Genomic DNA, 142,402 nt, shown 5'->3' on the forward strand with positions numbered 1-142,402 from the left:
CTATAAGACAATGGTTCTAAACTGGAGAGCTCGTGTGCACCCCAGGGAATATTTGGTCATGTCTGTAGACACTTAGTGTTGTCGCTGTGAGAGAGGAGTGATACTGCCTGCTGACCTTTAGTGGGTAGAGACCAAGGATGCCGCTGAATATGTATGATGCACAGGACAGTGCCTTCACCTCAACAAGAGAGAATTACCCAGCCCCAAATGTCAATAGTGCCAAGATTAAGAAACCCTGCTCCACATCATCATTTAGTCACTGGGTCAGGCCATGTCCGACTGTGTCTAATAGCAGAAAAGTAAGCCAGGGGTAGGAGGGCAAGAAGAGAGAGTGTGGCAGGTGAGTAAGAGCAGACAACAAATGAAAAAAAAGAGCCAGGGCCACAGAGGTAAAGTAGAGATAACTTGGACTTTGGTAGCCCAGATCCAAGTTGAAATCCTAGCTACAAGCACTTGGGCAAGTCATCTGCTCTGAGCCTCAGTTTCTGCACCTATGAAATGGGAGACATGTGGGATAGTTTGAGAGAATTCAAGATAAAGCAAATAAAGGAGCTGACACACAATCCAATAAAATAGCAGCTGTTATTATTATCTGAGGTTTTTAAAGATCCCGCTCTGGAAAGTTACTGCATCAGCCGGTGTAGACATGTGATTATGAGGTCCAAGAAGATTGCTGTTTGGAGCACATATGGTGGCCATAGTAATGCCTTCTGCTTGTAAGGGTGGGGGGGTCAGCTCCTCCTCCTCATACATATAGCTCTCAGCAAGGGGTGAGAAGATGGGGAAGGCTTTGCTTCAGTGAGAAGCCCAGTGTGTGCATTCTCCACTGTGAGGCGCCCTGGACTTGGAGTCACATGAACTGTGCTGTGTGATGTAAGGAAATTGCTTTACCCCTCTGAGCCTCAGTTTCCTTATCTGTAAAATAGAGATACTAAGGCCTGCCCTCACAGGTCCAAATTAGTGAGAAGTTACTGTCTAGGAAGCTGCCTTGTGGGGGTGCCTGTGAAGCCCAAGCTGGTTCTGTATCTGGTATACATTGTACCTGAGCCAGGACTGGACACACACAGACAGGCTGAACGTATAAATGAATGAACAAACCAGTGGACCATTGCTCTATAAACTCCTTTCAATTCTTGACAAGGAAAGTGCCAACAATACCCAGATCGGCATCTTCCACTTTGCTGATCTAGCCTAAGAAGGCCAGAAACCAGGACCTATGGTTCCCACTGCCTGCTACGGTCAGGTTACTGCACCAGGCAACAGCTCCCTCTAGAGGGAACTGCAGATACAACCATTGAGCTGGGACATCCCTAAGAGCTGGATCCCCATGGGAAGAGGGAGGTAGGAATGGGACCTCAGGACTGAAAAGAGGACCAAATCAGGATCAGGCACCCAGACACTTATCTCAGTGCAGGCATGTCATTGAATACCTCCATTTTCCTTTCTTTCAAATGGGACCATTTGTCACTCACATGGAGTTGAAATAAATTAAGGCCTAACTAAAAGCCACTAACCAAATGGGTGGATTTGAGAAATCCAAGTGACTCAATGGTAAAGAATCTGCCTTCCAATGCAGAAGATGCGGGTTCTATCCCTGAGGCGGGAAGATCTCCTGGAGATGGAAATGGCAACGCACTCCAGTACTCTTGCCTGGAAAATTCCATGGACAGAGCCTGACGAGCTACAGTCCATGGGGTTGCAGAGTCACACATAATTGAGGGACTGAGCAGGAACACACTTCTCTGAGCCTTCTCAGAATCATGAAGCCTCAGAGCACAGGGGGACTTAGGGAGAATTTAAATCACCTGCCTGGGACTTCCCTGGTGGTCCAGTGGTTAAGACTCTGCACTCCCAAGGCAGAGGACATGGGTTCAGTCACTGGTCAGGGAACTAAGATCCCACATGCTGCAAGGTATGGCCAGAAAAGAAAAAATCCCCTGCCTCCTTCATCATACAAGGGAGAAGACTGAGTCCCAAAGAGGGGAGTGCACTGGACTTGGAGGGGGCGCAGGCTGCTCTTAGCAGAGTCGTGGTTTTAACCAGGGTGCTGAGGCTCCTCCCTCCATGTCACATGTCACATTCAAACCAGTAACAGGAGGTGCTAGGACACAGAAACACTGGGCCATCACATCTACCTGTGGACACACTCTGTCCTGGGACCACCCATCGCCCACCATTGGGCCACCTTCTGGCTCTGTCCCTCCAGGGTCCTTGCTGGTCTCAGGGTTGTTTTGGGGAAGAAAACCTATTAGAAGAGAAAAGTCCGAAGCCAGGGGGAGTGGAGGCCACATTTTCCCCAACAAACTCTGGATCTTGGCCTGACCTTCCCACCACTACTCCCCTCCCCCGTCAGGGGTGCTCCCTTCCTCCCCAAACGCCTCTTTTTGACCTGCTTATCTGAATGGCTCAGGGGAACACCTGGATTCTAAGATGACTCAGGGAAGCAGCAGATGTTTGTCTGTTTTACAAGACACTGGAAAGGGGGCCTAGAGGCTGTCACCAGAGGTAATCTCTGTCCCTAGAATCAGAAACATTGGAGGAGTTTTTGAGAAACAGGAGTTCCCCAGAGATTGTTGAGGGGAGGCAGGTTAGGCATCTGCGTTTTTCAAAATCTCCCCAGGTGATTCTAATGCAGTCCCATTAGTCCGAACCCCTCATTTAAAGCCCAAAATGGTTTCTCTTGTTGCATTTGATTCTAAGCCCCTCCCTCTAGCCCTACCTTTTGGTATGACTTGTCCTCCCTTTTTTGCAGATAGAACTACAGCCTGTGCCCCTACCTTTGTTCTTTAGGGGAATGAGAAAGTAGAGGCCTGCTTCCCCTCTCCTGTGGGAAAGGCTACCCACTCCAGTATTCTGGCCTGGAGAACTCCATGGACTGTATAGTCCATGGGGTCACAAAGAGTCAGATACAACTGAGCAACTTTGACATATCCCCTCACCATTCTTTCATCATACAGTTGTCCTTGACCCAGGATTAAAGTACATTTAATGTACCTGAATATAAAAGTACATTCTGCCCTAGAGGCAGAAGAAGCTAGCCCAGCATTCACCAAAGTGGAACATTCCTTCCCGAGATGTCAATAGGCATTGCATGTAAAAAAAAAGCTCATCCCCAAGGGTTGAACAGAATTTAAAAAGTACCCCTTTCTTGTAGGATTTCTCAGCGTGCTAATGAGCATTGGAAATCACCACCAAGTTCCTCACATTGAATGCGACCAGAGCACTCTTCTTCCCTAGAGCAGAGTGAGGTTCTCAGTCTGCAGATGCTGATCTAAGCAGTCAGCCAGATCTGATGCTGCGGCAGGAATGAAGCTGCAGCACCAGGGCCCCGGGGGCCAACCCAGGACAAGGGGGACCCCACCAAGGAGAGCTTAAAGCCCTAAACCTCAAACACAGTCACTGCTGTGCTTAATCACTGAGTCATGTCCCACTATTTGCGACCCCATGGACTGTAGCCCGCCAGTCTCCTCTGTCCATGGGAATTCTCCAGGCAAGGAACACTGGAGAGGGTTGCCATGTCCTCCTCCAGGGAATCTTCCCGACCCAGGGATCGAACCCAGGTCTCCCGCATGGCAAGTGGATTCTTTATCATCTGAGCAAAGCTGGACCCAATCTCTCCTTTTCCACCTCCTCCCTGCCACCTTCCGTTTAAACACTGGTCTTGCTGGGAGTTCGTTTTCCTTCTTTTTTTCCCTAGATTTAAAAAAAAAAAAGGAGAGAGGTAGAGCATTCAGTGTGGTTTACTGGAGGGTGGGGCCCTGGCTCCTCCTCTGGCTTGTGCCTCTGAACAGGGTTCTGTCTCCAGACCAGGCTGGTCTCCCTCCGGCACACACACCCCTGCACCCTTGGGCTGCAGGCCTGACCCAGTGTGCTCTACCTGCCCTCTGACTCCAGGGGGCGCCAGTCTCCTGGAAGTCTCTATGAACAGCACACCCCCGCCCCCGCCCCCGGGGAGAATGGCAGCCCCAGAGCTTAGCAGAGGTGCCCTGTCTCCCTGCCTGTCTCTGTCCCCCTTCCTCACCACTCCATCTGTGGGTGTCACCCCCACCCAGGTCCACACAGCCCAGTCAGGGGGCTTCTTCACTCCTTTACCTCAGCCTTTAATTCCCCTGGCGCAGCCTCATTCTGGATTTCAGTTGCTGCCTGAGCCCCACCTGCCATGGCTTCTGCTCTAGCTTGTTGACATTTTAAGAGGGAAAGTCCCCGTGGTGTGAGAGAACCTGAGTCCTTCCTGCCCGTTCCACAGGGAGAGGGCTGCTGTGTCACCCCGTCAGGAGACTGGAGTGACTTCGTGGTTAAGGAGGCTCCTCACCCTCCATTGCTCTCAGGAGCTCCCTCTGCTCTCTCAGTGCCTCAAGGGTCCCCGCCCCGGGCTTCACCCACAGGGGTCAGCAAGACTCTGATAAACACCAGTAAGGCTCAGGCAACTGCAGTGGCTGGACACTGGACACTAGTCTGGACTACTCCTTAGTCACCGAAAGAACCCTGTGTCAGTGTAGGAACCTACCTTTAGATGCAGGCACCAGGCAGTCAGGAGGGCAGAGGAGGCTCCGCCCTCTGGGGATTGCCGAGGCTCTTAGAAGACCTTAGCGGTGTGGTCCTTTCACACTTAGAATAAAGCCCAAGGCCCGCAGGAGCTGGTCTCCATGATACACCCTCCCCTCACCCACCACTGGCCTCCCGCTGGCCTCTTTAGCCACTGGCCTCCCACTTCATTCCCACCTCAGGGCCTTTGCCCTCCTGGGCTCCTCTGACTGGATGCTCTTCCCACAGGGCTCTGCGTGGCTGGCTCTTTCTGGTCATTCGGGTCCAAATGTCACCTCCTCCAGGAAGCCTTCTTGGCCACCCAGTATAAAAAACGTGACACCCTCAACCCCACACTCCAGCAGCCCTTTGTCATATTTTCCTTGCAGCTTATCACTGTCTGAAAGTTTCTGCTTGGTTGTTGTCCTCGCTGCTTGTCTGCCCCCTTCCCAGCTCCTCGAAGACCAAAAGCCCTGTCTATCTTAATTGTCTTCTATCTCCCAGCACATGGAAAACACTTGCCACACAGAAGGTGCTCAGTAAAAGTCTGCTGAGTGGGACCTCCCTGGTGGTCCAGTGGTTAGGACTCCGCACTTTCACCGCCATGGGCCCAGGTTCCATCCGTGGTTGGGGAACTAGGATTCTGCATGCCACATGGCATGGCCAAAAAAATTAATTAAAAGTCTGCCAAGTGACTTCTATCCAGTGCTTTTCAAACTATCCTCCAGGGGGTCAGCATAGGAATTGTGTGTCTCTGACACCCCACAGAGGCCACAGAAGTGAATTGAGAGGGGCAATGATTGTGGGAGTTGGCATCAGATTCTATGAGAACAACTCTGATCTTATGTCTTCTGAAAGCCATTGTATGGTGCATCTTTCTCTTGTAGATGTGAAAGCCGGAACCTAGAAAAATATATGTCCTGCCTGGAGGTGTGACTGTCAGTGCTAGATCGAGGGCCCAATTTCCCTGTTTCCAGTGCTCTGCTGAACAGGGCAGCTGTCTAAGGACAGTTCCCACCTGCCCCGCCCACTTCAGCGGCCCCGCCCACTTCAACGGCCCCACCCACCCCGGCCAGGACCCAGGGACCCTGAATAGTCACCCCAGCGAGCTGATGTTCTGCCATCAGAGGGGCCCAGCTGAGGATATGAATGGCTGCTCTCATTCCAAGCTTTCCTTAATGATTCATGCTGACTCAAACATCGTGAGGAGCAGCTTCTTTTAGAAATAAACATTCAGTTTTAGGTCCAGCCAACTTTGGAGCCTCAGGTTCTATCAGTGGCCACCCAGCATGGGTCATGAGCTCTTTTATTGCATTTCCAGTACCTCTTTCAAGCTGCAGGGTCCCAGCACTCCCCATGACATGTTAGATGGCCAGCCAGGCACCAAGGGAGAGGATGGAGAACAAGACGAGGTTTCCCCTGGCATTGCAGCTCAGCATCTTCATGATTCTGAAGACCTCAGTGGGCAGCTCTTCTCAGCCTTCACCATCCACACTTAAGAGTATTCCCCTCCAGCTCTGTGCTCTCGGGCCTCACCCACTGTGGGCCTTCCTTGAACTCCAAGTTTATCTTGTCTCTCTTTTGTGATGGAGGGTCCAGTGCATTGTCACTTACATTTTATTTCCAGCTTCCTTCCTAATGACATCTAACACCTGGACTCACCAAGGAATCCATCAGGCCAGTTTTCCAGGGGTGCAGTCAGGTTGAAGGGCTCTGGGCCCAGTTTGGCCTGTTCAACCAGAGGTGTGACTTTGCCAGGGTTGACTAATCTTGCATGCATCAGTTTCCTTATCTGTAAATTGGGTACACTGACTCTCTTTTCATAAGGTTGTTGGAAGGATAAAGCAAGATAACATAGCTAAACCAAGGTGTGTGGCGCCGAGCAAGTACACTCAAGCAGTAATTGCTGTTCATTGTGAATGTTCCCCGGGCCCATTCCTGGTGTCTCAGAACCTGAATTTTGAGTCAGTGTGTTGGATGATCGTGTAACTGCCTCTTCTTGCCCAAGATGAAGCTGATCAGCTGCTTTCCTGCCCACTTATGCTCTTAAGTAGTCATACAAGCTCAGAACAGGATGGGACCAGAGAGATGCAGCAAGTACCTTATGTTTCCAGCCACCCTGAAGCTAGCGCAGTCCTCCTGACATACCTGGAAACTGCAGCAAGCCCTACTGAACCATTGTAATGACCTTATCTTAACTAAATTACATCTGCAAAGCTTCTATTTCCAGATAAGCTCACATTCACAGGTACTGGGGGTTAGAGCTTCAGCATACCTTTTGGGGCAAGGGGAGAGACAGAATTAAGCCCATAGCATTCTTTATTGACTCTTGTTATATTTGAGATCTATGCTTCATTGGTAGGTCTTTCCTGGTGGCTTAGACCGTAGAGAATCCACCTGCAATGCAGGAGACCTGGGTTCAATCCCTGGCTCCGGACAATCCCCTGAAGAAGGGAATGGTTACCCACTCCAGTATTCTTGCCTGGAGAATTCCATGGACAGAGGAGCCTAGCAGGCTACAGTCCATGGGGTTGCAAAGAGTCAGACATGACTGAGCCACTAACACTTTCACTTTTTGCATTTGTAAGATGTAAAGGAAGTTCTATCAGGAAAGGCAGATTAAATAAGTGATAGCACTCCAATAGGTCAGTGCTTGTATTCTAACCAGAGGCTGGGCAAGTGGAGTCCATAGGATATAAATGCCCTCTCATGACCTGAATCGAGCTACACACACACACACACACACACACACCCCTCTTCATGCTGAGTCAACAGAAACTCTATGAAGTAGGTTTAATTATCTCTGTTTTTTAGAGGGGCTTCCCAGGTGGCACTAGTGGTAAAGAATCTGCCCACTAATGCAGGAGATATAAGAGATGCTGGTTCAATCCCTGGGTAGGGAAGATCCCCTGGAAGAGGTCATGGCAACCCACTCCAGTATTCTTCGCTGGAGAATCCCATGGATAGCTGATAATGAAACTGAGGCACAGTATTAAGTGGTAGGGCCAGAACTTGAACTCATGACTATCTGATTGTAAAGTTCATGGTTTCCTGCACTCTGCCTAGAGAGAAGATGAATTTCTCAGGCCAGGCACTGACATCTAGCATGAGAAAGAGAAGCCACAGAGCTTGTCCCTCAGTCTGGGGCTCGTCCTTCAGGGTGTATGTGTAAAGCCCTGTTTATTCCTGCACATCATGCCCTTGATTCATGGGGATTATTTGGCAGATTCCGGGCCACCTCCAGGAGAGGGAGCCATGAGCTAGAAAGACCGTGGGTCCAGAATCTATTGAACACTGGGGCAGAAGAAAATTCTGTTTCCCAGCAGATTTCCAAGACTTTTAACATGGAGAGAACTTTCTCCCTCCGCCTTGCTCCACTGAGACACTCCTGTCTATCCGCCCCAGCCCCAGTTGGCTGACATTGGTCACTGGGGAGTCTGCTGGCTTTGACCCACAAACTCCAGTTCTCCTAATGGCCTCCAGGACTGGAGTTTATTCTCTTCTGTGATTGTCTTGAATGAAGTTTTTTTAAGGACATAAAATTTCCTTTTCTTTTTAGAAACATTTTTCCTTTAAAAAAATAGTGAACCACATAGAAAGTTTAGGAAGTAAAAACTTTCAAAATGAAAAAAGAAAATTGACTGCTAACTCTCCACCGGAAGATAACCAGAGTTACATTTCTGTATATTTTTGTGGTCTTTTTTCCATGAATAGATTTACATAAAAATGAAATGGAGTCTCATTCTACATATTATTTTGCAGCTTGTTTTTTTGTGCTCCGTCATATAAGGTGAATGTGTTTCTAAGTCAGTAAATAGTTTTTCCATAATTGGAATCTTCTACATGCCAGGCTGTCTATTGGACACTGTAGGGAATACAAAAGAAGAAATGAAAAGTTTTCCTTGACCTTCAGGAGAGCCCACAGCTTAGATGGGAGAGAATGCTGTCTGCTCATCACATGATGCAGAGAGCCCTGGTTCCTTGTTCTTATACATCCACTGGTTGTGCAGCTGCGGGTGAATTTTTCCATCAAGGGAAATTGGCATCAAGCTCTCCTGAGTTTGAAGCAGTACAGTGCAGTGACAGTCACTGGGAGAGAGCATGCTTTAGTGAGAAACTCTGCAGCCGCTCCACTAATGGCTCTGGGTCCCCAGTGAGGCAGAGACGAGGGGTTCAAATTTGCTGTCCCCAGGGTTGACCTCTGTCCCCTTGTTCCTCTCAGAGCATGAGGATCTTGAGGTATCACACCTGCATCTAGTATTTAATGATATGTATTTCTCGTATATCCTGGCCCTCCTAACAAGCCAACAAATTTATCTTCTTCTCAGATAAAGAAATAACAGTCCCACGCAGTAATGGAAGGAAGATGATTGCATTCAACTCATTGGGAGAGAATGTTAGTGAGGGGGAATCCACCAGGACATCTTTCTTAAGAGATTTTCAAGGGGAGTTTTGATCCTACTTGGGTTCCAGCTTGTGTGCAGCCTTAGAGCCCAACCCCCTGAAGATGCAGATCATTGCTGGGGTATGTGAAAGCATCCCAGGATGCTGGAGGCAGTGTGGTACCCCAGAGAGTCCTGAGTACAAGAAGGCCTCCCTGGATATACAAAATATTCCATAAAAAAATTGGATGGGAAAAATTCCAGTTGGAATAGTGCACAAAGATCTCTAAAGATTATGCCAGACAGGGCTATAGATTCGCCTCCTCAGGAGGAGTAGTCCAAGTCCAGTTCATAGAAACAGAAAGTGCCCTGGTGGTTTCTAGGGGCTGGGGGGAGCGGAAATGGGAGTTCTTATTTAATGGGTACAGAGTTTCATTTTGCAAGATGAATTCTGAAGATGGATGGTGGAACAACGTGAATGGATAGTTGTGGAACAATGTGAATGCACTTGATGCCACTGAATGATAAAATATCTGAACTTGAAAATAGTTAAGATGGTAAATTTTATGTTATTTGTATTTTGCATGCGTGCTAAGTCGCTTTAGTCATGTCTGACTCTTCGCGACCCTATGGACTGCGGCCTGCCGGGCTCCTCTGTCCAAGGGATTCTCCAGGCAAGAATACTGAAGTGGGTTGCCATGTGGAGTGGGTTGCCATGTGGAGTGGGTTGCCATGCCTTCCTCCACGGGCTCTTCCTGACCCTGGAATCGAACTTGTGTCTCTTCGGTCTCTTGCACTGGCAGGTGGGTTCTTTACCACTAGCGCCACCTGGGAAGCCCTATTTGTATTTTACCACAGCTTTAAAAAAAAATCAATTTTTTGAAAAAGGAAAGTTGGCTTTCTCATGAGGAAGAAACCTTGACTAGGAGAATCTGGGAGGCAGCAGACAGCATGAATCCCTAGAAGGTGTTTTCATGAAGGTCGCTGCTCTGGCATACCATCAGGAGGTTAATAGGCACCTTAGTCCTGACAGCCTTGCAGGGCATAGTCATACCACCAGAAGCAGCTGGCAGCGAACTGGGGACACGGGGGAGAGAGCTGGAAAAGGAGGAAGCGGGAAAGGGGTGAAACATCTTATCATGTCAATATATGCAGCTCTTCTCCAATTGTTCTGAAACAAATCTAGAGTCAGAAAGGTCTGTGAGGGGTTCAGAGAGCAAGTTCTCTGCCTGTCTCTGGGTTTTGCGCTCATTCTACCGCCCCAAGGTGCCTTGGTGCTCTGAGTCAAAATGTGAAGTCTCCCCATGTAGGAGGCACTCCACAAATGTCCCTTCATTGAATCATGCTTTAAAGCTGAGACCACAGATTGTCAAAGTGCTTTGGGTGACAAGAACGAACCCATGACAGGTTCCATCCTCAGCACCTGCCCCCATCCCTAGCATGGACATGGGAAGCAGGGATCTAGTTAGGAGTACTGGTTTTGGAGTCAGACCAATCTAGGTTTGAATTCTGGGTCTGGCGTTCCCTGGTTACAGGATTTACGGTAAGTCATTTACTGCTCTGAGCCTCTGTATCCTCCGTTCTAAAAACAGGACCAGTAATGGAGCCCCTCCCAGGGTGATCGTGAACCTTGAATGAGATGATTTGTTTGTTCACACTGCTGCTGGGCACCATGCCCAGCTTGGGCTCAACCTTCAATCTATAGCCATTTTTAGAGGAAGGGTAGGTGCTCATGGGCAAGGGAGAACCAAGGATGGACAAGCCCAGTGCATACCCCAGTGGGGTGCAGTCTCCCTGCAGAAACACAAATGCTATAGACCGCATGCACTCCTGCTGTGAGGGAGGAGGGTACATTTGATGGCAATGGGAACTTCACAGAGCAGAGATACTGGGGGCCATGGTTTCCTCCTGATAAACACCTGAGATCAGGTCATTCCCCAAAACCCTGAGACAGGCCCCCACCATCACCTACAAAATAAAGCCAAACACTTTAGCCCAATCATGGAGGCTCTTCAGAATCTGGCCCAGCTTTGTTTCTAACTTTATGTGATCCTACACCAGTTGGATCTACTCCTTTCACCATACCTTTATTCATGTGACCCTCCTAGAATGCCCTTCCCCTACCTCCACAGGCCCATTGTCGTCGTTCAGTCGCTCAGTCATGTCCAACTCTTTTCGTCCTCATGGACTTCAGCAGGCCAGCCTTCCCTGTCCTTCACCATCTCCCAGAGTTTACTCAAACTCATGTCCATTGAGTCAGTGATGCCATCCAACCATCTTTTCCTCTGTCGTCCCCTTCATCACATCTTTCAAGGCTCAGTTCAAAAGCCATCTCTTCTTCACAGTTCTCCCAGGTCCTCCCAAAACAGGAATGATTTCTGTATCTTAGCTTGTGGAGCGGTCTCATTGAGAAAGGCTCCCCTCTAGTGCTGTAGGATTTATCCACACATCTCATCTCCTGCCTCACACAGTGAGCCCCGGCGGCGGATCCACTCTGATCCTTCCTCAACACCTGCTGCGGTTTTCCACATGATGGGTGTTTGATGGAGCAAAAGAGGGAGGGAGGAGAGCCAGGAAATCCTCGGAACTTTTCCAGATGAAAGGCAATGATTCCGTCCACGTGAGGGCCAAAAAAAGAATGCTCAGCTCCTCAGAGCACATGCACCAAGAAGAGAAAGCAGTGTCACTGAGGGATGGCCATGGGGAGAAGCGGGCTTGTCTGCTGTCTACCCGGACCACACTGGACCCCCTGGGCAGGGCTAACTAACCTGGTGGAGCAGAAAGTTTCAGGAGGTCTCCAAGACCTCTTTGTAGTCCAATCGATTACTAGAAGGACTCAGAGCTCAGCAAAGCTGTTACATTCACAGTTACTATTTATCACAGCAGATGGATACAGATCAAAGTCAGCATAGGGAAGAGCCACACAGGACAGGGTCCCAGAGAGACCAGGCATGAGCGTCCAGTTGCGCTGTCCCAGGGAGTTGTGTGGACAACCTTTACTTCCCCAGCAACAATGGGTTGCAGTGTGTACAGAGTGTTGCCAATCCGGGAAGCTCACCTGAGCCTGGCTGTCCAGGATTTTCACTGTGGGTTGGTCATGTAGACATGGCTGACCACCCACATGCTGACCTTAGTTTCCAGTCCTTCCAGAGGTCAAGGTGATATCACATGACCCAAGACTCTCACCATAAATCACACTGTTAGTACAGACAATCCAGCGTGGCCCAAGGCCCCCAGGTAAATAAAGACTTAGAGACTATCTTCTGGGAGCCAGGTCCACAACTCCCAGTGGCTCTCAAAGAGAAGCCTGACCCAAAAGGAACTAAGTGAATGTTCTCTATGACGTCTTCCCAGTCCTAGAATTAGGGCATGCAAACTACAGTCAAGAGAATGAGGCTTGATTCCAGTGGCCCATCCTCTTTCTTACTCTTGACTAGACCCCAAGTCTAGACTAAACTCCAAGAACCTGGGCATCTGCCCCCAGAGTTTAAGGGGTTAGGCTAGTTGCCCCTTGTTTCCTTTCAGCTGCCTCCTAGGCACTTGGCCCTCTGCTTTGCTCAGGAATTCATCTGTAACCCCAAACGCCTGTGTCGTTGCTGGCCGGGACCTTCAGCTGCCAGAAACCTTTACCAAAGATCGTTTTGGAAACCTGGGCTCAGTTCCCACCAAGGGAGGCCCCTGAGGAGTCCTGCTGGGTCCCCTAGCCCCTTCCCAAACTCCTACAGGAAGGAGCACTCTGTCCTGCCAGGTTGATGGTCAGCGCCAACTGGAGGGAACTCAGTTCTTGGCCCCAGATTCCTGCCCCAGGAAAGGTTCTTGTGCCTGATGGAAAGTTTGGGCCGAAGGATACTTACTCTTTTCCAAACTCCCAGGTCTGATATTTACACAACGTCTGAAATTAATGCAGAGAAAACCTCCAAGAGCCCGGGTTGGAATGGAAGACTGAGAACAGGAAGGGGCAGGTCCCAAGTACCAGTTTTTTTCCACACAGAGAACAGGGCAAAGCTCAGTGTCCTGGGCGAGTGAATCAGGAGCCATTAATGTACCACTCTCCATTTTAAACTGGTTTTACTGGGAATTTGCAGTCGAGGGTAAGGAGAGGTGGGAGTAATGGGGAAAGGCTGGTGATGTTGAGCTGAATTCTTCTCTCTGGTGCCCACCCTGGTCTGGTCTTATGCTTTGGGGCCAGGTTTGGGTGCAGCCTCCCATCCTAAGAAGTACCATTATGGCTGGCCTTCCTTCTCAGCTCTGGACCTGGCTCAGTCCCAGCTCCTTAAATACACAGCCTTCATCAGGCTGCTAGATGACTCTGAGTTCTGTTCTGTCCCTGGGTGCTATCTCCTGGGTCACCCACCACTCCCTGCTTGGTGGTCCCCAGATCCATGCTGACCAGTCTTGGCCCTCTCCTAGCAGGAGAGGAGGGTGAATGGATGTTTCCAGGGGCCATGGTATGCTCCGGGCTACCCCAACCCGCATTCAGAGTTAACACTCCTCCTAGGGTTTCTAATGTGTTTCAGGGTTGAGGAGGCAAGAATGCTTTGAAATCGGTTGATTTGCAACAGTTATTATCAGTCTTAAGCTTAGTGCTCCTTCCATTCCCAAACAATCCAGAAGGGACATTGCCCATTCATGAAGCACCATTCATTCTTTCATTCAGCAAATATGTGTTGAACACCTTCCATGTGCCAAGCACTGTTGCAGACACCTGAAGTATGTATGCGTGTGTGGGTGCTCAGTTGTGTCTGACTTTTTGTGACCCAGTGGACTGTGGCCCGCCAGGCTCCTCTGTCCATGGAATATTCCAGGTAAGAATACTGAAATGGGTTACCATTTCCTACTCCAGGGGATCTTCCTGACCCAGGGATAGAACCCACATCTCCTCTGTCTCCTTTATTGGCAGGTGAATTCTTTACCACTGCACCACCTAGGAAGCCCAAGTAGGTATAGTGTTAGTCACTCAGTCGTGTCCAGCTCTTTGCAAACCCATGTACTGTATGTAGCCTGCCAGGCTCCTCTGTCCATGGAATCCTCCAGGCCAGAATATTGGAGTAGGTACCCAGTCCCTTCTCCAGGGAGTCTTCCCAACCCAGGGATCGAACCTGGGTCTTCCCCATTGCAGACAGATTCTTTACCATCTGAGCCCCCAGGGATATTAGTGAGCAAAAGTTCCTGCCCTCATGGAGTGTATATTCTAGTAGAGGAAACAAACAAGAAACAAGCAAATGGAAAAGTGCAGGAAGTTCTAGTAATGATAATGCTATAAATAAACAATAATAGGGTGACATGATAGGGAGGTACTGGGTAGGGGTGAGGGAGGTCAGGGAAGGGACATTTGAACTGAGGCTGGAATGATGAAAGTGGCCAATCAGGGAAAGATCCAGAAATGTGTACCAGGAAGAAGGAAGAGAAGGAACTAAAGCCATTAAGAGGAAACACATTTTTATGTTCAAGAAATAGCTAGAATGTGGCTGGGAATAGAGGTATGATGTGGTGTGAGCAGGAGTGAGGGCGTAGAACGTAGGGACTTAATAGAACATGAGAAGGGGCTGGGCTTCACTCCAAGAGCGTTCGTCCTGTTCTGCCATGAAATATAGGCCAAGATTTGTTTTAACGGTCCTTTCTGATCCGACCTCTACATCCCTGGCTCACTCAAGATTCCAATGTGATACAAGCTTCCTTCCTCCCAACGCCTTTTACCACCCCACCCAACAGATCAGACTGCTCAGGGAACAGAAGGACTTCTGTTTGATGATTTAGAGGAAATAAGATGTTTAGAGCAATTTGTCATAGGAGTCATCACTCCCTGTTCTCCTCCTAACTGGCAATTAGCAATTTCCAGAGCCATCATTCATGGATATTCTGGCCAGAATTGTCAAGAAACTTTCTCAAGCTCATCTAAAATATAGCAAGTGATGAGTCAAAGGTATGAATTCAGGTTGTAGTTTTAATGTACCCACCTTCTCCCATACTATATGGTCTCCTAGGAAACTGAGACTAGGCTGTTTCAGGAAATTGCATGGTTCCTGGGTTCAAAGTGGACCCCAGAGAGAAGAATAGCATATCTCCCATCACAGTAGATCCAGGTCAAGCAGTTGTTACTAGCAAGGACCTTTTTCCGTGAGTGAAGGAAATCAAGACAGAAAGGCCAGAGAGAGTAGAAATTGATGTTTTTAAAAACAACTGTGGGCTTCCCTGGTGGCTCAGACGGTAAAGAATCTGCTTGCAATGCAGGCAACCCGGGTTCAATCCCTGAGTCCCCTGAGAAGGAAATGGCAACCCACCCCAGTATTCTTACCCAGAAAATCCCATGGACAGATGAGCCTGGCCGGCTACAGTCCATAGAATCACAAAAAGTTGGGCACCGCTGAGCAACTAACACTTTCACTGTGCCCTGAACTGGAATCTACTCCGTTCAGGTTCCCGCTGTGCCTATCACCCACCTCCACAGGGAGGCCTTTACCTGCAAACCCACTCACACCTTCAGCCAACCTAAGTCAGTCTATTAATTACTTATTTTGGCTGTGCTGGCAGCAAGTGAAAGCTACTCTTGGTTGCAGGCTTCTCGTTGCGGTAGCTCCTCTTGTGGAGCTTGGGCTCTATAGCACGTGGGCTTCAGTAGTTGCCGCTCCCGGGCTCTAGACACAGGCTCCATAGTTGTGGTGCACAGGCTTAGTTGCACCTCAGCACATAGGATCTTCCCTGACCAGGGATCAGACCCATGTCCCCTGCCTTGGCAGAAGGATTCCCATCCACTGTGCCGCCAAGGAAGTCCAATAAAGGCAGTCTTCAGATTGTCCGTGAAACCGCTGTATAAGCTGATCTTGGCTGTAAGGTACTCACTGTTGCCTAAGGGTAGAACAGGGATGGCTGGGCTCATTCAGTGAACACGGGGCAGCTCTGAGAGTGACAAGGCTTGGGTCACTGGAGAGGACACCAGCAGCATCAGGATCTCACCTAAACAATCCAGACTTTTATTTGAACTCTCATCCTATCCCCAGGCTTGGGGTGAATATAGTCATGAGCCCTAAGTTAACCACGTTGTGGGGGATCCCACTGTTTGCTGTCATTGCAAATCAAATGACCATCCACACATGGGACATCATCTCAATTAGATCTAGGCATGAACTGTACTGGGTATAATTTCTATCAAGTCAGTTCATGTTGGTTGAGGGACTACGATCTGCAGAGCCCAGTGCTTGGTGCCCACACTAGGTGCTCAGTGCACCCACAATGGATTGAAGACCGAGATATGTGTACACAATGCAGCTGTTCTCCCACCTCAGCCAGGGAGGATTTGGTCCGATAAGATTTAGGAAAGGAGACAGAATTTACTGAAAGCCACACAGTGCATGCATGCTAAGTCACTTCAGTCATGTCCAACTCTTTTGAGACCCCATGGACTGTAGCCCACCAGGCTTCTCTGTCCAGGCAAGAATATTGGAGTGGGTTACCATGCCCTTCTCCAGGGAATTACAGAAATCCTATATGATAGATCCTATTTGATCAGCACTTTAGAAGTAAGGAAATTGATCCTTCAAGAGGTTAAATAATCGGGCCAAGGTTTTCTGTTCACATGTAAGTGTCACAGCTGCGATTCAACAGAATCTATGTGATTCCAAGGGCTTCCCAGGTGCCTCAGTGGCAAAAGAATCCACCTGCCAATGCAGGAGACACAGAAGACATGAGTTCGATCCCTAGGTCGGGAAGACCCCCTGGAGGAGGAAATGGCAATCCACTCCAGTATTTCTTACCTGGAGAATCCCATGGACAAAGGAGCCTGGCGGACTACAGTCCATGGGGTCACAAAGAGTCAGACATGACTCAGCACACACGAGCACATGCATGTGACTCCAAAGCCATCTTCTCACTACACAGCCCCACTCGCCACCCATACACCCCCCATAAGGGCTTAGCCTGGTAGTTTAAAACAACGACGGGGAAGAAATCACAAGCTGGCATGTGTTTGTTAATTAGTTGGTGGTAACCACAAGGAATGACAAAGAACATGGGCAGAAAGGAGGTGGTTTCAGGCCAAGGTATCTGGAAGTTCCCAGGAGGTAGTATTTACCCTGGATTCAGAAAAGGCTATTATTACGTCAGATGTAGAGCTGTTCTACAGATATAGTCTTCTGGAAGGAACAAACTGCATGAGCAAAAGGAAGGAAGAGAAAGAGGAGGGCCGGACCCAAGCCACGGGCACCACTTGAAGGCGAGCCCACATTAGTAGAGAGTGCCTGGTGGGCTACAGCCCGTGGGGTCACAGGGAGTCGAACACCACTGAGAGCACACACACACATGCACCAGATATGACACCTTCTGGACACAAGTCTTTCTTTTTTATGTTTTAGTAACTAATTTATTGTTTTATTTATTTATTTGGCTGCTCTGGCTCTTAGTTGTAGCACACGGGATCTTTAATCTTCATTGCAGCCTGTGGGATCTAGTTTCCTGACCAGGAATCAAACCCGGGTCCCCTGCTTTGGAAATATGGAGTCTTAGCCCCTGGACCACCAGGGAAGTCCCTGGACCTGTGTCATTTCTTGGTTTCTTTTCTTGATCATTTCTTGATTTCTCCTAATTCCTCCACTTGAACCTTGCTCCTCCCTTGAGAGCCTGAGGCTCCCCTGAGAGCCTAATTCCTCTGAATTTAGGCATGATACTCATAACCTCACAGCTCCCCTCTTTGCATCCCTCTGCTGCCCCCCACATCTTCCCCAGCATGTGGAGGGCATGGGGGGGCATCTTTCCCAGTGGTTTTGAACCTTCCCAGTGAATGCTGATCTGGGTGCAGGATCAGATCAAGAGATGAGCTCATTTCTAACCCGGGAGGAGGCTGTGACAGGTGAGATGTGACCGACTCTGACCCTGTATCAAATGTCTCTTTTCTGCACTGTGTGGAGCTGGCACTTAGAGTCTCAGAGAACTCCAGGGACAATTCTCCCACTCTACCCTGTGTCAAAGATGTGAAAACTACACTTGGGGTCATACAGACATTCTAGACAGCATCAAGGACCCAGCACCCATTCACATGCCTGCTATTTTCCAGGTACAGATATGTCTCCATTTACAAGAATATAAGCAACTCAGAGGAAAACCCTCCCTTCCCCACCTCACTGTGCCCTCTGTCTTAGCACAGGGCTGCTTGAGGCCAATCCTAGACAAAACTCTGGGTTTGAAAGGTCACTCTGCAGCACCCTCAACCTGCTGCCACAGCTTTTTCCAGTGGACTCACTTAATTGCCCAGAAAGCAGGAAAACATTTGCAGAATTTGCAGTGATAACCAAGCAAGTAATACAAGGCACTGTGCTTAGTCATTCAGTCATGTCCAACTCTTTGTGACCCCATGGACTGTACCCACCAGGCTTCTCTGTCCATGGGGATTTTCCAGGCAAGAATATTGGAGTGAGTTGCCATGCCCTCCTCCAGGGGATCTGCCCAACCCATGGATCAAACCCAGGTCTCCTGCATTGCAGGCAGAATCTTTATCATCTGAGCCACAAAGGAAGCCCAAGTAATACAATAGGAATAAGGAAATCAACTCTATTTTTTAGAAAAAGATCCAGATGGAGAGAGAATAAGCAGAGAGAGAAGAGAAAGAGGAGAAAATATAAAATGAGCATCAGCATCCATGAAAATTAACTTCACTATGTCCCATTCTGATTCCAGTGTGCAGATGAGAAAACTGAGGGCTTGTGTGAGTTCACCTGGAATCAGTTTCCTGACTCCCCCTTTCCACGCCTTCCCACCATGTTTATTTAGAATATGTGGGAAATTAGCAGCTGCAGTTGGAGTCAGTCTTGACAGATGTGTCCTTGATGTGGGATCCCTGCCACTTTCCCTGTTCTGGGTTTAAAATCTCTCTTTCTGGAATTCTTGCCTGGAGAATTCCACGGACAGAGGAACCTGGGAGGCTACAGTCCACGGGGTCGCAAAGAGTCAGAAACAACTGTGTGACTGACACACTGACCGTGACAGGGGTCACCCCGTGAGGAATGAATGAGCACTTCCTGTTCAACTAGAGACTGAAGACCACCTGCCTCGGCCGTGTAGACAGGATTCCCAGCAGCGAGGTCTTGATTGTACAGCCCCAAAGCCATCCACCAGTTCTGAAGGAACCAAAAACAAGTCATTTGATCCACCATGCTGTGTGGAAAAAGCAAACAGATGCAAAAAGATTGCCACTCCACGTAACGCAAGTGGATGCCTAAGGAAAAAAACCAGAAGGAAAACTATCAAAACATGAACAATGGTTGGATTAGGATGGAGGATGGTGATTTATTTTCTCTAATTCCTTTATTTTCCAAATGTGTGGTAGGGTGGTGATGTTGGCAACGGCAGTTTTATCCTTTATGGAAAGTCATCTCATCCAACCCTCACCCCAGGGCAAGAAGCCTCCCTGTAACCGCTAGATGCTCTTCCAGTCCCCACATTCTGAGAGGCTCACCCAGGCCTGACTCTAGGGAGGAGGGAAGAGAGTGGTGCTGACGGATGCCTGCTGAGTGCCAGACCCTGGGCTTGCCGCCGAGCCAGAGACACAGCCCCCGCCCTCCAGAAGCCGGGTCTGCCTGGCACATTGTCTCGCTCAGTCTCTGAAATAGCCATGGAGATGGATCTTGGGTTATTAAAGCAGGAGGTGCTTAGCAGGACTGGGACCCAGGTCTAGGGGTCTCCACTGCATGTCGCTGGAATAAGAATTCAGGGCAAGCAGGTGAGCCCCTCCCATTCAGCCCCATAATCTGATGGAATAAAGGTCAAAGTCCTGACTGGGTTGGCAGCCATCTGATAGGGTATAGCTGATGAGGAGGTGGAAGGTTTCCATATGTTCAGCTATGGGTCTGTGTGTGTGTGTGTCTGTCTCTCTCTCTCACACACATACACACACATGGCCAAAGCTCAGATTCAAAGCACTAGCATGCTTTATTTCCCCCATCAAACTTCCTAATAATTCTGTCCTGAAAAAGCCAGCTCCTTGGTAATGAGCCCAACCTCACACACATGGAGCCCACAGAAGCTCTGCACAGACCCTCCAACTTTCACCCGCTCCTCAAGCCCCTCTTTCCCTCCATTTTAGACAGCCCCTTCCACTGTCCTCAGCCCCAGCCTCCCAATCCCATCGCCACCAGCTCCACTTTCCCTGCAGAAAGGCCACCCTGTTATGGGGACTGGCAGAGTCCACCTCTTCACATAAAGGCTCAGTGAGGCCCGGACACACTGGAATCCAGACAAAATGGAATTTCTCCCTATTTTCTTTACAGCTGAGAAAACACACACAAACACAAGAGCATATTTATTACGATATTTCTATCCCAAAGTTTGTCTTGAAAAAAAGAAGAAGAAATAAAATTAATTTCTCTGCCCACAACCCGTCCCCTCTGCCCACCACCACCACCACCACCAATGCCCACTCCCTGCCCTTTTCATTCCTGGCCGAAGCCAGGGAGAAAAACAGAGCAGACCCAAGCCCCACAGAGAACCACTGCTTCCCGGACAATGTCAGGCTTGTTCAGAGAGCGAGGGAAGAAACACAACTCCAAAAACATACAGAGAACTTCCCAGTGATGGTTGTTCTGAGGGAAGAAGAACAGGCGGCCTTGTGTCTGGACACGCTTTCCCTGAGGCTCTAGGAAGAGACAGTCCTGCAAGTCTAGCCCTCTCCTCACAGAGGAGGAGACACCTGACCCTTTAAGCCTCTGGAGGAATAGTTCTTGGCCATGACAGATCACACTGGGCCTGAGGAAAAGTCCCCTCACGAGCCAGAACCTGGAGTCCCAGAGATTTTTTTTTTTTTTTTAAGGCAGCTTCTAAGGAGAAAAATCCCTCAGGAGAAGCTAGGAGCTGCTTCTTAAGCCTTTGGAATTTTCCAGACTTCCTACTCATCCTCGCACCTTCATCTCTGAGCCCCTAGCAGCACCCACACAGACAACCCTTTCATCCCTCAAGTGCCTGCTGTATGTGGAATGAATGAAGGATAGCTGTGGAAAGATCACTCAAATGACAAACTAAGGGACTTCCCTGGTGGTCCATTGGCTAAGACTCCACACTCCCAATGCAGGGGGCCTGGGTTCAATCCCTGGTTGGGGAACTAGATCGCACATGCCACAAATAAAGATCCTGTATGCTGCAACTGAGACCCAGCAGAGCCAAATTAAAAATACATCAGTTCAGTTCAGTGCAATCACTCAGTCGTGTCCGACTCTTTGCGACCCCATGAACTTCAGCACACCAGCCCTCCCTGTCCATCACCAACTCCCAGAGTTTACCCACGAGCATCCCCAGAGTCCTGGCCCTATCCACTCCCTTCCCCACATTCTAGGGGTGGGAAGCTCAGAGCCTCTTATCCTCAAAGCCATCCAGCCACAGCTGATGGTGACTGAGCCAATAGAGACTCCTAGTGGGTCATCAGACGCTGACGGAGTCCAGGTCAGGGATGCTGGCTGCAGCCTCAGTTGGGCATTGCACTCAGCCTGTGAAAGCTCCCTTCCTATCTTTAGGGTACACGTCATGGGGTGCAAGTCACAAGTGTCCACAGTGTGACTGCATACTCTCTAGCCAGTGGTGCCCTGGCCACATTTTAGAGCCTTCTGGGGAGCTTTTAAAATGTCTGAGGACCAGGCTGAAGCCCAGGTGATTTCAGTGTGTAGCCCAATTTGAGAACCATCCCTCGGTTGACCTCTTGTAAATTCAGATGGGTCTCCTTGAGATCTGAGTACTCTGGCCCACTCAGAGTCAGGGTTCCAGTTATGCAGGGGGTTCCCTTTACGTTTTGTCATCACAGATTAGTATACTTTGCGGGACAGTTTTCCAACAGATGACAGTAAGGAAAGTGGGTTTCTCTAATTCATATGAAGTCACTGTTTGGGCCAACAGGGGTTGGTTGCTTCAGGGGTCCTGGGCTGTCATTTCTCTAATGGTGTTAGTGATAAAGAACTCGCCTGCTAATGCAGGAGATGTAAGAGAGGCAGGTTCAAGCCCTTGGTTAAGAAGACCCACGGGGGGAGAATGGCAACACACAGTATTCTTGTCTGGAGAACCCCCTGGACAGAGGAGCCTGGCAGGCTACAGTCCATAGGGTCACAGAGTCAGACATGACTGAATCGACTTGGCACACATCCCACAGAGCAATCTCGGTGAGTATCCTTCCCCTGGCTTGAATGAGACCCCTGAATTGTGCCCCAAATCTTGGTACATTCTCTGACCTAAAACACATAGGTTCCTGGATTTGGAGTTGATGGCAGTTCAGATTTTATCAAAGAAATGGGGTAACTCGCGTCACTTTTCTGGGCCTGGGAAACTGTATTAGTCAGGGTTCCCCAGAGAAACAGAACTATTTAGTTGTGCATATACATACAGAAAGAGATTTATTCTAAGGAATTGGCTCACATGATTGTGAAGGGTTTTGGCAAGCTAACAAATTGGCTCAGATGGTAAAGAATCTGCCTGCAATGTAGGAAACCCAGGTTCAATCCCTGGGTCAGGAAGATCCCCTGGAGGAGGAAATGGCAACCCATTCCAGTATCCTCACCTGGAGAATTCCATGGACAGAGGAACCTGGTGGGCTATGGAGCATAAGGTTGCAAAGAGTTGGACACAACTCAGTGACTAACACTTTCAGTTGGCAAGCTAGAGAGCCAGGAGAGCCAGGGTGTGAAGCCTTGAAACCAGGAAGAAGCAATGTTTCCATTTAAGTCTGAAGGCAGTTTGGTGAGCATCAGGCAAGAGACATTATCTCTTATTTAGGGGAGGTTCAGCCATTTTGGGCAAAATGTGGGCCTTCAACTGATTGGGTGAGGCCCACTCACATTGGCAGTCCAGTCTGCTCTGCTCAGTCTGCCAATTTAAATGTTCATCTCTTCCCAAGACACCCTCACAGACACACCCAGAATGATAGTTGACCAAACATTTGAGCACCTCATGGACCAGTCAAATTGACACATAAAATCAACCATCACAGGGATCCTTTAGGATGAGACTTTACTGGTTAGAAGATGAGAGGTTCCCTAGAAAAACCAGAAGGAGATAAATTTAATTATAGCCTCACACTGGTAATTAAGGAATCCATGAAGGTTTTGTGAGGACAGGATTCTTGGAGAAGATATCTCTCAGATCACAATGCAGCCTCCATATAGGTTTGTTTTTGTTTTTGTTTTCAAATAAAACCTCTTTATTTCTCTTTGCAGTCACATCGGTGAGATAAACAGTAGATCAGCTGAGGATATTTTATAATATTTAATGTGTGTGTGTGTGTATACACTAAGTCGTTCATTCATGTCCAACTCTTTATAGCCTTTTAGATAAATATCTGTTGTTTCATTTAATCACAAAAGCTTATCATAGACACTTCATAAAACATGAAAAAAATCCGAAGTGCAAAATAAAATTATCCACAAAGCCATTGTTCGAGTATAATTGTTATCACTTTTTTTAAATTAGCCTCCTCTTGATGTGATTTCAGATCCATGGATGAGGAGTTTATCACACTTGTCATGTGACACATGACCCTCAACCTCACCGTATCTGAACCTCTGAATAACATCTCTGTTCCCCTCTCTTCCAGGTGAACTATGACCACTTTACTCTTGGTGTTTGTGACTCTGAGGGTCATCGCAGCAGCCATCTCAGTAGAAGTTTCAGGTGAGGACATCCCCACGCATGTCTCATTTACCCGGCGGGCACTGAGGACTGGACTCGGGGGTCAGAGACCAAGCCTGGCACTGATAGTGCTTGATCTGGGCCATCACTTTAGAGGTCCCCCTCTCTGACTCTCCTACAGCCCCAACATTCCCTAAAAATGAGGAATTGTAGGGCCAGGGACATGTGTCCACCCTGCTCTATTCTCCCTCTGGGTACCCAGGACGCCCAGAATTCCCTGTCCAGCTGGACCCAAATCATCCCCAGGGCTACATGGTTTGCTCCTCTGGGTCCACCCTTCCATGAAAGGACCACCCACCACTGCCAGTCTGAGCCACCAGAAGGCCAGCGGGAGAGGTGAAGGGGTGACTGTTTGGGTGTGGACACAGCTGGGTTGTGATAGCCTGGATAAATACAGATCCTTCACAGTGTAGAGCCGTGGAGGGAAGAAAAGCGGTCCTGATTCCCTCTCCTCCAGCGTGGCCACCACATCCCAATGCAAAACTCTAAGGGATCCAAGAATTCTAAATTTGAATCTGGTTTTTCATTTTGAAAGGTATCATTGTCAAATAAGATGAAACATTTTTTAAAAACAAGTTATGGGTCTATTGGCTTGATTTATAGCTTTTAAATATTTAGACATATGATCCATGAGTCTCTACTTGTACTCTTTTCCTGAGACCCTTGAATAGCCAGCTGGCTATACCCTGGGGTGATTTGCCCACACAGACCAACCATTGCATGAGGGTTGGTTGAGAGCTTTAAAAACTGCAGGGCTGGGTGCTGCTGTCACTTCCAGTTGTCCCTGGAGAACTGTGTGTGTGTGATCAGTCAGTGCAGTATTGTCTGATTCTTTGTGACCCCATAGACTGTAGCCCACCAGGTTCCTCTGTCCATAGGATTCTCTAGGCAAGGATACTGGAGTGGATTGCCACACCTGCCTTCAGAGGATCTTCATGACCCAGGGATTGAACCTGAGTCTCTTATGTCTCCTGCATCGGCAGGTGGGTTCTTTACCACGAGTGCCACCTGGGAAGAACCTGCCCTGGAGAGCTGCCACCACAGAAACCATGCTGTGTCCTGTGCTAGGGCAGAGCCTCAGAGCGATATTTCTGTGAAGGGCCTGCTAGTGACCCCCCAGGATATCAAAAGGTTAGGGCTGGACCCCAAACATTCCTGGCTCCCTCTTTCTTGCCTTGCTGTGTATCTGCCACCCACAAATATCTGAAACATTTTTATGGTCAACCTGCAGGCTCTCCTGGAAAAAAAAGTTCAAAAAGTATATGACTGTTCATAAAAGTGCTGTTTTTTCAAAGGCTCTTTCTTTCCAATACCAGAAGATTTTTTACCTCTAACAGAATTTACAAACTCTCTGCACCTTCCCTATCAATACCATCTAGGTTTGTTGTTGGTTTTTTAATGGAATCTAATCATATCCCAGGAGAAGGCAATGGCACTCCACTCCAGTACTCTTGCCTGGCAAATCCCATGGACAGAGGAGCCTGGTAGGCTGCCGTCCATGGGGTCACGAAGAGTTGGACATGACTGAGCGACTTCACTTTCACATTTCACTTTCATGCATTGGAGAAGGAAATGGCAACCCACTCGAGATCCCAACCTCACCCCAGGCTGACTCTTTGCAGACTTAAATGTCTGCTCTTCTCTGATGCCTCTCCAACTAGGCCCCTGATCCCCCAACAACAGAAGAGAATGACTAGTCCTTCTGCAAGGTCAGGATGGAGCCCAAAGCAGACCTCCTTAAGTGTTTGATATTTTTATATTTTAGCTTTACAAGTTGTATAAATTTTTTCTTCCCCATAGTAATTTTTTCTTGATGTTGTTCAGTCACTAAGTCATGTCTGACTCTTTGCTACCCCATGGACTGCAGCATGCCAGGCTTCTCTGTTCTTCACTATCTCCCGGAGTTTGCTCAGACTCATGTCCATTGAGTTGGTGATGCCATCCAACCATCTCAACCTCTGTTATCCCCTTCTCCTCCTGCCTTCAGTCTTTCCCAGCATCAGGGTCTTTTCCAGTGAGTCAGCTCTTCACATCAGGTGGCCAAAGTATTGGAGCTTCTCCCCCAAAGTAACTTACCAATTTTTGAGTCAAGCTGTCACTCCAGAAAGACGGTTTCTGCTTATCCCATGGCTTGTCACTCCAGAAAGATGGGTTCTGTTTATCCCATGGCGTGGCATCACCTACGGTACCCCAGTTTGAGAAAGAAAGAGGTATACCTCTGAGTTTACCAGTGGCCGCCTCTGCAGTCCTTTCTGGCTCCATAGTTCCCATCTTGAGACACAGAGACCAGGGGGTCTTGAGAAAGCTGCTCTGGAAAGGGAATTCCATGTGACACAGGAGCCTTCCCCAGCACCAGCACAGACACTGTCATTTCCAGAAGGGCTGACAGAGAGGCTGGGCGGTCCTCTCTGGGCACTGATGGGTCTGTCTCCCGCCCCCGTGTCTCCCTGCACAGAACCTGACAACTCGCTGAGTGTCAGCATCCCTGAACCATCCCCGCTGCGGGTCCTCCTGGGGAGCTCCCTCACCATCCCCTGCTACTTCATCGACCCCATGCACCCCGTGACCACCGCCCCCTCCACCGCCCCCCTCGCCCCGAGAATCAAGTGGAGCCGCATATCCAAGGAGAAGGAGGTGGTGCTGCTGGTGGCCACGGAAGGGCGGGTGCGGGTCAACAGCGCCTACCAAGACAAGGTCACGCTGCCCAACTACCCCGCCATCCCCAGCGACGCCACCCTGGAAATCCAGAACCTGCGCTCCAATGACTCCGGGATCTATCGCTGTGAGGTGATGCACGGCATCGAGGACAGCCAGGCCACCCTGGAGGTCGTGGTGAAAGGTGAGAGCCTGCCCGGGGGGACCCTGCTTCACCTACAGAAAGAACCAGAATGGCATCTGCACTGGTGGGCACCCAGGCAGGCTGGCTTGCAAACCCCGGCTCCTCCTCCTGCCAGTTTGCACCTCGGTTGAGTTACTTAATTTCAGTTGCTTCCTCTGTAACGTGAAGCTAGTAATATCACTCTCGCTGGACTTTGAGTGAATTAAACACTCTGTGGCCACAGTCACATGTAATGAATTACAATCTGTGCTTCCCAACAATCCTGTGATTCAATTGCTTTGTGACCATCCACATTTTACAGACAAGCAAACTGAGGTTAAGTGACTTGCTTGAAGTTTCCCAGGAAGGGAGCCAGAGCATCTCCTGACTCTCCACCCACATGTCTTTTCCTTCCTCCACCTCCAGTTCCAGAAGCCAAAGAGGGATGAGGACTTTCTGGTCCCCTACCCTCGATGGACTAAGGAATATGGTTTTGTTCTTGGTAGGCTTCAGGACTTCAGTCAGCACCAAGTTTTTCCTTTTGGGTTGTTGTTGTTCATTTGCTCAGTTCTGTCCAGCTCTTCCCAACCCCATGGACTGCATCATGCCGGGCTTCCCTGTCCTTCACTATTTCCTGGAGTTTGCTCAAACTCATGTCCATTGAGTTGATGATGCCATCCAGCCATCTAATCCTCTGTTTCACCCTTCTCCTCCTATCTTCAGTCTTTCCCAGCATCATTGTCTTTTCCAATGAGTTGACTTTTCACATCAGGTGGCCAGAGTATTGGAGCTTCAGCTCCAGCATCAGTCACTCCACTGAATATTCATGGTTGATTTCCTTTAGGATTGACTGGTTTAATCTCCTTTCTGTCCAAGGGATTCTCAAGAGTCTTCTCCAGCACCACAATTCTAAAGCATCAATTCTTTGGTGCCCAGCACTCTCTGAAAGGCAGTCTGCTCCTACCTGTGCCTTAAACAAGACTCTCACTGGGATGGCCCTGGGCTGAGGGGGCATCTTTCTGCAAAGCAAATATGGGGTTCTGGAATGACATGAAAAATTATGAGGAAAGCAGATTTTGATCCAAGTCAAATAACCTGATTATCAGAATTATCACAGGTTTCCAAAAAGATGCCTTGTAAGGTAATGAGTTCCCTGTTAATAGAAATGTTCTAGCAAAGGCAGAAGGACCCCATGCAGATACGGAGCTGGGATCCACCCATCAGCTGGAGGCCCAGCCCAGATGTCTCTATGCCCCCTTGGCTCTCCCTGATTCTATGAAGGCCTGGATGAGGGGAGGCTGTGCTGACCTGCCATCTCGCTCTCCTGTGTCTTGCAGGCATCGTGTTCCATTACAGAGCCATCTCCACGCGCTACACCCTGGACTTTGACAGGGCGCAGCGGGCCTGCCTGCAGAACAGCGCCATCATCGCCACGCCCGAGCAGCTGCAGGCCGCCTATGAGGACGGCTTCCACCAGTGCGACGCCGGCTGGCTGGCCGATCAGACTGTGAGGTGAGCCCCGGGGCCACCATCGGAGCGGAGTGGGAGATGGACTGGAACACTGACCCGCACTGAGCTGGTGCCAGCCTGACACCAAGGCCAACCTGGGCTGGGGCTAGACAGGTGCCCTGGCCAGTCTGAGGTCAGGTCCCAAATCCTTGGTCCTCTGTCCTGTGGTGGATGAGTGATCACTAGCAGCATAGCTCCGCATGAGCATTTTCTCCATGCAAATTATACATAATTATTCTTCCTACTCATTTTTCCCTTTACATCTTTTTAAAATTTTGGTGTTTATATATTTTTGTGAACCACTTTCTATTCTGTTTTTAATAGAGCAAGACACATGTAAATTAAGCTTTTTGGCTCATTTCCCCTGAGCACAGCTGCTAAGGGGTGGGTTCCCCCGGCAAGACAGACAGAGCCTTAGCTTCAAGAGAGGGCAATCATGTAAGCAAGCTTGTAAAAGCAAGATGAGACAATTCATTTGAGGTGGATCAAAGCTCCAAATGCAAAAGCCAGAACCACAAAGCCACAAGAAGAAAACAAAAGGAAATAACTCTGTAATCTTGGGATAGGCAAAAGATCTCAGGATAAAAAAAGCCATTAACCATTAAAAAAAAAAAAAAAGGCAAAGTGATTCAACAGCCTAGCATAGTGCAAAAGACCACACCTCAGATACAAGAGGTACTTATATACCTCAAACCCTAGTTTTGATACTTAGAGGCTGTGTGACCTTGAACAAGTTGCTTAACATCTCTGGGCCCCACTTTCTTATAGTTTAGAGTGGTTATAGCACCTTCCTTCTTAGGTTGATGTGAGACTCCAATGATACAGAGCAGGGTTCAGCCAACTATAGCTCATGGGTCAAGTCCAACCCACTCCTTGATTCTGTAAACAAAGTTTTATCGGAACACAGCCACGCTTGTTATTTTGTCTGTGGTTGCTTCGTTTGCACTAGGATGGCAAGGTTGAGTGGTTGGTCACAGTGGAGACCCTCTGGCCTGCAAGACCTGAAATATTTACTATCCATCCTTTTACAGAAAAGGTTTGCAAGCCCCTGATAGAACGTTTGGTACCAATAAATATTTAGTAAAAGGCGCAGCTTTCTGTCACCAATAGTTATGAAAACATCCATCTCAATAAAGCTGGGGAAAAAACTGTAGAAAACAGGTAGCCCACAGATCCCAGCAGATCCTGGCAAACACATCAGTAAGTCACCGCTTCCTCCCACAAGGGAGGAAGGTACAAGGGCACAGGTCGCCGGCCCCCTCCGTCCCCCGAGTGTCACATCCCTGCTTTGGGTTCTCGGCAGGTACCCCATCCACACGCCGAGGGAAGGTTGCTATGGAGACAAGGACGAGTTTCCGGGCGTGAGAACCTACGGCATCCGGGACACCAACGAAACATATGACGTGTACTGCTTCGCGGAGGAGATGGAGGGTGAGGCCGCCCCGCCCTCCCATGAGCCCCAGCCCAGCCCCTTCTTCCTGCTGACTCTCAGGGTCACGCGGGCCTCCTCCTGGGCAGGGCGATAATCTAGGATACCATACCCTACCTCGACGTCCCTCACAACCCCCCATCCTACCCCTGAAATACAGATACGTGGGACCAGGGCTTTGCCCAGTTAAAGACCAAACTCAGAGGAACCTGGGGATCTCCCTGAGGACAGATGTAGGAAGGAGCTCCTTACCCTCCTGGCTGTGTCTTTTGCAGGCGAGGTCTTCTATGCAACATCCCCGGAGAAGTTCACCTTCCAGGAGGCAGCCAACGAGTGCCGGCGGCTGGGCGCCAGGCTGGCCACCACGGGCCAACTCTACCTGGCCTGGCAGGGTGGCATGGACATGTGCAGCGCCGGCTGGCTGGCTGACCGCAGTGTGCGATACCCCATCTCCAAGGCCCGACCGAACTGCGGGGGCAACCTCCTGGGAGTGAGGACCGTCTACCTGCATGCCAACCAGACGGGCTACCCTGACCCTTCATCCCGCTATGACGCCATCTGCTACACAGGTGGGTTTGGGCTGGAGGCATTTCAGTGGGGGAGCATGCCACCGAAATGGGGACCCAGAGGATAAAATCTTAGAATGGGGAGTTGGGTTTTACCTCCTTCAAGGGTCCACTGGGTACCTGAACCCCATGTCTTAGCACCCCCTATTCGCATGGGTTCCTTGGGAAGCTAGAATCACTGTAGCCTGCAGTGTACCCAGTCCTATCTCATCAGCCCAGAACTGGGGGAAAACGTGAGATTCAGAGGCTGTTTTCTCAAGTTTGAATCACGTCTCTGCCACTCACTCCTGGGCAGCTGTGACAAAGTCAAGGCACTGAGCCTCACTTCCCTTATCTGTCTAATGGGAAGATGTGGGGCCTGACTTGAGACCACGCACCACAGGAGGGCGCTGTGATCTGCCCTTTTTAAAATTTTAAATATATTTATTTCTTACTTGAAGGATAATTGCTCTAGAGAATTGAGTTGCTTTATGTCAAACAAACAGCCATACATATACATATGTCCCCTCCCTCTTGAGCCTTCCTCTCCGCAGTTACCCTTTTTAATTGAATTCACTTCAAAATGAGGGCCATAGTGTTACTTAAGAGTGGGAAAAAGTTTTTGACAAGGGCTTTATTGTGAACATTTAGACTAAAACTTTTTTAAATGTTTTTATCCTGTATTTTACACTGTCTAGGGTTATTTGTGCAAACATAATTAGAATTACCCCCAAAAGCTTCTCTTCACTTTTCAATATTCCCACCACCCTGTTTGCAGTTGTAGCATCCTCATGAATGCTCTCTTTATTCATTACTAAGTGGCTTATTTGTTCATGACTGAGGCAGGCAGTTCTCTCATGGCACTTTCAACAATTTCATGAGCTCCTGCATCTTTGGGAAGATTTTTTCGTTTCTCTTTCTAATTGATTTACATTTTCCCATTGGCTAGTTCTAACATCTGAGGTTCAGCAGGTGCTCACAAGATAGGTAAGGAAGCAACTGGCTGGCAAGGGATGTTGGAACAAGATGGGTTTAATAAGCAGTGAGCTGATTGGTCAGGGTCTTGTGCTGTGGTGACTGCATATTCTTGCAATCTAGGGCACCCCTATAATAAATACTCAAGCCATTGAGGTCTCCAACAATGGCCCTGGCCAGGTGCCTGGCACACAGTAGGTGCTTTCTTTTCTTAGCAGAGAAGGGGAGCATCTGATATTCATCTCCATCAAGCCAGCCCCAGGCCAAGCACTAATGCCTGTCTCTGCCCCCTGCCCCAGGTGAAGACTTTGTGGACATCCCAGAAAACTTTTTCGGGGTAGGTGGCGAGGAGGACATCACCATCCAGACGGTGACCTGGCCTGATGTGGAGCTGCCCCTGCCCCGAAATATCACCGAGGGTGAAGCCCGAGGCAACGTGATCCTCACGGCAAAGCCCGACTTTGAAGTCTCCCCAACCGCCCCAGAACCTGAGGAGCCTTTCACGTTTGCCCCCGAAGTAAGGGCCACTGCATTCCCCGCGGTGGAGAACAGGACTGGAGAGGCCACCTGGCCCTGGGCCTTTCCCAGAGAGTCCACGCCCGGCGTGGGAGCCCCCACGGCCTTCACCAGCGAGGACCTCGTCGTGCAGGTGACCTTAGCCCCAGGTGCAACCGAGGTCCCTGGGCAGCCACGACTGCCAGGGGGTAAGTGTCCGCCACTCAAGGGGCTGCATCCAGGGCTGGGGGAAAGGGCTTGGTCTGGGGTCTTCTGTGTGCAGTGCAGGAAGTGCTCACTCAGTCGTGTCCGACTCTGCGACCCCACGGACTGTGCCCTCCAGGCTCCTCTGTCTGTGGAATTCTTCTGGCAAGGATCCTGGATTGTCCTGGGTTGCCATTTCCCTTCTCCGGGGGATCTTCCCAACCCAGGGAATCGAACCTGCTTCTCCGGCACTGGCAGGCAGATTCTTTACCACTGAAGCCACTTGGGTGGAGGTTCTTCTGTACTTTCAACTTCATCTGGGATGTGAGACAAGCCTCCCTCCTCTCAGACTCAGCTCTCCTCACTTGTGAAACAAAGAACAAGGGGGATGGTCCAGACCAGTGGTGCTCACGCTCTTTTATGTGTGTGTGGCTCTCTGTCACAAAGCATTTCCTTCAAATGAAGTCAGAGGTAAAAACCAGCGAGTGTATCCACAGGTAGAGGTGAAGGGCAAAGAAAAACCCTGGGCCCTTCTGTCCACGGGCCCTCCTCGCCCCAACAGACATTTCCGCAGAATAGAGCCGTTGAACTCAGCTGCACTGGGTACCCTCAGGGCTTCTCACAGCACTGGCCTTCCAGAACAGGGGTCTGCAAACTGTGGTCCATGGACCAAACCTAGCCCTAGGCCATGTCCAGTTCTTCTGTGGCCCGTGAACTGAGAATTAAGAAGCTTTTTTAAGTAGTTGAGGGGGGAAGTCTAAAGAAAATAACATTTTGTGACATATTGTGAAAATTATATAAAATTCAAATTTTAACGTCCACAAATAAAATTTGACTGGAACAAAGTCACACCAATTCGGTAACATGTTGTCTATGGCCATTTAGGGCCGTTTAGGGCTATCAGGTTAGGATCAAGTAGATGTACAAAACCCATTTAGCCCACAAAGTCTGAAATGTGTTCTATCAGGCTTTTTCCAGAAAACATTTGCCACCTCGGTTCTGGGATGGTGTTGTTTCAGATGCTTAATAAACGTCTGGATGGGGACTTCCCTGGCAGTCCAGTGGTTAAGACTGCACACTTCCAATGCATGAAGCATGGCTTCAATCCCTGGTCAGGAAACTAAGATCCCACATGCCAGGAGACCAAAAAAATAAATAAATATTTGAATAATTGGGATGTCACATCATGTGGAACTTGGCTGGTTCCAAAACTCAAGTCCATGAATAGGAAAGATGTACTGGGGTGACCTCCATCAAGACCCTTGGTAGTATCTCCACCTGGGGGTGGGGCAGATGGCCACCGCCATCCACCTTCACTCCCATGATGCCACCAAGTGAGACGTCAGCCTGAATCACGCAGATAAATACAGTATGTTGAGAAGGAAGAATTGCTTAGAAGTTTGGGGGTAAGGCCAACAATAACGATATCCCAAAGTTGGCTCAGGGCTGAAGAGACCCTCACTCCCTCCACGTGGCTGCCACCCATAAAGGTGCCAATGGCATCTAACACAGGACAGGACAAGAACATGGGGGAGACTCAGATAAGGGATCCATCCGCAACTGGATGTAAACTGGCCAGTCATCCAGGGAAATGTCAAAAACCAGTGTGTGTCCAGTTAAATGCAATGGGGGAGGCAGAGTGAGTGGGAGTTCACGGACAGGCTGTGTCCTGTGCTCATCCCCCAACGTATACCCAGTGCACCGGCACAAACTCTTCCAGCTGTTTTCAGGAGGACCACCTACCCCCTGAACCCGGGACTTTGGGCCAAGTGGAAGAAAGGCAGTGGTTTGATAGATTTGTTTGTTTTTTTTCTTTGTCCTTCTCTGTATTTTCCGAATGCTCTGCAATGATCACCTAGTCTTTTCATACTAAGAGCAAGTGCCTTTGTTTTCAAGAGTCCGGGGACAAATGAGCAGCCTTGGAGTGAGGAAGCCAGAATGAAGGGTTGGGGACACCCATGGCAGAAGGTTCCTAGAAGGCTTTCTCAGGAAGGTGAATTTCAGGAGCAGTGTGGACAAGCAGAGATTACCAGCTTGACAAGGAATCAGATGGGGAGTAGGAAAGGAAGGAGGGGATGAAAAGAGCTCATTCCTCAAGGAGCCAGGGCTCCTTCCACACCTGCAAAGCCTTAAGAACCAGGTACCACGGATATTGGCAATGTGGCCCTTGGTCCATGCCCTGATCCTGACCTGTCTCACCTTCTCTCCCTCTCCTCCCCACCCAGGAGTCGTGTTCCACTACCGCCCGGGCTCCTCCCGCTACTCGCTGACCTTTGAGGAGGCCAAGGAGGCCTGCCTGCGCACTGGGGCTGTCATCGCCTCGCCCGAGCAGCTCCAGGCCGCCTATGAAGCAGGCTACGAGCAGTGTGACGCCGGTTGGCTGCAGGACCAGACAGTCAGGTGACAGACGAGCTGGGCTCACCTGCCAGTCCAAACCCAACCATGCGAGGTCAGGCTTGGGGAGCCTGAGCCTGCGGCACCCACCACCAAGTGGGCACCCACCTCACTGTGTGCTCCATTAATTAGTGGCTCCTGGCTGACCCCTTAATTTCTCCCCCAGAACCAAAACATATTCCGAGAGGGTGGGAATGGGTTCCAGGAGACATTAACTCCTTGGTCATTTCTTCTCAAAAAACATACTGAGAGCGCCTTGTCAAGCCCCACAGTCCTCCCCAGCCTGACCCTTCCATGCTGTGGGCTTTCTTCTGAAGCCGGGAATCCCTCGATGGCCCCCAGGCAGCCGCATCCCCAGCTGCACAGGGAACGTGTTGCATGAGAGGTTCCTTCCTGTTTTGTTTTTTTTTTTGGCTGCACTGGGTCCCCACTGCTGCTTGTGGCTTCCTCTAGCTGTGGCGAGTGGGGCCACTCTCTCGTTAGTGTGTGCAGTCTTCTCGTTGTGGTGGCTTCTCTCATCGCGTAGCATGGGCTTTAGGGTGTGTGGCTTCAGTGGTTGCAGTGCATGGGCTCAGTAGTTGTGGTACACGGGCTTAGTTGCCCCACAGCGTGTGGGATCTTCCCAGACCAGGGACAGAACCCATGTCCCCTGCACTGGCAGGCAGATTCTTAAGCACTGGTGCACCAGGGAAGTCCTCCTTCCTGGTTTGAATCCTTCAGGAGACCTCCCGGCCTCACCCTGGGGCCCCGCATCTCCAGTTTTCCAGAATAAGCTCTCATCCGCCCCTCCCAACCTCCCTTGCAGATACCCCATTGTGAGCCCGCGGACCCCCTGTGTGGGTGACAAGGACAGCAGCCCAGGGGTCCGGACCTACGGCCTGCGGCCACCATCAGAAACCTACGATGTCTACTGCTACGTGGACAGACTCGAGGGTACAGGCCCTGTTCTCGCATTTCGGGCTGTGGAAGGGTGAGGGGACTGATGCGGAGATGCAGAGGAGGGGGAATCACCATCCACCTAGCCCCGTTTTCACCTGAACAGGCAGCCAGGAAAGGATCCTATTTAAGAAAGAAGGCCTTCCCAGTCCCTCTCTCAGGCCAGGCCCGTTGTCTGCCTCCCAAATGGTTCATGTGGATTCCCCAGCATTGCAGGGAAGCACTGGTTTCTTGAAAAACCAATAAGTTCTGTGGGTAAATGAATTAATTTACTTGTACCAGAAAGTGTTATATGCACCTTCTGCCTCATTGAGAATCTCAATGCTCATGAACAAATCAAAGACTATGAGAAGTCCTGCATTAAAAAAAAAAAAAAAAAAACTTCTTCAACTCTGCTTAACCAAGCATCACCCAAGCTTAATGAAACACAGAACCTCTCTTAGGTCTTATTTCTTATCATTTCAATTAAAATCACCAAATTACTGTCCCACTGAATGCAATCTTGGAAATGCTGACATTCTGGAGAGATTTCAACACTGCCACTCACTTGTTTGGGGACCTGGGCAAGTTACTTAACCTCTCTAGGCCTCAGTTTCCTCATCTATAAAATGGAGCTGACTTATGCCTATATCAGAGACTTCACTGAATATTAAATGAGATGTGCATGAAAAGTGCCTGGTATAAGCAGATGTTCAATAAATGTGACCTTCCTCCCCCCAGATCAGAAACAGACTCCAGTATTGTTCTGGGTGTTGGGACTCCAACCCCTGAGAGTGGCCACAGGCCCCGCTCCCTGAGTTTACAGGATCCAGGTGGGGCCACAGGTCCATAGCATTCAGGGCTCCATGATTAAGTGCTGAGGTTTAAGGGAGCACAGGGTGCCCAGAAGTGCCTCTCTTAGACAGAAGAGGGGGTGCCTACATGTGACTGGAGAATCCAGAGAGAAGGAGGGGAGGTTGTTCGCATGGAGAGCGACTAACTCATCTTAGTGCAGCTGCCCTGCCCCTGGGTGAGCAGCGGCTGCTCTGGCCATGGGCACAGAGGCTCACATCTGCCACCTGCCTCTGCCCCCAGGGGAGGTGTTCTTTGCCACACGCCTGGAGCAGTTCACCTTCCGGGAAGCCCAGGAGTTCTGTGAATCCCAAAACGCCACGCTGGCCACCACGGGCCAGCTCTACGCTGCCTGGAGCCGCGGTCTGGACAAGTGCTACGCTGGCTGGCTGTCCGACGGCAGCCTTCGCTACCCCATCGTCACCCCAAGGCCCGCCTGTGGCGGGGACAAACCAGGCGTGAGAACCGTCTACCTCTACCCCAACCAGACAGGCCTCCTGGATCCACTGTCCCGGCACCATGCCTTCTGCTTCCGAGGTTTGTGTCCCCATGTCCCCTCCAGGCCCCCCTCTGTCTTGGGGGTGACCCCGCCAGGCTCGTCCCTCCTGATCTCTGCCCATCCATCACAGCAAAGAGGAAAAAGTCAGTCCCTCTGGACGGGATGACCTTAGGCTTTGACTCTGTGGCAAGTACATCCTTCTAATGTGCCCCTAGAGACACATAAAGAGAAACAAGTAAGACCTTGGGTTCTAAAATCAGGCAGATCTGAATTTTAATTATGACTCTGCTGCTTTGTGGCTGTGTGACCTTGGGCGAGTCACTTAGTCTCTCTGCTTCTCTGCTTTCTCTATAAAATAATGATATAATATTTCCTACCTCAAATTGTTGCTGGAAGGATTACCTGGGGTAGTGCATACAGAACACTTAGCATAGTACCTGGGAAATAGCAAATGCTCAATAAATGTTAGCTCTGCAAATAAATAACACACATATATGTTGTGTGTATGAGTGTATATAAGTATATATACAGTTTTGATTTGTACAGCCTGGTCAAACTTTCATCTGCTTCTAAATATTTCTGTAGTGAGTTTAATCAAATTATTATTCACTAAGCACCAAAAATTCACATTTCTAACTGACCCATACTGAGGACTCTATACCATGTTATCAGAGTTCTGAGAGGGATGTCATCGACTCAGTGGGCATGGCCAAGGACTGGCTAGGCTCTGATTGGATGAGTTCTTACAGGGTCCATGGGTCTAGATACACTGCCCAGAATGTAGATTATAGTACTGGCTTGTTCCGTATTTCACATATCATACATCAAAACTTAGTATATTTATAACTTCCTATGAATATGTAATTATTTCAAAATAAAGTTAATTTTTTAGAAAAATCCCCGAGGGACTTCCCTGGCAGTCCAGTAGATAAGACTTAGCCTTCCAATGCAGGGAGCGTGGGCTCAATCCCTGATCAGGGAGCTAGGATCCCACATGCCTTGTGGCCAAAAAAACAAAACATAGAACAGAAACAATGTTGTAATAAATTCAATAGAGACTTTTTAAATGGTCTAAATAAAAAAAAAGGGGGGGGGGGAATCTTTAAAAAAACAAACCTTGAACATCCCAAAGTTTCCAAGACTTTCAGTGCTAAGTCACTTCAGTTGTGTCCATCTCTTTGCGACCCTATGGACCATAGCCCACCAAGATCCTGTCTATGGGATTCTCCAGGCAAGAATAATGGAGTGGGTTGCCATGCCCTCCTCCAGGGGATCTTCCTGACCCAGGAATCGAACCCATATCTCTTACGTCTCCTGCATTAGCAGACGGGGTTCTTTACCATTAGCCCCACCTGGGAAGCCCCAGAGTCACCTTTTAAAACCTAATTCAAAGAAAGTTCAGTCTCACTCTGTCAGTCAAGAAAGCCAATCCCTTCCCAGAGGATTTGATGAGGCCCTGGCCCCAGCACCCCTCTCCTTGCTCTGGACATCAGAAGCCAAGCCAATTAGCCCCCCAGTAAATTCTCAGCCAAGCATCTCTACCATCCATCCCTGACCCTTTGTAGACTCAGCCTTTTATACATCTGCTGAGAAACCTGGCTTCCTTCCCGATCAAGTGCACAAAACCAGCACAGTTACTCCCAATCGATGAATCCTGCCTTCACCATCCAGTGCTAGGATGGCTCCATGCATGTTAAATAGCACTCTCCTGATTTTGATCCAGACACACTTGGAACATAATTTCTGTCCCCAAGAAAGGCAGCATCATTGCAGTACTTAGGGGCAGAGTCTGACATCAGATCATGCTGTGTGCTCAGTCACTCAGTCATGTCTGACTCTTTTGCTACCCCATGGACTGTAGCCTGTCAAGCTCCTCTGTCTATGGAATTCTGCAGGCAAGAATACTGGAGCAGGTTGCCATTTCCTCCTCCAGGGGATCTTCCTGACCCAGGGATCAAGCCCACATCTCCTGCATTTCCTGCATTCGCAGGTAGATTCTTTACCACTACACCACCTGGGAAGCCCCCAGCACCAGATACTTGGGCCCATGGACTAGATCTGTCACTTAGAAGCCACTGACACTGGAAAAGTCACTTAACCTTAGTTTCCCTGTCTGTAAGTGAGATAATGTATCTCTCTCACACGGCTGTTGTGGGATAAAATGATTTTATCTTATTTTAAAATATTTATTTATTTGGCTGTGCTGGGTCTTAGTTATGGCACGCAGAATCTTTAGTTGTGACAGGAGGGATCTTTAGTTGCTCCACACAAACTCTTAGTTGCCGTGTATGGGATCTGGTTTCCTGACCTGGAATTGAACCCAGGCTCTTGCATTGGAAGCACTGAGTCTCAGCCACTGGATCACCAGGGAAGTCCCCTAAGATGATTTTATGCATTGATGCATCATGACACCTTTAAACAATGCCTGGCATGTATAATAGATTCTGCAAAAGAGGTGCCCCAGACCACCCTGAAATAAAGTGCTGATGGTGTATGCATATTGATATAGTTGAAGCAAACAGCTCTTATTGATTAATGACAAACGTCGTCTCACTGGACTGGGTGGGGATTGGAAGGCCAAGGACCAGCAAAATTTGTGCACAAGCCTGGCCCACCTCATGGTCCCCTGGGTCCCCTGAAGAAGGGTCAGCCTGGGGTGGGTCACTGGTACGGAGGAGCCCCCAGCCCTCACCACCCATATCCCCTTTAGGTGTTTCAGTGGTGCCCTCTCCAGGAGAAGAGGAGGGTAGCACACCCACAGCGGGCCCTGAGGTGGAGGACTGGATCGTGACCGAAGTGGGGCCTGGCGTGGCTGCTGTCCCTGTCGGGGAGGAGACGACTGCAGTCCCAGGCTTCACCGTTGAGCCAGAAAACAAGACAGAATGGGAACTTGCCTACACCCCAGCGGGCACCTTCCCACTACCAGGTCCGTCCGGGCTCTCCTGCACGTCCTGCTGCCTCCCTGGGCCAGGGTGTGGCCTGGATGGGACAGGAGAGGGTGTTCTCTCCCTGGGCCCCGTGCCCTGACCCCAGCCTTGATGTTATCTAAGTGTGCTGCCGTGGGCAACTTCAGCCACCTCAGCAGGCATCTAGGACCAACTCCTAAGGGAGAAAAAGGGCAGCTTTGTTCATAAAGCACACCTCTTCTCTCTCTTTCACTCTCTCTGCACTCAATTATCTTCCAGCTACATGCTGCAAATGCCCAGCACTGAATCAGCTGGAGGACTCTCACTCTGTGCTCCTGCATTCACACCTCTACTCCCTCACCTCTTAAAACTCTTGTGGGAGGAACTCCAACAGAGGGGAGAGGACCTGGGAGGGGGTGGCTGTTGGCAGTCCCACTGTGACCTGTCTTCTCTTGTTTCTCCTTCTGGGTCCTTTTTTTGGGCCAGGTGTCCCCAGTCAGAACTTCCTGAGCAACAGCTGTCATGATTAAATCACATGGGACTTGCTGGGATGAACTCCACAGACTCCAAGCCCTATTGGAAAAAGCATTTACTAGGCATCAGGTTTAGGAAATCCTGACTTACAGAAACATTAATAGCACCCACCCCACAACCCCCGCCATTGCAGACCTCAGAGCTTTGGATGTGCTAATATGCTCTGTAAAGCAGAGAGGGCAGTGTATTCAATGGGTCCCAAATGAATGTGACCACAGGGTCTTTTTTTTTTTTTTCATGGAACATTTTTAACATGGCCCACTTTGGGTAAGGCTGATTTATAGTGATGCACAGTAGCCTGTGTGTACCTGCCAGAGTCAGTTTGCCCAGGGTCACATGCATTTGAAGACAGGAATATATCAAAACTTCCCACTAATTCATCCAGTCACTCAGTCAGTGCACAGTTCCCAAGCAATCTGGCCACACCAAGTGCTCCTCTGGGTGCTGGAAATGCAAACCCAGAAGGTAAAGTCGCATCAGTGGAGTAAGTAGAATTTTCACTCAGAGACCTCACCCAGTATTCACACCTGCTCCAGGCCCTTTCCTCACCCTTCACCAGGACAGGAAGAACTTAGTCCTCTTGGGCATGAGTGTATGGCTTGGCACAGGACTCGGGCAGCCAGTAACAGAAGTTATTCATGGGAGGGGACTCCAGTGGCCCCACAGAAATATTTCCCAATATTTCGTCAGTTCCCTACCACCTCAGTGATTTGAGCCATATGGGGAACCATCTCTACTGCTGTTAACTCTGGACCTTTTTCTTTAAATTGACTTGCTTTTGACAAGAAACCAAAAATGTAATATCTGTAAGTGGCTATTTTCTGATTTGTGGTATGTGTATATATTTATGTGTATGAGTGTGGGGAAATTCCCTGGTGGCTCAGTGGTAAAGAAACTGCCTGCAATGTGGGAGACCTGGATTTGAGTCCTGGGTTGAGAAGATCCCCTGGAGGAGGGCATGGCAACCCACCCCTGTATCCATGCCTGGAGAATCCCATGGACAGGGGAGTCTGGCGGGCTACAGTCTATGGGGTCACAAAGAGTCAGGCACAACTGAAGTGAAAGAGCGTGCATGCACACGTGTGTATGTGTGTTTAAATACATAGATAAATATCCACCTAAAATCCTCTGGTATGCATGCCACCACAGTTCCTGAGCTCCCCACCCTTATCCAGGATTCTCCTTTAAGTGAGAGTAGGCTGTGAGCCTGACCACTGGGACCCAGCACCCTCTGTGCTCAGGTTCTCTGCCTGAGAAATTAGCCCAAAAATACATGCAAGGTACAATCCCAGCTAGTTATTTTTCAATGCCAAAGGAAACAGGACAGAAAGGAAATAATGTAACCATAATTACTTAGAGTTATGGGGTTTCTGCCTTTTCTCTCTCTCTCTCTCGTCCAAATCCTCTCTATTAGCCCTATTAGGGGTCTCAGAATGGAAAAAGTTGATGTATTTTTGCAAACATCCCTCTTGTCCTCAGAAGGATGAGTTCTGGTGCACAATTCTCACTTACAAAGATTATCAGCATGGTCATAAAATCATTATGCCATGTCCTGCCCCAAACATGGGGGTATAAATGTTAAAACACATTGTGCCATGTCCTTCCCCAGAATTCCTAATTCAGTGGAACTGGAGAGGGACCTGAGAATCTGCTTTTCTGTCCATCTCCGAGCTGATGCAGTGCTGATGGTCCAAAGACCACACTTTAAAAATCATAGTTCTAGATAAATGAGGTGATAATGTAGAAACACTTGAAAGAAGGTGACCTTGATTGCCTTCAGCGGCAGCCAGGCTCTCACATACTGTGACTTGTATGGGTGGTGCCCCCTAGAGTCTCACAAAGCAGAGCCTGAGGGTGGTGGGGAGTTTCCTGGTCCCCATTCTCCCAAGTGTTTGTGCGAGGGTCCATTACAAAATGTCTAGACAGATCTCTGAGCTCTTGATGAAAAAGTCCTACTGTGGAAGAGATGGAGTTCAGCTTCTCTGCATGAGCTTAAAATGGGGCAGAGTTACTAAATTCATACCTCATCTTTCTTCTTCCTTTCCTCCAGGGATCCCTCCTACATGGCCTCCCACTGGAGAAGCAACAGAGGAACACACAGAAGGCCCTTCTGCAACGGAAGTGCCCTCAGCCTCAGAGAAGCCGTTCCCCTCAGAGAAACCATTCCCCTCAGAGAAACCATTCCCCCCAGAGGAACTGTTCCCCTCAGAGAAGCCGTTCCCCTCAGAAAAGCCATTCCCCTCAGAAAAGCCGTTCCCCTCAGAGAAACCGTTCCCCTCAGAAAAACCATTTCCCCCAGAGGAACTGTTCCCCTCAGAGAAACCAATCCCCTCAGAGGAGCCATTCCCCTCAGAGAAGCCATTCCCCTCAGAGGAACCATTCCCCTCAGAGAAACCAATCCCCTCAGAGGAGCCATTCCCCTCAGAGAAGCCATTCCGCCCAGAGGAACCATTCCCCTCAGAGAAACCAATCCCCTCAGAGGAGCCATTCCCCTCAGAGAAGCCATTCCCCCCAGAGGAACCATTCCCCTCAGAGAAACCAATCCCCTCAGAGGAGCCTTTCCCCTCAGAGGAGCCATCCACACTTTCAGCCCCAGTGCCCAGCAGGACTGAGCTACCAACCTCTGGGGAGGCATCTGGGGTGCCCGAAGTCAGTGGTGACTTCACAGGCAGTGGAGAAATTTCAGGACACCTAGACTTCAGTGGGCAGCCCTCAGGGGAAAGTGCAAGTGGACTGCCCTCTGAAGACCTTGACTCCAGTGGGCTCACCCCTACAGTGGGCTCAGGCCTGCCTGTGGAAAGTGGACTGCCTTCAGGGGAAGAAGAGAGAATTACATGGACCAGTCCTCCCATAGTTGACAGCTTGCCCTCTGGGGGTGAGGGCCCAGAAGTTTCTGCTTCTGGAGTAGAGGACATCAGTGGACTTCCTTCTGGAGGAGACGTTCATTTAGAGATCTCTGCCTCTGGAGTAGAGGACCTCAGTAGACTTCCTTCTGGAGAAGGTCCAGAAGTCTCTGCCTCTGGAGTAGAGGACCTCAGTGGACTTCCTTCTGGAGAAGAAGGTCATCTAGAGATCTCTGCCTCTGGAGTAGACCTGAGTGGAATTCCTTCTGGAGAAGGTCCAGAAGTCTCTGCCTCTGGAGTAGAGGACCTCGGTGTTCTTCCTTCTGGAGAAGGTCATCTAGAGATCTCTGCCTCTGGAGTAGAGGACCTCAGTAGACTTCCTTCTGGAGAAGTTCCAGAAGTCTCTGCCTCTGGAGTAGAGGACCTCGGTGTTCTTCCTTCTGGAGAAGGTCATCTAGAGATCTCTGCCTCTGGAGTAGAGGACCTCAGCAGACTTCCTTCTGGAGAAGGTCCAGAAGTCTCTGCCTCTGGAGTAGAGGACCTCAGCAGACTTCCTTCTGGAGAAGGTCCAGAAGTCTCTGCCTCTGGAGTAGAGGACCTAAGTAGACTTCCTTCTGGAGGAGAGGTTCATTTAGAGATCTCTGCCTCTGGAGTAGAGGACCTAAGTAGACTTCCTTCTGGAGAAGGTCCAGAAGTCTCTGCCTCTGGAGTAGAGGACCTCAGTGGACTTCCTTCTGGAGAAGAAGGTCATCTAGAGATCTCTGCCTCTGGAGTAGACCTGAGTGGAATTCCTTCTGGAGAAGGTCCAGAAGTCTCTGCTTCTGGAGTAGAGGACCTAAGTAGACTTCCTTCTGGAGAAGGTCCAGAAGTCTCTGCCTCTGGAGTAGAGGACCTCAGTAGACTTCCTTCTGGAGAAGGTCCAGAAGTCTCTGCTTCTGGAGTAGAGGACCTCAGTAGACTTCCTTCTGGAGAAGGTCCAGAAGTCTCTGCTTCTGGAGTAGAGGACCTCAGTAGACTTCCTTCTGGAGAAGGTCCAGAAGTCTCTGCCCCTGGAGTAGAGGATCTCAGCAGACTTCCTTCTGGAGAAGGTCCAGAAGTCTCTGCCTCTGGAGTAGAGGACCTAAGTAGACTTCCTTCTGGAGAAGGTCCAGAAGTCTCTGCTTCTGGAGTAGAGGACCTCAGTAGACTTCCTTCTGGAGAAGGTCCAGAAGTCTCTGCTTCTGGAGTAGAGGACCTCAGTAGACTTCCTTCTGGAGAAGGTCCAGAAGTCTCTGCTTCTGGAGTAGAGGACCTCGGTGTTCTTCCTTCTGGAGAAGGTCATCTAGAGATCTCTGCCTCTGGAGTAGAGGATCTCAGCAGACTTCCTTCTGGAGAAGGTCCAGAAGTCTCTGCCTCTGGAGTAGAGGACCTCGGTGTTCTTCCTTCTGGAGAAGGTCATCTAGAGATCTCAGCCTCTGGAGTAGAGGACCTCAGTAGACTTCCTTCTGGAGGAGAGGATCATCTAGAGACTTCTGCTTCTGGAGTAGGGGACCTTAGTGGACTTCCTTCTGGAAGGGAAGGTCTGGAGATCTCTGCTTCTGGAGCTGGGGATCTCAGTGGGTTGACTTCTGGAAAAGAAGACTTGACTGGGTCAGCTTCTGGAGCCTTGGACCTTGGCAGAATACCTTCTGTAACTTTAGGAAGTGGGCAAGCTCCAGAAGCAAGTGGTCTTCCTTCTGGATTTAGTGGTGAGTATTCTGGGGTGGACCTTGGAAGTGGCCCATCCTCTGGCCTTCCTGATTTCAGTGGACTTCCATCTGGGTTCCCAACTGTCTCTCTGGTGGATACTACATTGGTGGAAGTCGTCACAGCCACCACAGCAGGTGAACTAGAAGGAAGGGGAACCATTGACATCAGCGGTGCTGGAGAAACATCTGGGCTGCCCTTCAGTGAGTTGGACATTAGTGGAGGAGCAAGCGGACTCTCTTCAGGAGCTGAACTCAGTGGCCAAGCATCTGGGTCTCCTGAGATCAGTGGGGAAACCTCTGGACTCTTTGGTGTCAGTGGACAGCCCTCAGGGTTTCCTGACATTAGTGGGGAAACTTCCGGGCTTCTTGAGGTCAGTGGGCAGCCATCAGGGTTTTCTGGAGAAATATCTGGCGTGACTGAGCTTAGCGGACTGCCCTCTGGACAACCAGAAATCAGTGGAGAAGCTTCTGGAATTCTTTCTGGCCTTGGTCCACCATTCGGCATAACCGACCTGAGTGGAGAAGCACCCGGGATCCCTGATCTCAGTGGGCAACCATCGGGTTTGCCAGAGTTCAGTGGAACAACATCCGGGGTCCCTGACCTGGTTTCCAGTGCTGTGAGTGGCAGTGGTGAATCTTCTGGCATTATGTTCGTGGACACCAGTTTGGTTGAAGTGACCCCAACGACATTTAAAGAAGAAGAAGGCTTAGGATCTGTGGAACTCAGTGGCCTCCCTTCAGGAGAGGCGGGTCTCTCAGGCACATCTGGGCTAGTGGATGTCAGTGGACTGTCTTCTGGAGCAATTGACTCCAGTGGGTTTACGCCCCAACCTCCAGAATTCAGTGGCCTGCCAAGCGGAGTAACTGAAGTCAGTGGAGAAGCCTCCGGAGCTGCGAGTGGGAGCAGCCTGCCCTCCGGAGCATATGACAGCAGTGGACTTCCGTCTGGTTTCCCCACTGTCTCTTTTGTAGACAGGACTTTGGTGGAATCTGTAACCCAGGCTCCAACTGCCCAAGAAGCAGGAGAAGGGCCTTCAGGCATTCTGGAACTTAGCGGTACCCCTTCTGGAGCACCAGACATGTCTGGAGACCATTTGGGATCTTTGGACCAAAGTGGGCTTCAGTCTGGACTAGTGGAGCCCCGTGGGGAGCCCGCAAGTACTCCATATTTTAGTGGGGACTTTTCTGGCGCCACTGATGTAAGTGGGGAATCCTCTGCAGCAACGAGCACCAGTGGGGAGGCCTCCGGACTTCCAGAAGTTACGTTAATCACGTCTGAGTTGGTGGAGGGTGTTACTGAACCAACCGTTTCCCAGGAACTGGGCCAGAGACCCCCCGTAACATACACCCCCCAACTTTTTGAATCCAGTGGTGAAGCCTCTGTGTCTGGGGATGTGCCAAGGTTCCCTGGATCTGGGGTAGAAGCGTCACCAGTCCCAGAATCCAGCGGTGAGACATCAGCCTATCCCCAGGCTGAGGTGGGAGCGTCTGCTGCCCCCGAGGCAAGTGGAGGAGCTTCCGGGTCCCCTAACCTGAGTGAAACCACCTCCACCTTCCATGAAGCTGATCTGGAGGGAACCTCAGGCCTGGGAGCAAGTGGCAGCCCCTCAGCCTTTCCAGAAGGCCCCACAGAGGGCTTGGCCACCCCAGAAGTGAGTGGAGAGTCAACCACCGCCTTTGACGTGAGTGTAGAGGCATCAGGCTCACCTTCCGCCACTCCCCTGGCTTCTGGAGACAGGACTGACACCAGCGGAGACCTGTCTGGCCACACCTCAGGGCTGGATATTGTCATCAGCACCACCATCCCAGAATCCGAGTGGACTCAGCAGACCCAGCGCCCTGCAGAGGCGCGTCTAGAAATCGAATCCTCAAGCCCTGTGCACTCAGGAGAAGAGAGTCAAACAGCCGACACAGCCACCTCCCCAACTGATGCTTCTATCCCAACCTCCACAGGAGGGACAGATGATTCAGAGGCAACCACAACAGGTACAGTTGGAATTATTTTCCCCTAAGTGGGTCGGAGTGATTCAGACTGTAGCATGGTAGGAAGCAGTGTAGACTCAAGGTTCTGAGCTGTGCAGGCTTAGGCGAGTTTCTTAACCTCTCTGAGCCTCATCTGTAAAACAGCAATAGTACCAGGGGAGAGTAAATGAGATATAAATATGTTGAGAACAAGGATTTACCTTTTGCACACAGTACACACTTGTAGGTTCACAATTGTTACGGTCACAGTAGAGTTACATCACACAAACATTTATATATGAACTCAACTATCTGGACTTGGCACGAGAAGTACTGTTTAGATAGTGCTGGAAATTATTCTCCTGCCCCTGGCCCATGGAGTGAGTGTGAGAAGAGAGAATGAATCTGCTGATGACATTTATGTGCCAATATTTGCTTTGTGCAGGGTTAAAACCTGTACAGTTCAAGTTAATATGATGCATCAGTTCAGCTGTGTCCTGCCTTTGGACCCTGGGTCCTCGCCCCGACCCTGTGCAAGTAAACCCTCCTCTGTACTGTGGTGATGGTCTCGCCTTGACACAAACCCAGCAGCTGCTGGTTTTCCTTTATTTTCTGGGACCCCTTGCATCCCCCTGTGTACTGAGAGTCCAGTCAGAGAATTCAGCCCTGCCAGAAGCAGGGGCTCAGGAGGGAGAGAGTCCCCAGAAATCATGTTGACCCAAAACCAGCCTTGTGGGTTTCTGTGGCCTGGGGCCCCACCCTGGAGGTCTTGGAGCCTGCACTATACCCCAGGCAGCTACATTCTTGATGCCCAGCCTCTCCCTGGGGGTTGCAGCCTCTACCAGTTGCTGTGCTAAGCCCTGTAGCGCTGGGACCTGCCAGGAGACGGAGGGACAAGTCATACGCTTGTGCCCCCCAGCCACACTGGCAAGCACTGCGACGTAGGTAGGACCCTCGGTGGCCATGGGGGTGCAGACAGAAGGGTCGGGAGGAGGTGTCCGAGGTCACCTGAGGTGCAGGCTTCTTGTCACACTGGCGTAGGAGAGTACATAGTGATATGTTGGGGTAGCAGCCACAGGATAAACATGGCATGTCTTTCTAGAGGGTCTGTTCTGCATGATGGTTTAGGAGAAAAAAAGTCATTAAATTGAGAAGTAGTTCTTTTTTTTTTTTTTTGTCAAGCCAGTGATTGTTTTATGAGCAAAATCCAAAAGGTGCTTGAATTTTGAAGATAAAGCCGGAGACTTTAAAAAAATGTTGAGCTAGGGAGTGTATTGAAGAGAGCCAGTCATGCCCTGAAGTCCCTGGGAGGGAAAGTCTGAGGGTAGGCTGTCTTGCATCATGCAGAGTGGACCCCTCTGGGAAAGCCCCTCTATGCTTAGGCCTGGGTGGGGTTTGAGTACCTTTCTTGCCTTAAATGAGATGACACAGATAGAACTCATCACTCCCAGCTCCAGGATTCATGGCTGCAGGTCAGCTATGACCCAGCAGAGCTCCACCCTTGAGCACCCACCATGCTGGGGCCTCTGTTTGTCCAAGCAGCTTGTGAGACAAGTGAGGAGCCTGGGGGATCCTCTGATTGGAGGTGGCTCCCAAAATGAGATGATATAATCTATGTGTCGCTCCCTGAGCACCTAGAGGCCTGTGGCCATGAGGACATTTCAGCTCATCAACATCACCACCCTTGAGGGAAGAAATACCCAATTCCCTCCAAGCTCAGATTCTTGGATTAGCTCTCTGCACTGCCTCCACATCCTTACCCCTACTTGTGTCTGGAGTCAGAAATCCGAGACCCAAGGCCTTCCGTTAAAGGGCTTCATTCCTAAGACACATGCAAAATGCCTTTATATCCTACACAAAGGTACATTAATATAGATACCAATATATATGCACAATAATACAGCAAGTCCCTTCCAGGTAAATGAGTTCTGTACAAAGACCACATTCATAAGTCCAGTTTGTTCTAAGTCCAAGAAAATTAGCCTAGGTACCCAACTAATACAGTTGGCTATAGAATACTGTACTGTAATAGGTTTAGAATACTTTTCACACAAATAATACATACAAAACAAACACAAAAACAAAGAAAACATTTTTAATCATACTGGACAGTACCTTGAGAAGTATAACACTGGCATACAGGCACTGGCAGTGAGTGAACAGGCAAGAAGAGTTACTGACGAGGAGGGAGAGGAGGTGGGAGATGGTAGAGCTGAAGGGTCGTCAGCAACAGGAGATGGAGGGCAAGCTGCCATGTCACTCATGCCTGATGCTGATGGCACGGGTTCCATTTCCTTGCTGGAACCACATGCACATTTGCATCTTTGAAAGTTTGCAACTTGAAGGCTCACATGTAGGGAAATTACTGTGAATGAGTTATATACTCGTAATATATATACACTCTTAATATAAACTTGCTATATACTTGGCACTTACACAGGAAATGTATATAGATAGATAGATAGATAGATAGATAGATAGATAGATAGATAGATATAGATATAGATATATACAAACAGGCTCTAGGGTATATACTATTCACTCTCTTCCCCTTTGGGATCAGCCTCTGCCCACATGTGGGGGCCGTGACTGAGAACACTATAGGCCTCTGTGGCCAGAGAAGGTGGGTTCTCCTAGGAAGGTCCTGGCCTTTCTACCAAGGGGACAGTGCTTCCACTGAGCCATAGTGACCCCAGGGCTGTAGACACACCCCTCTGTCTCCCACCCCCACGGGGAAGGCAGAGCACTACCTCTGTCCTGGGAGAGATCACCGCTGATGAAAACTTGGAAAGACCTGGTGTGCTTTGCAGCACACAGAGTCCTCAGTCAGCAGTAGAAGTGACTGGTAGACGTCTTGCCAGGTGTGCAGACACGTCCCCACTCCCAGGTCTGGGTGTGCAGGTGGAGAACAGCAGGGCGCCCGTCTTGGGTGAAGTGCTATGGAGCTCAGCTGTGTCAGCCAGCCCAGCCTGGGTCAGTGAGGAACAGACTCAGGGCCCAGCAGGGCTTCTGGGATGGGGGCAGCCACCAGGATCAGAGCCCCCTTGCCCTCTTTTAGTATCTTCTGACACCTCTCTCCATTCTTAGCAACTCCTTCTCCAACCTGATACTTGAAACAAAAATGGAACACTGGTATCAGAAGTCACGCAGCAAGGCTCGCATCCTGGCACCTCTGAAATTAGAAGTAGGTGACAATGGGCCTTAGCTAATCTGCTCTAAAGACACCTTTTCTTTAATCATGTATATTTCCAATGGGCGTTCCTTCCTACAGTTTCTTCCCAGGCAGCTCTGAGAGCCTGGTAATCATGTCCATTTGAAAGTGCAGCCCCTAGAGGTTAAGCAATTTGCCTAACTCCACTGAGTGAGTCCAGTCAAGAACTGAGGCCTTCAAACCTATGCTGTTATGTGCATGTGGTGAGGGTGGTGGATAAAAGTGCGAAACACTCTGTAATTAACGCATATCCCAACCAATTGGCTCAGATGGTAAAGAATCTGCCTGCAGTACGGGAGACCTGGATTCGATCCCTGGGTCAGGAGATCCCCTGGAGAAGGAAATGGCAACCCACTCCAGTATCCTTGCCTGGAAATTTCCATGGACTGAGAAGCCTGGCAGGCTACATATAGTCCATGGGGTTGCAAAGAGTCAGACACACTGAGCGACTTAACTAACCAACTGGGTTAAAAGATGATTACAGTGACCAGTTGAGGAAACACTTATTATTTCAATTAACAATTAAATTAGATCTATTCAGTAATTACCTAATCAATTGGCCATTTAGTTTGAGTTATATTGATAGGCATTATTTTAATAGCATATTACTAGTTCTTTTTCCGGGATATAATTTCCTGGTGGCAAAGAAGGTACAGAATATGCCTGCAATGTAGGAGACCCAGGTTCATCCCTGAGTCAAGAAAATCCCCTAGAGAAGAAAATTACTACCTACTCCAGTATTCTTGCTTGGAGAATTTTTTGGACAGAGGACCCTGGTGAGCTAGAGTCCATAGGGTCACAAAGAGTTGGACACGACTGAGCGACTAACAATTTCTAACACTTTTTGTATCGAAAACATTTGTGTGCTAATATCAAAAAAATGAATTTGTGATTTAAAAAAAGAATTGAAGTCTTCACTGCTTAACACATCCAGCTGAATAAGAAACCTTCTCTTGAACATAACAACCAGTTGTTGGTCTTAAAAAGCTAGAAGCTAGATTTCAGGGGAACCAGAATGAAGAGTGGCTGTAGTATTGCATTGGTTCAACTAGACACAGACGAGCCCTCGCTACCTCAGTTGTAAACAGGGTCAAAGATAGTGGTTCTCTGCTTTAAGACCTGGTGCCTCGGTCCCACTCCTACAGACTCTGATTAGAATAGTCCTGTGGCCTTGGCTCTGGGGTTTTTTAAACTCCCAGGTGACTCCAGTGGAGGCAGAGCCGAGAAACACTGCTGTGAGGATTAAGATCATCCATGTACATCTCACAGGTTCCCTTTTCTGTCTCTCATGCTGCTGATTACGAAAAGCTTTGTCATCTCTAAAGAGCAAGTAGTAAGAATCATCCACGTGCAAAATCTGGCATCTCAGTGCCCACCACAATACCCCTGGGGTCCCAAGTCACTCCTGTTCAATTTAACTCAAGACTTGGTGCTTCCAAAAGGACTGCAGATGGTGTCCAGCATCCATCTGTCATGTGGCTCTAGAACCAGGAACTACAGGTTGTTAGAAGGCCTTATAGATCTGTGTCATCTTGTTTAGTCAGCGTTCTGTAAACAAGTGCTTGATAAATTATTAATCTGTACTCTTTACAGCAAAGTAAATGCTTAATGAATACTCAGATTCTTTAGCAAGGCTTCCCAGGTGGCACAGTGATTAAAAAAATCTGCCTGCTAACACAGGAGATGACGGTTCAGTCCTTGGGTTCGGAAGATCCCCTGGAGTAGGAGCTGGCAACCAGTATTGCCATACTGGAGATGGCACCCGCTCCAGTATTCTTATCTGGTAAATCCCATGGACAGAGGAGCCGGGAGGGCTACAGTCCATGAGATCGCAGTCAGACACGACTAGCGGCTGAGCACTACTACTGCTACAGATTCTTTGGCAGTAAGCACTGAACTGGAGAGTTCCCTGGCAGTCCAGTGGATAAGACTCTTCGCTTCCATAGCAGGAGGTGCAGGTTTGATACTTGGTGGGGGAACTAAGGTCCCACAGGCCACAAGATGTGGCAAAAAATAAACCCAAGACTATCCTATTCCTATCAACTTAAAAAGCAGAAGCACTCTCCTCACTTCCATTGTTAACACAGTATTTCCTGTAGGAATTAGATTTCTGATCCTGAGGTTTCAATCCTCGCAGCTCCTTAGAATCACCTGGGATACTTTATTATTTTTATTTATTTATTTATTTATTTTTGGTTACCCTGAGTCTTTTGTTGCTGTGCATGGACTTTCTCAAGTTGTGGCAAGTGGGGGCTACTCTCGAGTGCTTGGGCTTCTCATTGCAGTGGCTTCTCTTGTAGAGGATGGGCTTTAGGCACACAGGCCTCAGTAGTCATGGGTTTAGTAACTGTGGCACACCAGCTTAGACGCCCTGTGGCAAGTGGAATCTTCCCAGACCAGGGATCGAATCCACATCCCCTGTGCTGGCAGCTGAATTCTTATCTACTGTACCACCAGGGAAATGCTGGAATGCTTTTTAAAAGTGCCATACCTGGGCCTCACCATGAGCAATTCTGATTCACTTGGTCTGGAGAGGGACTCTGATGGTGTTGGTAATTTTTTTTTTAATCTAAAAATTAACTATCACAATGATTCTAATGGGCAGCTAAGTTTAAGAAATCAGATCTCACGTTCAATTTCCTAGCAATCACTGGCATTGCCTGGATTTCTCTAAACTCCATGGTTAGAAGGGCATGAACTTAAATTTTAATCAGACTCTTTTCTGTTTTATTGACATTTTTCACTTTGTGGATTTGAAATTCTGATCTATAATCTGACACTGTCTCTTCCCCCAGTGGGGTGATGTTTGAATTCCAGTGAAACCTTATCCCTGGGGATTGGGGGAAATGCTTTCAAAGCAAGTAAAAATACAGGGTTACAAGTGAAGATACAAATTACATCTTGACTTGACATAACCAAGAAGTCCACAGGCAGATTTTAACAGGCAACTAATTGAATTTAAGAAGTAGGATATTAAAGTTGCATCTAAGATCAACCTTTAAAATATAAAAGACTTGACCATATAAATAACTATACTTTAATCATGTTTATTTTTAAAGCTAATTGGAACTGATAAATATGCTGTTATAGTCCTTCTCCTGGAGTAGGAAATGGCAACCTGCTCCAGTATTCTTTCCTAGAGCATTCCCTGGACAGAGGAGCCTAGCAGACTACAATCCATGGGATGGCAAAGAGTCAGACACAACTGAGTACACACACATAGTCCTACTATCAATTGTGACATACCAGAAAGCAAGTATATATGTTCAGTTCTGTTCATCCTGATAGATCCTAGGTCTTTGCAGGGTGTGGAGCATCTGTCGAGCTAAGAAATTGCCTCTATGCTTCTTGAGGGGATTTCTACCCCCACATCCTTGTTCAGTAAAGTCATGTCCAGGGTCATCATATAGAGCCACACAGGTTGTGCACTGAACAACTTGAAGGGTAGCACTTATACCATGGTATTTATGAGTGGCAGCCCCTTTGGTTGGATATCACTTGAGTAAAAGCACCTGTCACTCAACTTTTTCTGTAAACAAAAGAAACTCTAAGTTGGATGTCTTGAGTTCTGACCCAGGCAACAGCTGGACAAGATATATTCAGGGTAGAGGCCTGAGTTCTCCAGTTCAGAGGCCAAGGGGATTATTTGCAAGTATCTTTATTCCCATCACCTTCACCAGGGGTTCTTAGCTAGCGACATCACTAGAAAGCCTTGTTCAGGAACAAAAAATCCCTTTTGGTTAGAATAGTGGAAAGCCAACTCAGAGTCCCTACTCAGTGATGACCTGTGAGCCCTTGGCTGGGGAGGTACAAATGGTAATGAGATGGTGAGATCCAGGACTCCAGTGTCTCTCTCTCTCCACATATAACAGAGGCCTGGCTTTCATCCTCATGGTCTAATTCTCTCCTCCATCTCCTCCAGTCTGTCTCCCCTTCTTACCAGCATGGGCAGGTCACTTCATTTGTTTTCTTATCTATAATATGACACAATGATATCCATGCTATAGGAACACTTGGAGGATAAGTGGTTGTGAGATATGGTGTCTGGCTCAGAGAAGATTCTTGGAAGATAATGGCTCCCTCTCTTTCCTCTCTTCCTTCAAATAGTCTGCCCAAAGCCCTTCCCATTCTCCATTTGCTGTCACCTTGTCTGGGGTCCCCAAAGTACAGCAGGGCCCAGCCCAACTGTTCTCATGGTTTCAGAAGATAAACAATGTTCTAACTGCCTTCACTGAAAGAGGTGGGGTGAATTAGGGCCAGAATGGCTCTTCTAGTCAGAGGAAGAGAAGCGGCACCACAGGCCTGAGTGACTAAAGAGAAGGCCCCACTCAGGCTGTCCCGCCCTCTCCATACTGCCGATGGCCTAAGTTGCCCCAGTGCTGCTCACAAGCTCTCAGGTCTTCAGGATTATGGTCCTTCCTTCCCTCCTCATCTGTGAATCTTGGGCGCTGTATGAAACAGCTTCTGAGCCCAGGAAACTAGTTCCTTGAGTTTCAGTCCCTGCAGCCTTCTCAGATTCTGCGCCTTGGCCAAACACAACAAAAGAAAACGCACTGTCCCAGGGCACAGGCCACCTGGGGAGGGCAAGTGATGTAAAATAAGCCTCTGGGACCACTGGAGGCCACTGGGCCTGACCTCCCTTGGGCCTCTGCCCTCCCACCCTCTCCCCCATGGTTGGCCAGAGGCCCCAGGGTTGATGTCTAGCTCTTCTTCCCAAGGGCCATTCCCGTCCCTGCTCTGTACAACTGCTTTAGCGCCTACATTTGCTTAATATCCCCTTGCCCAGTGCTTCCCGTCTCCCATAATGATGCTAATGGACCAAAAGACAACAGTAGAAGCAAAAGAGCCTCCCCCAGCTTCTGCCCAGCCCACCGGCCTGACCTATTGCTGCTACTGCTGCTGCTGAGAATCCTGGTGCATGCTGGGAATCCAAGTGCATGCTGGGATTTCAGCCCATTCCTCCATGCATTTTGGTTTTGCTTGGAACAGTTTCAAACTTGGAACTGTTGGTTTCTAGCCCATGGTGTACAACTCCCTGAAATGAAGTCAAGAACTCTGTGGGAAGAGAGACCTCCCTGAGGACTTGAGATTCTCAGGGCCTCTCATGGCACAAACCCAGCTCAGGTCTAGATGACATCAGTGACGCACTAGTGAAAAGGATCCAGAAGAAAGTGCTTTTATCTTCTTCTCAGAGGATTGACTTTAACGGTTTAGTCTGTTCTTTAGAAGTAAGAACTAAGTCCTGGAACGTATTTAGGAAGGTGCCTACGTGGAGACCACCCATCAACACATCAGGTCCTGAAGTTTGTATGAACATAGCTTTACACATCATGCTGACTTACAAGACAGTGGAATCTATTCATTCCAGAATTGTATGAATCCCCTGGGAAGAGGAGCTTCCAATACCTTTTGTCATGTTCTCAGAGGAAGGAACCCAGCAGGTGCCTTTGAAGAACGAATACAAAAAGAGTAGAAGGATCTTCTAGGTCTCTGGCTTCTCTGAAAGATACAGAAAGACGAGATAAGGAGTTCCAGTTCTCATCTTGGCTAATGGGTGAAAACTTGAGGCAAAGGCCAATGACTTACCAGTATAAGTCCCACAAAGATGGATCACAAAGAACATGTTGGACCAGAAGAACAAAAGGAGAGAAGAGTCTTCCGGGGAACGAGGCTGATGGAGACCTGCCAGTATCCCAGGCTGGTGCTGGTGGCTGGCCACTTACTAAGTGCCTCGCCAGCTTCCAACACTGGTCTCCCACTGGCCAGGATGCAACCCTTCTAGAAATCATGATTCACTGGAGATGTCCCTGTTTTGAGGCCTTTGTCTGGAAGAGAAGATTACATGGGGAGATATTAGACTGGGTTTCTGTTCCATCCCCCCAAGATAACAAAGTTGGCTTCATCTTTATAAGATACTCTAGACTTTTATTTACTGAAGACAAAGAAGGTTCTGCAACCAAAAAAGAAATCTCGTGAATATTCCACGCTGCCATTTTCTCCTGAACCTGTACTCTGCAAACCACTTCTAGCTTGCTTGTTCTAGTACTACATGGCCTTGTCCTCTTTTCTTGGTTCAAAATGACAGAAGAAGTTAGGAAAAGAAGGAGCTCTAAGTTTCCAGTATTTGAATTCCAGCGTCCTTGCTCACTGCCATGTTGAGAGCCAATTCAGACCCCAAGGCCGCTTGAAATATTCACAAGAGAAGACACCTGGAGGAACTCCAAGCTCACTCTCACAATAGGCCTTTGCCTTTAGAAGCCCCAGATCTCTTCACCTGCTGGGAAACCTGGCTCCAATGCCCCAAGCTTGCCAGTCAAGAATCACACACATGCGAGAAAACCCTTGTTGGATCTTTGGGTCAGTGCTCCAAGATGGCGGCAGCAGCAGCAGCAGCAGCAACAGTTCTTAGGAAATCCAGGGCTGTGGAGAACCGCAGGGCTGGCCACCCATAAAGAAGCTGCAATGCAATAGAGAAGCTGGAGTTGCGGGCAGGAGACCTAATGGTGGCCCTTGGTTTCTTGCAGACATTGACGAGTGCCTCTCAAGCCCTTGTCTGAATGGAGCCACCTGCGTGGACGCCATCGACTCTTTCACATGCTTATGCCTTCCCAGCTACCAAGGGGACATGTGTGAGATTGGTACGGCCGTCTCGGCTTCAGCTAATGTTACTAACTGCTGCACCCACTCTTCCTCCCTCACCCTTCCCTGCTAACCACAGGTTCTAGGCCCTGGCTGGACTCCCCCCAACCCAAGATCCATCCAGGCAGCCACTTCCGGGGCCACAACTGAGAAGTCAGCCTCCCTCACTCTCACTCCTTCTCTCGCTGTTCCCCACAGAAACCCTCCTCTGGTGCACTGGCTGACCTGACCGCAGAAGAGCCAGGCAGGCCAGGCCAGTCTGTGTTTTGGAAGGTGGGGCTCTAGAGGAAACTTTCAAACACTAACCTCCTCCAGGTCTGCCAGATGCCACCAGCAAAGTTGGTGCCTGCATCAGACTAAGAAGATAGAGCTGATGCCATGCATTTGTCTTGAAGGAAGCTGTGGGTGGGAGTCATTGGTCCTTGCTCTGGATGATGGCCATGGATCCTCCCAGCATGCCCGTGGGCTTGTGTCTGCCTGCCGTATTGCCCATGGGACCTGAGTGGCCCCTCCATGGCCCGGGGAGCCACCGCACCACACTGGCCAGGCTGACTTCCTCTCTGGAGAGAGCTGTGGTCAATCTGTCTGAGAGCTCCCATGTCACCAGCATGCTCAGGTCATGCATGCACAGGGACTGCTCCGTGTCGCCTTGTCATCATTGCCACCATGACAGCTGCCATGTCAACACCACTCCGGTCTGCTCTTCCTTTCTCACTTCCTTGTGCAAAGCAAAAGGCTGGTCAGAGAGAACAGAACCTCGTTGCATGGGACAGGAGCTGAGCTTCCTATTCCTTCTTAAACAATTTTTTTTGGGGGGGTGGGGGACACACCACGCAGCATGTGGCATCTTAGTTCCTGACCAGGGATCAAACCCATGGCCCCTACACTGGATGAGCTTCCTCTTGCCAACCCCTCTGCTTCTGCATCTGGGCCAGGACCTGCCAAGGGGAGCTGTGGGCCAGGAGCTTCCTGAGGCCAGACTGTGCCTGATGCCCTCTCACCTTTGGTGTTTCCTAGTCTCCCCATCCTCCTGGGTCTCAGGGCCACCCCAACTCAGAAAGGCTTGCTGTTGCTAGTAGCAATGATCCATGCAGAGCTGGTAGTGTTTAGGGTCTCAAAGCCATTTACAGTGAGACCTCAAGTTGGACATCCCAGAAGCTTCCAGACAGCAGCTGAAACTCCTAATCAGCCTGGGAAGATAGTTTTGGAAGGTTTCAGGCTGGTGGAGGAAATTCTGAATGAAAAGGCTTGGCCTGGACCCTCCTTCTCTGCAGCTTCCCATCCTCCACCTTCACCCCAAGGCTCCAAGAAATTGGTGCAACGGGTCTTTTCTGGGGTGTGAGTGGAGAGTTATAAGGATTTTCTCCCCAGGGTGCCAGAATATTTGCCACTGGGAGAAGAATCTGGAATGTCCATGCAGACCACAGCTCTTGGGTGCCAGGCTGGGCGAGGAGGTGCCTGCACAGGGCTCTGCCTTCTGATGCAGCAAAGAGAGGGTGCTGCCGGAGCCCCGGAACTGGGCCCTGGGCCTGGACACCCAGCTGAGCAGGGCTGCCTCTCTTCTCCCATCCAGTCCTGAGCACTCACCACCCCCAGCGGGTGCTTCCAACCTTGGCTGTAGCCCTGAGCCTTCTTGTAGCCTTCCTGGAGGTCTGTTGTTTATTTCCCCAGAGCCTCCATTTTGCAGGACCCTGGCTCCTCCCAGCTCAGCTATTCCCTGCAGCTTTGCCAGCCCAGCTCAGCCCTCAGGCCCCAAGGGGGTCCAAGAATTGACCCCCCAAGTCAGCCCTGGGATGATGTATGTGGTTTCCTTAGGTGCTCAGTTATCTCTGAAGCCTCTCCGCCTTTCTTTCCAAACCCTTTGGAGAAGTTGTTGGCAGCAGGGGGACCAGCAACCTCCTCCTCAGCACTTCCTGCTGCTCTGCCTCCTTCTTCAAAGACTGCTGGCCACGAACTCTTCTCTCTGTGTCTGTCTTCCAACCCTGCCAAGCAGTAGTGATCCTTTTCTTCCTAGAACTGCCCAACCAGAAGGCCGCCACACAGCCTGAGGGGTTCATGGCCCCACACTCAGCTCCAGGGCCCTAGGGACAGTCCTTCACCTGTGAGACACCAGGGGAAGAAAGAAGAGAGGATCTTGGAATTCCCTCTGTCCAGTGCTGTGCTGGTAGATGTTTAACAACTGCCTCTCAAAGAGGATGTGGAGCACCTGCCGGTTTCTAAGATTCAACACTCCCACGAGGGCCAGGGAAGCTACCGATGTCATACCACTAAAGGCCAAGTTGGGGGGCTTCCATAATGGTCCAGTGGTTAAGAGTCCCTGCTTCTACTGCAGGGGGCATGGGTTGTATCCCCGGTCAGGGAACTAAGATCCCGCATGCCTCATGGAGCAGCAATATATAAATAAAAATAAAGGCCAAGTTGGGAAGACACACACCAGCTCTAGCACACCCCTGCCTCTGTCTGTCCCTCTAGACTGTTCCAAGAGCTGCACCTCAGTGCTTTTTCCTGAACTCAGAACCCATTATCAATATAGATTTAGGGGAAGAGAAGTCCCTCTTCTCATCCGCCACCAAGAAATAACACGAAAAACCAGGGTCCCTGGGTCATGGACCCCAAGCCAGTATTGCGTGCTCTCCTAGAGCCAACTCTGATCAAAAGACTTAGAGGTCTATGTCTTCTTTGGACCAAAGCGGACTTGGTTCTCCTCCTCTGTCCCCACCCAAGCTTCCATTCCATGCCCCCAGCCCTTCCTGCTCCTGCCAGCTGCACACACTCCCCTGCCGCCCCTTCTCTCCCTGAAGCCCCTCAGAGTCTCCTTAAGTTGTCCTTAAGCCTCAACACCTCCTACCTTCCCACCTCTTTTTACCTGGCCTGCTGAGCTCTGCCAGTCCTGCCAAGCAGGCAGGAGAAAAGATTCGGGGGAGGGAGGCGATATCAGAAAAAGAGAGGGTCCCTGGCATTTCCCAGAGGCCTCTGGGGGATGAGGGGCGGGGCCAGGCCTCCTGGCTTCCCACTTGAGCCTCCATCCAGTGGGGCCTCTCCCTGCCTTTCGGGGTGTGACGCAGAAGGCAGGATAAACACCGGAATCCACCACCCCTAGTCGGCCCCCTGGCCCTCTCCTCAAGCCCCTACCCTGTATTGCAGACCAGAAGCTGTGCGAGGAGGGCTGGACCAAGTTCCAGGGCCACTGTTACCGCCACTTCCCCGACCGGGCAACCTGGGTGGACGCCGAGAGCCAGTGCCGGAAGCAGCAGTCACACCTGAGCAGCATCGTCACCCCCGAGGAGCAGGAGTTTGTCAACAGTGAGTTCAGTGGGGCCTTACGGGCCCGAGAGGGGAATGGCCACGTAAGCCAAGGGCCTCCCTGGCCAGCAGTCAGTGGACTTGGGCCCAGTAGGGGCAGGGAGGGAGGGAAAGGGGGCATTTCCCCAGGCTGAGGGGCCAGCGGTTCTGACGGTACCCAGGACAGCCCACAGTCTGTCAGAGTCAGCCTCAGACTAACCTTGTCGTCAGTCTGCATTAGCTCAGGGAGGTGGGCCCAAGTGCGCTGCAAACATGCATGTATCATGACCCTTGTCAGGACCCCGGAGGCAGGTGGCACACTCCTGAGCACCCACCCAGCTCCTGCCACCCCTCCGTCCCCTCTGTCTCGATTAACTCAAGTTTCTCCCAGATACCTTCAGGTGCCCGATATCCATGCCCTTTCTCTAGACAATGCCCAGGACTACCAGTGGATCGGCCTGAATGACAAGACCATCGAAGGGGACTTCCGCTGGTCAGATGGACACTCCTTGGTGAGTTCTGCTGGGGGCACCCAGGATAGTTGGTGGCCCAGAGAGGATAAAGGAAGACCCCCCCAGAGACAGACATGTTCAAATCACGTGCAGACGTTCACTGAGCAGGTGCTAGACCAGGAGCCCTGAAGTCGGGATTGTGTCTTGTTTGTCTCACCTTTAGAGACTAGCCCAAGACTGGACACCTGAAAACTAACATGAAGGGAAGGGTGGGGATGAAGCAGGCAATGAATGAATGAGGGCAAATCACCAAGAGGGTATGTATGCATGCATGCATGCTAGTCGCCTCAATTGTCTCTGACTCCCTGTGGCCCTATGGGCTGTAGCCTGCCAGACTCCCCTGTCCATGGGATTCTCTAGGCAAGAATGCTGGAATGGATTGCCATGCCCTCCTCCAGAAGGTCTTCCCAACCCAGGAATCGATCCATGTCTCCTGCATTGGCAGGCAGATTCTTCACCCACTGAGCCACCTGAGAAGCCCCCAAGAGGAAGGTTTAGAGAGGTTCCTTGCACACAGAGCACTAGAGTCCACACAGGGAGGTAGATAGACAGAAAGCAACATAGATGCCAGTTGAACAGCATACGTAGTAAATAATGAAGATCAGTAAAGGACCTCAGGGAAGACTTGCTAGAAGAGGCAGATGTCAACCGCGTCATGGCTCTGTTATGGTCATGGGGAAGAGGAGCAGCTACATCAGAGGAAAGGGGCCTCGTTTGTCTGCAGTCAGGCTAGAGGGAGAAACCTGGAAAGGCAGAGTCTGGACATGGGAACAGTAGCTCTACCACCCGGTCCTGCCCAAGCCTGGCAGCTTGGTGACCAGCCCCACTGGCCCATATGGAAGAGGAGATTGGCATCAGCTCATTAACAGGGACTGTGAACCCGGGGTCTTCTGAGTTCCTGACAATGACCCAGCCCGGTGGTGTGATCAACGCCCTCCTTGGAGAGCCCGTGAGTCCCACGGCACCACCAGACTCTCCGCAGTCTTTGTGCCATGGCCAGGAAGGGGCTGGACAGGGAGTGAAAGCAGGGGTTAGGCAGGCTGTCCCACTTCTGCCCTCTGCTCACCCCTTCCCCAATCCCACCCACAGCAATTTGAGAACTGGCGCCCCAACCAGCCTGACAACTTTTTTGCCACTGGGGAGGATTGCGTGGTGATGATCTGGCATGAGAAGGGCGAGTGGAATGATGTCCCATGCAATTACCAGCTGCCCTTCACCTGTAAAAAGGGCACAGGTAAGTGGCAGCATGGGAGGGGTCCCACAAGGACAGAGTCAAGACCCCAGGTTCCTGCTGTGTGACCTGAGCCACGTCACCTGGACTCCTGGCTGCTGGCATCACTCACCTGCCCAAGTAGCAGATTGGAGCTGACCTGGGGGGCAGGGGCCTTGCCCCATGCCAGCATCCCAGAGCCAAGGGAAAGGCTCAGCCCACTAGGGACAGGGAGAGGGTGCAGGCTAGAGGACAGAGCCCCCTGCACACACAGTGCCCTGGGTATCAGCACAGAAAGTCACCCACAGTTGCACATGAGTTGGGAGCCTCCCTCTCTAGGATCCCAAGTCCATCAGTCGAACGAGTTGGAGTTGTCAGGCCTTGATCCTTGGCTTTGAGTCTGCAGACTTGGAGGTGTGGCTGGGACACTCGCCAGTGTTCCTGCTTCTGGCCTCGTGCCCCCCTCCCCACCCCCAGCCTCCTTTGGTTCCTCCTTCCCCTGCACCGCAGTTTTCATAGCCCATTATCATAGCGAAGTCACAGCCAGTCTGCCTGGCCCTCACCCTCTTTCCCAACTCCTCATCCTTTTATTCCCTTCCTGCTGCTCTAAATCATTGAGGAGCCCAGATGTCAGAACCAGTGGCTTACAGATTCTCAGTGCAGAATGAAAGTGCCCCTCCCCCGCAGGCAGGGCTCATGGCCGGGTGTCCAGGCTCCCCACCCCTTCCTTGGACTCTGAGCTGGCTCCCCAAAGCCAGGACGACCACACCGGCTCATCACAGGGCATCAGGGGAGACCCTCCAAGAGCCCTTTCTGAAGGATGTTTGCCCCTCAGTGGCCTGTGGAGAGCCCCCTGTGGTGGAGCACGCCAGAATCTTCGGACAGAAGAAGGACCGATACGAGATCAACGCCCTGGTGCGGTACCAGTGCACCGAGGGCTTCATCCAGCGACACGTGCCCACCATCCGGTGCCAGCCCAGCGGGCACTGGGAGGAGCCTCGGATCACCTGCACGGACCGTGAGCATCACCCCACACAGCGTTAGATCCGGCCAACACATCCTCCTCCCTATCCCCCACTGCCAACACCATCGAGGGCTCTGTCACAGATGTCCCCTGCCCCTGGGGAGGTTCACTTTCACTGAGAGGGGGAAGGTGAAGGCAAGTGCCCTACTGTCCTTTTCAATATCCGCCCGAAGCCCCCTGTTATCAGTCGCTCAGTTGTGTCCGACTCTTTGCGACCCCAGGGACTGTAGCCACCCAGGCTCCTCTGTCCATAGGATTTTCCAGGCAAGAATACTGGAGTGGGTTGCCATTTCCTACTCCAGTATTCTAGCCTGAAGCCCCTTAGCCCAAGGTGGTTCCAAGAAAAATCAAAACCAAGAAGCAGGTAAAACCTCAGGCTGCCTTCATGAGCCCATGGTTTCTACAGGGAGGGGATCGGCAGAGAAGGACTTGGGGAGGCTGGGCTGGCCTGCTTTCTTCCCAGAGTTCACCCAGATTTTTCCATTTCCCTTGCACCCCAGCCGCCACCTATAAGCGCAGACTACAGAAGCGGAGCTCACGGCCCCTGAGGAGGAGCCGCCCCAGCACGGCCCACTGAGAGGAGCTTTCGGACGTGCCCAGGACGCTGAGCCCAGAAGCCTGGCCAGGCTGACACCCCATCCGGATGGTGTCCTCTCCTTGTCGCTTTCTGTCATATAAGGAATTCCATTAAAGAAGGAAAAAAATAAACCCCACATTGTGTATGCACCCGCCCACCCCCCAAATCGCCAAATCTGCATCTAATGTTCCCCCCAAACGCCAAAGCAAAGCAAACGTATGGTAACCCGTGGACTGAAGTTTAGAGACGTTCCTTCAGTCTCCCACCGTGCATTTCCAGGGACCAGCACAGGGACAGGGGGAGAAGGGAAGGGGTTAAGTTAAATAAAGAAGATTATTTTTTGTTTCCTGACTTTATCCAAGAGCAGTGCAATCGTTGGTTCTTTCACCTCCAGGGAGAGCTAGGGAGGAGGGAGGAGGGGCAGAGACCCGAGGGCTGAAGAACTCTGGAACCGCAGCTGAATGTATTGGATAAGATGGAGTTCATCTGTGTCGGGGAGAAGCCCAGGGGAGAGGGGGCGCCTTCCAGCCCACTGAGAGCGAGCCATCAAGGGATCTTCGAAGCATGGGGGTCGGATTCCCTCCAAGGGTCCCTCCTCGAGTCCTCTCACCTGGGTCTGCCACCCGAGCAGGTGTCCATCTCAGCAGGGCTGGGTGGGGGGGCACTTCCTTCCCTATGGGAGTGTCACCCACCCCTCCCCCCACCTTTCCCCACCCTCCGGGACCGTGCAGGCACCAGGGTTCCGTGCACCTATTTATATTTTTGAAAAGTAAAGATTATGATAATTATAATAATAAAGACATTGGAAGAGATCTATTTCTTTTCTTTTCCCTTCTTTTTCTTAAAGAGAAGGCAACCATGGTCCAGGATCTACTGAGAAGTTTCTTAGAAATGGGGGCTGTAGGGACACACTTTGATCAAATGACTCTAAATTTGTGCGAGTCCTGTTTGACCAGAAGGCCTGGGACAGTCACACCTCTGGTGCTCTGTTCTTACATGAGTTCCTGTGTGTGTGTGTGTGTGTGTGTGTGTGTGTGCATGTGTGGGTGTGTGTGTAACAGCCAAGAAGTCCTGTGTATGGATCTTTGAGTTGGCACGCTGTCAGAGAGTAACTCAAGTCAGACTTCTGGCCGCTTTCCATAGTTTGGTCCTTTGATTTACACTGTTTGCTCACACAAGAAGAGTTGATTTATAGAGTGAGTCCAAGAACAGAGGCAAAATCAGGATTTATAAGAGGAAAGAAAAAGAACTGCAGACAGTCTGGGAATAGTGAATCTTGTTTATACATTTTTGGGGTCAAATGGGTTAGCTAGCCACTAGCACAAAGGTCTGGGCATCCTGCCCGTAAGTAGGCTGTAGGTTATCAATGAAAACGCTTTCAATTGTTTATGTATTTCCCCCAACAGACCTTGAGTGGAGCTGGGCTGTGTGTGCCAGACAGTTACCATCCACCAGCCTCCTCCCTGGAAGGTCAGGTTAGTGCCACTCCCTCATCACCCTTGCTCAATGGGCGCTGATTGTGTGTGGAAGTGTCTGATGTTGGTTGTAGACGGTAGAGTCCCCCTGCAATGCGGGAGATCAGGGTTCGATGCCTGGGTTGGGAAGATCCCCTTGAGAAGGGAATGGCAGCCCACTCCAGTATTCTTGCCTGGAGAATTCCGTGGACAGAGGAGCCTAGCGGCCTACGGTCCATAGGGTCACAAAGAGTCAGACACAACTGAGGGACTAACACTGGTGCTGGTTAGCATGTGTCAGTGTGAGTCTGCTGATGTCTCTTTGGGTGTGTACTTGTGTGGTTGAGTGTTTGCTGGTGAGTATTTTTATGTGCCCAGGTTACCTACAGCTCTGGAAAGGATCCGTGGACAAAAGTAGAAGATGCAGCGATGGTCACAGAGTAGGAACTCAAAAATTGTGCCTTTTTATTAAGTAACTGATTCATTGGGAACACAGCTAAGTCATTCGTTTTCAGCCTTGAGTCTGCATTAGAAGGGCTTGTGAGAGATCCCACTCCAGGGTTTTCGACTCAGCGGGTCTGAGGTCAGGTGCAGAAAGTTGCATCTCAAACACATTCCCAGGTGAACCTGGTGGCGCCGGCCACACTTGGAGAAGCGCCTGGCTAAGTAAAGGACCGACTGTGGCTGGCAGCGGTGTGCCTGCACAGAAGCAGGAGACCTGGTTTCTTGAGGCTGACATGGGGGTGGGGACCAGGGTGAGGAATAGCCTCCTCCGGCCTCCCACTCTTATGCTGGGTCCATGCAGACACACAGCCTGGAGTGGGATGGTGGGAGAACACGCCAGGAGGCCCTCCAGCCACTAGGTCAGTTCCTGAGGCAGGATACACACAGGCAGGCCAGGCCAGACCAGGGCAGCCTGAAGGTGCAGCCATGTGTTCCCTGCCCACGCCAGTGGACAGACCCAGGCGACCTCTTCAGTCTAGGACAGAACCGTCCCCCATGCAGGGAGCTGGACCTGCAGGGAGCTGGACCCTAAGACTGAATGAGATAAAGACTGAGACACAGGGACTTCTCTGGTGGTTAAGTGGCTAAGACTCCATACTCCCATCGCAGGGAGCCTGGGTTCGATCCCTGGTCAGGGAACTAGATTCCACATGCCACAACCAAAGGTTTGCCTATCGCAATGCAGACTGAAAATCCCGCGTGTCACAACTAAGACCTGGTGCAGCCAAATAAGAAGCAAATAAAAAAAAAAAAAAGCGCAACACGGAGGAGGGCTCAAGATGGAGGGAGGGGTCACAGCACCATTTATTGTCCAAAATAGTACTTAGACCTGAGGGCCACTCGCCAAACAGGGAAAAATGAGAACAAAACATTGACTCTTTGGAGCCAAGAGAGAAGGAAAACATGGGGCGGGATCTCTCTCCCTTCCCTGGGATGTCACGTGGAAGCCCAGGGACCCACCTCCCGCCCAGGCTCCTCCACCGTGCTGAGACGGGCCAGCTGCTCCCCAAAGAAGTATTAGGGTCAGGAGACCACCAGGCCTGAACCCCAGCTCGAGCCACCTGGCTGCCCTCTCATCCCCAGGCGGAGGCGGAGGACAAGTCGCAGCCCTGGCTCCCCCTGCCACTGCTGGCTCTGGAAACAGCCTCCCCGGGGCTGGGAAAGGGGATGGATTCAGTGATGGCAGAGAGCGCTCATGAACCCAAGGACCTCAAACGTCCCAGAGGAGAGAGACAGGAGGATTCGAGGAGGGTGAGAGCCTTGGTAAAGGGACCTGAGTAAAAGGACAATTTGGGATCTGTGGGATTTATCCAAAAAATAATATTTAAAAATAATTTTAAGTTGGAAAGTATAAAAACAAGATGAAAATTGCCCCAACCTGCAAGGGAAAACGAACTACTCAATAAATACAGCCCATGAGGAGAGGGGGCGACCTGGCGTTAGCGTGGCCGGTAGCAGTAGACGCCGTACTTGCGGCTGTGTGGGTCTGGGAAGCCAAAGCTTCGGACCCCAGGCTCCAGGGCCCCACAGTTGGAACGTGGGTGAGCCACAGGGTAGCGGGCACTGCCATCTGCCAGCCAGCCAGCATCGCAGCGGTCCAAGCCACTGAACTTCCAGGCGGCAAACAGCTGGCCCACCTTCGCGATCTGGGCTCCATCTTCCCAGCAGGCCTCCCTTGCCTCTGCCAGCGTCAGCTTCTCAGGGTGCTCCAGGTAGTACACCTGCCCTGTGGGATGCGGGGCGTGAGGACGGAGAAGCAGAGGGGCCAGCCAGAGAGGGCCTGGGGCAAGGCCAGCCCATACAGACCCCACCACCCAGCCCCCAAAAGACCTGTTAACTCTCTACGCTTAGGGAGCTGCCACGTTATGGAGCATCTGCAGTGGAGACTGTCAGGGGCACGTTCCCAAATCTCAGCCCCTCTCCAAAAGCATCATCCCCCCTGCCATGGTGCTGGGTTCCCCACAGTCAGATCTGTACTCTGCCCAGCCTTTCCTAATTTTACTCTAGGTGGGCGCCCCACCGCTGCTAGACCAATCAAGAGTCTCTCATCTGCTCAGCCATTTACTGAGCACCTACTAAGTGCCAAGCTGGGATATGGCACTGAACCGATCTGTTTTTATCCGTGTATCTTCCCATGAAATGAGCTCCTTTGTGAGGGCAGACTGTGTTTTATCTGTCTATGATGACCCAGCACCTAGTAGGCCCTCAGGGAATGTGGGATGATTGACTAGACCGATGATCGGTGTGAAGCGGCAGCATCGAGGCACTCAGTTGGACAGGGCTTCAGCTGGAAGTGCCAGCAGGGTGGGCAGAGAGGACTGAAGGCCCCCAGAGGCTGCCCTCCCACCCGCGGGCCCATGCTTGGCCAGTCCACTCACCCCTGAGGGCAACCGCGAAGCAGAACACGTCATAGCGGTGCAGGCGGCGGTGGCGCGGGCCGTAGCTGCGCACGCCGGGTGCCAGGCCCAGGCCTCCGCAGGGGCGCCGGGCCTGCGTGACGGGGTACTGCACCGAGGCGTCCTGCAGCCAGCCCGCGTTGCACCAGTCCAGGCCCTCTTCCCAGGCCCGGAACAGCTGCTCGAAGGAGGCCACCACCGCATCCTGCTCCTCGCAGGCCTGCTGGGCTTCGTGGAAGTTGAACTTGTAGCGCCCTTGGGGGTGCTGGTAAGGAAAGACCACACCTGGGGAGGGCAGAAAAGGGGGCTTGATTGGGTGGGCAGGGCCCGGTGATGGGAGACCCACTTCCACTGAGAAAGAGGCTTCCCTCAACACACACACACACAGAGTCCCTCAGAAAAGGCCTACAAACCTGTCACCTCCTGTCCACTGTCCAAGTCCAGCGCAGAACCAGTATCTGCTTTCCATCTCCCTCCCAGAGCTAGACAGGCACACAGCAGCACTCAGAAAACTACTAATTTGTTAACGGAATGAATGAGTCAGTCAAATAATATCCCCAATTACAGAACAGGGTTAATACCTAACCCACAGGGTTGTTCCAAGAACCCCAGTGCTATGGGCTCAGTATGCCTGCTGAGTCACTCAGTTGACTCTTTGTGACCCCACGGGCTGGAGCCCACTGGGCTCCTTTCTATTTTTCCAGGCAAGAATCCTGGAGTGAGCTGTCATTTCCATCTCCAGGGGATCTTCTCGACCCAGGAATTGAACCTTCGTCCTCTACGTCTCCAACATTGCAGGAGGATTCTTTACCACTGAGCCACCAAGGAAACCCATGGTCTCAATTCAGATGATTAAATCCTAATGCCCAGGAATTCCCCTGGCAGTCCAGTGGTTAGGAAATGGTGCTGTCACTGCCAGAGCCCAGGACTGATCCCTGATCAGGGGACTAAGATCCTGAAAGTCGCACAGCGCAGCTAAATAAATAAATCCTAATGCCCAATATGATGGTATTAGGAGATGGCGCCTTTGGGACGTAATTAGGTCATGAGGGTGGAGTCCTCATGAATGGGGTTAGTACCCTTAAAAAAAGACACCCCAGAGAGCTCCCCCCAAGGCCCTTCCACCATTGTGAGGACACAGAAGTCTGTGACCTGGCACCCTGGTCTGGGACTTCCAGTCTCTAGAACTGTGTGAAATGAATCTCTGTTGTTCAAAGGTCACCGAGGCTGTTTTGTTACTGCAACCTGATCTAAGACACCAGTGAGGAGGTGCTGCCACCTACAGGAGATAGGCGTTGCCGGGCTCTGGCTCAGTAGCTGAGACCTCATCGTCTATGTTAACATTAATATGGAAGCTTCAGAGGAGAATGCAAGAAACTTCCCACATGTGACAGACGACTTTAAGGGGAAGAGGAAAGAAGACAGTGAAAGTGTCAGTGGCTCGGTCATGTCTGACTGTGACCTATGTATGTAGCCTGCCAGGCTCCTCTGTCCATGGGATTCTCTAGGCAAGAATACTGGAGTCGGTTGCTATTTCCTTCTCCAGGGGATCTTCCCCACCCAGGAATCGAACCTGGGTCTCCCGCATTGAGGGCAAATTCTTTACCGTCTGAGCCACCAGGGAGGCCCCAGGGGAAGAGGAGGGATGGGAAAAGGTCTTACTAAAGGAAGCTCGAGGTCAGGGAGGTCCCAGGCAGGGGGCTTTCTGGTACCACGGTCTGGGAGGTGCCACAGGCTCCCTCAAAATTCCATGTTTGAAATTTTACTGTAATAAAAAATGTTAAACCCCCTGGGCTCATTCTCTATCAAGTCAGATGAAACCTTAAGGAGAAGGGGTGTCCCTAGGGCCTGGGACTGGCGCTATTCAAAGGCAGGGTCTGGAGTGAGAGCTCCCTGGATTGGGACTGACATATACACACTGTATGATATACACACTACTATGTATTAAACAGAAAACTAATGAGACCCTGCTGTACAGCATGGGGAACTCTACTCAGTGCTATGCGGTGACCTAAAAGGAAAGGAAATCTAAAACAGGGGATACATGAATACATATGGCTGATTCCCTCTTCTGGGCAGCAAAAAGCAGCACGACGTTGTAAAGACACTACACTCCAATTAAAATTAATAAAAAATAAATAAATAAAAAGTGTAATCCCCAAAAAGTGAGGACTCCCTGCTTCTCTAGGCTGCCCCTGTGGTTCCCAGACAACTGGCTCTGACCAGCTCACACACATCCCACACCATCCCCAACATCAGGGAAAAGGAACATGGCCCCTCTGGGCCACCATCTAAGCCCCATGGACTGGGCAGGTGGCTGCTGGTGGCAAGGTCCACCTCTGATTGACAAGCTCTTGAGCCACATTCTATCCTCATCTCCTCGAAGAAGGTAAAGGAGGAAGTACCCTTATTCTTCATTTTTTTTTTACCTGTGACAGGACTGGAGCTCTGGGGGGAAGGCACCGATCTGGGGTGCCACAGCTGGGACGGGGTGGACATGGAGTCAGATCAGCCTTCCCTCTATACCCTCCCAGTGACTCCCTACCAGGTAGGAGAGGTCTAAGGACACACAGCCCCGGCCCAGGGTCAGAGAAGGCAGAAGTCGTGTGGAGATCACAGCTGGCAGCTTTGGACAGCACTGGTTGTTTTTGCTTTTGTTTCTAATTAGGCAATTTCTACATTAAAATCCAGAGGTTTCACATACGAATATAAGCTTCTCATGTCAAATCAGAAAATCTGGCTGCAGGGACTTCCCTGGTGGTCCAAGGGATAAAGAATCCGCCTTCCAATGCAGGAGACACAGGTTCGATCCCTGGTTGGGGAACTAAGATCCCACATGCCTTGGTGCAACTAAGCCCAATTGCTCTAGAGCCCATGCACCACGACAAAGACCCCTTGCATTGCAACTAAGACCCAACGTGGCCAAATAAGTAAACATTTGAAAGAAAGAAAGAAAATCGGGCTGCACTGGGCTTGCTTCCGGTGTAGCATCATCAGCTGGGCCTGAGTAGGAGGGCTCAGGAGTGGCCCCCGTCCCCACCACTCCGGATCACCCACCCCGGGCTGCCTCATTTGTTTGTGTCACCTGCCAACCCTGTGCAAATCTCAGCTCTGACTCAATGAGCTGTGTCATCACCTCCTGTCTCCCTCTCTCTGAACAGGACGTGAGCAAGAGGGAGTAGAGAGCAGTGGATTCTGGAGTCTGACTGCCTGTGGTCAAACCCCTACTCAGCCATGTATGAGCTGTGTGACCCTAGGTAAGTGACTTGACTTCTCTGTGCCTCAGTTTTCTCATCCACACGTTGAGGGTGAGAATAACAGGAGCTTCGTCGTGGGGTTGTTCTGAGGATTGGATGTTTTATCTGCCAGAAGCACAGAGGTCTAGATGCTTTCTCAAGGCCTTCTCCCTGCAGCCCCCAGGACCAAGCCACCGTCAGGGTCTCACCCCGAAGCTCCAACTCCACGAGACCACTCTCATCCTCCAGCCCATCAATGACCTCGCAGCGGTAGCGCCCGTAGTCCTCCAGCCGCAGGTCCCAGATCTCCAGCGACACTTCCCGCGCTCTGTCCTGCCGCAGGCGCACCCGACCTCGGTAATCCCCAAAGGTGCGCTGCCTCAGCCCAATGGCCACCAGCACGTCCTGCTCCGGGACCCCGTTCTCCGACAGCTTCCACCATTTGATGCGCACAGGCCGCGGAGAGGCCAGGGCCGGCTCGTAGTGGTAGCGGCAGGGCAGGGTCACGTTGGCCCCTCGGTGGGAGAACAGGGTCTCCTCGGGCGTCTCTACCACCAGCTTCAATCCATTGAAGATGCCTGAGGGGAGAGGCGGGTGCAGATGGGAACCTCCGGCGGCACATCGGTAGTCCTGCAGGGGCCACCCCTTCCCTCACCCTCACCCCCAGCTCCCGCCAGGCTCAGGAGTCCTAGATTGCACCGCCCCTGTACCCACATACTCTAATGTGACTTCACAACTCCTTCCTTCAGGAGGTGACTCTATGAACCACCCCCAGTCCCTGAAATCCTCGCTGGCCCTGCCACTTGCTTTGACCAAATGAACGCGGGGGAAGTGAGTGTCCTGAGGTGTTTGTTCGGAGTCAAGGCTCCAGGGGCCCTGCTGAGGCCTCTCTCTCTCAGAACCTTGCCAACCACCATCGGAACAAGGCCTAGGCTCCCTTGCAGGGTGAGAACATGCAGAGAGCAGAGACAAGCCCTCCCAGCTGAGGCCATCCTAGACCCACCAGCCCCCAGCTGACCTGCCCGCCCACCGCAGGCACAATCAATTAAGTGAGCACAGCCAAGACAGAAGGGACAGAGCCCAGCCCAAAACGCCAGCCCATGAAACCATGAGCAAAGCACATGGCTGCTGTCTTAAACCACTAGGCTTGTTAGGCAGCAGATGAGAACTGGTGGACCTCCCTGATGGTCCATGGACGGCAGATGAGAAGTTGCTATGTAGCACAAGGAGGCTATCTCTGGTGCTCTGTGAGAACCTGGAGGGATGGGATGCGGAGAGGGGAAGGAGGCTAGAGACAGAGGGGGTGTGTGTATAATTATGGCTGATTTGTGTTGTATAGCAGAAACCATGGAGAAGGCAATGGCACCCCACTCCAGCACTCTTGCCTGGAAAATCCCATGGACAGAGGAGCCTGGTGGGCTGCAGTCCATGGGGTCGCTAATAGTCGGCACGACTGAGTGACTTCACTTTCACTTTTTACTTTCATGCATTGGGGAAGGAAATGGCAACCCACTCCAGTGTTCTTGCCTGGAGAATCTCAGGGACAGGGGAGCCTGGTGGGCTGCCGTCTCTGGGGTTGCATAGAGTCGGACACGATTGAAGCGACTTAGCAGCAGCAGCAGCAATACAACACTGTAAAAATGTTTTGTTGTTATTGAGTCGCTCAGTCATGTCCAGCTCTTCATGACCCCATGAAAGCAGCACACCAGACTTCCCTGTCCTATTCACTTTTAAAATATATTTAAATTTTTTTAATGGGGGGAAAAAAGAATCCACCCTTTCACTGTGGTGGCAGTGGGGGGAGGCGGGTTTGATCCCTGGTCAGGGAACTAAGATGCCACATGGTTCAGCTAAAAAAAAAAAGAAAAGCAAAAGGCAAGTTGGTGCAGCTGGCAGTAAGAGCGCCTCAGATGGGAGTGCGGGGGGACTCAGGCTCATCTGAGTCTCCTTCTCTAACACACTGGTCACAAGAGGGCATAGCCTGCCCTTCACTCGGTCCAGCTGTCCACCACGACTCTTCCCAAACACCTAGAGACACAGGTGAGATGAGGCCAGGACTTATAGAGGAGACTGCAGTCAGGTTCAGGAGGACAAATAAACTCCGAGCCTAACATGCGCCACAAGAACCAGATTTATGGGCTAAGACTGGCCCATCTCTCACTTGAGTCTTCCTATTGGGGCCTCATGGTCTCACGGCCTTAGGTCTGGACTTGAGACCTTAGAGGTACACAGGGAAGTGGGGGGTAACCCTAGGAATAAGCAAGGGATAGACAGGGAGGCTCCTTGCAGAGAATCTCATGCTGAAAAACAGCCATACCTAATGACTCCTTGCCTGTGTCCGAGTTTCTATGAGGCTCATATGACCTAGCAAATGATGCATAGTAGGTGCATAAAGCTGCTGATAAAAAGTCACCTGGCTTTTCCAGTAACTGGCCTGAAGTCACTTCTAAAAATGGTTTGCTATTCACTTGACCCAGAAAATTGCACAAAATCAAGAGGTTCAAACTTTCATGTTCACTTTAAGAACACTGCTTCCCTGGTGGTTCAGCTGGTAAAGAATCTGCCTGCAGTGCAGGAGACCCCGGTTCGATTCCTGGGTCAGGAAGATCCCCTGGAGAAGGGATAGGCTACCCGCTCCAGTATTCTTGGGCTTCCCTTGTAGCTCAGCTGGTAAAGAATCCGCCCACAATGCGGGAGACCTGCGTTCGATCCCTGAGTTGGGAAGATCCCCTGGAGAAGGGAAAGGCTACCCACTGCAGTATTCTGGCCTGGATAATTCCATGGACTGTATAGTCCATGGGGTTACAAAAGTTGGTGGGACACGACTAAGCGACTTTCACTTTATTTTAAGAACACTCATGAAACCACCCAGGCCATGAAGGGTATGCATATCCAGAAAGCCACCAAGTATCTGAAAAATGTCACTTTAAACATATTCTGTGCCATTCCATCATTACAATGGTGTTGATAGGTGTTCCCAGGCCAAACAGTGGGGCTGGGTGCAGGGTTGGTGGCCCAAGAAGAGTGCTGAATTTTTATTGCACATGCTCAGAAATGCAGAGAGTGATTCCAGACTTCAGAGCTTAGATGTAGACTCTCTGGTCATCAAGCATGTCCTGGTGAACAAAGCCTCTAAAGATGCGGGACAGGACTAGCGAGCTCAGGGTTGGATCAACCGATACCTAAGCTCCCCTGTCACATGTAGATGATCCTTACCGAAAAAGGTCTGATTATTCCTAAACCAGAAGAGAAAGCTGGACAGAAGAAAAAGATATCCCCAAAGAAACCAAAAAAACAATACTTTATGGCCCTGGGACTTCCCTGGCGGTCCGTGGCTAAGACTTCACACTCCCAATGCAGGGGGCCTGGCTTCGATCCCTGGTCAGGGAACTAGATCCCCACATGCCTTAACTAAAGATCCCAAAGTGTCACAACTAAGACCCAGCACAGCCAAATAAATAAATAAATATTTAAAAAGAAACATGCGGCCTGGGGAAGAAATGCCACAAAAAAAAAACACAAATAAAAGTTTAAAAAAGGTCACCTGCCCAAAGCCGCATATAGCTAGTAAGTGGCAAAATGGAGAGTCAAACACATCTCCCTAACTCCAAACCCCTTTTCCACTGGGAAAACCTGGGGAAGTCACGTTTAAGTGGAATTTTGAAAAACTGGCAGGACTTTGGGGAAAGTATAAAAAGCAAAATTGACTGTGCTACAGTGCATTCAGCTCCACGCCCATGGGTTGTTATTGGTTTAGTCGCTCAGTCGTGTCTGACTCTTGCAATCCCATGGGCTGTAGCCTACCAGGCTCCTCTTTCCATGGGATTCTCCAGGCTGGAATGCTGGAGCGGGTTGCCATTTCCTCCTCCAGGGGATCTTCCCAACCCAGGGATCAAACCTGGGTCTCCTGCACTACAGGCAGATTCTTTACTGACTGAGCCACCGGGGAAGCCCTCCATATCTAAGGGGCCAGTAGACATGGAGTAACAGAACCACCCTTCGGCTCATCTTAGCAACAAGGCTGGACCACTGCACAGGCCCAGATGGGAGCAGGACTGCTGGCTTCACCCCGAGCCCCCACCCAACTCAGACCTTGCAGGGACCAGGAGACGCCTTCATCACCTAGCCAAACCAAGAGCCGAGCCAAGAGCCGAGCCAAGAGGCCACCCACCTTCGCTGTAGCCGTTGTCCAGGTTCCGGCCGTTGGGACGGTTGGAGTAGTAGAAGCCGTTGTAGAAAGGCAGGCCGGAGACACAGCACAGCAGGAGCAGCAGGATCGGGAGCTGCAGGCCCATGGCGTCACACACCGGGCAGCGCCAGGGTGTCCAGACAAGGCTGGGGCCTGGGGCAAACTGGGAGGAGAAAAACAAGCCAGTGAGAGAAGTCTGCAGTGGGGCCCAGGGACCAACTTACTCATTCGTTCAATCAACAGGAATTTAGCAGCTTCCCTTGTGGTTCAGCAGTAAAGAATCTGCCTACCAAGCAGGAGACGAGGGTTTGATCCCTGGGTCAGGAAGATCCCCTGGAGTGTGTGTGTGTGTGTGTGTGTGTGAGAGAGAGAGAGAGAGAGAGAGAGTGTGTGTGCGTGTGTGTGTGTGGCTCAGATGCTAAAGAATCTTCCTGCAATGCAGGAGACTGGGGTTCAGTCCCTGGAGACTGGGGTTCAATCCCTGGGTTAGAAAGATCCCTTGGAGAAGGGAACGGCTACCCACTCCAGTATTCTTGCCTGTAGAATTCCATGGACAGAGAAGCCTGGTAGGCTGCAGTCCATGGGGTCGCAGAGTGGGTCATGACTGAACGACTTTCACTTTCCAACCTTTTTGGCACCAAGGACCTGTTTCAAGGAAGATAATTTTTCCATGGACTAGGGCAGGGTGGATGTAGGGGTGGTGATGGTTTCAGAATGATTCAAGCACATCACACTTATTGTGCACTTGATTTCTATTAATACTACATCAGCTCCATCTTGGATGACCAGGCATTAGATCCTGGAGGTTGGGGACCCCTGTAATAGAGCAGCTTCGGCATGCAAGGCACCGTTCTCGCGGCCGGGTAACAGCGGTGATGAGCAAGATGAGGTCCCTGCTCTCAGAGGACTGCACTCTGCAGGCAAGATGGGCAACAGGCAAGCCAACAAATCCTAAGCAGGAATTTATTGTCGTTTTTTAGTCCCTAAGTCGTGTCAGACTCTTTTGTGACCCCATGTACTGTAGGCTCCTTTCTCCATGGCATTCTCCAGGCAAGAATACTGGAGTTGATTGCCATGCCCTCCTCCAGGGGATCTTCCTGGATCAGGGATCAAACCCGTGTCTTCTGCACTGGCAGGCAGATTCTTTACCACTGAGCCACCACAAAAGCCCAAGCAGGAATTAGGAGGCAGTGAAAAGACTGCAGAAAAAATTAAGCAGGACCATACGACAGTATCACCATTTTTCAAACTGCAAGGTTGAATTGGAAAAGTTGTGAGCAGCATTTTAAAATGACATTGAACAGACCAGACTAGACTAGAAAATATCAGGTGCATTCATGGTTAGTGAGGATGAGTCCTGCACTGCAAAGCTTTTGTTTCAGTCCAGAAACGCCTGTGGAGGTAGAGGTTAAAAAACATTTTTTTATGCCATGCTAGACTACTTCTGGGGGGTTCTTACAGTTTAAGTGGGCACTCAGATAAAACAGGCAGCTGGCCCAAGGGCTATAGATTGTTGATTCAATTTTATTTGTATTGCATCAAAATATTATGTCTTGATCATTGAGATTTTTGGCACCCACACACCCCTCCCTTAAATTTTCACATGAGGGGACTTCGCTGGTGGTCCAGTGGTTAAGACTTTACCTTCCAATGTAGGGGGTGTGGGTTTGATCCCTGGTCAGGAAGCTGGGATCCCACATGTCTGGCAGTCAAGAAAACCAAGACATAAAATAGAAGCAATGTTGTAACAAGTTCAGTAGAAACTTTTAAAATGGTCCACATTGAGGAAAAAAAAAAAATTTTGCACACGAGCCTAGTGCCCCACATACCTCCCCCTCATTCTGGCCCTGCTTGTCCGTTTACTGAAAGTGCCGTGTGTGTACTCAATTACTTCAGTTCAGTTCAGTCAGTCAGTCATGTCCGACTCTTTGCGACCCCATGAATCGCAGCACGCCAGGCCTCCCTGTCCATCACCAACTCCCAGACTTCACTCAGACTCACGTCCATCAAGTCAGTGATGCCATCCAGCCATCTCATCCTCTGTCGTCCCCTTCTCCTCCTGCCCCCAATCCCTCCCAGCATCAGAGTCTTTTCCAATGAGTCAACTCTTCGCATGAGGTGGCCAAAGTACTGGAGTTTCAGCTTTAGCATCATTCCCTCCAAAGAAATCCCAGGGCTGATCTTCTTCAGAATGGACTGGTTGGATCTCCTTGCAGTCCAAGGGGCTCTCAAGAGTCTTCTCCAACACCACACTTCAGAAGCATCAATTCTTTGGCGCTCAGCCTTCTTCACAGTCCAACTCTCACATCCATACATGACTACTGGAAAAACCATAGCCTTGACTAGACGGACCTTAGTCGGCAAAGTAATGTCTCTGCTTTTGAATATGCTGTCTAGGTTGGTCATAACTTTTCTTCCAAGGAGTAAGCGTCTTTCAATTTCATGGCTGCAATCACCATCTGCAGTGATTTTGGAGCCCAAAAAATTAAAGTCTGACACTGTTTCCACTGTTTCCCCATCTATTTCCCATGAAGTGATGGGACCAGATGCCATGACCTTCGTTTTCTGAATGTTGAGCTTTAAGTCAACATTCTCGCTCTCCACTTTCACTTTCATCAAGAGGCTTTTTAGTTCCTCTTCACTTTCTGCCATAAGGGTGGTATCTTCTGCATATCTGAGGTTATTGATATTTCTCCCAGCAATCTTGATTCCAGCTTGTGTTTATTCTAGTCCAGCATTTCTCATGATGTACTCTGCATAGAAGTTAAATAAGCAGGGTGACAATATACAGCCTTGATGTACTCCTTTTCCTATTTGGAACCAGTCTGTTTTTCCATGTCCAGTTCTAACTGCTGCTTCCTGACCTGCATACAGATTTCTCAAGAGGCAGGTCAGGTGGTCTGGTATTCCCATCTCTTTCAGAATTTTCCACAGTTTATTGTGATCCACACAGTCAAAGGCTTTGGCATAGTCAATAAAGCAGAAACAGATGTTTTTCTGGAACTCTCTTGCTTTTTCTATGATCCAGGGGATGTTGGCAATTTGATCTCTGATTCCTCTGCCTTTTCTAAATGCAGCTTGAACATCGCTGAAGCCTGGCTTGGAGAATTTTGAGCATTACTTTACTAGCATGTGAGATGAATGCAACTGTGCAGTAGTTTGAGCATTCTTTGGCATTGTCTTTCTTTGGGATTGGAATGAAAACTGACTTTTTCCAGTCCTGTGGCCACTGCTGAGTTTTCCAAATTTGCTGGCATATTGAGTGCAGCACCTTCACAGCATCATCTTTCAGGATTTGAAATAGCTCCACTGGAATTCCATCACCTCCACTAGCTTTGTTCGTAGTGATGCTTCCTAAGGCCCACTTGACTTCACATTCCAGGATGTCTGGCTCTAGATGAGTGATCACACCATTGTGATTATCTGGGTCATGAAGATCTTTTTTGTATAGTTCTGTGTATTCTTGCCACCTCTTCTTAATATCTTCTGCTTCTGTTAGATCCATACCATTTCTGTCCTTTATTGAGCCCATCTTTGCATGAAATGTTCCCTTGGTATCTCTAATTTTCTTGCAGAGATCTCTGGTCTTTCCCATTCTGTTCTTTTCTTCTATTTCTTTGCATTGATCACTGAAGAAGGCTTTCATATCTCTTCTTGCTATTCTTTGGAACTCTGCATTCAGATGCTTATATCTTTCCTTTTCTCCTTTGTTTTTCGCCTCTCTTCTTTTCACAGCTATTTGTAAGGCCTCCCCAGACAGCCATTTCGCTTTTTTGCATTTCTTTTCCATGGGGATGGTCTTGATCCCTGTCTCCTGTACAATGTCACAAACCTCATTCCATAGTTCATCAGGCACTCTGTCTATCAGATCTAGTCCCTTGAACCTATTTCTCACTTCTACTGTATAATCATAAGGGATTTGATTTAGGTCATACCTGAATGGTCTAGCAGTTTTCCCTACTTTCTTCAAATTAAGTCTGAATTTGGTAATAAGGAGTTCATGATCTGAGCCACAGTCAGCTCCTAGTCTTGTTTTTGTTGGCTGTATAGAGCTTCTCCATCTTTGGCTGCAAAGTATATAATCAATCTGATTTCGGTGTTGACCATCTGGTGATGTCCATGTGTAGAGTCTTCTCTTGTGTTGTTGGAAGAGGGTGTTTGCTATGACCAGTGCATTTTCTTGGCAAAACTCTATTACTTCAATTGGGTAATTGAAGTACTCAGTTACTTCAATTGGGTCCAAATCTTTGCATCCCCATGGGCTGTAGTCTGTCAGGTTCCTCTATCCACGGGATTCTCCAGACGAGAATATTGGAGTGGGTTGCCATTTCCTTCTCCAAGGGATCTTCCCAGCCCAGGGGTCGAGCCCACCATCTCCCGTGGCTCCTGCATTGGCAGCTAGTTTCCTTACCCCTGAGCCATCATTAGAGAGTCTTTATTGGAAACATCCAGGGTGAATTCTGCTTCCTGCCAAAGCTCTGGCTGAAACTTGGGAGAGGAGGACAGAAGGACCAGTGTCTAGATGCTCCTGGGTGTCAGATTCAGCAGCCTGTCCTTTGTCCCCAAGGCCCTGGGGTGCTAGTAGTGGCTTTAGGCAGAGGAGCCACAAAGGCTTTAGGCTTTAGGATCAGACCTACATGTTAAAAAAAATCCCTCCAGCGGCTGAGTGGAAAGTGGACTCTGGGGCTGCGAGACCAGAGTTGACAGCAGGCATTTGGAAGTCTGAGTATGGTCATCAGGCAGCAACGTGGAAAGTGCACAGGGTATGATTTAGGGTAAACAAAGCAGAACACAGCCTTCCCACTCTGCTATGATTGTAAGTGTGTGACCCTAAGAATGCCTGTGTACAGGAACTAGAAGGGAGGGATACAGCAAAACCAGAGAAAGGAGGAGGAAGGGAGGGGAAAGAAGAAAAGCATTGGCCTGTAAGAGTGGTGGAATGTGGAGGAAACATTCTTGTTTTCAGAACAGTTAGGAGCTCTTAATGGAGACGAAGCAATGATGTGAAGGAAGTTGAGGGGTAGAATCCACTGTGCTCTTAGACCTCTTTGCAGGGAGCCCAAAGCCCAGACTTGCCTTGTGTGCTGCGCATGACAGGACACTGTGAGCCTCGCTCCTTGTCCAAGAGGAATCCCCAGGTGACAGCCACAAAGCCTCCTGGTGACTCGGATCTAAGCAGCCTACACACAAAGAGGAGCTTCCCAGGTAGCTCAGTGATAAAGAACTCACCTGCCAATGCAGGAGATGCCAGAGACACAGGTGCGATCCCTGGGTCTAGAAGGTCTAGAAGATCTCCTGGAGGAGGGCATGGCAACCCACTCCAATAGTCTTGCCTGGGAAATCCCGTGGACAGAGGAGCCTGGTGGGCTACAGTCCATGGGGTCGCAAAAGAGTCAGACTGAACAACTCAACAGCTCAAAACACATGTAACTTTGTAACCAGAGCACTAACAGAAACAAGAGCAATCCTGAAAAAAGAAAAAACCAGCAGGTCAATCCGCGCTTTGCAGCTTTCACCCACCACTGGGCAAACACTTCTTCCTTCAGGATGTGGGTTCTTACGGGCACTGGATTCCAAAAGATACTGGGTTTACCAAAATTAAAAGTCTGACCCAGGGTAAAGTCATCTTCTTAAATGTTTTGTTTTGTTTTTTAACACAGAGGAAATATCTTTGCAACTTCTTCAGCTGTTTCCCACTGTTTTTCGGCTACGCTGGGTCTCTTTCCATTGGGCAGGCTTTTCTCTGCTTGTGGTGCATAGGAGCTTTTCTAGTTGCAGCGGGTGGGCTCCCTAGCTGTGATGCACAGGCTTCTCTAGCTGTGGGCTTCTCTAGTGGCTGCTTGCAGGCTTAGTTGCCCTGGGGTAGTGCTAGTCGCTCAGTCATCTCCAACTCTTTGTGACCCCATGGACTGCAGCCCACCAGGCTCCTCTGCCCAGGGGATTCCCCGGGCAAGAATACTGAAGTGGGTTGACATTTCCTTCTCCAGGGGATCTTCCAGACCTAAGGGTCAACCCAGGTCAGCTGCATTGCAGGCAGATTCAATACCATCTGAGCAGTATTCCCGCCAGGAGAATTCCATAGCCCTGAGGTATGTGGGATGTAATTCCCCCACCAGGGATCGAACCTGCGTCCTCTGCATTGGAAGGTGGATTCTTAACCACTGGATCACCAGGGAAGTCCCTGGTTTCTACTTTTATCAGAAAACTTTATGCTAAGTTCTGTTCAGCAGCTAAACCAGCAGTCCAGTGCTCCTCCTTCATCAAATCTCTCACATCCTTCAGATGGGATGGCAAGAGTTTGGATACTGAGAGTTTGAGAAATCTGGACAGGGAAGGATGCTGTGTTATTCAAATCTATTTGGTTCTTGAGCGCTGGACAGTGAATAGCAAGCATTCGAATAGTGAGGGACATCAGTAAGAAAGGCACTTTCTGCAGGACTGACAGCATTTATCTTAAGGAATTCACGCATTGCTGAGGTTTGCTCTTTAATGGTGAAGAACTCTTGTTTTGGTCACTTTAATATATTAGTGAGCTGGGGGGAAAAAAATCACCACCAGACCATGTTATACGGAGGTTGCTCCCCCAGGGTTCTTACCAGTCATGCATAAGGTAATTCACGGTTCAGAAACTAAGCTCTGAGCCAAAACAGCTTAGTTTCTGGTCTGGGAGTGGTTTTTTTTTCCCCCTAGCTCACTAATGTATTAGAGTGACCAAAACAAGATGTGTGGATTCCCTGATTCCTGACGACCCATCCTTTGCTTTTCCCAGCCACCACTTGCCTTAGGACCCCTCCGCACATCAGAATAAGCTGAACCCAGACTTGTTAGGAAGATGAGCTACAGCCCAGTACCCAACTGCACCACCGGACACCACACGTCTCCCTGACACCAGCAGAGGGCAGCCTTGCCCTCCAGGTCTCCATCAGCCCGCGCCCGGAGAGGAATTTGACTTCGGTGCCCCAAGCCCTTTGAAACCTGCGGTTCCCGGGAAGTAGAAGTCCGGAGGTGTTTCCTACCGGCATTCCCAGCCCGCTGGCTCATGCAGGGCTGTGGGAGAGGGGCCAGGCCGCCTCTCGGTCACCTCCTCCTGCGGCAGAGGGCAAAAGGCCCTCCGGAGGTCAGCGCTGGGAGTCAAGGTCCAGATCGGGTCACAGGCTGCTGAAGGCCACCCAGCGAGTTGGTGACAGAACTGGGTCCAAGTGTCCGGCGCTGTTTTTGGGTTTTTTGTTTTTTTTTTTTTTTTCCTGGCTGCTCAGGAGCCCTAAATTCCTCCCTAAAGGATACCATCTCCCACCCAGGAATTCACTCTCCGCGCGCTCCGACTGTTCCCTAAATTAGAAACCCCACTGAACTCAGGCCTGAAACCCACGAGCATCCATTGCGCTTGCCCTGAGGGCCAGAGCAGGCAGGCAGAAGACCACCCGCCCGCTGCCTCAGGAGGTGTCCCCAGCCCCTCGCAGTGTTCCCGACGCCAGTCCCCGCTCCCGCCCCCAACAGATGAGCATCCAACAGATGCCCCGGGGCAGAGCCCGGTGCCTGGGGCGCTGTGCCGGAGGCTGCGGGATGAGTTGCGAAGAGACCCGGTGGGAGAGAGGAGACCCGGGAAGTGGTCTCGGAGGCCACTGGTTTCCCTCTGAATTGGCCTCACCGGCCAGGGTCCAGGCACAAGGGTCCCACGCAAGCCAGCCCACGCCGCGCGCTGCTCTGAACCCGCGGGCGCCCGGGGCGCCCCCAACCGGCGGCGGCGATCACAACTCGGCCCCGGCCCCACGGGGCCCGGCTCACTCCTCCTGCCGGCTTCCCCAACCCTGCCCGGGAAGCGTGGGGCTGAGAAAACAAGAAGAGAGGAATTGGTCCACAGGGCGCCCCAGGAGCCCGGCCACCGCTGAGCTACGTACCGTCCCCAGGCGGCTCCTCGACGGCTCGAACGCTCTGGGCTGCGGGGCTGATCCGGTCGGAGGAAGCAGACGGACTCAGGGATCTTGAATGGCCAGAAGGGAAGCGGCTGCGGACGAACCCCCGCGCTCCCGCCGGGCCAGCCCCTTAAAGGAACACACGCCCCTTTCCCTCCCTTGGGCTGGGCCCAAACGGAGGAGGTGCGACAGATTTGGGCGGCCTCCAGACTTGCCTGGAGACCACCCCAAACCGGCTGGAGACCACCCCAACCTGCGGAGCATCTGGCAGGCCGCGCGGTGAAGGGAGTGCCCAGGAGCTGAGGCTGTCATATTCAGGGGCGTGGAAAAGGAGCGTTCGCAGAGGGTCTCAGAACGTGCCGGTTTACCAAAAGCAACGGGACTAAGCAGGGGGTAGCCTCCCCCCACCCCGCCTCCACACTGCGATTGGGCTATGGCCGACTCCCACCTTCAGGTGGGGGAGGGGTGGCCGCTCTCACTTGCTTTTCGCCCAGAGAAGGCAAAGGGGCGCTGACATCCCTCCTGCCCTAGTTTGACTGTCAGGAAATCTGCCTTTCGGCTAACTCAGCATCAGGCACGGGGAGGCTGCCCCTAGTAGGTGGGGCTTGAGTGAGTAGTCCTGGGAGCGGGAAGGGGGAACACAGGATGGGCAGATGGTGCTCCCAGCAGCCTGCAGGGGCGATCAGGCTTCTGCCTGATCCTCTAACAGGGGTGACTCGGCTTTAGAATCCTGACCTGTCAGGACAGCTATCAGGCAGCCAGATCCCAGGATGCCTGTTTGGGCTGGGTGTTTAATTTTCCCTCCATGCCAACAGGAGGCCTGGTCTGGAAGCCCCAGTGGTTCCTCAGCAGCCAAGCCTAAGGAGATCTTTCCGCCTTGACCAAGCGGTCACTGAACCCGGAACCTCTTCCTAAATGCACCTTGACAGTATGTGTGTGTGTGATTTGCCAGGAGCATCTCAGAGCACAAAGAGCTGCTGTAGTAGAGTGTGTGTGCTCAGTCGTGTGCTCCTGTGACCCCATGGACTGTAGCCCGCCAGGCTCCTCTGTCCATGCGATTCTCCAGGAAAGAATACTGGAGTGGGTAGCCATTCCCTTCTCCATGGTGGACTAAATTGCACCCAAAGTGAATGTCAGCCTGATGGGCAAAAGGGCACCAGTGCAGTTTCCTCCCCAAGGGAGAGCTGTCAGAAGCCTGGGTGCAGAACGGAGGGGACTGCGGAATGAGTAGGATGTAAGTTACAATCAGGAAACCCTTGCAAGCTCTGGTGACAATGACCCAAGTTTCCGAGGCCCCTGATGAGCCCGGCTTTGCATCAGTGCTCCTGTACATTCTCTCCATCCAACCCAAGGCCAGGGAGTTGGTCCTCTTATGTCCGCTTTACAGGTGGGAAATGAGGCTCAGAGGGATTTAAGTAAATTGCCCAAGATCACTCAGAGCCAGGATTTGAACCCAGAGTCTCCAACTTGGAGGCTTCCCTGGTAGTTTAGATGGTAAAGAATCTGCCTGCAATGCAGGTGACCCAAGTTCGAGCCCCACGTCCGGAAGATCCCCTGGAGAAGGAAATGGCAACCAACTCCAGTATTCTTGCCTGGGAAATCCCGTGGACAGAGAAGCCTGGTGGGCTGCAGTCCATGGGGTCACAAAGAATCAGACATGACTGAGCGACTAACGTTTTCACTTTTCTCCAACTTGAGGCCTTGTGATCCTAATCACTCCACTATATTTAAACCAGGAATGAAAAGGTGTCTAGACTCCTTGGAGAGGCAAGTCAACAGGTCCCAGTGCTGAAAGCCACACATGTAGGGAGAGGATGGACAGCAGGGAAGATCACTTTTGTTACAGCAAAGCAAGTTTAACATCCTGGCCAGTGGCAGGGATGGCCAGCAGGTAAAATCTCAGAGGTGGCTCTCAGGACTGTGGTCAGGAATAAAAAACATAATTGGTAGAGGTGATGGTGAAGGCTCTGGAAGTGGAGGGAGCTGGCTGCCCAGGAAGAGAAGTCAAGGACAGAAGGGGTCAGGAGGGAAGGAACCCTCATCTAGGGTCCCCAGAGGGGGACTTTCAGAAGGCTATGGGCCAACACATCCAAAGCTGCAAAGATGAGCGAAAGAAGGGACTGAGAGGTGGCTTAGGCAATTCCAGAGTCACCTTGGGTCTCCTGGACCAGGTGGAGGTTCGTGACTACTGCCCACCAGTCCACCTGCCACCTGGCCAGCCATCCAGTGAAACTGGCCAGCAGGAAATATCCAATGCCACAGAGGGACAAGTTGACAGACTGGAGTCAAGCTCTGTTTTCCCTTCTGCAAGTGGGACTCCTGGGACTTACTGCAAATGGGACTTACTGGGGGAACGGAACCATCCCAGAGCAGAGATGCAGGGTAGAAAAGATGCTCAGTCCCCAGGAGAGGCCTGAACAAGTAAAGTCAGTAACCACCCAGAGAGACTCCAGAAGCAGACAATGCAGCTCCACAGAGGAGAGCTTTGAAATGGGAAGGAACCCCAGCCCCCAGGGATGGGGAACCCCACCCTCCCAGTTCATTCAGAGACCATAGTCTGCGCCTTTTATTCTGTCCCTGCCCAGCCAAGAAGCCCAGCCAAGAAGTTCCAGGGGAGGAGCCACTTCCAGACTAATTTCCCTGATGATTTTCCAACAAAACCACACCCTCCCTTTGGCAGCCACATGGCCAGATCTGCAGCCCAGACACTGCCTAAATGTGTCAAGGCACACTCCCAAAGTCTGTTCAGGAAAACCCATCTTGGGTCCCAAGACTAAGGGGTGGTCGCATATGCCCCTCTCCCAGGTAGTCAGTCCCTCCTTTATCTGCAGCCCCCCTTGCAGATCACTGGCTTGCAGTGTGCCCCCCTACACAGGAGCCACTTCCGGATGGCTCCTCGCTAAGGGTGGGGAGTGGGAAGAGGGGTACCCCCGGAGTTTCCTCCCAGCCCTGGAGTAAAACTGTCAGTGGCTTCCCAGGACCCAGTGTGCTTGGCCAGCAGCACCTCGCCCCTTTGGCAGAGCCCTGCCACCGCCCCCATCCCACACTGCACCCCACGCTGGGGCCTCCCGCGGCTCTGGAAGCAGCCTAGGTTCAGTTTCTAACAGCTCCTCCAGCCCACCGTTCCAGTGGCAAAGAAAATGGAAACTGCTGAAGGGGAAAACCAGCTGCCTCCGCCTGTTTTCCTGGAGCCAGAAAGGAGCAAAGGCAGGCCTGAAGGAAGCCACTGCGCAGGCTCCCAGGGGCCCCTCACCTGACAGCAACTAAGGCCCTGGGCTGCATGGCTTTGAAGCAGGAGAACTATGGGGAAGAGTCCTGACCCCTCCAGTGAGACTCCAGCCCCTGCCCCCCAGCAGCCTCCTCCCTCTCTGCAGCCAGGTCAGGTGACACAGAATGCTGGGGCTCAGCGAGGGCTGAGGGTGGGGGTAGCAACCAGTCCAAGTCTAAGCCCATTGAGTGAGTGAAAGTCGCTCAGTGGTGTCCAACTCTTTGCGATCTCATGGACTATACAGTCCACGGAATTCTCCAGGCCAGAATACTGCAGTGGGTAGCCTTTCCCTTCTCCAGGGGATCTTCCCAACCCAGGGATCAAACCCAGCTCTCTCGCATTGAAGGCAGATTCTTTACTAGCTGAGCCACAAGGGAAGCCCAAGAATACTGGAGTGGGTAGCCTATCTCTTCTCCAGAGGATCTTCCCAATCCAGAAATCGAACCGGGATCTCCTGCATTGTAGGCGGAAGCCCATTTCGACGGAGCAATGACGAACCACAGCGAGCGTTCAGGGGGTGATATAAATATATTTTGGAAGCTGCCTGTGTACTCTGGGGTAAAGAACCAGCACAGAGGGGCTCCCCGCCTTCTCCGTGCTCATCCGCCTCCTCCACCGTCACTCCACAGACCCACCCCACCCCACCTTCTACCTCTTTCTAGGCTTCAGGATGACAGTGAGTCAAGAGGCATCTGTGGGGGGTGGGAGGGGATGAAGGGGACGTCTCGGGGGCCAGGAGTGCAGCGTCATGCCTCAGGCTGTTCTCTCCAGCCTGGGGCCTCAGGGCCTGTTTATTCCTCCAGGGCCCTGGGGGTGTGGGGTGTAGGAGCGGTGCAGGGAGGACACGGGGGCTGGACGTGGGGACCTTGAGAGGCACAGGTCACCCACGCTCTGTACTTTGCCCTTCCCTGTCCATCCCAGACCTACTCAGCTCCCACCGTGCCTAAGCAAATGGGATGGCTTGAGGACTGGGTGCCAGAGACCCCTGGGAGTGGGGCAAGGGAAGAGGAGGGAGGAAGAGGTGACTGGGAGGGAGACACTGCCTGCCCCAGGTCAGCTACAATCAGGAGGGCAAGGCGGGGGAGGCAGCAGGTCCACAGAAAGGAGCATCTGCCCCAGGGCCCTTCCGGTCACTGCGGCCGGGCCTACCACTAACAGCCCAGCAGCTCCACGCGCAGGGTGATACGGTTGTGCCAGGCCACGGGCTGGATGCGCACGAAGCGAGCCTGGAACGGCACCTCAAATATGTTCTTCTTGTGGGAATTATTGTCCATGTTACCAGGGAAAATCTGGAGGAAGAGGAGGTGTCAGGAGGCCCTCAGAGCCAGTCCTCCTCCCCCTCAGACCCCCAGATCTGACTCACAGGGCACCCCTGGAGTGGGGAAGGCAGGACAGCTGGACACACACTCACCTTGCTTTTTGAGGTCTCCGGATCCTTGTACTCAGTCCAGGTCACACCATCATCACTGTAGGCCACCCTGTAGGCAGCCACATATTGAATGTGGCCAAAGTCTCGGGCACCCTGGGTGATGATGCCGGTCACTCGCTTCTGGGAGCCCAGGTCAATCTACGGGGGGGGGGGGGGGGGGGGAGGGGGGGGAATCAATCCCATCTTCTTTGTTTGCACCATTTCCAGTAAGGTGGGAAAAGGCACACATATATGCTGGGGCATACATTCTATTTTTGGGAAAATTACTTCATTTGGCAGAGCCTCAGTTTCCCCATCAATCAAATGGGCATAAATAATCCCACCAACTTTGTCAAGCACTTCACTGCAACAAAGGTCAGATTTCAGAGCCTGGCCCCAGGCAACCCTTGTACAATGGCAACAGGGGCAGAGAGGCCACAGTCTATAGGGACATAAACTGCTCATGAGGGCCCTGCAGGCTGTCCAGGACCTGACATTGGTCCTGGGGGATTCCAAAGGCAGGCAGCTTCTCATGGAACCCAGTTTCCCAGGCTAATGTGCTCCTTGGGGCCTAGAGACATCACCACCCTCCTGCCCCCAAGTCCAACCTGGGGAGCCTGCCAGCTAACCAGGAGAAGACGGTGCTCAGTAAGATCCAGGCTACAAACCCATCTCACTGCCAACCAGAAGGGGAGCCCCAGGCAAGTCCTCGCCCTGCCAGGACCCGGCTTCCTCAGAGATAAGAGAGGATGCTCTGGTTTTCCACGACTCTCCTGAGCTTCCCAATTGCAGTGAAATCCAAGGGCTGTCGCACAGTGTGCTCTCAGCGAGTTAGAGAGCATCCTCTGAAAGCAGGCACAGAAACCCCGACATGAACCTCCTCCATCCTGCCCTGCTGTCCCTGGGCTCAGCCTTACCCTGTGGCAGCCAATAGAGGTGGCCCCACCTCCACACACACACAGACTCAGCACCTGGGGCTGAGAACCTTGACGGAAGCAGCTCTGAGCTCCTCCACCACCCCCCCACCCTTGAGTGACAGAATCAGCAGAAAGGTGGCAACACAAGAGGAAGAAAAGAGCAAAGTTGAACACAAACAAGGCTCAAAGAAACTCCCTCTTGGCAAGCAGAAGCCAGGGTTGGTCCAGGGTCATAGATTCCCACAGCCCCACCCAACCCCAACCCTGCATCCCCAGAGGAGCCTGACTCACCTGCAGCCACTCAGAGGCACTGTTGGTCTGGGCGGTCCAGGCGTTGAACTTGCCCCAATTATCCAGTCGTGCGTAGTAGGGAAACCAGCTAAAGGCACTCAGGCCCCAGGTTTTGTAGTAGCTGGAGGCTGTGATCTGCTTGTTGGGGATGGTATTATGCTTCAGGCCTAGGGGTTCAGTGCATCCTGCCAACAAGGAGGTGGGGGTGGGGGGCTGTCACCCAGATCTGGGATCCACAGCCTCCCCTGGTGGGTATGAGAGCAAGGCAGTGAAGGGAAAAGAACCCTGGCTTCTGACAAGCCTCTGGCATCCTCTTGAACACACAGAAGCTCCTTCAGGCTTCCCTGGTGGCTCAGTGGTAAAGAATCTGCCTGGCAATGCAGGAGACAAAGGTTCAGTCCCTGGTCCAGAAAGATTCCACCATGCCATGGAGCAACTAAGCCCGAGCACCAAGACTGCTGAGCCCTGGAGCCTGCGGTCCACAAGAGAAGCCACTGCAGCGAGAAGCCCGCGTGCCACAACTAGAGAGCAGCCCTCGGCTGCAGCAGCCAGAGAAAAGCCCACGTGGCAGTGAAGACTCAGAACAGCCGAGGAGTACAGTTACACTTAAAAACCATGGAAAACAAAAGGACACTCTCCTTCCGCCTTTCAGAGCCAGCTAACTGGTCTAAATATTTTTTTGCTGACAGCCCTACCCACACCTCAGCTCAGCTCCCGCCCCACACCCCTCTGTTGCTCTGAACAGATCACCCACCACGCTTCTCCCTCCACCCCAGGGCAGGGCCCTGATCCACCACCTCTCACCCTCCTTCAAAGCCTGACTCTTAGACCCCTCCTCCAAGAAGCCTGCCCTGACCACCTCACTGAGGTGGGACTCCTCTGGACTCACAGCACTTCCTGTCGTTCCTACAGTACGGCTGCAATTCATACTAACAAGTCCTGGTGTAACTGATAGTAACCATCTCACTGACTCAGTGCTGACTTCAGTCATTTAACCCACCACACAAAAACCGGAATCAACAGGATATTAGCAACCCCATTCCACAGATGAGAAAACTGAGGCTAAGAGCCATTAAGCACTGTCCCCAAGTCTGACACACACACACAGAGCTAATCACCATGCCACACTGTGACACTGTCTCCACCACTCCTGCACACACTCAGAGCTGGCAAGGCCTGCCTGGTGATGACCCAGTGATGAACAGCACTGCATTCCTGCTCTCCAGCAGGTGGAAGCTGAGAAGTCAGAACTCCTGAGGCTCGGGAACGACCGTGTCTCCCTGCCCCACAGCACCCCCGAAAGGGTTTACACATTCACTACTCTGCTACTGTCTGACGTGCCTGGGAAGGTTGCCTGAGAAGCTGGCCTTGGGTTCACTCGGGCCTGCTCCAAACTTTCAGGAATGTGCTGGGCTGTTTTGTGCCCTCATCTGCACCTGCAGGAGGCCAGAACAGCTGGGGATGGGCAAGAGACAAACTCCCACGAGGGGATTTCCCTGGTGGTCCAGCAGCTAAAACCCCACACTCCCAGCGCCAGGAGGCCCAGGTTCGATCCTTAGCCAGGGAACTAGATCCTGTAATGCCAAAACTAAGAGTTCACATGCTGCAACTGAGACCTGGTGTAGTCAAATAAATAAATATCTTTAAAAAAAACTCCCAAGAGAATAATGGGTATGTCTCCCACATGTCAGAATCCTCACTGCACAACTGGCTGTCCCTTTGCAGAATCCGGGGTAAGACTTGCAAATCCATGGTGCCGTCTGGGAGCAGACGATAGCACACAGTGCTTTACATCACCGTCTCCCCAGATGCTGTTGACCTTGCCAGTAAAGACATTTGCCTTCAGACAGTGCCGATGCTGATCAATCATACCATCTCTTTGTGATGGTGGTGCGTCAGGTAACCTCCAGCCTCTCCCATAAAGACAGGCTGATGGGCTGGGAGCTGGCTCATCCCAAAGCTCCAGACCTGGAAGGCCACGGGGCTGGCACAAACCTGGAACTCTCCGGAGAGAAGCCAAGGCATCATTTGATCATGGTGCACCCTTCTGCAGCCCATCTGCTTCCAGCGCTACATTTCCCCATCATTATGGGCCCCCTCCCCAGAAGTCAGACAGCCTACCAGATAAAAGAGAACTGGGCAGGGCACCAAGCAGAACTCTCAGCTCCACCACTCCCTGCGTGACCCTGGGAAAGTCTCCTCCCCACTCTGGTCCTCAGACTCCCCACCTAGGTACCAGAGCAGTGTTTCTCATAGATCAGTGGAAGTGAAATGAAGTGTTAGCCGCTCAGTCGTGTCTGACTTTTTGTGACCCCATGGACTATAGCCCACCAATCTCCTCTGTCCATGGGATTCTCCAGGCAAGAATATTGGAGTGAGCTGCATTCCCTTCTCCAGGGGATCCTCCCAATCCAGGGATCGAACTCAGGTCTCCTGCATTGCAGGCAGATTCTTCACCATCTGAACCAGAATACTGATGGTTTTTAGATCACTGTGCGTGCGTGAGAGCTAAGTCACTTCAGTCATGTCTGACTCTGTGCGACCCCATGGACTGTAGCCCCTCCAGACTCCTCTGTCCATGGGATTCTCCAGGCAAGAATACTGGGTGGGTTGTCATGTCCTCCTCCAGGAGACCTTCCCAACCCAAGGATCGAACCCTTGTCTCATGTCTCCTGCATTGACAGGTGGGTTCTTTACCACTAGTGCCACCTGGGAAGCCCTTAGATCACTAGGGGACCCTATTAATATAAGGATTCTGTCTCAGCAGGTCTAGGCTGGGGCTGGAAGTTCACAAGCTTCCAAGTGATGCTCATTCTGCCGGGCCATGGAGCTCACTTGGAGTGGAAGACACTCATCCACCCAATCCACTGGCTCCGCCACCCTGACCCAAGCCACCTTGTCTTCTACACATCTCCCCCTCACTCACAATGCCCCTCTGCCTCCATTCTCCCTACACAGCCTGAGGGATCCCTTCTAGACCCAACTCTAACCACAGCCTATCAGCACCCCCACAACAATGGTTGCCTCTTGTTCTCAGTACAAAGGCCTGAATCCTTAAAATGGTCCACACGGTCCCTGCCCGGTCCATCTCTGCCCATCACCCACCAAGCTATCCTTCATTTTCTAGGCTCCAGCTCCACTGGCCTCCCTTGTACCTTTCAACGTGTCCCAGGGGCTTTGCACTCACCAACTCCTCACCTGGGATGCCCTTTCCAAGTTCTTCTCATGGCCTGATCTGCATTATTCAAGCTTCTACTCAAAGGCCATCCCAACAGAGCAGTCCCCACGCCATTCCCTCTCTTCACCCGAAGTCACCATCGTCACATCTCCTGCTAGTTTTTCCTTTATTATTCTTACTGCTATCTGACCCTTCTTTTATATTTGCTTCTTGTCTCACATCAGACTCTCTCATTAGAACCCAACAGCCTTACTCCCTAGAGCCAGACACTCAGAAGGAGCTTAATAAATACCTTAATAAATATCTACTGAGTTAAATAACTAATCAATCCACCAAGGAGACTGTGCCTGCTGGTAAAGAGGGATCTGGTGCAGGGCATGCCCAGAAATGCCCAGATCTAGTCCCACGCACATGCACACACACACACACACACACACACACACACACACACACACACCAATACTCTCTCCAGCCGACCCAAATGCCTACAAGGGAAAGGAGACTGGTCCAGTCCTTAAGGAAAACAAACAAGTCAGCTTCACCTCCTCCCCTTGCCAAACACGCCCTCCCTCTCTCAGCCTTAGAAGGAGCCATTTGTGACATGAGAGGCTCAGGTCAACAACTTTAAACAGGCAAGGGCTTCGGACTATGACAGCAAGTAGTGAGGGATGCCAGGGAGAGGAGCCCAGGATGTGGGTTCCCAGACCTGTTTCTGTCCTTTATCAACTGTTTAAATTTTCTTTCAGCAAAAGGGATAGTCTTTAACTCCCCAAAACAATTAGATTCAAAAGGCAGTGACTCTGGGAGCAAAAATAAACTGACTTTACTTCATGCTTTAAAAAAAGAATAACCCCAGACAGGCACTGAACTCAACTCTGAGTGGTTTTGTGTGGTAACTGAAATGCGATAACAGAGGGTCCACAGAGGGGAAGGAGGCACAAAGGGTAGGCCCTGGGTTAGGACAAGAAAGGCAGAGAGCCATCTCTGCTCCGCAAGCTCTGCCTAGAGAGTCCTGCAGTTCTGCTGGCAGCCAGCAGGTGGCACTGTGGCTGCAAAGAGAGAAAACTATCCGGCCCTCAGGGAGAAAGCAAGGCTGGACTGAGCTGCGCAGACAATGCTCTCAGCCCAGCCCCTGTACCCTGACCTCTCCGGAAAGTCCGGAAAGAGACAAGCAGCACGTCTCCAGCCCTATGACTCTCCATGTCCCGAAATGTTGCCCCTGAATGCAGATTATAGGTTTGGGAGGGAGAAACAGTGGATGAGTGGGTGTCAAAGCCCAGGGATTCAGACCAAGTTTTAATACCTACCAGCTGTGTGCCCTTGATAAACAATTTATCTGGGCCTCACTTTCCTCCTTCACTCATTCACTCATTAATCAGTATTTATTGAACACCTATGATCAGTGCACTGGGAATGCAGCAGTGAACAAAACAAACACAAACTCCCTGCCCTCGTAGAACTGACATCTGCAAAATAGAACTAACGCTACATGTTCTAGAAGCTCAAGGAACCAATCAGAGTACCTGAAAATATTTTGAAAACTGAAGTGGTATCTTTTTTCCTCTTTGTTGTCATTTGCTATTTAATCGCTAAGTCATGTCTGACTCTTTGCAACCCCATGGACTATAGCCCACCAGACTTCTCTATCCACAGGATTTCCCAGGCAAGAATACTGGAGTAGGTTGCCATTTCCTCCTGCAGGGGATCTTCCCACCCAGGGGTCGAACCCGGCTCTCCTGCATTGCAGGCGGATTCTTTATCACTGAGCCGCAGGAGAAGTCCTTTTTTCCTCTTACCAACCAGCTTCTAGAACATGTAGCAACTGGGCAGGACTGCTTAAGGCTGGGTGATCCTTCTGTGTGAGCCCAGGTTCCTGGGCTTTGCTGCCTGCCTACCCAACTCCTCACCCTGGCTGAGAAAAGAGGGGACAGGAACAGCCATCTTCAAGGACGGCAGAGCCACTGGCACTCACCATCCAACTCACAGCCAAGGAGCTCAAAGCGGAGGGTGCAGCCCCGGCGGCAGATGATGGGCACCAGTCTCACATATTGCACCTCCAAGGGGCTATCAAATAGGTTGATCTTCAGGCCGCTGTTGTTCCTATTACCCACAAATATCTAGGAGGGAAGAGGCAGATTGGAGGAGTGGGTCAGTGCGGGCAGTCCCGCTTCCTGGGGTGGTCTCTCTCCGGCTTCCACTTTGGGCCTGGAGACAGAGGTGTGCGAAGCAGAGCTGGCAGGAGCTCCCCGTTCCTCTAGACAGCCCACAGCCCTCAACAGATTCCCCTTTTCATACCTTCTTTGGTCACCACAGGGTGTAGGTGTAAATCCTCATCTTTCACTCAGGACCACCTATGATCTACAGGGTGCCTCTGTGCAAATTAGGAAAAGGTACTCCTTTCTCAAAAGACTTTGCAACAATGATTTTCCCACAGACAGAAGTACACATGAGGTCTACATGGTGAATGATGTTAAGTAGTAGCCCTTGAGCAGTGCATAGCCCGCACAACCGTACATGGTGTCCCTGAAGGCTGTAAATGCATCCCATCTCCACCACTACAGCCACCCTCAACAAGTCATTGAAACTTCTTGAGTCTCACTATTCTTATCTAGGGCTTCCCTGGTGGCTCAGTGGTAAAGAATCCACCTGCCAATGCAGGAGACGTGGGTTTGGTCCCTAAGTTGGGAAGATCCCTTGGAGAAGGAAATGGCTACCCACTCCAATATTCTGGTCTGGGAAATCCCATAAACAGAGGAGCCTAGCAGGCTACAGTCCGTGGGGCCACAAGACTCAGACATGACTGAGCAACTAAAAACAAAGACACAATCTGGGCTTCCCAATTTCTGCGAGCCAAGATACCACTGAAAACCCACCTTATGGTTCATCATCCCGGGTACCCTCGCCTCCTTGGGAGCCCTCAAACAGCACTGACCCCCAGGGGTTGCTGACCACAGCCCTTCTTCAGGGTTCGCAACAAACCTCACCTTATCTCCTAACTGCCCTGCAACCTGGATGAACTGGAATTGGCGCCCGTCGTTGCTGTAGGCCACTTTAAAAGTCTTCACGTACTCAGCACTCCCTGCGCGGCTGGCCCCCTGGGTCACCACGCCTGTCACCCACATCTTCCGCAGCAGGTTCACCTGGACCAGGGCAGGCAGGACAGAACCCCTATCTCCCGGGTTCTTTCTACCCCCATCACTCCCCCAATCAGGACAAAGAAGCAGGGGCTTTCTCATCTGGCCCTCTCCAGGCTCTGGGCCCAGGGCTCAGGACACAGGGACAAGATTCCAGGGACTTCCCTGGTGGTCCAGGGGTTAAGAATCAGCCGTCCAGTGCAGGGGGGTGCGGGCTCCATCCCTGCTCTGGTCGGAGAACTAGATCCCACATGCCTTACAGCCAAAAAAACTAAAACATAAAACAAAAGCAATATTGTAACAAATTCAATAAAGGCTTTTTTTTTTAAAGGACAAGCTTCTAGAGGCTGCAAACAGTGCAAACCCCCCTCTAACAGCCTCGTATTCACTCCCTTCATCCCACCCACCCACTCCAGGCTCCCAGAGCAGCCCTCCACTTAAAAGATACTTCACCTGTGGGAACCGGCTCCCTTGCTACCTGGACCCCTGTTCTAAACCCTCCCATGGCGTCCCCCCCAACATAGGCACCCACATTCTCCCATCACATCACCCACCCCCAGGCCACCCCTTCCATACCTGGATCCAGGGGTTTTTGTCATAGTTGCTGGATGTCCACGCATTGACGATGCCCGTCTGGTACAGGCGGGCCAGCTCCGGGGCCCAGCGCTGCAAACCCATGAAGCCCAAGTGCATGGACGAGGCAGAGATCTGGGAGTCGGCAATGGCGCCCGTCTGCATGCCCAGCGGCGAGGTGCAGGCTGAGGGGGGAAGGGCAGTCAGAGGGCCACCCACGCAGGTGCTGCCCAGAAGACACGAGAACAAGACAGTTGTGGCCTCTGCCGAGGACCCAGAGGACCCAGAGCAGAGACCATGAAGGGTCGATGAGGGCCGAGGAGGAGGTGTAGAAACAAAGTGCACAGGGAGGAACAGAGAGAGGGGCCAGGCAGAGTTGTGAAGGGGTTTGGGACACTGGGCTGCTAGAAGGTTCCAGGTGAGGCCCACAGGTCACGACTGGCAGCTGGAGTCCCCCACCAGGCTGCAGGAGGTGGTTTCTTTTTTACAGGACATCAAGCAGCAATTATTCTAACACAGAGGGTGGGCTAGTGAGCAGATACCAGTATGACCTCCTGTCTTCCTCCATGTCCCGCCCCATCCAGCCCAGCCCCCTGGTCCCCCAAGAGGATGGCTTTGGAAGAAGGGCCCCTCAGATGGCAGCGAACAGTCCTTACACTGCACATAAAGCACATGTGCCTGGACTTTTCTAGAATCTCACTGGCAGGAGTTTTCTGAATGGAGTGTGAAAGCCATTGTTTTCTCTGGTACCCTTTGTGCCTTCTCACTACTTGTCCTGACCAGCCATCTGGGACAAACCGCCCCCCCGGCCAAAGCCCATCACCTTCACCAGCAATGTGGTCTTCGGGGGCCAAGCCTGCAAGCCTGGACCTTGGGTCCCAAGCAGAGAACCCAGGAGGGCTCCACTTGTATTCCAAAGCCCCAGGCTCATGCCAAGCTCGGTGTATGACCCTCTCACAGGGAAAGAGAGGCACAAGTGAGGCCATACGCCCGAGATCAGAGCCGGCCACTGGCTGAACAGAGATCCAAACCCAGATCTGCTCTGTCCTCAGCCCTCATGTCCACACCCAGCGGGCCCCAAACATGCCTGCGGGGTCCTTAAGAGCTCCAAAGACACACACCAAGTAACAAGGAGGGGCGGCAAAGGTCCCCGTGGGGGGGTTCCTCGCCCTTTGTGGTCGCGGCCACATCCAGCCTGGGACAGACCCCAAGCCGAGAAGCAGAAGGAGGCGAGATGAGTTAATTCGCACTCAGGCATACCCAGGGTTACCTGGGCTCCAGCATGGTAATTAGTGGGCCCACCTGGCTCCACCCAGGGCTCCCAGCAGCCTTGGGGAACACCCGCCCCTCCCCCCCACAACATTCCTCTACCCAGTGTCTCAGACATGCTGGTCTTAGCCCTGGGCACAGGGCACAGGCCCTCCGGGCCTGTCTCCTCTGAGCTGCAGAGTGAGCAGACACTTACCTGGTCTCCCCCGGAGCTGGCTCCCACCCGGCTGGCCCAGCCCTTTCTCCTTCCCCTGGAAACCGTCCACGGATCTGCCCAGAGCAGGACACTGCCCCTGCCCACCCACTCAGGGACAGACCCCCTGGACTGCAGAAATCAGGCACCACCACCCTCACCCGATCCAGCCCTGGGCCTGGATTCACCCACCCGACGGCAGGTGAGGAAGAGCCCTGGTTTGTGGGAGGAATCTCAGCTAGGCCAGGAGTGAGGACAGCATGGACAGACGCTGCTGGCAACGTTTGCTGGGCACCCGCCAGGGCCAATCTGTGGCTGGGTGGATAACCAAGCAAGCCAGGCTGGTCAGCCCCTCTGCACACGCCGGGCCTCTGACCGCTTGACCGTGAGCGGACGGCCCAGTCTGCCCAGGCCTCTCCCTCCTCTTTGAGCTCTGCGAGGAGGCCAGAGGTCTCACTTGGGCCAGCACTGTCAGACCCTGAGGATCAAACCATATTAACTGACTCCCTGGGCCCCAAAAGATTAAGAATGTGTTGGTTTTCCCTTCTCGGTAGAAAAATCCCAGGATTTAACTCTAAGGCTGTATGTCTCGTTCATAGTGAAAATAACACTCCCACGACCTCTGGGGTCACCACCACCCCTCACTCCCCTGCAGGGACATCAGGCCTGACCAGCAGTTCCAGGAGAGAGAACCAGGCAGGAAGAAGCCTGGGGAAGGACAACAGAGTCCCTCCCTGCCTCCCCAATCCACAGTAACTGAGTTCTGCCCCGCTCCGAATCCTCCCGAAGGAGATCCTAATGCAGGAGGAATGCTGGCATGTGGCCTGAGATGCCAGGTCTGTGGTACAGGGTCTGCCCCTCGGAGCAGGCACCGCTGGATACTCACTGTTCTCACAGTGGGTGCCCACGTATCCAAGAGAGCACTTGCAGGTGTAATGGGTGAAGACATCCCCTCGGAGGGAGTCGGTTTCCTGGCACTCAGCATCATTGTGGCAGGGGTTTGGGAAACAGGGACCTGGGGAGGAAGCAGGTGAGATGGGCAGGTGATCAAGAAGGAGCTGGAGATAGGCAGCAACAGACAGGCCAAGCCCCAAAGGACCCTCCACTCAAATTCGGCCTGCTGCCTGCCAGTGCCCACCAGCTCCTCCCTCCCCCCTCTCAATCTGCCCGAGGGGGCCTGGGCCATCCTGGAGCCAAGAAGGATCACGTGGAGGTGAGTCAACCCAAGTGAAGGAAGCACCCAGCTTTCCAAGTGGCCTGGAAGCTTCCAGGAAAAGGCCAGCGGACAATGGGAGGGGTGCTGGGGACCACTGCCCACAGTGGGACAAGCTAGGCCAACAGCCAGGGCTGCAGCTGGGAGCTGGTGGGGAGCAGCAGGCATGGCCCAGGACAGGTACCATATTCTGTCTCGTTGCATAGGAGGCCCGTGAAGCCTTCGGGGCAGAGGCAGTAGAAGGGAGGGGTTTTCTCCTCGTTCAACAAGCAGGTCCCACCATGCAGGCACTGGCTGGAGTCACAGAGGTCACCTGCAATGACAGTTCTGGGTTAGGAACAAATCATTCATTAAGTAAATATTTGGGGCGGGGGGAGCGGCGGTGGTCAACTACCAGGTATATACTCTGGGCCCCTGAGACAAATGCAGTCTGGGTCTCAAGAAGCCAAAAGAGGGACGTCCCTCGTGGTCTATTGGCTGAGACTCCGCACTTCCAATGCAGGGGGCCTGGGTTCGATCCCTGGTCAGGCAACTAGATCCCACATGCCACAACTAAGACTGCTGCTAAGTCGCTTCAGTCATGTCCGACCGTCTTTGCGACCCCATAGACAGCAGCCCACCAGGCTCTGCCATCCCTAGGATTCTCCAGGCAAGAACACTGGAGTGGGTTGCCATTTCCTTCTCCAACTAAGACTGGGTACAGCCAAATGAGCAAATACCTATTAAAAAAAAAAAAAAAAGAAGTCAGAGGAAAGAGGTGGTGACCTACAAGTCACCAGGTAATGAGGCACTATGAGCTCTGAAGGAGCCTGTGTGAGGGGCCAAGGGAGGATGGTTTCTGCCAGAAAGCTGGAAGGTTCAGAGGTGGGGACATTTGAGCCGGCTATAAGTCACACTGGGAAGGTGCCAGGCAGGGGAATGAGGAAAGAACTTTCCAAAAAGAAGCAGCAGCCCAGAACACATGGTATACTGCAGATCAGGAAGAAAGACATCACTGAAACGGGAGGTTGAGGCAGGGGGCACCTTACGAAGGACAAGTGGAGACTCTTCATCCTGCAGAACAAGAGCTCTTAACCCTCCTTCAGCGTCCCCACCACTGGCCACCAGGAAAAACTCAGGTTCGCAAGCATGAGGTGGGAGTGGGGAAGCCATTTCCTAGCTGGTGAGGGAGAATGTCAAGGCCATGTGCTGAGACATGGATGGGCTGCCAGGGTGGAGAAGTGGCTCAGAAGTACGCAAAGATCCCTCTGGCTCTGCGTGGAAATGTGACTGAGCAGGTGAGAGAGGAGACCAGGAAAGCATCAAGGATGCTGCCACAGGCCTCCTGGTAAAAGACGAAGGCAGGCTGAGGTAAGGAGGAAGGTGGATTTGAGAAACAATGGACAACAACGAGAGGTAGGAAGAGAGCTGGAGAGGACTTCACAGCTCCTATCTGGGGGCCCAGGTGACAAGTGTTAGTCTGTCCCCAGTGCTTTGACTCGGGTGCACTTCAGCCCATTAGGTCAGCCAGACCTTCAGAACATCTTCTAGTTGATCTTTGCATCCCAGAAGGGCTGCCCCAGACCCCACACCCCTACGCATTACTTGGGGTGAGACATGAGAAACCTTTTTTCCTCCCTGCAGAGTCACGCCATCCCAGGCTGGAGGGCCCCTCTGAAATCCCAAAGCCCTGGAGAGCTGGGCGGGGGCTCCAGGGAAGGGAACACCGTTAATGAGCAGTGGGGGCCTCAGGAGCTTAAGGCGGCTCCCAATGAGCCATTAGTCATTGGCTTTAAATAGCAGGTTAATCCCCTCCCTGACCTGACAGGCAGCGGGCAGAGACTTGAGAATGGCCAGAGCTTTGGGCTCCTCCTGGCAAAATCCGACTCCCCTCTGTCCCCCTCCCAAGGGCCCTCATCCTGCAGAGCTCCAGGGCAAAGCAGGGGAGAGTGGAAAGAGAAAGGGGAAGGTGTTCCCTACCTGGCATGCGCCTGACCACTCACCCACGCATCGCAGCTGTGGGGCTTCCCCCTTCCTGCTTAAGCTGGGTCTCCAAAACCACCTTTGGGATTTCAGGGTCCTGCCTTCTCTGGGAGATCTCCCCAGGGACATTTTGCCAGGGCCCAGGCTGTGGGGCCAGGGGAGGCGAGGCAAGGGGACGTTTAAGACCCAGCCATCTCTCTTTGTCTCCAGGAGACTTCAAGTGGCTTCCACTCCAGTTGGGGGGGGGGGGGGGTCAGATTGGCACCAGATGGCAGAGCAGGGGCTCAGCCATGACTCTCCCACCCCAACGAATTTCATCAATCCTATTTCTAGGAAGAAAGGATGGAGGTGGTGCCTGAAGAGTCTTTGCCATATCTCGCTCACCTCATGGGCACCCTTTCCTCAGCCCGCGGTGTAGGGCATCGCCCATCCCCATCACCAGCCTGCTGGAGGCCCAGCTCTCAGCAGGATGCGTCCTAGGCAGGGGAGGAGGGCCAAAAGATAAAGCGGCAGGCCAAGGCCATAGGGAGAGAGGGGAGTCAGGAGCCGCCATCTCCGGTCGAGCCCTTTTCCGAATCCCTCCCTAAGCTCCTCACCCCATCCTGGCTTCCCCCCACCCCCCACCCAGCCCCAAGCCTATCCACTCCTCTGGCTCCCTAGCCAGTCCCTCGCTTATCTGACCAAATACCTATTTTTAAACGGAGGATAAAATCCCAATGAACAGACCAGCCGCCGGCATGGCCTGGGAGGGAGTTTCCAGGTAAAGTTGGCTGGAAAAGATTTATCAATACAAGAGTCCTAGAAACTTCCTGGTGGAAGGAGCGCAAGAGCACTATGTTAGTCGCTCACTCGTGTCCGACTCTTTGAGACCCCATGGACTGTAACCCGCCAGGATCCTCTGTCCATGGGATTCTCCGGGCAAGAGTACTGGACTGGGTTGCCATTTCCTCTTCCAGGGGATCTTCCCTACCCAGAGATTGAACCTGGGTCTCCCGCATTGCGGACAGATTCTTTCCCGTCTGAGCTACGAGGGACGTGGCCTCATTTTACAGATGGGAAAACAGAGGCCCGACACAGCGGATTCCTTTGTTCTGTGTAAGCCACTTTTCCTGGGGGAGGCTGGGCTGTCATCCAGTGTCCCGAGCCCCCGCCCAACGCTCACGCCTCTAGCACCGACCAAACCCCACCCCCAGCTGGAGAGGCCGAGAGCATCCCCGCCGCCCGCCCGGGAGCAGCCGGAGCGGTAGCCCCTCGGCTCAGCCCCGGGTCTTGGACCAAGTTTGTAAACAGCGGAGGCAGAGGGAGGGCGCGGCGGCGAACTTCCGAGAGGCGCGGAGAGGAGGGGCGAGGGCGCGAGGGCGGCGCGATCAACTCACCGGAGAAGGCGAAAAGTCCGGAGGCGCAGAAGAGCGCGCCGCACAGCGCGGCCAGCAGACGGGCACTCGGCATGGTGTGGGGACGAGGGCGCAGGACCCGGCGCTGGGGCGGTTCAGACCCGAGGGCTCGCACTCCTTCTCCTGGACGGGAATAAATCAGGCAGCGCGGCACCTCCCACCGGGCCACGTGCTCCGCCCAGGCCCGCCAGAGGCGGACTCGGGGCGGGGCTCCGGGGACTGGGGAGGGGCTGGGAGGAACCGGGAGTCAGCGGCCGCCCGCTTCAGTCCGAGCCACGCCCTGTATCCCGCAGGGTGCGAGTGACCAGGCATTGAGTTCCGAGTCGTCTGAGCAGTAAAGGGCTCAGAAGGAGTTGTCTATTCTTTGCTTTTTGGTTTTGCTTTGGTTTTTGTTTTTACTTTTTAGGCTTAAGAAAAGATGCTAAACCTTATTCATTGTAAGAAAAACCCAGATTATAAGTATGGGTACTATTTGCATTAGATTGGCAAGCATCAAATGAGTAGCGCACTGTGAGTGCGAGGCTCCCGGAAACAGGCTCAAGCATGCATTGTTGGAGAAACTGTAAATTGGTTCAACTTACCCAGAGAGCTGTGTGGTAATATCTATCAGCATGACAAAGGCTGAGACCGGAAGACCTAGCAATTCCCCATAAAGGAATTCATTCTGCCGAAACTCTCACGCATAAAATGACATGTATACAAAGATAGCATAGCGTATCATAGCATCATCCTTTGAAATGGTCAGAGACTTTAAAAAAAAAAAAAAAAAGAAGAATCAGCATATTTTTCTGTAAAGGGCCAGGCAGAAAATACTTCAGGATTTTCATGCTATAAAGTTTGTGAGGCAGCTGTTCACTTCTGCCCTTCCTTGTAGCAGGAAAACACCTCAGTGTTCCAGGAAATGAAATGAACATGGTGGTTGTTTAAGGGGGCAGAAACTGAAGTGTCGGGGTCAAAACAGACTTGCTTGTCATGGTTGAATTTTTCCTAAATAATTATTTTTTTATCATGTGCAGGTATTGCTTATTTACATGGGTAAAAAATTTTAATAATAGTGTTCTCATCCGACTAGCCACAAAAAAAAAAAAAAAAGAGAGCAGCAGGATATCTCCCCTACCAGCTATGTTGATACCTAGGTTCAGACTAGAGTCCAACTTAACTACTGGCAGGAGACCCTTCTTAAAACTACTCAGAAGGAAAAACGCTACACATACATGATCTACTCGGTAGCCACAGAAAAAGCATTTGGTAAAAATTCAGTACCCTTCATGATTTTGTTGTTGCTTAGTCACTAAGTTGTGTCGGGCTCTTTTGCAAGGTATGGAATGTAGCCCTCCAGGCTTCTCTGTCCATGGAATGGGTTGCTATTTCTCCAGGGGGTCCTCCCAACTCAGGGATCAAACCCAAGTCTCCTGCATTGGCAGGGGGATTCTTTACCACTGAGCCACTAGGGAACAATACAAAAATGGATTAATAATTAAGAAAAAAATTTCATTCACAGTAGCATCATAAAGAATAAAATACAAATAAATTTAACAGAAGTAGAAGAACACTAACAAACATTGAAAGAAATTAAAGAAGACTCAAATAAATGGAAACATTTTTATTCATGAGTTGGGAGACATATTGTTAAAATTTGTTAAGATAGCGATACTCTCCAAACTGATTGACAAGTTGAACACGGCTATCAAAATTCCAACTGTCTTTATTTGCAGAAATTGACAAGCTGATACTAGAATTCAGGTAGAAACAGAAGGGACCTAGAATGATCAAAGCAATCTTAGTAGGGGAAGAACAAAGTTGTAAGACTCATACTTCACAATTTTAAAACCTGCTCCAACATAACTGTAATCAAGACTGTGTGGGAACTTTTCTGGTGGTCATATGGCAACATGGATGAATCTTAAAAGCATTTTGCTAAAATAGAGAAAAAAGACCCAAAAAACTACATGTTTTATGATTTCATTCACATAACATTCTGGGAAAAGTAAAACTATAGGGATGAAGAATGGATGAGTGGTTGCCAGGGGTTTGGGACAGCAGGAGTGGTTAACCGCAAAGGGCAACCTTGGGGGAATTTTTGGGTGATGGAATATTCTGTATAACACTGGAGTGCTAGAGACGTGATGATACCCAATTTAGCCAAATCCACAGACTTCACAACACAAAGAGTGAACTTTATGAACATAGACAAATACTGAAAAATCAGCCAGGATGACAAATACTTAAAAATCAGCCAGGATGGCTGCGGGACCCCAGACTGTGACAGAAGAGTCTAACTTGATTGCAAATGTATGACAGACGTCAGTGCTAGTAGTTGGTGGGGGAGGCAGGAAGGGGAGTGGAGAGGAGCTGACATAAGTAGCTTAGGAAACCAGTGTTTTGACTGGAAACTATAAGGCTAAGGACAAACAGAATTCTGCATAATCCCCAAAAGCTAGTCAGGAAAGGCAGTAAAGTTGTTTTTCATGGAGTTTCAGGCTAACATGTGCATATATGTCCTCAGTTGTTCAGTCATGTCCAGCTCTTTGCGACCCAAGGACTGTAGCCTGTCAGTGCCTCTGTTCATGGGATTTCCCAGGCAAGAATACTGGAGTGGGTTGCCATTTCCTCCTCCAGGGGATCCTCCAGACCCAGGGATCAAACCAGCATCTTCTGCATTGGCAGGCGGATTCTTTACCACGAAGCCACCTGGGAAGCCCCCTGTGTGCATGTATACTGGGGCTTAAACGAGTGAGTAAATGGATGGTTGATGGTAGGACTCAGATTTCTCACTGTTGGAGAAAGAAGTTGTAGATAAACAAGGAAGGAGGTTGGAATAATCCACACAGTACTAGATTAATCAGAGATACTAGCATGACTTCAAGTTCAACTTAACCTAGATACGGAGGAATAGTGCAGAAATAATTATAGATACGTGTGTATACAAGAGTTGTAATGTTGTTGTAATTTAGTTGCTAAGTCATGTCCGACTCTTCCGCGACCCCATCGAATGTAGCCCGCCAGGCTCTTCTGTCCATGGGATTTTCCAAGCAAGAATAGTAGAGTGGGTTGCCATTTCCTTCTCCAAAGAGTTATACTGTTTATTTCCTAGCTCTGTCTGCTGAGAGGGCCTAGAAACAGTGACACCCCAGTAGCAATGAGCACCTTAGTGCTCAGACCTTTGTCTCTAATACCATTCTCCAACAAAAGGGATGAAAGTGCTTTGGAGAAATGGCTGGTTCTAGGGCAGGAAGGATATAAGAAGAACCTGAAGCATCCATAAAGTGCTCAAAAAGAAAACAATGCTCTCCAATGATAGCTGCTATGTTTGTATTGGGAAACAGATTGCTGTTGTTGCAGGGGTGGGTCCCTGTGGCTGGAGGGATTCAAGCAAAGGGCATGAGTCAGGAGGAGGGTAAATGAGAGGCACAGTGAGGACAGGTGATCTCTCAGATCTTCACTATCTCTAAGATGCTGGTTTATGATTATGTGTTTGTCAACACTGCCCAACTCCATTGATATGGCGAGGAAGGAAAGGAAGTTTGTCTAGCCTAGCCATTCCTCTTCTGCCCTCCAGCATCTGTGAATGCAGGCGGGGCTGGAGCAGAATGGCAAGGCAGTCCCATGCTCACGCTCCTTAGAGACACACCTCCTTTCCCAGACCAGATGCTCTAAGCACACATCATGATCTGTGAGCAAACATCCCAGCCCAGGGACTGAACAACCTCCTTTTGTTTTTCAGCCAAAGGCCAAGAGCCAAGGGCCAGCACTGAGGAATAAACATGCTTTCAGTTTAAAAATGTAGAAGTGTTTTCTCGCTGAAACCAAAAGGTGGGCCAAATTCTGAGGTTCCTTTATATGATTTTCCTCACCTTTGAACACTATCCTCACTAATTTCCCTGGCGACTCCCTCCAGCCTCACTAATTCTCCTTCTCTGAACTCCTGAAGCCCTGATGCTCAGAACAGCCAATGGTCTCCTGTTCATAGTTCCTGGCACCCTGAGATGCCTCCCCACCTAGTTTGTCTGCTCCTCTGAGAGACAGTTGGGTGTTGCACAGAGAGATTTAGACCCGGGACCTGGATTTGAGCCCCAGCTTCCCATCTTACCTGCCTGGTGCCTCAACCAAAGCTGCTAACCAAGCACATTAATCTTCTTCATTCAAAGTCTGCTTTTTTTCTCCTTCCCAGGAGGTTAGTGGCATGCTGAGAGGTTGCCTCGCTGGCCCAGAGCAGTCCTCAGAGTCAGCATCTGGTGTGGAAAAGAAATACCACCACACCTGGGTCGGGGATTTGATCTGCAGAGCATAAAGGGGACACGGAAGAAATGCCTTAGAAAGATCTATTTTTGTAGGGCTCTGTTCAAAGCCTTGTTAATGGGGCCAGCTGGACATCTGGACAAGCCATCTCCTGCCTGAGTCCAGAGCAAGGCCATTTCCGGGAAGAACATCAAGTCCTTTCTTAGAAATCGAACCCAGGGAGGAATGAAGCCAGAGCCCCAAGCTGGGCAGGGTAGAAGGATCGTTAGTAAACCACAGGCCCAGGAGCGTTTGTCATGGACTAACCCCACCCCCCTACTCGCCCACCCAACACTCGCTCATGCTCCAGCTGGAAGGGTCTCCCTTTAAGGATATGGGTGCCTTGTCTATGCAGAGATCCCGGCCCTGTCTCCTTTCTCTTACTACTGCCTCCTTTTCAAGCCAGCAGCCCCAGGAAAACTTGTCAGACAGTCATTTTGCCATTTCTCCCAAGAAATAGTCGACCCTCTTGTTAAAAAGAAAAAAGAGACAACAACAATAAAAATAAAAGGTACAAAATGGAATTACTTATGTTAAAACCCCTCTTTAGCAAACCAAGACTTAATACCTAACCCAACTGCAATTACAGCCTCCCACAGGAATGTAATCTTTAACCAACTTGAAATTACCTGGTCAGCACTAATGAGATATTCTGCCTCGTAGGTCCCTTCCGTTCCCCTTAGGAGGGCGACCCTGCCTGAAACAATACTTTTTTTTTTTTTTTGCTCATAATTTCCTTTTTCTGCCCCCTCTCTGTCTTTAGAAATCTTTCATTTTTTCCAGCTTAGTGGAGCTCCTTTCTACTTGCGAAGTGGAATGCTGCCCAATTCACAAATTATTTAATAAAGCCAATGAGATCTTTAAGATTCACTTGGTTGTGTTATTTAACCCTCAATGAACTGACCAGCAGACTTAAAATTTCTGATTGCTTGCTCCAAACCTACTACACTGCAGCTCTGGCCCCAACACCCCTTTGAACTCAATTCCCAAGTCCTAGCAGAGGTCACATGCACTTTTGTAAAACTGCCAGGTGAACAAGTTGGTCTACCCAGTCTTTGACATATTCCAAAAATGCCCCTGAGTCCAGAGGGAGCTCAGCTTGGCTGTGGGGCAAACTTCTCTCCAGAGAGGAATGGGACTACATCTCCTGCTCCGATCCTTGGTGTGAAATGTGTAGCCATAAATCAACATCCTCCCTACCTAATCTCTACTGTGTTCATTCATTCATTCATTGAAAAATATTTACTGAGCGATTGCCAAGCTATGTGGCATGAGGGCCCATTCAGCACCTCAGAGTTGGAATAAGGATTATTTTAAGCTGAAGACATCTGGAACTCAATTGATGTGGAAAGAAGCCTTCTCAGACTTCCCTGTATGACTAAAAGCAGAAAACTTTGAGACTTGAGGATTGTCATAAGTGCCCTCTTTGGGGTGGCTCTGCTCCCAGGAAGAGACAAAAAGTAAACTACAGTAAACCCCTCTCTATAGAAGTTTTAGGGTCCTGTAGGCGACAGAAAGACCACTCATACCTTTTTAGAGAAATATCTTTGCAAATATTCTTATGTCCCCTTAGTTCTCCTAGAGAAACCTATTCCTTCCATAGGATTCTTTTCTTCCTCTTTCCTTTCACCTGCTAAGTTAGATACTCAGACCCCTAATTCTAACTCCCCTTTTGGGTTGCTCATCATTGATCACCTGTGTGTAAGTAAATTCTTGTTAAACTGTCTTTTGTTAGTTTAATTCACAGACCCTCAGAACAGAACATGAGAGTGTAGAGGAAGAGTTTTTTCCTTCTCAGCAATGGTTTGAAATTAATCTTGTTTTACCCTACAGTTCTCAACAAGACCTGGAGCCCCTAAAGCCCTTACCTAGCATGGCCAACCTCTTGATCCTAAGGCATTAAATCCTCCTCACAGGACCTTTAGGGGGTATGCCAATTCCTAGCCTTGCACACTTCCCATTCTCACTTCCCCAGTATCTGCTAACCTCAGTCAAGGAGCTCGCTGAGACTTCTGCCTGGAGCCAGAATCCACTCCTTTCCCAGCATATCCACAGGTCTAAGCGATTTGTCTTTCTAGAATTTAGATTCTAGAGTCTATTTGTCTTTTTAGAATCTAGAACCTTGATTAACGCCCTGGGGACTAGACAGCTTGTGTGATGACCTTTGGCTGGGAAAGCTTTGGCCTACCAAGTCCAACCCCATCAAGGTCTCACCAGTAAGGTAACTTGCAGACCTCTTCATTTTCCCACTAATCCAGCCCATCACTGCTGACTCAGATGCCCCCAGGCTTCACAAGGGCAAACACTCATTCTCAGAAATAGCTTTACCTGCCAACGGAAGAGAGCCAAGAGACACAGGTCAGATCCCTGGGTTGGGAAGAGACCCTGGAGGAAATGGCAATCCACTCCAGTATTCTTGCTTGTAAAATTCCATGGACAGAGGAACCTGGTGGGCTTACAGTCTGTGGGGTCGCAAAGAATCGGACACGACTGAGTGACAGAGCACAGTACACAGCAGTACAACCCTTAGGAAGGACAGAGCAGTGTCCTAATGGCCCTCAGATACGGAGTTAGCACTTCACACCACCCTGCCCCCAGCCCCTTGGGCTGCCAGGAGTGAGAAAGGGTCCCAGCAAGAACGGTCTCCTTAAAGGGCCATTCTCAGCTACACTCACAAAGACCTGGCTGGGGCTTTGAAAGGAAACTTTCATACAGATAGATGTGAAAATCACCAGCTCTAAGGTGGCAACCCAAGGCGTGAAAATGCAGCCGCAGGAAGAAAGCCAAACCTGTGTGCTTTCAACTGCAGGGCTCTGCAAACACACGCTCCCTCACCTCAGTCCAAGCTCTGCTTGCTGCAAGCCAGGCCAGTGGGTCCAAGATGAGGTGTAGAGGCAAGGAATACCACTTCATTCAGAAAGCCAGCTGACCAAGAAGATGCCAGACTAAGGCGGCTGGATGCCATGTTCTTTTATAGAACCAGAGAGAGACGTGAGGAGGAACTAAAGTCAAAAGGCAGGATAGAGAGGGAGGGGCAGTGAGGAAGTAAAGTGAAAAGGGCCCTCAGTCTTGCAAAACATCTCCAGGAAGGGCCAGACTTTGGAAGGGGTGAGTTAATCTCTCCTTTGTGGCCATTCACAGGTGGGCAGGGTCCCATTATCTCTCTATGAGCTGAACAAAGGCACTTTAACAGTCAGGCAGAAGGGCTGGGTCCTTTGAGGAAAGCCATTATGAATGATTATAATAACAGCAATAACAGCAATGAAAAGAACCCAGTACTTTAGCCACATAATGTGAAGAGCCCACTCATTGGCAAAGACCCTGAGGCTGGGCAAAATTCTCCTCTTCACCCAGGAGAAGAAAGTGGCAGAGGATGAGATGGTTAGGTAGCATCACCAACTCGATAGACTGAGTTTGAGCAAACTCCCGAAGATAGTGAAGAACAGGGAAGCCTGGTGTGCTGCAGTCCACAGGGTCCCAAAGAGCTGGACATGACTTAGGGTCTGAACAACAACAACAGCAATGAAAGCAAGTCAAAGAAACAGTTCCAACACAGAGTCAGAACTGGTTCTTCTCTACAACAAGCCCAGATTCCCTGGATGCTTGAAGGAGAAGAAGGGGCAGCAGAAAATGAAAAGGTTTTGAGTACCTGCTGGCCCTAAGGCAGCATTAAGACATGAGAGGCCCATGGACTTCTGAATACTCCAAAATGGAATGGGTCAACTACAAACTGGCACTTGCCACCAGTCAATCCTAAAAGAAATTGACCCTGAATATTCATTGGAAGGACTGATGCTGAAGCTGAAGCTCCAGTACTTTGGCCACTTGATGTGAAGAAGCAACTCATTGGAAAAGAGCCTGATGCTGGGAAAGATTGAAGGCAAAAGAAGAAGAGGGCAGCACTGGATGTGATGGTTAGATAGCATCACCAGCTCAGTGGACATGAATGAATTCAAGCAAACTCCAGGAAACAGTGAAGGACAGGGAAGCCTGGCATGCTGTAGTCCATGCGGTCACAAAGAGTCGGACACAACTGAGTGACTGAACAGCGACAACACAAGGGCCTTTGCCATCTGCTTCTGGGGAGGTGGAATCCTGTGCTGCTGCAGCTGCTGACCTTTGACACTCCCTGAAGGGAATTCAGGTTGGAGAGTGAGGCATTCTGTGCTCCAGGGAAACTGGTGGAACAAGTCTTTAGACAGATATTTTCAAGAACTGACTTCATGATCCCAATCTTTGCATCTCCTCTTATCTGGAAAAGCACTAAATCCCTTCATGATGACCTCAGCTCCTCATGACTAGTAGAAAATCTTTGGTAAAGTAAGCGTTTGATTGCATTGAACTCTCCCTTCACCAAAATCTTGTATAATGACCTTCTCCCACTGCTCCTTTGGAGCAGTCTCTCAGAACTATCTGAGGTGCTGTCTTCCGGGCTGCAGGCCTCATTTGGCTCCAAATAAAACGTAACTCGAAACTCTCGTGCATCTTTTTAGTCAACAAATGGAACCTTGGCTCTGCTGTTTTTTGTGGTGGGGTACCTGAAGTGAAGTGAAGTCGCTTAGTCGTGTCCGACTCTTTGTGACCCCATGGACTGTAGCCTACCACGCTCCTCTGTCCATGGGATTTTCCGGGCAAGAGTACTGGAGTGGATTGCCATTTCCTTCTCCAAAGGATCTTCCCAACCCAGGGATCGAACCTGAGTCTCCCGCATTGTAGACCTGAGACCCAGATTATTCCCAGGTGGCGCAGAGGTCAAGAGTCCATCTGCCAATGCAGGAGCTGCAGGCGAAGCGAGTTCAGTCTCTGGATCGGGAAGATCCCCTGGAGGAGGAAATGGCAACCGTCTCCAGTATTCTTGCCTAGAGAATCCCATGGACAGAGGAGCCTGGTGGGCTACAGTCTGTGGGGTTGCAAAGAGTCAGACATAACTGAGCAACAGCATGCATGCACTCAACCGGCACCCACTACGTAATGTGCCAGGGCCCAGCAGCCCTCTAGAGCCCTCATCAGATGCATCAAGATGAGAATCAGCTGCGCAGGCAGACCTTTCTCATTACCTGTAAACTTGACTTTGCTACATTATTATACTAAAAGACCTCTTTTCTCTGGGATGGGAGGGGAAGGAAATAAAGTAGGGAGGGATACATAAAAGCAGTTGGACCTCACATTACCAGCCACAGTTAATCCAGATTACTTATCCAGCCTAGCAAAGTGGCCCTGGAAAATTACAGATGATTCACTGAATTCTCCATCTTCACCATGAGTATTTAGCATCTGCCAGGCCTGATGTGAATGCCAAAGGGGCATAAAGGTGACCAAAAGGGGCTCGAAGCCCAGCAGGGAAGCAAGCTCATCCAAGGCTAATGAGGCATACCGTGATAGGGGCCCCCTGACACATTCTAACATAGACCACTGTGGCTCTCAGAGGCTGGACAAACTGCTGGAATTGCACACCACACTCTCTATGTCTCTCTCCGTAAGGCCTTCCAGTGGCAACTTTAAACCTTTTCAATGCCAGGGATCTTGGCAGAGCCCTGAGACCCATTTCTTTCTTGAACTAGCAAGTGGATGCCCTTGAGTTGGGCTTCCTGGATGGTGTTAATGGTAAAGAATCTGCCTGTCAATGCAGGAGACATAAGAGACATGGGTTCGATCTGAGGTCAGGAAGATCCCCTGGAGGAGGGCATGGCAACCGCTCCAGTATTCTCACCTAAAGAATCCCATGGACAGTGGAGCCTGGAAAGTTACAGTCCAGTGGGTCACAAAGAGCTGGACTCAACTGAGCAACTTAGCACGCCTGCCCATGAGTTACCAGACCTCCCTGATGAATGTGGAAGGAGGGGGTCTCCCAAGGCCCTCCCCCTTTAGAGTTGTCACTGGCACTTGGCTCTTGTGTTCCAAGAATGACAGTTCCCAAATGGCTTTCCCAGCACTTTCCAAAGAACTGGTGCACACCCGTTGTCCTGCCATCCCCACCTAGACTCTTCTTTTTTCCTTCCTTTCTTTTTAAATATTATTGTTATTATTATTTTTGGCCACACCACTTGGCATGCAGGATCTTAGTTCCCCGACCAGGGATGGAACCCGTGGTCCCTGCAGTGGAAGCTTGGAGTCTTAACCTACTGGACCACCAGCAAAGAGCCATCAACAGGCTCTTTCTTGCCCATTTTCCGCACTGCTGCTACTGAGAACTCCAGCCTGCATTACCTCCCTGAGCTGCCACCAGCAGCCCCTTTGAGTCGGGGCTCAGACCACATCTTGCTGCTCAGTTCTCAGGGGGCAGGCTCTGCACTCTGAACACTGGATGCCCCTCTTTGTCATCCTTCAAAAGACAGGCTGAAGATGCCCAGAGGTACACCTCCCTAATGCTAGTCTAGGGGCCCACTTCCCCCAGGGGCAAGCATGGACCCCAGCCAAACCAAAGCCCTCTCCCCTCCCGCCGGCCCCAGCAGGTCCCTCTGTTTCTGCTTTTCCAGCCAAACTTCGCCTGTAGAGACTCGGGCTGTAGCCTGCCCCCTCCCGGCTTCATCTGGGCCCACTCGCCGCCGTCTTCAGATCTCGCTATTGCGCCCATTTCACAGTTGGGAGGATGAAGCTCAGAGAAATCTCCGCCTGCTGGCCTGCTCAGGGACAGGTTGCTGGGCGCTTTGTCCGTAAGCCCAGCTTCTGAGGACAGAGAGTAGATCCTGGCCTGGGACCTGGCGCTCCTGGGAAGAAACCTCATCAGAGCTGTCCCCCGTGGGCAGCTCCCAGGCTCCCGTCCGGCCTCTTTCCCTCTCTCCTCCAGTGAGCTTGGAAATGGGGCGCAGGCTCCCTGGGAATCAAGCGCACCGGAAGGAAGCCGCTGGCAGACCTTCCAGACCCAGTGTTGTGAAGGAGCAGAGAGCCTGGGGGGTTGCGGTTGGGGTCAGCGGGTGACAGAGAGGGCACAAACAGGGCTCTTTGTAGGAAAAAGCAGAAAAACACACTTAACTCCCAATGACATTTCCTCCTCAGCCTGGGCTGGCCAGCTCTCCCTGGCCTCCTACCCCCATGCCAATCCCAGAAGGCCAGCTGTCTGGACACGAGCATGGAGAGTTCCTTCCCAGCACAGCAATTAGGTCCAGACGTGGAGCAGATGTACATTCCCAGGGAGGCCAGGCCCCCCGGCCTTGGCAGGGACCCCCGAGGCTGCCCACAGCCAGCACAGCCATCAAAAGGAGGTGAGGCGTGGGAGCCGGGCCCTTGGAGGGACCAGCACAAGACCCGCCGAACTGCCATCGGGTCTTGGCAGGATGAGAAAACTATTTTTTTTTTTTTTTCTGCTCTTATAGACAGCAGAGAGAAAGACAGCATGGCCCCCGGACAGGCCAACTCCTGCCAGTCTCCAGGGGGCGGAGAACAAAACCCTTTTTTCCTCCAGGTCCTGGAACCTTCTGCCAGGCCAAGCCATTGGCTGGTTTTTTCCCAGCTCTCTTGGCACCCAGAGGTGTGTCGATCAGAGCTGCCTGGGCCCATTGAGGGAAAGTCCTGAATAGGAACAGGGCTTTCGGATGCCCCCTCCCAGAGTCAGCGCCTTACAGGCTTTGCATCCTAAAAGACCTGATTTGCCATCCAGGCTCCATAACCCCAGGAACCTCATGGGTTTAAAAATAATGTGGAGAGGGAGTTCCCTGGTGGTCCAGTGATTAATATTTCCCCTTGTAATGCTAGGGGTACAGGTTCCATCCCTGGTTGGGGAACTAAGATCCCACATGTCTAGTGGCCACAAAATCAAAACATAAAACAGAAACAATATTGTAACAAATTCAATAAAGACTTTTAAAATGGCCCACATAAAAAAATAACTTTAAAAAAGTATTAATATTGGGGAGGCTGTATTGCTAAGTAAAGTAGATGAAGTACAGACTGGGTGGATAGTCTCCAATGGCCACCACTGGAGAAGGCGGAGGAGCAGGACATAATATTTATACACGTCTCCTTGTGTGTGCAAGAAGTATGTCTGGAAGGATAAACCAAAAAATGGGCTGTTTGGGTTGCTGCCAGGAAAGGAAATTGGGTGGCTGAAGACCAGGGGAGGGAGGGAGACTTTTTAGAAGTGTATGTTTTGGAGCTTTAAAGTTCTGAATTATTTCAATGACTTTAAAAAACAGAAGTTGAATTAGATAAACAAAACCCAAGGGTAGCAGTGAATACCTCCCTGGATTGCCTCAAGGACAGAGTGAGTTAACACGCATGAAATGCCAGCAGGATGTGAGTGAGATCCCTGGGGGTTACAAAGGACACACACACACACACACACACACACACACACACACACGCAGGTGTACAGACTCTCACCACTGAACAAGAAAGGGTGCAGGCAGTCACAGGTGGGACCGTGTGGTCCAGAAGGGACCTGCCAAGGTCTCGCGACTCAAAGTGATCGAAGCTCAAAGTGATGGATGGTGTATCTTGGACTGGAATCCCAGAGGACCTTGGAACCTTTGCAGAAACTAGGAAAACTATTAAGATCTTTGGAGACACCAGAACCAAATGAAAATCAGACCCTTCCATGATAACACGGCTTTCAAGTTCAGCCTTCAGAAGACGGGATACTCAGTCCTTAGCTGATCAAGGCAGGACTTTGGGCTAAGGTCTAATGGCAGAGAGACTGGATTCAGAATCTAGCCTCTTGCCAGACCAGGTCCAGCGCAGAGGCTCATTTGCAGACACTTCTATCTATGATTTCTCCTCCCAATCCGGAACTCAGCATCAGCTGAAGATGAATCTTTTCAAAACGTCCCCAGTTCCTCCCACACTTCTCCGCTGACATTGTATGTCCACTCTGTACTAGCCATTCAGCCATGCCATGAAGACATCAAGAGGTCTAAGGCATCTCTTTTTTAACATTATTTTTCTCTTTTTAATTTTTTTTTTTCAGCCATGCTATGCACCATGTGGGATCTTAGTTCCCCAACCAGGGATTAAACCCACACCCCCAGCAGTGGAGTCATAACTGCCCGCACCTCTTAGAGCTTCTAGTTTAATCAGAAGATAGGTCAGGTAAGAAGTTAAGACCAAGGCAGTGGGTACAGGTGGCCTGATCCTGTCTTTTCTTGGAATTTTGGCTTTGCCACTTTCCAGTTATGTGACCTCAAGTCAGATACTGCACGACTTTCAGCCTCTGCTTCCTTGTCTGGAAAAATAGATTTGATAAAAGCCACTGCTTAGCTTGTTTAGGAGATTAAATGAGATAGCATCTCAGGTGGCACAGTAGTAAAGAATCTGCTTGCTAATACAAGAGACACAAGAGACTCTGATTCAATGCCTGGGTCAGGAAGATCTCCTGGAGGTGGAAATGGCAACCCACTCCAAGTACTCTTGCCTGGAGAACCCAGGACAGAAGAGCCTGGCGGGCTACAGTCCATGGGAGGCAAAGAGTCGGACATAACTGAGCAGAGCACATATGTCCATGTAAATGAGATAATCCACAGAACGCACTGAAATTGTCCATAGGAAGTGCCTGATCCATAGCTCTATCAGCTGCTGTTGTTTCACGAGAGAGAAAGGGAAAAGAGGCCTTTCAAGACAGAAAGAACCAAAGGTTGGGTGAGTGGTAGAAGTCTATACTGCAGAGTCCTATGACCTAGTGGATCACGTATTAAGCCTTGAAGCAAAGTAAAAAAGGAGAAGGCCTTCCAAGGAGGAGGATCAGTGATGGCAAAGATATGAATTGAGAATGAATCCTGCATATCCAGCTGTGGAGTCCAAACCAGCAGTCTGTCTTTGGGGAATTGGACCCTCATCCTCGTAAAGCGTCTGCCTGCAATGCAGGAGACCCAAGTTCGATCCCTGGGTCAGGGGGAAAATCCCCTGGAGAAAGAAATGGCAACCCCCTCTGGTACTCTTGCCTGGAAAATCCCATTGACGGAGGAGCCTGTAGGCTACAGTCTACGGGGTCACAAAGAGTTGGACACGACTGAGTGACTTCACTCCACTCCTTCCTTCCTCCAGATGAGACTGAAAAAAGTGAAAGTGTTCACTCAGTCGTGTCCAACTCTTTGAGACCCCATGGGCCTGCCAGGCTCCTCTATCCATGGAGTTCTCCAGGCAAGAATCCTGGAGTGGGTAGCTGTTCCCTTCTCCAGGGGATCGTCCCAACCCAGGGATCAAACCCATGTCTCCTTCTTTGCAGGAAGCTTCTTTACCATCTGGGCCACCAGGGAAACCCAAAGTTAAAGTGAAAGTGTTGGTTGCTCATTCACGTCCGACTCTTTGCAACCCCATGGGCTGTAGCCCACCAGGCTCTTCTGTCCATGGAATTCTCCAGGCAAGAATACTGGAATGGGGTAGCCATTCTCTTCTCCAGGGGATCTTCCTAACCCAAGGAGCAAACCTGGGTCTTCTGCATTGTAGGCAGATTCTTTACTGTCTGCGCCACCAGGGAAGCCCCCATGTGAGAGTACCGGGTCTGAAGTAGTCCTCCCTGGGCAGCACAGGAATAGCCAGAGGTCACCCAGAGCACTTGCTCGCAGCTCACTGGTGTCAGTTTAGCTCTTGCCTCTGGGTCCAGATGCGCAAACTCAGAGTCAGGATGCTCCATTCCCACTCCTGGGCAAGTGGGTACAGGTGGCCTGATCCTGTGCCCTCCGCCCTCGCTTCAGCTCTAACCCACACCAGGGCATGGCTACACGCTCGTCAGGCTCTTTCCTGCTTGGGCAGTCAATAGAACAAAATTTCTTTTCATAGGACTTACATGCTCCTTATTAGAACTTCAGAAAATATGGAAGCCTTTCAAAAAGGAAAGAAACAATACCTTGAGGACTTCCCTGGTTGCCCAGCAGTTAAGAATCTACCTTTGCAAGCAGCAAACATGGCTCAGGAAGTAAGAGCCCGCCTGCCTCGGGGCAGCTAAGCCCGCCCACCACCACTAGGGAAACCCGCACACCGCAGTGAAGGTACAGCACAGTCAAAAAACTAATAAATTAAAGTTTTAACTTTTTTTCAGTAATTAAAAAAAATTACTTATTTATTTTTAATTGGAAGATAATTGCTTTACAATATTTTGTTGGTTTCTGCCACTTGTCATGTGCCACCTGTCAAGGCTCTGGGCCTAATTTTGTGCTTATATTTACATAACTGTAATCTAATTTGTTTTAAAAGAGGGCCCACCAATTGTATAAGTTTCAGGGCCTCACAAACTTGGATCTATCCCTAGGAAAGATAATAAAGGAATAGCAATTACCACACAGGGTGACTGTAAAGATTGAGGAGGCAATGTATTTAGTGACTTAAAATCAAGTCTGATGAGACTTCCCTCATGGTTAAGACTCTACACTTCAACGCAGGGGACACGGGTACGATTCCTGGTTGGGTAACTAAGATCCCACATGCCACATAGTGCAGGCAATTTAAAAAAAAAAAGTTAAAAAAAATTCAAGTCTGACAAGAGAAAGCCCTGGCTATATGTTGCAGCTGCTGCTTTGCAGAGTGTGAGAGCAGAGCTTGCTTTCTTCCTTTTCTTCTTTTTACAAGTAACTGAAACACAGCAGGACTCTGTGGTCCTTCCCCCATGTACTCTGCCTGACTTTTGTCTGTGGAAAACTTTAAAGAATGAGTTTAATCAGAGAAATGAGAACATGCAGAAATGAAGGAAAACAAAGGAGACCAAATAATAATAATGTACTCATCAAATGCAGTCAAGGACCTTTCGTTTCTCCTCAAGGACTATAGATAATATTCTGAGCCACGTCCTATGAGCTGTCTTATAGATACTGAAACCCTCACAGGGTGGAAGAAGTTAACTACACGATAACCAGACTGTAGCCGTGACATAAGCTGCCACAGTTCCAAGGAACGGCCTCAAAGAAATGGAAGCAAACCGATCCTGGAACTGAAGATTAACTGTACCTAAAACAATCAAGATGACGCTGGTCAGTCTACCGATAACCAATCTGAAGTTGACTGTCAGAGCTGACTCTATTGTTTCTGCATGCAGCCCCCTCCCTCAGCTTATAAAAGCTCTCACCTCCTGCTTGGCAGTTGGCCTTTGGACAGACATCCACACTCCCCCCACCAGTCGCCAGCGTCTAAAATAAAGCAAATTTTTCTCTCCACCAACCAGGCCTGTTTATTGGCTTTTGAGCAGCAAGCAGCCGGACCCCACACCTCAGTAACATAACCACTTCAGGGAACATAATGTACAAAACCCAAGTTTGGGGAAAGAGGATCCACGAGAGGATGATCATTCTAGTTTGGACTCACTGACCAGTGTCAGGAACTTGATGTTTTCAACTGATATCTGAAAAGCATCAATGCATCTACCTAGCAAGCAGAATTATTGAGATGCTGCTGCTGCTGCTGCTGTTGCTGCTGCTGCTAAGTCGCTTCAGTCATGTCCGACTCTATGTGACCCCCAAGCACTGCGAAATCCTGGGGGAAAAGAGGGATAAATGGAACTCTGGCAGCCGCAAGAGGCTCCCAGTTCAATGAAGAGCGGAGGACCTCATCCCCTCTCCAGCTCAACCCTGAGCCTCTCACAATCCTTAAACACCAGCCTCCTTCAGACCTAGCCTGTCCTTTCGGAAATTCCCTGAATTTCAGCCGCATCCTCCCCCAAGAACAAAGTCACATACAACCGAACACAGCTGGAGGCAATATTTCTTGCCTGGCCCTCCTGGCCTGCTAAGGAGATGAGCCAGCTCTAGGCAACAGGGGAGGCCCTGAGTCAGATGGCCTCAGGCGGGTACCCATCTGAACTGGTCCTCTGTCCCTGGGCAGTATGAGCTGAGGCTCCGCACCGACCCACAAGGCCCTCAGAGAGCAGCCCAGCCCCGGCCCGTACTAGAATAGTTCCTTGGACCACCTCCCTGTGGCCAGATGTTCTATGATCTTGGGGCACTTGTCCCCAGTCCTCTGGTCAATGGAAGTTCTAGGTCAAGGCCTGACTCCCTGGGAAAGGATGTCCTCTGGGAACAGAAGCCTGGGCCACCTCATCCTTTCAAAAGCTGCAGAGCCTTCCCCAGTCTCAACATAAGGCCCAAAGGGCTCTGTGACCCAGCACATGCTGGACTGCAGCTCCCACCCCCTAGCAAATAAAATCATAGCTAACCTTAGGTAATACGGCCTGTGCTTTCCTGGTGGCTCAGTGGTAAAGAATCCACCTGCCAAGCAGGGGACACGGCTTCTATCCCTCGGTCAGGAAGATTCCCCTGGAGAAGGAAATGGCAACCCGCTCCAGTATTCTTGCCTAGAGGATTCCATGGACAGAGGAACCTGGTAGGCTACAGTCCATGGGGTCACAAAGGGTCAGACATGATTGAGCAACTAACACACGCACTTGGTTGGGAAAGAAAGTCTGCCGACCCATATCTAAACTTCATCTCTTCCTCTTCCCGCCCCATCAAGCAAACACACAGGAACCAGTGGAATTAGGACAACACAGTGCCTAAGTTTATAGTTGGTTTTGTTTTTTTGGAGGGGGGTTCTTAAGGGAATTTTCAAATACACACAAGTAAAGTGAATAGTAAAATCAAACTCTTTGGATGTATTACCCACTTTCAGCAATTATCAATATTTAAGAAACTATCAGGGTTTAGGGGACTTTCCGGGCAGCCCAATGGTTAAGACTCTGTGCTTCCAACACAGAGGGCAAGGGATCAATCCCTGGCTGGGGAACTAAGATCCCACACGGCCCATAGTGTGGCAAAAAACAAAGAAGAAGAACCTGAGGGAGGAGGGATCTGGGGATCAAGCCGATGTTGGAATTAGTGCTGGGACTACCAATTAGTGTTGGGATCCTGGGCAAGGCGTTCGGTCTCTCAGAGTCTGTTTCTTCATGCAGTAGGTAGAAATATTACCTCATACCTGAAGCAGTTGTTCTGGAGTAAATGAAATAAGGCAACTCTAAGGCGCTAGCCGAATGCCAGCCCAATCCACCCCCCAACCCCTAGCCTACCCACCCTTCAAGGCAAGTGCTCTTTCAATAGTGATAATCATTGCTAAAGGCAATGTGATGTAGGCTGAGTGTGGGTTCTGGGGCCCCACTGCCAGGGTTCAAATCCCAGCTCTCACTGCCTTCTAGCTCTGTGACCTGGGATAAGTTCCTGACTCTCTCTGTGCCCCCAGTGTTTTCATAGCAGTATCTACCTTAGGGGTGTTTTGTTAGGTAAGTACACTTAGAGCATAGATTAGTGTTTGGCATATGTTAATAGTAAGAGCTCAGTAAAGATAGGCTTCGTTACTATTAACACAACCTGTCGAATTTATTTAATTTGGCACTTTCTGCATTCCGTTCCCACCATAAGTATTCACCTACTGGGGTGGACTCTCACCAGATTTTTCCAAAGAAAGAGACTGGACAAAGGAAATAGAAGTGAAGTCTCAGAGTCTCACCTGCCCCAGTCATACTCCATTGACACATCTCCTATTTCCTTGCCAGGAACCCCAGACCTGCAGACCCAAGAGTTACATGCAACTGATTTGTGTGCTTGGTGTGTGGGTCATAGATTATTTGCAGGACATCCCAAATTGCTTTTCCGCTGAACTGACACAGTCTTGAAAAGCTGGTGTCACAAATCAGAAGGTGCCTTTCCCCACCACTAGATAAACGAAAAGAATCTCAGAACTTGAAGACCTCTGCCCTGCTGCCTGGCCCTTCACTGTGCACCCTGTTGCCTGGAAATCCTGTACTGGGATCCATGGATGAGTCTACCCTGTACCCAATAGGGTGTGGGGGTTCCCTGTATTGGAAAGCAGCTTCTTAACCACTGGACCACCAGGGAAATCTCTCTTTTTTTTCCAATAGACTGCATCCAAATGTTATCCAGCACCCCTTCCAACCTTGCCTTTTATAATTATATAATTCAACTTCTGATCTGAAATTCTACTATTCTAACAATTTGACTCTTTTACCAAAACAAGGGGTAAAGTGAGGGGAGGGGGACAATACATAGAGAAATCGGGGCCTGTGGCCTCTGGAGAGCGTGGCTTCCCTCTGGGGCTGTGTCTGCCCACACCGCCTCCTGCATGCAGATGTTTATGGCAGCCCAAACCACAGCACTTCCGGAGGTTTCAAACAGTAAAGCCAGCTCATCCCATCTGACCCCTTGCTTTGTTTATTAGGAAAAAACACCCCCAAAATTCCTACCACCAAGGTCCCAGACAGGCTGAACCCATAACCCCGGAGCCCTGAGCCCTGGGGGTCAGAGGGAAAGCCCAGAGGCCATAGGAGGGCTGGAGATCCTGGCCAGGATGTCAGGAACTGGAAAGAGAGTCCTCTGCCCAAGTGCTGACCTTGTCACCCAGTGCCTTGAGCTAGGCTGGGACCTGGGACCTGAGACCCTTGACTGCAGGGCTTGTACCTCAACAAACATTTCCTCAAGCACAGACACAAAGGAACTATAAAAGGCTAAAAATAACTACACGGAGTCAGGGCAGTTATGAACAACAAAATACAAAAATGTGTGCCTGCTCAGGTCCTTCGGGCGTGTCTGACTCTTTACGGCCCCTGGACTGCAGCCCACCAGATTCCTCTGTCCATGGGATTCTCTGGGCAAGAATGCTGGAGTGAGTTGCCCTGCCCTTCTCCAGGGGATCTTCCCAACCTAGAGATCAAACCCACGTCTCCTGCATTGTAGGCAGATTCTCTACTGCTAAGCCACCAGGGAAACCCAGATACAAAGATGCCAAAACCTAATTGCCATTTTGTGACATGCTGGTAGCAAAAGCAGGGTGCCAGGGCACTGTGCATGACCCCTGCACACAGCACCACTCCGGGGGTGGGCAGACCGCCTAGGCTACCCCTCCGGCCAAACCCATCCACCCGCCCCTATCCTCACCGCATTTGAGGAACCTGTTTGCCCCCTTTCCCTCAGGGAGCAAGCAAGGGCACATGTTGCCTCTTTTCAGCCCCTGGTGCTGCAGCCCCAGTCCCAACAAACCCTTGCTTGAATTTCTCACCAGACTTCTTATCAATTTCTATTGATTAAACAGTCCAAGAACCCGGGTAGGTAAGACCTGGTTTTATTACTGTGCTCCCTCCCGTGAACTCGGTATAAAATGACTTTCTTCTCTGTCAGTCATATTAGTTAAACGATGCTGTTTAAGAAGCCAGCTGGAACTCTAAGAATCAGGCAGATGGCGGCTTATATACTGTGTTGTGGTTCCCATTATCCACTGCCCTCCCTTCCTGTGAAAGGATTGTTTATGTCCACAGTGAGATTCATGGTCCCCACCCTGTTGTCAGACTTAGCCCTGTGACTTTTTTTTTCTGGAAATTTTTATTTAAACTTTAAAGTTGTTACAATTACTGGTCAGAATTTCCTAAAATATGTTTTTTAATATGGATTTATTTGACTCTGCTGGGTCTTAGTTGCAGCATCTGGGATCTCATTCCCTGATCAAGGACTGAACCCAAGCATCCTGCATCTGGAGTCTGGAGCCTTAGCCACTGAACCACCAGGGAGGTCCCTGGCCCTGTCATTTAGCACTGCCTGTGAGATAGGACGCTTGCTCCTTGAAAGAAAAGCTATGACAAACCTAGACAGTGTATTAAAAGGCAGAGACATCACTTTGCTGACAAAAGTCCATATAGTCAAAGCTATAGTTTTTCTAGTAGTCCATGGATAGATGTGAGAGTTGGGCCATAAAGATGGCTAAACACCGAAGAACTGATGTTTTTGAATTGTGGTGCTGGAGAAGACTCTTGAGAGTCCCTTGGACTCCAAGGAGATCAAGGAGATCATTTCCTTTAGTCAATCCTAAAGGAAATCAACCCTGAATATTCATTGGAAGGACTGATGCTAAAGCTGAAGCCAACTCTGGCCAACTGATGCAAAGAGCCAACTCAGGGGAAAAGACTCTGATGCTGGGAAAGACTGAGAGCAGGAGAAGGGGGCAACAAGGATGAGATGATGGATTGGCATCACTGACCCAATGGACAGGAGTTTGAGCAAACTCCTGTAGAAAGTGAAGGACAAGGAAGCCTGGCGTGCTGCAGTCCATGGAGTCGAAAAGAGTCAGACATGACTGAGCGACTAAACAACGACATGAGGTAGGAGTGTGAGTGATATGCCATCTCCAGGCAGAAGCCTGCAGTGTTTCCTGCAGCAATCTCACTTTCTTTTTGCCGTGGGAATACCAGATTCCAGATAGGAGATCCTCCTTCAGCATGTGTCCTGGAATAAACAGTCACGTGGACAGACCTGCAGCCATGAGTATATAACATGAGTGAGAGACGTGCCGTGGCTGTTCTAAGCCGCCAAGATGTGGGGGCATGTTACTGCATCGTGACCTGGTGGAAGCCAGCTAACCCAGTAGTGTTACCCCAAGATGGTGTCATGGTTTGCCTGTTGGCCCTTCCCATCTCAGTTCAGTTCAGTCGCTCAGTTGTGTTCAATTCTTTGCAACCCCAAGGACTGTAGCACACTAGGCTTCCCTTTCCATCACCAACTCCTGGAGCTTAATTAAACTCATGTCCATTGAGTTGGTAATGCCATCCAACCATCTCATCCTCTGTCATCCCTTTCTCCTGCCTTCAATCTTTCCCAACATCGGGGTCTTTTCCAATGAGTCAGTTCTTCACATCAGGTGGCAAAGTACTGGCGTTTCAGCTTCAGCCTCAGGCCTACTCAAGACTGATTTCCTCTAGGATGGACTGGTTGGATCTCCTTGCAGTCCAAGGGACTCTCAAGAGTCTTCTCCAACACCACAGTTCAAAAGCATCAAATCTTCAATGCTCAACTTTCTTTGTGGTCCAACTCTCACATCCATACATGACTACTGGAAAAATCATAGCTTTGACTACACAGACCTTTGTTGCCAGTCTAATTCTCTGCTTTTTAATATGCTGTCTAGGTTGGTCATAGCTTTCTTCCAAGCACAAGCGTCTTTTAATTTTAAGGCTGCAGTCACCATGTACAATGATTTTGGAGCCCCCAAAGATAAAGTCTCTCACTGTTTCTATTGTTTCCCCATCTATTTGCCATGAAGTGATGGGACCGGATGCCGTGATTTTAGTTTTCTGAATGTTGAGGTTTAAGCCAACCCCAAGTCCAAGAAGGGGCAGCTGAGTGGGCGCAGGAGGGCTGAGAGGAGCTACTCCAAGTTCAAGGTCAGGAGGGGCAGCCATGAGGAGGTCCCCTTCGTCCAAGGTAAGAGAAACCCAAGTAAGTCGGTAGGTGTTGAGAGGCGGTATCAAAGGGCAGACACACCGAAACCATAATCACAGAAAACTAGCCAGTCTGACCGCACGGACCACAGCCTTGTCTAACTCAATGAAACTAACCCATGCCGTGTGGGGCCACCCAAGATGGACGGGTCATGATGGAGAGGTCTGACATAATGTGGTCCACTGGAGAAGGAAGTGGCAAACCACTTCAGTATTCTTGCCTTGAGAACCCCATGAACTGTATGAAAAGGCAAAATGATAGAATACTGAAAGAGGAACTCCCCAGGTCAGTAGGTACCCAATATGCTACTGGAGATCAGTGGAGAAATAACTCCAGAAAGAATGAAGGGATGGAGCCAAAGCAAAAAACAATACCCAGTTGTGGATGTGACTGGTGACAGAAGCAAGGTCCGATGCTGTAAAGAGCAATATTGCATAGGAACCTGGAACATCAGGTCCATGAATCAAGGCAAATTGGAAATGGTCAAACAGGAGATGGCAAGAGTGAACGTTGACATTCTAGGAATCAGCGAACTAAAATGGACTGGAGTGGGTGAATTTACCTCAGATGACCATTATATCTACTACTGCGGGCAGGAATCCCTTAGAAGAAATGGAGTAGCCATCATGGTCAACAAAAGAGTCCAAAATGCAGTACTTGGATGCAATCTCAAAAAGGACACAATGATCTTTGTTCATTTCCAAGGCAAACCATTCAATACCACGGTAATCCAAGCCTATGCTCCAATCAGTAACGCTGAAGAAGCTGAAGTTGAACAGTTCTATGAAGACCTACAAGACCTTTTAGAACTAACACCCCCCAAAAATGACCTTTTCATTAGAGGGGACTGTAATGCAAAAGTAGAAAGTCAAGAAACACCTGGAGTAACAGGCAAATTTCACATTGGAGTATGGAATGAAGCAGGGCAAAGGCTAATACAGTTTTGGCAAGAAAACGTACCAGTCATAGCAAACACCCTATTCCAACAACACAAGAGAAGACTCTACAGTACACATGGACATCACCAGACGGTTGACACCAAAATCAGATTGATTATATTTTTTGCAGCCAAAGTTGGAGAAGCTCTATACAGTCAGCACAAACAAGAGCAGGAGCTGACTGTGGCTCAGATCATGAACTCCTTATTGCCAAATTCAGACTGAAATTGAAGAAAATAGGGAAAACCGCTAGACTATTCGGGTATGACCTAAATCAAATCCCTTATGATTATACAGTGGAAGTGAGAAATAGATTTAAGGGACTAGATCTGATAGATAGAGTGCCTGATGAACTATGCACAGAGGTTCGTGACATTGTACAGGAGACAGGGATCAAGACCATCCTCATGGAAAAGAAATGCAAAAAAGCAAAATGGCTGTCTGGGGAGGCCTTGCAATAGCTGTGAAAAGAAGAGAAGTGAAAAGCAAAGGAGAAAAGGAAAGATATAAGCATCTGAATGCAGAGTTCCAAAGAATAGCAAGGAGAGATAAGAAAGCCTTCCTCAGGGATCATGCAAAGAAATAGAAGAAAACAACAGAGAGAAAGTCTAGAGATCTCTGCAAGAAAATTAGAGATACCAAGGGAACATTTCATGCAAAGATGGGCTCGATAAAGGACAGAAATGGTATGGACCTAACAGAAGCAGAAGATACTAAGAAGAGGTGGCAAGAATACACAGAAGAACTGTGCAAAGAGAGCTTCACAACCCAGATAATCACGATGGTGTGATCATTCACCTAGAGCCAGACATCCTGGAATGTGAAGTCAAGTGGACCCAATGCATCACTACGAATAAAGCTAGTGGAGGTGATGGAATTCCAGTGGAGCTATTTCAAATCCTGAAAGATGATGCTGTGAAAGTGCTGCACTCAATATGCCAGCAAATTTGGAAAACTCAGCAGTGGCCACAGGACTGGAAAAGGTCAGTTTTCATTCCACTCCCAAAGAAAGGCAATGCCAAAGAATGCTCAAACTACCGCACAATTGCACTCATCTCACATGCTAGTAAAGTAATGCTCAAAATTCTCCAAGCCAGGCTTCAGCAATACGAGAACCGTGAACTTCCTGACGTTCAAGCTGGTTTTAGAAAAGGCAGAGGAACCAGAGATCAAATTGCCAACATCCCCTGGATCATGGAAAAAGCAAGAGAGTTCCAGAAAAACATCTGTTTCTGCTTTATTGACTATGCCAAAGCCTTTGACTGTGTGGATCACAATAAACTGTGGAAAATTCTGAAAGAGATGGGAATACCAGACCACCTGACCTGCCTCTTGAGAAATCTGTATGCAGGTCAGGAAGCAACAGTTAGAACTGGACATGGAACAACAGACTGGTCCCAAATAGGAAAAGGAGTACGTCAAGGCTATATGTTGTCACCCTGCTTATTTAACTTCTATGCAGAGTACATCATGAGAAACGCTGGGCAGGAAGAAGCACAAGCTGGAATCAAGATTGCCGGGAGAACTATCAATAACCTCAGATATGCAGATGACACCACCCTTATGGCAGAAAGTGAAGAGGAACTAAAAAGCCTCTTGACCAAAGTGAAAGAGGAGAGTGATAAAGTTGGCTTGAAGCTCAACATTCAGAAAATGAAGATCATGGCATCTGGTCCCATCACTTCATGGGAAATAGATGGGGAAACAATGGAAAGTGTCAGACTTTATTTTTGGGGGCTCCAAAATCACTGCAGATGGTGATTGCAGCCATGAAATTAAAAGATGCTTAGTCCTTGGAAGGAAAGTTATGACCAACTTATGCTGGGAGCCAGCATGGGAGAGCCCACCCATGACGAGGTCATGCGGAAGAGATCTGATGGGCAAGGCAGATCAGGACTCGGGGGACCCCCTGGACCTGCTTGAGCATCTACCCCAAAATCCAAAATCTATCTGTCTTACTATTTTATGTGACTCACTAAACTCCTTGACATTCACAGGGAGGTATCCCCGACCACCTTTCTCTGGAGAAAATCAACTTAGGGCTCTAGTTAATAAGTCCCCTGGGCATAATAGGAGTGTTTCAATTCAAACCCCTCTGATGGCTTTCTAACTTGCCTGACAGGTTTATCCAGACTTATACAACTACGCATATGATTGTTCACAGCCTCCCAACCGCGAGAGGCACGGGAGGCCTAATACATTCTAAAAATATAAAGCCTTTTGAGGAGTTAAAATTATTGGAATGGTATTGGTGAAGGGTTTCATTGTTGAGCCAATGCTTGCTGGCAAGTTTTCATATCTCTTATTCGTTGTGTGTCTGGGAGTGCATTGATTAATATAGTTGATTTATAGAAATATAAGTAGTGACCTTGATATTAACAACATTAAACCTTGAGTTAATAAATTCTTTCCTTGTTATAGCCCACTACACCTTTGCCCTATAGGAATGCAACTTTATCTAGTGCTTTCGGAGAGTGGCGCCTGACTTTAGAAAAATCACTTTTAGAGAAAATAAGTTTTCTGGTTGACTAACCTTTATCGGAAAAAAGGGTCACATAATGTTAACAGGCCTCCTAGCCAGAAAATGATGTAAATCATCTAAGACCCGTGTATACAGATAGGTATGCAGAAAGATAGCCTGGTCTCGATAAGGGTCAGAGCTGCTGACCCTACATAACTCTTCATCTTCCTTATTCTCTATAAGGAGCTGACTGTGGCTCAGATCATGAACTCCTCATTACCAAATTCAGACTTAAACTGAAGAAAGTAGGGAAAATCGCTAGACCATTCAGGTATGACCTAAATCAAATCCCTTATGATTATACAGTGGAAGTGAGAAATAGATTTAAGGGACTAGATCTGATAGATAGAGTGCCTGATGAACTATGCACAGAGGTTCGTGACATTGTACAGGAGATAGGAATCAAGACCATCCTCATGGAAAAGAAATGCAAAAAAGCAAAATGGCTGTCTGGGGAGGCCTTGCAAATAGCTGTGAAAAGAAGAGAAGTGAAAAGCAAAGGAGAAAAGGAAAGATATAAGCATCTGAATGCAGAGTTCCAAAGAATAGCAAGGAGAGATAAGAAAGCCTTCTTCAGCGATCAATGCAAAGAAATAGAGGAAAAGAACAGAATGGGAAAGACTAGAGATCTCTGCAAGAAAATTAGAGATACCAAGGGAACATTTCATGCAAAGATGGGCTCGATAAAGGACAGAAATGGTATGGACCTAACAGAAGCAGAAGATACTAAGAAGAGGTGGCAAGAATACACAGAAGAACTATACAAAGAGAGCTTCACAACCCAGATAATCACAATAGTGTGATCATTCACCTAGAGCCAGACATCCTGGAATGTGAAGTCAAGTGGACCTTAGAATGCATCACTACGAATAAAGCTAGTGGAGGTGATGGAATTCCAGTGGAGCTATTTCAAATCCTGAAAGATGATGCTGTGAAAGTGCTGCACTCAATATGCCAGCAAATTTGGAAAACTCAGCAGTGGCCAAAGGACTGGAAAAGGTCAGTTTTCATTCCACTCCCAAAGAAAGGCAATGCCAAAGAATGCTCAAACTACCGCACAATTGCACTCATCTCACATGCTAGTAAAGTAATGCTCAAAATTCTCCAAGCCAGGCTTCAGCAATACGAGAACCGTGAACTTCCTGACGTTCAAGCTGGTTTTAGAAAAGGCAGAGGAACCAGAGATCAAATTGCCAACATCCCCTGGATCATGGAAAAAGCAAGAGAGTTCCAGAAAAATATGTTTCTGCTTTACTGACTATGCCAAAGCCTTTGACTGTGTGGATCACAATAAACTGTGGAAAATTCTGAAAGAGATGGGAATACCAGACCACCTGACCTGCCTCTTGAGAAATCTGTATGCAGGTCAGGAAGCAACAGTTAGAACTGGACATGGAACAACAGACTGGTCCCAAATAGGAAAAGGAGTACGTCAAGGCTATATGTTGTCACCCTGCTTATTTAACTTCTATGCAGAGTACATCATGAGAAACGCTGGACTGGAAGAAGCACAAGCTGGAATCAAGATTGCCGGGAGAACTATCAATAACCTCAGATATGCAGATGACACCACCCTTATGGCAGAAAGTGAAGAGGAACTAAAAAGCCTCTTGACCAAAGTGAAAGAGGAGAGTGATAAAGTTGGCTTGAAGCTCAACATTCAGAAAACGAAGATCATGGCATCCGGTCCCATCACTTCATGGGAAATAGATGGGGAAACAATGGAAACAGTGTCAGACTTTATTTTATTGGGCTCCAAAATCACCACAGATGGTGACTGCAGCCATGAAATTAAAAGATGCTTACTCCTTGGAAGAAAAGTTATGACCAACCTAGATAGCATATTCAAAAGCAGAGACATTACTTTGCCGACTTAGGTCCGTCTAGACAAGGCTATGGTTTTTCCAGTGGTCATGTATGGATGTGAGAGTTGGACTGTGAAGAAGGCTGAGCACCGAAGAATTGATGCTTTTGAACTGTGGTGTTGGAGAAGACTCTTGAGAGTCTCCTGGACTGCAAGGAGATCCAACCAGTCCATTCTGAAGGAGATCAGCCCTGGGATTCTTGGAGGGAATGATGCTAAAGCTGAAACTCCAGCACTTTGGCCACCTCATGTGAAGAGTTGACTCACTGGAAAAGAGTCTGATGCTGGGAGGGATTGGGGCCAGGAAGAGAAGGGGACGACCAAGGATGAGATGGCTGGATGGCATCACAGACTCAATGGACGTGAATCTGAGTGAACTCAGGGAGTTTTGATAGACAGGGAGGCCTGGATTGCTGCGATTCATGGTGTCGAAAAGTGTTGGACACGACTGAGCGACTGAACTGAACTGATAGGGTATAGTGTCTGATATTTAATCAAACATGAATCTAGGAGTTGCTGTGAAGCTACGAGTTGGCAAGAAAGTTCGTTTCCATAATATCTCATGGGAAAACCAAAACAAACTTTTTGGCCAACCCAATATTGACAGATAGGATTAATTAGAATCAGTTGACTTTTAGTAAAGAAGATGATCCTTCATAATGTTCATCAGCTTCATTCAGTCAGTTCAATTTTTCTCATAAGAGCAAAATCTGAGGTTTCCTGGGGAAGAAAAAGTTCTGCAGCTCAGGTTTCCAGCCTGCCTTAGAAATTTCAAACTTATCAGCCCTTTCATTGAAAGAAATCTCTGTCTCCCCATCCCATTCCTCTCCAACCAGAGCCAGTCCAGATTTTCCTGTACTCCTGGGTCTGAGCATCCTCACTACCCTCAGGGCTGCTGAGAAGAAGGTCCCTGGTCTCAGGCAGTCCTTGTCACACTAGGAATGTGGGATGCGGGATGTGGGATGTGGTGGGGGTGGCGTGGGGGGGAGGACTGCAAAGAAGGAGAGGCTCCCCCTCCTTAACCTTCCTCACTGTAAAAAGCCTAGCAGGTGGTAAAGCGGGGAACTCTCTCCCCTTTTCCAGAACCTCCTCTCCCATACCTCCCTCTGTTCCCCTTCCATATTCACCCCTCAGCACGTCTGTTACCCTTTGCTGACTTCCTTACCCAGTTAAGGCTATCTGTGAGCATGATTTTATCCTAATTCCAGCAGTATAAAAACAAGTGTACTGGCGCTTCCCTGGTGGCTCAGTGGTAAAGAATTCGCCTGCCAATGCAGGAGACAAAGGTGCTTCCATTCCTGACCTGGGAAGATCCTGCATGCCACGGAACAGCTAAGCCTGTGCACCACAACTATTGAACCTGTGCTCCAGAGCTGGGAAACTGCAACTACTAAGCCCAAGTGTCACAACTACTGAAGCCTGCATACCTGAGAGCCCATGCTCGTCTGCAACAAGAGAAGCCACCACAGTGAGAAGCTTATGCACTGCAATTAGAGAGTTGCCCTGCTTCCCACAACTAGAGGAAAGCCCACGCAGCAATGCAGACCCAGCATAGCCAAACATAAATAAATAAAATTTCAAAAACAAGTGTATGGATCAAAGGTGCATCAGTAGCCTTCCCCCTTCAGGAGTGACTCAGCCTCCAGCCTCTAATCTTTCTTTCCCTCCTACTTCTTGCTCTTCTCACTCCTTCCTCCCCATCTTTTGTCTCATTTCCACAGAAGTGAGGACAGTGGAAACAGTGGGATGGAGAAAGGGAGCTTTGGCAGAGGTGATTATAAAAAACTAGGGCAGGAACCGAGCCAGACCCCGAGGCACGGAAAGGCAGGTATGGGCATGGACAGTGGACAGAGGACATAAAGAGAGCTGGCAAAGGACAGTACAATGTTATGATTTATAAGAATATGTATTTGGTCTTCCCCTTTTTCTGGCACAGGGCTCCTAAAACTCCTAGGGTTTCCTAAGTAGTAAGAGCCATAAAGATGTATTTTGTTATTCATAACAAGCCCCTCTCAATCACATCAGAGTTCATATTGACAAGGAGACTTTCGGAAAGCCCCAAAGATGGGCTGGTTGGCGGGGAACCAACCCTTGATCAGAGACAGGGGTTGGAACTTTCAGCCCCACTCCCAACCCCGGCAGAGGGGGGAGGGACTACGGAATGTGTTCAGTCGCCCATAGCCAGTGATATAAGCAATCGGTGTCTATGTAATAAAGCCTCCCAAAAAACCCAGAAGGAAAATCCCAGAAGGATGGACTGATGAACAAGAGCGCATCCACATGCCAGGATGGTGGCACACTCTGGACTCCACAGGATCAGAAACTCCTGTGTCCAGGGCCCTCCTGCACCTCGCCTTGTGTGTCTCGTCAACTGGCTGCTCCTTTGTGTTTTTGTTCAGTCGCTCAGTCGTGTCTAACTCTTTTGTGACCCCATGGACTGTAGCCAACCCGCTCCCCAGGTTCATGAAATTTCCCAGGCAAGAATACTGGAGTGGGTTATCATTTCCTCCTCCAGGGGATCTTCCCAACCCAGAGATTGAACCCATGTCTCTTGCGTCTCCTGTGTTGGCAGGCAGATTCTTTACCACTGCACCACCAGGGAAGCCTGGCTGTTCCTTTTCCCTTTGTGATAAACCAATAACTAATAAGAAAACTGTTTTCCTGACTTCTTTGAGCTGCTCTAGCAAATGAATCAAACTCGAGGACAGGGTGGTGAGAATCCTCTTATTTATAGCTGGTGGGTCAGAGGCACAGGTGACAACCTGAACTTGTGATTGGCAATGAGTGTGTCTGAAAATTCTTTAAGAGCTGGGAATACCAGAACACCTTACCTACCTCCTGAGAAATCTGTATGCAGGTCAAGAAGCAACAGTTAGAACCAGATATGTAACAACAGACTGGTTCCAAATCGGGAAAGGAGTACATAAAGGCTGTGTATTGTCACCCTGCTTATTTAACTTATATGCAGAGTATGTCATAGAAAATGCCAGGCTGGATAAAGCACAAGCTGGAATCAAGATTGCCAGGAGAAATATCAATAAACTCAGATACTGACCTTATGACAGAAAGCAAAGAATAATTAAAGAACCTCTTGATGAAAGTGAAAGAGGAGAGTGAAAAAGCTGGCTTAAAACTCAACATTCAGAAAACTAAGATCATGGCATCTGGTTCCATCACTTCATGGCAATTAAGTCAAGAAACAATGAAATCAGTGAGAGACTTTATTTTGGGGGGGTTCCAAAATCACTGCAGATGGTAAATGCAGCCTTGAAATTAAAAGACATTTGCTGCTTGGAAGAAAAGCTATGACCAACTTAGACAGCATATTAAAAAGCAGAGACATTACTTTGCCAACAAAGCTCTGTGTATTCAAAGCTATGGTTTTTCCAGTAGTCATGTATGGGTGTGAAAGTTGGACCATAAAGAAAGCTGAGCATTGAAGAATTGATCCTTTTAAACTGTGGTGTTAGAGAAGACTCTTGAGAGTCCCTTGGACTGCAAGGAGATCCAACCAGTCCATCCTAAAGGAAATCAGTCCTGAGTATTCATTGGAAGGACTGATGCTGAAGCTGAAGCTCCAATACTTTGGCCACCTGGTGTGAAGAACTGACTCACTGGAAAAGACCCTGAGGCTGGGAAAGATTGAAGGCAGAGGGAGAAGGGGATGACAGGGGATGAGATGGTTGGATGGCTTCACCGATTCAATGGACATGAGTTTGAGTGAACTCCAGGAGTTGGTGATGGACAGGGAAGCCTGGCATGCTGCAATACATGGGTATACTCACAAAGAGTCAGACTCGACTGAACGACTGAACTGAACTGCACTGTGTCTGAAAAGGAGGAGGGGAGCTTAAGTTGTGGATCTGATGTTATCTTCAGGTAGATGGTGTCAGAATTGAGTTAACTGTGGGACATCTGGCTGGGTCACAGAATTGTTTCATGTAGGAACCCCTCCCAATACATACACACACATATGGCGACCACAAGGGTCAGGAGTGGAGAATTGCATGTAGAGGAAACACACAGGAGTGTGTGTTTTTCTTTCCAGGTAGGAAGAAAGTGATTTTCATTAAGATTTTAGGTTATCTGTGAAATACTGTGTGGGCTGAGCAGGTAGAAGGAAATTTGGGTCTAAACACCCGAGACTTGTGGATAAACAAATTATGGTTTGGACAGGCCTCAAAATATAGGAGAGAAGTTAGGTTGTGGGAGTAGGAATGATCACTCGGAGAGGAAGAGGCAAGTGACAGAGACACTGGCTGGTCCCCGGGGGAAATTCCAGCACTTGAGGGACCAGCAGATGAAGGAATTTTTTAAAAAAGAAAAAAATAATGAGACAAGAGAGCCAACCATCTGAAAGTTCTAGAGAAACAGGAGAAAGAAAGGAAAGAAACAGGATGGAAATAATAGAAAAATACATCCACAAATTGAAGAAAGGCATGACTCTTTCAGATTGAAAAGACTCATGTGTCAAGCAAGATAAACAAAAGAACAACACAAAACACCAGCAAAACTCCTAGAGGATATTAGAGCACTCTAAGGATAATGAAAACAATTCTAAGTTTCCAGAGAGGGAAAAACAGGTCACCAGCAAAAGAACAAATATCCAACTAGCCTCAGACGTCTCAGCAATATTGGATTCTAGAAGATTGAAACAATGCCTTCCAAATCCTCAGGGAATGTGGCTTTGATTCTGTAGTTGTATGCCCAGCCAAAAGATCAAATAACCATTTTCTTCAAATATGGGACTTAGAACATTGACTTTAGGTACTTCCCTGGCTGGCTGTGGTGAGGACTCTGAGCTTCCAATGCAGGGGGCGCAGGTTCAATCCCTGGTCAGAGAACTAAGATCTCATTTGTCCTGCAGCTAAAAAACAAAAAAAAAACATTGACTTCTGTGTGTCTTTTCTGGAAAAAAAAAAATTCAAGGACAAACTCTAGCAAAATGAATTCAGGTAAAAGAAATGAACAATGGGACAGGGGGAAAAATCCCAGAATGATAGTTGTCCACAGATCTGTGAATTAGTGCCTCAATTAGAGTAAGAAGTCAAAGAGTTACATGAAGAATGCTTTCAAGGAGAAAGTAGATTTCAACCAACAGGGAGTGTTTACGAAAAAGGATAATCTTTGCTCTCCATCAATAAAAAAAAAAAAATGGGGGAAGCAATTTCAATTTAAAAAAAAAGGCAGAGAAGCAATTTTTTAAAGTTCTAGGGAAAGCAAAGAAAAAAAAAGGTATAAAAAAAAGTCAGGATTTATATATAAAATGCTGGGGAGGAAGACATTTCCCGATACCGCTGGTCTAATATCTAAATTGACATGAAACAGATCAACAGGAGAAAGTCAAATTTTAATCTTGTGTGTATGGGAGTTCATAGCAGTTTTTAAGTCTTTTAGATGAAGAAACTATACATTTGTGAAGAACTGACAAGACAAAGAAACTTAGGCTTAGGTACTAATTAGAAACTAGAGTTTGTTTACACAGCTCCTCTGGGCTCCAAATTCCTTATCTCTGGCAGTAAGGATGTCTAGTGTGGGAGGGTACCTTTCCTGTGGGAGGTTTATTTCCTGCTTTCAGGGGGATAGAGCAGAGGGTCAGAGTGTCCTTGCACCTGCTGTTTCTCAAGTAACTTTAATTCAATCAATATGACAGAGTGGCTGGCATATATTGGGGCAATCTGCTCTGAACAACATTGTAAACTATTTGTTTCATTTAAAATTGAGGTATAGGGGCTTCACTGGTGGTCCAGTGGTTAAGATTTCACCTTCCAATGTAGGGGATGTGGGTTTGATCCCGGGTTGAAGAGCAAAGATCCCACATGCCTCACGGTCCAAAAGTCAAAAACATAACACAGAAACAATATTGTAAAACATAGGCCACATTAAAAATAAATCTTAAAACATAAAATAAGATTGAGGTATAATACCCATATGGAAAAGTGCGTTCATGCCTGCTCAGTCACATCCAACTCTTTTGACTCTATGGACCCAGAGGTTGAACCAGCATTTCCTGTGTTGCAGGCTGATTATCACAGAGCCAGCAGGGCTTCCCAGGTGGCTCAGTGGTAAAGAACCCACCTATCAATTCAGGAGACGCAGGTTTGATCCCTGGGTGGGGAAGATACCCTGGAGGAAGAAATGGCAACCCACTCCAGTATTCTTGCCAGAAAAATCCCAAGGACAGAGGAGCCCGGCAGGGCTACAGTCCAAAGGGTTGCAAAGAATCAGATGTGACTGAGCGACTGAGCAGGCATAAACACAAGCCCATTTGACTTGGATTCTTAGAACATCTCCTTCAAGCAACACAAAGAACAAAGAATTACATTTATTTCTTTATGGATCCAATCACAAATTTTTTGTCCTAATACTGTAATTGATATTTATTGAGATATTGGCTTCCTAGCACTACAGTAAAAAAAAAAATACCATAATCTTGATGGCTTAAGGGCTTCCCAGGAGGCACTAGTGGTAAAGAACCCTCCTGTCAATGCTGGAGATGTAAGAGACGTGGGTTTGGAGATGTGGGGTTGATCCCTGGGTCAGGAAGATCCCTTGGAGTAAGAAATAGCTTAGGAAAACAACAGAATGTGTCCTCTCACATATCTGGTAACTGAAAGTCAGAAGTCAAGGTGTCAGCAAGCCTGAGCTCCCTCGAAGGCACTAGAGGAGATCTTTCCTTATGTTTTCCGCTTCTGGGGCTCCAGATCCCACTGGCTTGTAGCTGCATCGTTCCATCCTCTGTGTCCATGGGTCACACTGGTTCCCCTGAACCTCGATGTCTTCTCCTCTGTGCGTCTCTTCTAAGTACACCTGTCATTGGAAATAGATATTCCAGGCCTCCTCCTCTCAAGATCCTTAACTTAATTGCCTCTGTGAAGTCCTTTTTTTCCGAGGTAGTGTCACATTCACAGATTTTGGACATGGACCTATTTGGGGAGGGGAGGTTCAGGTGTCACTATTTAGCCAACTACAATTGGTTTTCATTTCTTAAAGCCAACACCTAGACGAATGCTGTCATTAGAAATATAAATGTGAGCAACGTGTCATTTTAAATATTCTAGTAGCCATATTGGGCTTCCCTGGTGGCTCAGACAGTAAAGAATCCACCTGCAATGCAGGAGACCTGGATTCGATCCCTGGATTGGGAAGATCCCCTGGAGAAGGGCATGGCAACCCACTCCAGTATCTTGCCTGGAGAACCCCCAAGGACAGAGGAGCCTGGTGGGCTACAGTCCATGGGGTCACAAAGAGTCAGACACGACTGAGTGACTAAACACTAGCCCATTAGTATTCATATGTAAAAAGTAAAGTCATATGTAAAAAAAAAAAAAGTAAAAAGAAATGAGTGATATTATGGACTGAATGTTTGTGTCTCCCAAACTCATATGTTAAAGCTCTACCCCTCAATGTGGCTGTATTTAGAGACAGGGCTGCTAAGGAAGTAATTAAGGTTAAAAGAAATCATAAGGGTGGGGCCCTAGTTTTATAGGATTGGTGTCCTTAGAGGATGAGACACCAGGGCACTGTCATGAATATAAATTGGTGCAGTCACTATGGAAAATAATACGAAGGTTCCTCAAAAAATTAAAAGTAGAACTATCTTATAAACCATCAATCCCACTTCTAGGTGTTTATCCAAAGGAGATGAAATCACTATCTCAAAGAGATATCTGCACTTCCAAGTTCAGTTCAGTCGCTCAGTCGTGTCCGACTCTGAGACCCCATGAATCGCAGCACACCAGGCCTCCCTGTTCATCACCAACTCCCGGAGTTCACTCAGACTCACGTCCATCGAGTCCATGATGCCATCCAGCTATCTCATCCTCGGTCGTCCCCTTCTCCTCCTGCCCCAAATTCCTCCCAGCATCAGAATCTTTTCCAATGAGTCAACTCTTCGCATGAGGTGGCCAAAGTACTGGAGTTTCAGCTTTAGCATCATTCCCTCCAAAGAAATCCCAGGGCTGATCTCCTTCAGAATGGACTGGTTGGATCTCCTTGCAGTCCAAGGGACTCTCAAGAGTCTTCTCCAACACCACAGTTCAAAAGCATCAATTCTTCAGCACTCTGCCTTCTTCACAGTCCAACTCTCACATCCATACATGACCACTGGAAAAACCATAGCCTTGACTAGACGGACCTTAGTCGGCTTTTGAATATGCTATCTAGGTTGGTCATAACTTTTCTTCCAAGAAGTAAGCGTCTTTTAATTTCATGGCTGCAGTCACCATCTGCAGTGATTTGGAGCCCCCCAAAATAAAGTCTGACACTGTTTCCACTGTTTCCCCATCTGTTTCCCATGAAGTGATGGGACCAGATGCCATAATCTTCGTTTTCTGAATGTTGAGCTTTAGGCCAACTTTTTCACTCTCCTCTTTCACTTTCATCAAGAGGCTTTTTAGTTCGTCTTCACTTTCTGCCATAAGGGTGGTGTCATCTTCATATCTGAGGTTATTGATATTTCTCCCGGCAATCTTGATTCCAGCTTGTATTTCTTCCAGTCCAGGGTTTCTCATGATGTACTCTGCAGATAAGTTAAATAAGCAGGGTGACAATATACAGCCTTGACGTACTCCTTTTCCTATTTGGAACCAGTCGGTTTTTCCATGTCCAGTTCTAACTGCTGCTTCCTGACCTGCATACAGATTTCTCAAGAGGCAGGTCAGGTGGTCTAGTATTCCCATCTCTTTCAGAATTTTCCACAGTTTATTGTGATCCAAGTTCACTGGAGCACTATTCACAATAGACAAGACATGGAGACAACCTAAGTGTCTATCAACAGACGAATGAAAAAGAAAAACATGGTTTATATATACACCATGGAAGATTATTAGACCATGAAGAAGGAAATCTTGCAATTTGTAGCAGCATGGAGGAAACTTAAGGGCATAAAGCTAAGTGAAATAAGCCAGATAGAGAAAGACAAATTCTCTATGAGCTCACTTCTATGTGGACTCTAAAAAAAGCTGAACTCAGCAAGTAGATCAGTGGTTGCCAGCAGCTGGAGGTGGGGGAAATGAGCGAAGGTGGTCAGAAGGTATCAACTTCCAGGGACTTCCCTTGTGGTCCAGTAGTTAAGAATCTGCCTTCAAATTCAGAGAACATGGGTTCAATCTCCGGTCAGGGAAGATCTCACATGTCTCGGGGCAGCTAAACCTGCGCACCACAGATCCTGTGCACTAGAGCCCATGCTCTGCAGTGAGAGACGCCACCACAGTGAGAGGCCCGCCCACTGCAGCTAGAAAGTGCCTTCACCCACTGAAACTAGAGGAAGTTGGTGATGTAGCACAGCCAGAAATAAAATAAATAAACAAATCTTTCTAACAGCAATACTTCCTAATTAATGTAGAGGTTCAACTCAATCCCTATCTAAATTCCAGCTGCCTGTTTGCAGAAGTTGACAAGCTGCTCTTAAAATTCATAGGGAAATACAAGAGATCCAGAATAGCTAAAGCAATCTTGAAAAAAAATCAAACTTAGAGGACCCACCTCCCAATTTCAAAACTTACTACAAAGTTATACTCATTAAGACTTATTTGGTTCTGGAATAAGGATAGACATAAATCAAGGGACTAGAACTGAAAGTCTAGATGTCACCCCACATATTTAAGGGCAATTGATTTTCGACAAGGGTGTTAAGACTTTTCAGTTGGTGAAGACTTTTCAATTGGTGAGGACTTTCCCAGTGGTCCAGGGGCTAAAACTCCACAGTCCCAATGCTAAGGGTCTGAGTTCAATTCTTGGTCAAGGAACTAGATCCCACATGCTTCAACAAAGAGTTTGCATGCTTCCCATATGCCACAACTAAAAAAGATGCCAAGTGTCACAACTAAGACCCAGTGTAACCAAATAAATAGTTTTTAAAAGAGAAAAGAAAAATAAATGTATAGACATAGAAAGCAGATTAGCAGTTCCTAGGAGCTGAGGATAGAGAGAAGCCAACAGTGATTGCTCATGGTTATAGGGTTTCTTTTGGGGATGATGAAAAGATTCCAGAATCATATAGTGGTGATTACTGCAGAATCATATAGTGGTGATTACTGCAAAACTCTGTGAGTACATTAAAAGCGATTCAATTGTACATTCTAAAAGGGTGAATTTTCTGGTATGTGGAAGAAGAGAAAGAGAAAAGAAGAGAGTAAGCTAGGAAGAAAGGGAGGAAGGAGGGAAGGGGTGGATGAAAGAAGGAAGGGAGGGAGGGAAGGAAGCTCAGGATTTAACTAGACCCTTTATTTTCTCAACGAAACAATCCATAGACCTTACTTATTTTTTTAATTCAAGTATGCTTGATTTAACTGAAGAGATTAATCAGATGGTAAAGAATCTGCCTGCAATGCAAGAGACCTGGTGTTAGATTCCTGGGTCAGGAAGATGCCCTGGAGGAGGAAATGGCAACCCAGCCCGGTATTCTTGCCTGGGAAATCCCATGGTCAGAGAAGCCTGATGGGCTACAGTTCATGGGGTCACAAAGAGTCAGACACCACTGAGTGACTAACACTTCCACACTTTCATTCTTGATTTACAATATTGTGCTAGTTTCAGGTCAGCTAAGTGATTCAGTTATATATATATTCTTTTTCAGATTCTTTTCCATTATAGGTTATTACAAGATACTGAATATAGTTTCCTACGCCACACAGTAGGACTTTGTTATTTATTTTATAACTAGTCAATTAATACCAAACTCCTAATTTATTTCTCCCTCCCCATTTTCCCCTTTGGTAACCGTAAGTTTGTTTTCTGTGTCAGAATTTATTTCTGTTTTGTAAATAAGTTCATTTGTATCCTTTTTTTTTTGAGATTCCACGTATAAGTGACATCTTAAATGTTTTTGACAAATGTTTTACTTAGTATGATAATCTCTCAGTTCATCCATGTTGCTGAAAATGCCAATATATCATTCTTTTTTTGGCTGAGTAACATTCCGCCGTATATACATCCTCTTTATGTATTCATCTCTGGATGGACATTTAGGTTGTTCCATATCTCGGCTATTTTCAGTGGTGCTGCTATGAACACTGGTGTGCGTGCACCTTTTCAAATTAGAGTTTTTCCTGTTTTCCGGATAAATGTTCAGGAGTGGGATTGCCTGGGTTATACGGTAAATCTATTTTTAGTTTGTTTGTTTGTTTTTAAGGAAACTCCACAGTGGCTACATCAGTTTATATTTTCACCGACAGTGTAGGAAGTTTCCCTTTTCTCCACACCCTCTCTAGAGTTTGTTACTTGGAGACTTTTTTTTTTGCATTGTTCCATGGGGCTTGTAGGATCTTAATTCCCCAACCAGGTACTGAACCTGTGCCCTTGGCAGTGAAAGTTCAGGGCCCTAATCACTGGACCACCAGGGAATTCCCATTTGGAAACTTTTTGACTGGTATGAGGTGATAACCTTATTGTGGTTCTGATTTGCCTTTCTCTGATAATCAGTGACACTGAGCATCTTTCTCATGTGCTTTTTGGCCGTCTATCTGTCTTCTTTGAAGAAATGTCTATTTAGATCTCTGTCCATTTTTTGATTGGGTTGTTTGAGTTTTTTTGATATTGAGCGATATGAGCTTTTGTTTGGAAACTAAGCCCTTGTTGATCACACTGTTTGCCAATATTTTCTCCCAGTCCATAGCCTGTCGTTTTGTGTGTTTATGGTTTCCTTTACTGTGCAAATGCTTATATGTTTAATTACTTTGTCTGTTATATGCAGAGCACTTAATAGATGCTTCTTGACCCAGCAGAGGCTCTGTAGCTGCTCATTCAGGAAGCAGGCAATGGGTTCTGCTGACTTAGAAGGGGTGTGGGATTGAGGATTTTAAAAGAAGGGAGAAAGTTTTCTTTGACCTTTCAAAGCACAGAGGAATACCCTTGGTGTGTTAACTATCCTGGTTTATCTGTTGACCATTCTGGGCCATAGTCTGGTGCCCAGAAGGATTTTTAAGGGTCAGGAATCCTATTTTTGGCTTCTGCAGCTGAGTGGCCTTGCCAGTGACAACATCAGGGCAGCAAGAGAAAAAGACTTACTTCCACTTCCTGGGTAAATTGTCTCCACAGTCTTGGCAAGTAAGTTCTTTTTTTTTTTTTTTGCTAGTTTCCCAATAAATGACTCATTTTCCTGGAGGCAACTCTGTGGGCACTTCTTGGACACCCACTTACCTGGAAAAACTGATGGTGCTCTTGACCTGAAGCAGGTCTCATAATGCTGCCTTCAGGCAAGACAACAAGGCCATTGTGGATAAAAATAGCTGCCTTCTCACTCCTTCCCCACTTAGCTCATCCCCTCACTGCCTAGGGATTCCCTGGTAGCTCAGCTGGTAAAGAATCCACCTGCAGCGCAGGAGACCCCAGTTCAATTTCTGGGTCAGGAAGATCCACTGGAGAAGGGATAGGCTACCTACTCCAGCATTCTTGGGCTTCCCTAGCGGCTGGCTGGTAAAGAATTCACCTGCAGTGTGGGAGATCTGGGTTCAATCCCCGGGTTGGGAAGATCCCCTGGAGAAGGGAATGGCTACCCATTCCAGTATTTTGACCTGGAGAATTTCATGGACTGTATGGGGTCACAAAGAGTCGGACACGACTAAGTGATTTACACTTTCACTTTTCACTGCCTAAGGAACCCACCTCCAGTGACCTGGAACAGATTTGGCTGAAGAATTGATGCCGTCGAACTGTGGTGCTGGAGAAGACTCTTAAGAGTCCCTTGGACAGCAAGGAAATCAAACAAGTCAATCTTAAAGGAAATCAACCCAGAATATTCATTGGAAGGACTGATGCTGAAGCTGAAACTCCAACACTTTGGCTACCTGATGCGGACAGCCGACTCACTGGAAAAAAAATCTGATGCTGGGAAAGATTGAAGGCAGAAGGAGAAGAGGGTGACAGAGGATGAGGTGGCTGAGTGGCATCACCGATTCAACGGACATGAACTTGGGCAAACTCAGAGAGATGGTGAGAGACAAGGAAACATGGTGTGCTGCAGTCCATGGGGCTGCAAAGAGTCGGACACCACTTGGCTACTAAACAACAACAAGAACTGGAAAACTGGCTAGGACAAAGACGGCCAGTTTAAAATTGTAACGAAGCTGAGAGACATCCCTAAGGCTGCAGGACCTTAAGTACAGAGGCGGAACTTCCCTGGCCTTTCTTGGAAGCAGAAGCCATGAAATGCCTTAAGCACAGTACTGGTTGGTGCGATTCTTTTCCCACTCATTCACTGCTGGCCACGTGCCTTGATCTCTACCTGTTGAAGAGTCTCCACCTCTGGTCTTTGGGATGCAATGAAGAGAAGAGAAGAGAAGTTCAGTCACTCAGTCTTGTCTGACTCTTTGTAACCCCATAGACTGCAGCACGCCACGCTTCCCTGTCCTTCACTATCTCCCAGAGTTTGCTCAAACTCATGTCCATTGAGTCGGTGATGCCATCCAACCATCTCATCCTCTGTCGTCCCCTTCTCCTCCTGCCTTCAATCTTTCCCAGCATCAGGGCTTTTCCAATGAGTCAATTCTTCACATCAGGCGGCCAACGTATTGGAGTTTCAGCTTCCGCATCAGTGAAGGGAAGGTGATGCCCAAATTTG

General features: G+C 49.7%; 3 protein-coding genes across 5 annotated transcripts; 1 reads left to right on the top strand and 2 right to left on the bottom strand.

The window, feature by feature from the left end:
- The first annotated feature begins 23,467 nt into the window (after positions 1-23,467).
- On the top strand, positions 23,468-63,429 carry ACAN (aggrecan). The gene is given in 19 exon segments (XM_069559596.1): positions 23,468-23,537; positions 26,011-26,394; positions 27,711-27,885; positions 29,186-29,313; positions 29,587-29,880; positions 31,131-31,535; positions 33,756-33,930; positions 34,730-34,857; positions 35,935-36,228; positions 38,901-39,116; positions 41,681-46,186; positions 46,998-47,078; positions 47,081-47,107; positions 55,898-56,011; positions 59,157-59,315; positions 59,724-59,806; positions 60,896-61,040; positions 61,852-62,034; positions 62,541-63,429. Coding segments are annotated over 19 exon segments (7,644 nt in total). The 3' UTR covers positions 62,618-63,429.
- Positions 63,430-64,504: 1,075 nt separating this feature from the next.
- On the bottom strand, positions 64,505-82,715 carry HAPLN3 (hyaluronan and proteoglycan link protein 3). 3 transcript variants are annotated; one of them, XM_069559599.1, is made up of 6 exons: positions 82,295-82,419; positions 76,041-76,098; positions 74,379-74,559; positions 70,417-70,785; positions 66,954-67,256; positions 64,505-66,301 (listed from the first exon to the last, which is right to left on the bottom strand). In XM_069559599.1, the coding sequence occupies exons 3-6, from the start codon at positions 74,500-74,502 to the stop codon at positions 66,015-66,017; spliced, it is 1,083 nt and encodes a 360-aa protein (XP_069415700.1). In that variant the 5' UTR covers positions 74,503-74,559; positions 76,041-76,098; positions 82,295-82,419; the 3' UTR covers positions 64,505-66,014. The 3 variants fall into 3 exon arrangements, with proteins under 3 accessions (XP_069415700.1, XP_069415699.1, XP_069415698.1); XM_069559598.1 differs by lacking the exon at positions 76,041-76,098 and having other exon boundaries at positions 82,295-82,715; XM_069559597.1 differs by lacking the exon at positions 82,295-82,419 and having other exon boundaries at positions 76,041-76,291.
- Positions 82,716-86,086: 3,371 nt separating this feature from the next.
- On the bottom strand, positions 86,087-101,438 carry MFGE8 (milk fat globule EGF and factor V/VIII domain containing). Its single transcript, XM_069559601.1, has 9 exons — positions 101,092-101,438; positions 97,938-98,066; positions 97,427-97,555; positions 95,082-95,263; positions 94,356-94,511; positions 93,344-93,488; positions 88,194-88,378; positions 86,989-87,144; positions 86,087-86,866 (listed from the first exon to the last, which is right to left on the bottom strand). The coding sequence occupies exons 1-9, from the start codon at positions 101,162-101,164 to the stop codon at positions 86,729-86,731; spliced, it is 1,293 nt and encodes a 430-aa protein (XP_069415702.1). The 5' UTR covers positions 101,165-101,438; the 3' UTR covers positions 86,087-86,728.
- Between the last annotated feature and the right edge of the window lie 40,964 nt (positions 101,439-142,402).

Source organism: Ovis canadensis, chromosome 18, assembly GCF_042477335.2.
Source record: "Ovis canadensis isolate MfBH-ARS-UI-01 breed Bighorn chromosome 18, ARS-UI_OviCan_v2, whole genome shotgun sequence".
In the NCBI taxonomy this organism is placed as follows: domain Eukaryota; kingdom Metazoa; phylum Chordata; class Mammalia; order Artiodactyla; family Bovidae; genus Ovis; species Ovis canadensis.

Bases quoted from the DNA above. Each gene is read 5' to 3' on its own strand.
- HAPLN3 (XM_069559597.1), bottom strand. From the start codon at position 76,223: ATGTGGGGCACTAGGCTCGTGTGCAAAATTTTTTTTTTTTCCTCAATG. The intron at 74,560-76,040 runs GTAAAGTCTTAA...TTCTCCTCCCAG, and splicing joins CACACCCCCTACATTGGAAG to TTTGCCCCAGGCCCCAGCCT. The intron at 66,302-66,953 runs GTGAGTGGACTG...CGCATCCCACAG, and splicing joins CTTCGCGGTTGCCCTCAGGG to GGCAGGTGTACTACCTGGAG.
- MFGE8 (XM_069559601.1), bottom strand. From the start codon at position 101,164: ATGCCGAGTGCCCGTCTGCTGGCCGCGCTGTGCGGCGCGCTCTTCTGC. The intron at 98,067-101,091 runs GTGAGTTGATCG...CTGTCATTGCAG, and splicing joins CGGACTTTTCGCCTTCTCCG to GTGACCTCTGTGACTCCAGC. The intron at 87,145-88,193 runs GTGAGTCAGGCT...CCCCCCCCGTAG, and splicing joins GTGCCTCTGAGTGGCTGCAG to ATTGACCTGGGCTCCCAGAA.